At 39.4% G+C, this 142,575-nt stretch overlaps 13 protein-coding genes across 28 annotated transcripts in view; 6 read left to right on the top strand and 7 right to left on the bottom strand.

Annotated features, from left to right (window-relative positions):
- The first annotated feature begins 4,341 nt into the window (after positions 1–4,341).
- map7b (microtubule-associated protein 7b) lies at positions 4,342–31,637 on the top strand. Of its 8 annotated transcripts, none has more exons than XM_058410307.1 (19): positions 4,342–4,453; positions 16,844–16,960; positions 17,129–17,203; positions 18,097–18,260; positions 19,687–19,852; positions 21,350–21,460; positions 21,885–21,986; positions 22,904–23,020; positions 23,833–24,005; positions 26,979–27,121; positions 27,287–27,600; positions 27,699–27,855; positions 27,960–28,128; positions 28,277–28,381; positions 28,457–28,498; positions 28,636–28,696; positions 29,067–29,199; positions 29,440–29,651; positions 29,881–31,637. In XM_058410307.1, the coding sequence occupies exons 1-19, from the start codon at positions 4,408–4,410 to the stop codon at positions 29,889–29,891; spliced, it is 2,418 nt and encodes an 805-aa protein (XP_058266290.1). In that variant the 5' UTR covers positions 4,342–4,407; the 3' UTR covers positions 29,892–31,637. The 8 variants fall into 8 exon arrangements, with proteins under 8 accessions (XP_058266290.1, XP_058266287.1, XP_058266292.1 ...); XM_058410304.1 differs by lacking the exon at positions 4,342–4,453 and adding an exon at positions 7,690–8,252; XM_058410305.1 differs by lacking the exon at positions 4,342–4,453 and adding an exon at positions 7,692–8,252 and having other exon boundaries at positions 23,857–24,005.
- Positions 31,638–32,594: 957 nt separating this feature from the next.
- On the bottom strand, positions 32,595–33,582 carry LOC131365851 (chemokine XC receptor 1-like). Its single transcript, XM_058409737.1, has one exon. It carries the CDS (start codon positions 33,576–33,578, stop codon positions 32,595–32,597), a length of 984 nt encoding a protein of 327 aa, XP_058265720.1. The 5' UTR covers positions 33,579–33,582.
- Positions 33,583–39,074: 5,492 nt separating this feature from the next.
- Positions 39,075–39,932, bottom strand: LOC131365852 (chemokine XC receptor 1-like). The gene has a single exon (XM_058409738.1). The coding sequence runs from the start codon at positions 39,930–39,932 to the stop codon at positions 39,075–39,077; it is 858 nt and encodes a 285-aa protein (XP_058265721.1).
- A 9,379-nt stretch (positions 39,933–49,311) lies between these two features.
- Positions 49,312–50,202, bottom strand: LOC131365855 (chemokine XC receptor 1-like). The gene has a single exon (XM_058409745.1). It carries the CDS (start codon positions 50,200–50,202, stop codon positions 49,312–49,314), a length of 891 nt encoding a protein of 296 aa, XP_058265728.1.
- A 3,978-nt stretch (positions 50,203–54,180) lies between these two features.
- LOC131366092 (chemokine XC receptor 1-like) lies at positions 54,181–56,187 on the bottom strand. Its single transcript, XM_058410265.1, has 2 exons — positions 55,723–56,187; positions 54,181–55,378 (listed from the first exon to the last, which is right to left on the bottom strand). The coding sequence occupies exons 1-2, from the start codon at positions 55,733–55,735 to the stop codon at positions 54,369–54,371; spliced, it is 1,023 nt and encodes a 340-aa protein (XP_058266248.1). The 5' UTR covers positions 55,736–56,187; the 3' UTR covers positions 54,181–54,368.
- A 1,952-nt stretch (positions 56,188–58,139) lies between these two features.
- On the bottom strand, positions 58,140–61,243 carry LOC131366081 (mucin-19-like). Its single transcript, XM_058410246.1, has 6 exons — positions 61,179–61,243; positions 61,030–61,060; positions 60,836–60,880; positions 60,408–60,724; positions 60,187–60,264; positions 58,140–59,064 (listed from the first exon to the last, which is right to left on the bottom strand). The coding sequence occupies exons 2-5, from the start codon at positions 61,058–61,060 to the stop codon at positions 60,193–60,195; spliced, it is 465 nt and encodes a 154-aa protein (XP_058266229.1). The 5' UTR covers positions 61,179–61,243; the 3' UTR covers positions 58,140–59,064; positions 60,187–60,192.
- Positions 61,244–69,506: 8,263 nt separating this feature from the next.
- Positions 69,507–77,858, top strand: si:ch73-290k24.6 (mucin-2). The gene is made up of 5 exons (XM_058410698.1): positions 69,507–69,828; positions 70,286–70,327; positions 73,140–73,390; positions 75,043–75,204; positions 75,489–77,858. The coding sequence occupies exons 3-5, from the start codon at positions 73,246–73,248 to the stop codon at positions 76,772–76,774; spliced, it is 1,593 nt and encodes a 530-aa protein (XP_058266681.1). The 5' UTR covers positions 69,507–69,828; positions 70,286–70,327; positions 73,140–73,245; the 3' UTR covers positions 76,775–77,858.
- Positions 77,859–77,881: 23 nt separating this feature from the next.
- Positions 77,882–83,817, bottom strand: LOC131366322 (steroid 17-alpha-hydroxylase/17,20 lyase). Its single transcript, XM_058410699.1, has 8 exons — positions 83,357–83,817; positions 82,833–82,971; positions 81,646–81,875; positions 81,342–81,428; positions 80,444–80,626; positions 80,184–80,353; positions 79,592–79,695; positions 77,882–79,410 (listed from the first exon to the last, which is right to left on the bottom strand). Exons 1-8 carry the CDS (start codon positions 83,693–83,695, stop codon positions 79,166–79,168), a joined length of 1,497 nt encoding a protein of 498 aa, XP_058266682.1. The 5' UTR covers positions 83,696–83,817; the 3' UTR covers positions 77,882–79,165.
- Positions 83,818–88,772: 4,955 nt separating this feature from the next.
- Positions 88,773–91,203, top strand: egr4 (early growth response 4). Its single transcript, XM_058409366.1, has 2 exons — positions 88,773–89,038; positions 89,306–91,203. The coding sequence occupies exons 1-2, from the start codon at positions 88,957–88,959 to the stop codon at positions 90,451–90,453; spliced, it is 1,230 nt and encodes a 409-aa protein (XP_058265349.1). The 5' UTR covers positions 88,773–88,956; the 3' UTR covers positions 90,454–91,203.
- Positions 91,204–91,731: 528 nt separating this feature from the next.
- si:ch73-290k24.5 (F-box only protein 41) lies at positions 91,732–102,491 on the top strand. 6 transcript variants are annotated; one of them, XR_009206701.1, is made up of 14 exons: positions 91,732–91,996; positions 93,858–94,514; positions 96,953–97,169; positions 97,424–97,497; positions 97,651–97,796; positions 98,623–98,762; positions 98,854–98,937; positions 99,070–99,185; positions 99,273–99,425; positions 99,594–99,689; positions 99,758–99,821; positions 99,942–100,517; positions 100,592–100,721; positions 100,816–100,934. XR_009206701.1 is itself a non-coding variant. In XM_058409123.1 (14 exons), the coding sequence occupies exons 2-14, from the start codon at positions 93,868–93,870 to the stop codon at positions 101,566–101,568; spliced, it is 2,145 nt and encodes a 714-aa protein (XP_058265106.1). In that variant the 5' UTR covers positions 91,732–91,996; positions 93,858–93,867; the 3' UTR covers positions 101,569–102,491. The 6 variants fall into 6 exon arrangements, 3 of the variants coding, with proteins under 3 accessions (XP_058265106.1, XP_058265107.1, XP_058265108.1); XM_058409123.1 differs by lacking the exons at positions 99,758–99,821; positions 99,942–100,517; positions 100,592–100,721 and adding exons at positions 101,030–101,188; positions 101,274–101,389; positions 101,491–102,491; XM_058409124.1 differs by lacking the exons at positions 99,758–99,821; positions 99,942–100,517; positions 100,592–100,721 and adding exons at positions 101,030–101,188; positions 101,274–101,389; positions 101,491–102,491 and having other exon boundaries at positions 91,732–91,910.
- Positions 102,492–105,313: 2,822 nt separating this feature from the next.
- Positions 105,314–119,616, top strand: LOC131365535 (serine/threonine-protein kinase DCLK2). 2 transcript variants are annotated; one of them, XM_058409141.1, is made up of 16 exons: positions 105,314–106,233; positions 108,933–109,285; positions 111,422–111,554; positions 112,006–112,098; positions 112,211–112,293; positions 112,802–112,877; positions 113,575–113,677; positions 113,798–113,855; positions 114,217–114,336; positions 115,537–115,683; positions 115,867–116,000; positions 116,167–116,341; positions 117,278–117,358; positions 117,453–117,545; positions 117,631–117,652; positions 117,732–119,616. In XM_058409141.1, exons 1-16 carry the CDS (start codon positions 105,831–105,833, stop codon positions 117,740–117,742), a joined length of 2,085 nt encoding a protein of 694 aa, XP_058265124.1. In that variant the 5' UTR covers positions 105,314–105,830; the 3' UTR covers positions 117,743–119,616. The 2 variants fall into 2 exon arrangements, with proteins under 2 accessions (XP_058265124.1, XP_058265125.1); XM_058409142.1 differs by having other exon boundaries at positions 117,631–117,646.
- A 1,462-nt stretch (positions 119,617–121,078) lies between these two features.
- Positions 121,079–130,901, bottom strand: wu:fy63c09 (uncharacterized protein LOC797544 homolog). 2 transcript variants are annotated; one of them, XM_058410654.1, is made up of 16 exons: positions 130,452–130,901; positions 128,923–128,977; positions 128,620–128,659; positions 127,402–127,445; positions 127,267–127,312; positions 126,936–127,065; positions 126,635–126,848; positions 124,785–125,753; positions 124,279–124,337; positions 123,881–123,933; positions 123,556–123,733; positions 123,319–123,387; positions 123,053–123,237; positions 122,762–122,958; positions 122,523–122,608; positions 121,079–121,731 (listed from the first exon to the last, which is right to left on the bottom strand). In XM_058410654.1, exons 1-16 carry the CDS (start codon positions 130,527–130,529, stop codon positions 121,624–121,626), a joined length of 2,511 nt encoding a protein of 836 aa, XP_058266637.1. In that variant the 5' UTR covers positions 130,530–130,901; the 3' UTR covers positions 121,079–121,623. The 2 variants fall into 2 exon arrangements, with proteins under 2 accessions (XP_058266637.1, XP_058266638.1); XM_058410655.1 differs by lacking the exon at positions 128,923–128,977 and having other exon boundaries at positions 121,080–121,731.
- Positions 130,902–132,956: 2,055 nt separating this feature from the next.
- LOC131366242 (FHF complex subunit HOOK-interacting protein 1A) overlaps positions 132,957–142,575 on the top strand; it is a 10,817-nt gene continuing 1,198 nt past the window's right edge. Inside the window, exons 1-12 of one of the 2 annotated variants that reach the window (XM_058410514.1) lie at positions 132,957–133,157; positions 134,561–134,585; positions 135,061–135,273; positions 135,369–136,001; positions 138,082–138,240; positions 139,119–139,205; positions 139,301–139,468; positions 139,590–139,669; positions 139,855–140,060; positions 140,147–141,157; positions 141,225–141,403; positions 141,493–141,613. In XM_058410514.1, the coding sequence (XP_058266497.1) occupies positions 135,169–135,273; positions 135,369–136,001; positions 138,082–138,240; positions 139,119–139,205; positions 139,301–139,468; positions 139,590–139,669; positions 139,855–140,060; positions 140,147–141,157; positions 141,225–141,403; positions 141,493–141,613 (2,749 nt within the window). In that variant the 5' untranslated portion in view covers positions 132,957–133,157; positions 134,561–134,585; positions 135,061–135,168. The remainder of the gene's footprint in view (positions 133,158–134,560; positions 134,586–135,060; positions 135,274–135,368; positions 136,002–138,081; positions 138,241–139,118; positions 139,206–139,300; positions 139,469–139,589; positions 139,670–139,854; positions 140,061–140,146; positions 141,158–141,224; positions 141,404–141,492; positions 141,614–142,575) is intronic. The other variant, XM_058410513.1, reaches the window with a different exon arrangement.

Here is a 142,575-nt window from a genome sequence, read left to right on the forward strand (position 1 = left end):
GGCTAGCTGTGCTAAGTGCCCCCTGTTTTTCAAAGATAAACTGATATCAGTGTAGGATTTCATGGCTGACATCCGGATCAAATTATGTGCTGTTAACAAATGTTTTTAAAGTGGATTATATTGTATTATACACAGCAGCACCTTCAAGTAATTAAATACACAGGATACTGTAAAGAAGTGATGCTAGGGTTGATTCCTGCAGGATTTCATGATTCGTGTCGTGAAAATTAACACAAGATCAAATAAACTATTTGGGGCAGCTTGCAATTTTTCAAAATGATTGGTGATTTTCTGCAGATTTGGACCAAGATGTGTTATCTGACATCATCATAACTCACATTCAGCTAAAGCCTTCTTCGAATCACATGACTCGAGCATGACTACAGCTGCCATGGAAAATAATTACATACGTGTCTTCACTGGTAGGTTATGCTTGAGAGTTCACCAATTCAAGTACTTTTCACACAGCAAAGCACAAAAAATTGCTTGATTTTGAAAAAAGTCATACCTTTTTTCATCGATTTTGTAAAAAAAAACATTTTTGGCTGCAACACTTGCAATAAACAGGAAATCCTGATAGGACTGAGAAAAGGTTTTATTGTCAAGCTATTGATTCATAGTAGATTGTAGTCACCTATCTAATATCACCTCTGCCATCAGTGGTGTACACTATTAGAAAAATAGTGGTTTTGAAGCAGAATATATACAGTAGATTGGAAAGCACATATACAGCTTTGTTTAAGTATAAGTATGTGTGGATCGAGCGAGAGAGAGAGAGAGACGTTCTGTGTTTTAAATAGGTTTAAAGTAACAGTTAACTCATACATTTTTATGTCTGTACTAGTTATCAGGATGTAAATTTGCATTTGTCGGTTCATTAAAACACCCAGAGAAACTCGAGCAGATGGTCTCCTGACTGTAATCAATCACACCAAGTCTTTCACTACCACTCTTACTGTGAGGCACATTGGTCTGAATTAATCTAGTTTATGACAGCTAACTGACAGCAACTTTACTAACTTTATGAACTCATACATTCTCAGCTTTGGGAACAAATGAATCAATCAATTTCCTTATAAGGGCATTCATACTTGATTAAAAGTTTTCTGCTAGAATTATGAAGACCTGTGTCCTGTACATATTCCAGGACTTGTATTCACTATTTGCTCATAATGAACATCTTATTAGTCTACTGTTTGTCTTTACTCTTCTGCTTTAGTATAGTGTAATACTTAATAATCACACTTTCCTATCCGAAAGATGACAGGTTCCCTGTTGAGTCTAGATTTTTAAGATCTCAAGGTTAGCAGGTGTTAGCAAAGCTAGTGTGGATTTGTCATATCTAATTGGTTATTTCAGAAAAATACATCTACGTCTCAGCCGTCTTTATCATGAGCCATACCTGTCAAAATAGACCATTATAATTAAAATTGTTTTTAATAACTAATATTAGCTATCACCTTGAGATCTTTCGTGAACGAGTCAACTCTTTGAACCAGCACTTTTAGGTAAGCACTTTCAGAGCCTGTACTGAGTTTCCAGCAATCATCTTTAAATTCTATACATTTATGAAAGGCCTGCAGTTGGCACAATAACATAAACAAATGAATGTTTACAGTATTTGTCCAAGTCAGTATGTAGCCTTGTTCTTTTATTTTATGTTTATTTAAAATAAATGTAAGAAACGTAATGTATTTGAGCATATCCTACTGTAACTGTGATAATCAGAAGACAGAAAAGGCTTTCAGGAAACTATTTAAATGATTGGTGGATATTGACCAGCAGTGGGGTTTTTAGTGATTTAGAGCTTAGCTCATCAGTGTGAGTCAACTTTCATTGACTCTCCCAAACGATTCCTTTGCGTTTTTTCCTCAACTGTTAGTCAAGGTTGTTGGTTTGTGTCTGTTGATCCCTTAAAATATTTCATGGGATTCCACTCTATCTTTTGATTAACAAAACGCTGATGACTGTTTAGCATAACGAAGGCACCTATTATAAAGTATACGTTAACGTAGAAGAGCCGACTCTGTTGTATTAGACAGTACAGTGGTTCTCGTATCTCTCTGGCTTTAGGTTCACTCCCAACATCCTCTGCTGATCTAAGCCTTTTTATGCTTAGAAGTGGAAACACACACACACACACACACCGTTTGCAATCTTACTAAATCCTATGTCACTTTATTTATAGATGGTTCAATGACAGAACTGCTCCGCTATTTATTCCCTAAATTTGGTTTGTTAATTCATTTATGGAAAACGCTAAGGTGAGTGTGTCTACTGTATGTGACTGGGACAATTAAAAAAAGAAAAAGAGAAAAAAGAAATGAAAAGCACTGTGATAGAGCGCCCCTCTCTGGCCATTGTAATAGCACTTCACCTGTACTGGACACTGCACCTATAAACGCAGCTCAGCAGCTCAATAATACAGAGCTCCTAACTAGAAACTTTAAGGAGGAATCACATCCAATGTCAACCCCACCCAAACACACACAGCAACACACACACACACACACACACACTGATTTTATGCTAATTAACCTGCCTTGTAGGTAAATGTAAGCAAAACAGCCACAGCAGATGTGCAATGCACATTGCACTTTCAAAAAAAGGCCAATGTAAAAAATATGCCTGTAATTACACACTGGGAAAAGCTTAAATGTAACCATCAGCCTGAAACATGTTGGTATCCTTATTATTAAAATTGATTGGTTTAGGTGATCAATATTTTGGCTATAATGATGTAAAAAAATGGTTTGGGTGACATGAATTCATTAATCTTCAGTAACTTGTGGTAGATAACTTGTAGTAGATTCCTGTTAAAATTGGACAGTTATATTTTCCCTTATTTATATATTTATCTTATGTATGCACATTGCACACACTGTATTATTTACTGTCATTACATTTATATTGGTCTTTTTTTTTATCTACATACATGTATATACTATATATTATAGATGTTTATACATATATATTATTTATATATTTTTATAAATATTATATTACATTATCATATTATTATATTATATATAATATATTGCATTATATTATTATTATTTTTTTTATTTATGTTTATATTATATACATACTTTTACTTTTATTTTTTATATATATATTTTATATATTTTTATATACACATATATTTGTATATGTATATATGATACACAATTGGCATAATTGATCATGTCTAAGTTTTTATTCTTCCTATTTGTCTATATATATTTTTATTACCTATATCCCTATACTTTTCTTGTCCACACACTTTAAATTCTTTCTTCAAATGTAAGACAGTCGTAAAAAGCATTTCACTACATGTCATACTGTGTATGATTTCGTATGTGACAAATAAAATTTGAATTTGATCCAGCGTCTGTTCTGTGTTAAACTTAAATTTCTAAAATAACACAATGTTTCACTTCACCACAAATAATGTGTAGTGCTGCCATCTCACAGCCCCATGGCTCCCAGTCTGTTCCTGATCTCAGGTGGATGTCTGTGTGCATGTTCTTGTCTTGTCTATATGGGTGTCCACCAGGTTCTCAAGTTTCCTCTCATTTCCCAAAACATGCCAGTAGAGGAGAGAGAGAGAGAGTGTGTGTATGTGTGTGTGTGTGTGTGTGTGTGTGTGTGTGAGAGAGAGAGAGAGAGAGAGAGAGAAATAACTGGTGCCATGAGCAAGACTTCAGATCCAGTGCAACCCAAATCTTCATCATTTTGATCAATAATATTTCAAATAATATATAACCTGAATAAATATATTACATCTTGTACTGACTTTCTGTCTGACTGAGAAATATCCCATTATTTTAGCTGTGATTTAATATTTCAGTCCTTTTCAGACAGTAATAGAAGAGCAGTTTAGCGGTTTACCAATAGGTGGCAGCAGTGATCAACCTTCCCATAGTTTATTCCAATCATTTCAGCTCGCTTGATGGTTGCACTTTTTGAAAAATTCTTTATTATGAAATTGATCTTTTTAAATAAATGTGCAAACTTTATTTGTTGTCATATTCTTTTCGTATTTTATTGATATTTGAATCAGTGAATTTGATGAAAATGAGATGGCTATTTTAGGGAGGGAAAGGCAACTGTTTTTTTAATTTTATATAGGTGAGGATAATTAAGATTTTTTTTATGCACGGAAATAATGCAATAAATTGTTGAAAGTTCATCAATACGCATTTATTTATTTATTTATTTATTGGGCGCGCTCTCTCTCTCTCTCTCTCTCTATTTGCAGCGCATTTTATTAGGACTATAAACGTATTATCCTAACATGGTACATTTAGCAGGCTTTCAACTGACCTTTTCTTTTCTTTTTTTTTTACCTGTCCGCTAGGCGCGCGCGGATCTGATAACCAACTCTGCGCTCGCGCCCCGCAATCCTTTCCCGTGACGTCGCGAGAAATGGCGGAGCGCGAGGAAAGCGACGTCTGTCGGAGTTCCAGCCAAGGTGAGTGCGATTCAACTGAAAACTTTTTTTTTCCACGCAGCTGTTATTTCTTTCTTACAAACAAGAATCAACAGTTTTAACCTGGCCGTGTGTAAAGGCGGACATTAAAAATAAATAAATAAACATAGCAGGTAAATTTAATCGTAGAACATCGCTGGAGCGCGAGCCGGTCGGTCACGAGAACCGGATTAGACCCGAAAGAGATTATTATTAACCACGCATTTGTTTGAATATCACCCAAACTGCACTTTGTAACGTCTTTTCCCTGATGATAAAAAGTTATGCTACTATAGAATTGAGCTACATCCGGGTTTTTAAGGTTATCGAGCAACTTGAAACACCTGTTCGAGTTTTGTTTGTGTTGTTATACTGGGATAGGAAGCTGTGGCACAACAGACAACAGCGCAGATCGTTTAGATTTCTTAACTGGTAAACATTAAACAGGGTAACAGCCATTTTAAGAGCTTCGGTGTTATATTTGGGAGTGTAATAAACTCTCTGGTGTCAGTGCACCTGCTATTACTGCTCCTGGGCAAATAAACGCCTCAGTGTTGAATCAACCTGTATTAGATCATCGTTTGTATTGGATTAACAATGAGAGAGTCGAATAATAGGAGTCGACTCTGTGATTCATTTCTAGTGTTTTCGAGCTACGACTCTGTTGACATAAATAAGACAGTATTAGTGTAAAAAAAAAAGTTTTGTAGATAGGTATATACTAATTTTACACATTATCTGTTATGGGAGTATTGTGAAAGTTGAATTTTTTAATAATTTGTCCTGCACTTATTCTATTTGCATTCAATCAAATGCTCTCCAGAACTCCGCCCCTGTAAACAACAGGAGTTATGCTACCTTCAAGTGCTCCTCGGAAGCTTGTTCGTATGGGTTCGGAAGATTAAGATTAAGACATGGAATGTGTTCAGGTGGTTTTGGTAAAAAAAAAAAAATGCATGAGGTTACATAATGTATGTTGTTTTTTATTTATTTGTTGTTTGTGTTTGTATCTTCAGTGACTTTTTTTAAAAAGTTTTTTTAGACGTAAAAGAAAATGAAAAACTGAAGTTCACGTCGAAAATGAGCCTTTGTGCATTCATATGAAATGTCAGAAGTACCGTGAAGTGAATGCACATAAACACATACCACAGTGTCATCATAGCCACTCAAGAACGTAAATAAATAAGAAATGGAAAATTTCCTCGAACCAAAATCACTTGAAAACACGTAATATTGTAATAACCACGTCCAGATTGTTACCTACAAACTTCCGAGAAGGACTTGAAGGCAGCATTTTTGTTATTGACACGCCAGAAAAACACAAGCAGTTGTGGTGGTGTTCAAGTGTGATTACTGTGTAATTACTGCACTTCTGTCTTAAATGCAGCATTAGTCTCTACAGAAGCATCAACATTTGTGTTTTACATCTTGTGTAAGTGTTTTACCTAAAACATCAGCCCATAAAAGGAGAGCGATTTGTCAGTGATGGGCTGCAATGAGTCAGCAGTGTGGGCTGGAAAGAAATCAGCCCCAGCCTCACTTCTTCTTGACCTTTCTGTATATTTTTGTTCTAAAAGCGGGGTATTTGAACATTTCTTTAATGTTTAATTATTTTGTGGGGTATGATAATGAGAAATTCGTTAAACTTGTCTTAAATGGGATTTGTATATTTGTTGTATTAAAGTCTAACCATATTCTCGCTCTATTAAAGCAGGTTAAAGAGTAAAGTGACGCTGAAACTCAGGGCAAAGATCGAGATTGCTCAAGTCTTAGGCCTGGTGTGAATGAACAGTGTGTGTGTGTGTGTGTGTGTGCATAAGAGAGAGCATGCACCTTTACTTGGGTGTGTAGATTTCTGCATGGTGGTTTAGGTGAAGGAAAATGCGTGAGCTGCTGAATTGCATAAGCACACAACAACTTTAGTATTATTCCATATACACTTATGCAGTGAACACAAACAAGGGACATACCAGGAAAAGAAAAACAGTTGTCAAGCATTTAAAGTGGGAATGACATGGTAAGGTTTCCTTACTACGAACAGTGTATTCTGCTCTGATCATAATAACCAGTGATGATGACTAAAGGCCCTGAAGGCTTTATTAATGTCCTCACAGTCACTGAGCCTTGCTGACGGAGAGAACACAACGTTTCAGTAAGTTTCAGCTCTCATGACCTATACGAGATGCTCTTGATTGGTGAGACGTGAATGTCTAGAGAATCGCACCATCTATTCAGGTGACACCCATAGACCCAGTGTGCCATATGGCATGTAGCGATAAAGGATGGACGCTCGCTTGTTCAGCAGGTTTATGGTTTTATGAGTGCTAGCAAATTGAAAAATGCATTTCCTGCATGGGTCAGGAACATGTGTGAAGATGAAAGGATTAATCATTTAAAAAAGGAAAAGCTTTCAGTGAAAGGACGTTGTTTCGTCTCAGGACACTTTGTATTTATGGCATTATGGGAATAGCCACAGATTAACCATAATGGAGCTCGGTCTGTCCATATAGACGTGTGTGTGTTTGTGGGGGAAAAAAAAAGGAAAACCAAAAGTGATTAGTCCCAGGAGTGATATTATTGCCCCAGTGCTTGCTTACACTGCATATTGTTATTACACATACACACAGACTGGGAGGTGTGTGTTTGTGTGTGTGTGTCAGAAGAGCAGGAATAATTGCACTATTCATGTTCCACTTGTTTCAGTACCCTGTCTATCTCATGTAAAACACACAAGCCTCTACGTAAAACCAACAGCAGCTCATCCAGGTGCTTTGTGAAAAACCCCAACAATTATCATTTCACCAGACTACAATCTTTAACTGTCTACTTTATAGGAAATGTAGCTTCCACTGTAGCTTCAGGGCTGAAATCTGCTTTTGTAGCCCCTGATTTTAAGTTTGCTGTGTTTTGAGCTGCTTTTCTGCTCACAGCAGTTGTAAAGAGTGGTTATTAGAGTTGCTGTAACCTTTGCAAACCTTATGCTTCATCCATCCAACTGTCTGTCTATCTGTCCATCCATCCATCCATCCATCCATCCACCCATCCATCCATGTGTGGTTGTAGAGCGATCATTAACCGACTGGCTCACCTTGCCCTGTTTCTCTCCACACTGAATATTTCAGTAGGAAATAGAGAGGCGTGTGTGTGAGAGAGAGAGAGAGAGAGAGAGAGAGAACGAGAGCGAGAGAGAGATCCAGAAAGAGAGAGGGAGAGGACAGTACGAACAGTACAGCAGTAGCACAGACCTTGAGGGAAAGTGGCAGCATCTCTGCGGCTTAAAACAGGAGAGAAAATATGAAAGACTGAGGATTATATGATCTTCCTTAACATTCAGCAGCACTCTGAACTGTTTACCTCTGGATTAGCAGATTTTTGTCATTTCTTTGTCAATTGTTTCCTCCATCTTTCTGGATCTTTCAGCATCTTTTTACTTTCAGTAGCTTCCTGTTTTGCCCTCTTGTTTCTCGCACACTGTCTCTTGCTCTCTGTGTCTTTCTGAGCTCAGTTTGATGAGATGAGAAGCCTCAGTGCTAGGAGTTAGCATTAGCGTGAGTAAGCGAGCTGGACAGGAGTGCACACACACGCACTTACACACATACACACACACACACTCTCACAGAGAGGGAGAGGAAGAAAAAATAACGAGGAGAGCCAGGACGGGGGCTGTGTGCAGAGGGAGGGAGGATGCTGTTGCCCCCCAGGCTGAGGAAGGGGGGCAGCAGGTCGGTCATCACCTCCCTCACCACCATCACCGAGGAAGATGAGGAGCAGCGGAGCCGGTGCAAGAAACGCAGGAGAGGAGGTGAGAAGGAGGCAGAGAGGAAGTCTGGTCACAGAGTGACGGACGGGAGGAGAGAACAGGAAGAGCAAAGCGAGATCCGCAGACGTGCATGATTCAGCTCCAGCTCTAATCTAGGTCTGAGCCGGCTAATCGAATAGACTGATTATCTTTAGCAGGCGACGTGGATTAGAGTTGCGACTATGAGAATTCTGGAGATCACAAGAAGCAGGGTTGGCGCTGAGAGATGTGGGTAAAGTCGGCTTAAGTAGCCTGCCTCAGAGATATAAGAAGTTGCAAAATGGAACTTTAAATTAAGGCCAATGGTTAGTGTGTGTGTGTGTGTGTGTTTTCCGTTAGTTTTGTGCATTTATCTTCACTTTAATATAATGGTGGTACAGCTTGAAATTGTTTCACAGCAATGGTTAAGAGAATGACTTCTGCATTAAATCCCTTACACTGTCAGTATTTATCACATTCTTGTTGTTGTTGTTGCTGTAAGCGGAAAGACAGTGTAGCTGTGAGAAAAGGCAGAACACGGAGCCAGAAATAATTCAGCGTGTGTATGCCTGTGGGCTGGCCTGAGGTTTAATGCCACACACACCTGACAGAGAACTATTCTGTGTTTCTGTACACACCTGAGTCGTGTAAATGATTTCATCTTTTCACATAAGTCTGTTCTTCATTCCTGCTTTTGTCAAACCATCTGCGGTGATTATCCGAGTCATAAACCAACTTCCTGTGAGTACAACCTGGTTGTATTTGGCTACTGGGCGTGGCACTACGAGCCATTAATATCTGACATGCTCACATCGGCTCACATGACCCGAAGGTGGAGGATTTCAGCAGTACTGACGTGAGGTCAGGTGAACATGACAAACTGGATCGTTGGAATGTGCCTTATGTGACTTTTGATTCTAATTAAACACAAGGAAAAAATATTGAGCCTTCAAGCCATGTTGGAGGCAGGAGGTCTGATTTTATGATCAGCTTTGATCTTTTTTAAATCCGTTAAAACTGATTCAGTATGAGTTCAATGTGAGGTGTGATGTCATAATTCAGCACATTGAACCTATCACGTACAATATGCAAATTATTCCGCTGTGACAGTATAGTACCCGGAAACTTCTTTGGAATCTACAGAACCTTCATGCCAAATCATTGACTAGCTAGCAGCTGAATTTAGTAATAATTCTGTAAAAATCTCAGATTTTATGGTAGATTTTGATAGATATTTGGAAATTTGCATATTTATGCATATTCAAATATCTGTGCATTTTAACAGACAGTGTAGAAATGTTGAATAAAGTTAATATTTTCTGTAAGGAGTTTTTGCATTTTTCTTCCTATGACTGTATGGGTTTCCTCCAGTTTCATTCAACCTCCCAGTAGGTGGACTGGTAACACTAAATACACCCTGGAGGCTGGATGTGTTCCTGTCTAGCACCAAATGTTCCCGGTGTAGCCTGGTTTATTTCCACCATCCTGACCGTAATCGAGGGTTTATTGAAGATGAGAGATGAGCTCATTGAATACTTTCATTTTTGGTTTGGTCCAAGAGCTGAATCATCGTCAGAAATCCGATTCACTGGAGACGATATTTATCCATATCTCACTTCAGACACTTTTAAGCACTTTGGAACTGATTCAATCTCAAAGAATTAGCTTTTAGAACATGCTCTGATGTTCTAATCACAGATTCTTATGGGCACAGAAATCGATATTTGCTCTAAAGAACATCAAGAAACATTCAACGTGAAGAAAAAACACATGAAAAAGAGTGTGCAATGCTGTGTAGAGTCTGTGAGCAGTCCTTTGTGCTTTGTCCTTGATTGAGCAAGCGTTTTCCTGCACTCTTTCTCAGATTAGCATAAAGTGATGGTAAGGTGCTCAGGGCTGCTCTCAGAGGCCTTATCCTTCTGCCTACACACATGCGCACACGTACACAAACATACACACGTACACGCTGGTAGATTGGTACTGTGTAGACGTGAATCTCTGGAATGTTCTCTAGTCTCTTATATTGTCCCATTCACACAGTACATACATACACACAATTTTATTTGTATAGCACTTCTAACAATGAACATAGTCTCAAAGCAGCTTTACAGAACATAAGAAAAAGAAACATAGTGCAAAAAGTCCTAGATGTCCTAGTGAGCACGCCTGAGGCAACTGTGGCAAGGAAAAACTCTTATAGTTGGCATGAGGAAGAAACCTTGAGAGGAACCAGACTCAAAAGGGAACCTATTCTCATTTGTGTGACACCGGAGAGTGTGATTATAAATTATTATCAACACCGGAGAGTGTGATATGAAAAATGTCCTTTCTGCACTTATGTACAGTCAGTTGTGTGATGCAGATACAGAATGTTAAGTGTGTATTAATTAAGAGGTTGTTGTCATCCTCGAAGTCCACATAGGGTTGGCAGCGTTGCTTTGAATACCCAAATCCTCACGAAGCAGAACCCAGCTGAAGCTGGTTCATCTCTGGATGCCTTAGGATCCTCGTAGGGTTGACCTCTCATCTGAAGATGGCACAGTCTCTAGATGCCTCGGGATGGGTAGAAATATATATATATATATATATATATATATATATATATATATATATATATATATATATATAACAACAATAAAATAAACCACACACACACGTGTGTATTAATTAACACTCACATTATTGACTGTTTTTTGTTGTTGTTGTTGTTTTCCCTTTTCTTTTTCTCCTAGATGTTTGGGTTAAAGGTCTTTTTTTTTTCCTTACTGAACATCTCTGCTATTTATTGTATCACAGCACTTTTGAAATCTTGAATCTGAAAGTGTTGATAAATTTTCCATAAAAGCTACATCATATCATATTTTATATTAATGTGTTTCTATAGTAACGGTTACTTCCCTAGTGGAACTACCTCTTTTCAAAGCCATTCCACAACACTAATGCAACTACAAATGGATAAAAAAAATTGTGCTGAAAAGGTCTATGCTTTGGATCAGACCTCATCACACCAACCTGATATGTTTTATTTTATTTTAATCAAGTGTTACTGAAGCTGTAGAGCTTCTAATGAAACAAATGATTGTTACACTAATAATCGCTAGTCAGGAGTTTCTGCTGCCCTTTGAGGTCTTATTACACAAGGTTGAAGAGCAAAGATGTGAAAAGTTCATGTCTGTGAGGTATTTGGAGACGTGATGTAACAGCTCAGCAGGAATAGTGATATGGATGAGATGGTCATGTGTTTGGTGGACTACACACTAGCACAAAGGATCGGAGCAGAGATTCTCTACTCTCACCTTTGGCCACTGAACAAAGTCAAAAGCAGTGAGGTGAGGAATACAGGAAAACATCATGTTGACCTTCTCAGTGAACAAATCTTAAATACTTATTTTGGGTAAGAAAAGAAAAGCAGAAATGACTGGGGGATTGGAGAGAGCAGATATTCAGTTCTTTTCTATGAAGATATTGTCATTTAGCCACAGAAATCTTGATTTCGCAACTGCTTAGATAATACGAGAAAGGAAAAAAAGTTTTCACTGCGTTGGAATCTCTCTTTGTCAGTGATCGCTAGTGGCTAATCATCAGGAACATCATACAGGATCAGAGCTGTTATTTTCATTCACCTAGGCTTGTCTATAGATGACTGTCAATCTCTGGCTTATTATTGTTTTACTTAATAACAGGTAGTTAGCAAGTTAGCGTTAGTTTATCAAACAGCTATTAACTATTTGGCCACATTTAATAGTAGATTATTGGGTATTAATGGAAATATTACGTAGGTAAAATATAGCAAATCAAATTCAATTCAAGAGAAATAAGTCTATTGAATTAGGATGAAATGCCACTGTGTAGAAAAGTGCTGGATGGATGACTCTGAATACACCTCTGTTTATTTCTCTCCATATTCTGACGTTTTCCGGTACTGTGACTCCTCTGGATACGCTGATAAATATATTTGACTTCTGCCTCCGAGAAATTTTCCTGTTTTTTTTCCCTTTTTTTCTTATATGGAGTTTTGTGGGCATTAACGAATGCAAATCCTCAATGGCTCTGTCATTTACGGTGGATTGAAGTTCATCAACATACTCACGCAAATGCGAAGAAAATCAGAGTTGGCAAAACTTTCCTAAATACACCAGGTTTTTTTTTTTGGTTGGACTTATGTAGACATTTACAGATGATTTTACAAAAAAAGGCTCACTGATCAATAGCTGCAACACTGTAAACACTCCTCAGCCTGAGCGCTAGTTCTGACTGCTAACAGAAATGTGTGATTGTTTAGATTGAGAAGTCTGTATACAACGGTCTCCAGTAGTCCAGAAGAATAAAAACAGCGTTTACCTCAGAAATGTTCGTATGTTCATAGTTCCTATGCATTTTATGAGGGTTTTGTATTGCGTTATTGCGTCTACATTTTTACATGCAAGTTTCCTGACTGCTATTCGAGGGCACTGAGAGAGGATGTTCTGCTAAATCCTCCTTAACCCAGTTAGCCTGCACCAGGAATAGATCCCTAAATGTAATGTAATATTGGACTACATTTTTAATCTGGCACAGTATTAGGATCTCATGTGGAGTGTCCACTTTAGCTGTTTTGACTTCCCCTTTTCATTCCGTTGTTACTTTCTGTTGTTGCTCTACAAGTTCTGCTTGTCGCAGATACAATTGAATGTTCTGGAGGAGGGGTTTGGTACATGATTAATGCTTGATCACTGGAATAAATCGGATCAGATGCTGCTGGACCCGAGCGAGTAAGGGAAAGAGGATGAGGCTGCAGCTTTTCTATCGATTCTCAGGATGTCCGGCTGAGAGGATTTGAAAACCACTGGTTCTGGTTATCACGTAATCACATTTCAACTCAAATCTAAGGAGGTGTTAAGATAATATCGTGTTTGGGTGTTCATCTTGTTGTTCTATGTAGCTTCTGTAAGGTTTTCCCAGTTAAAAAAATACTGAAATTTTTAATCAGGGGACAAAAATCCAACTACAATTTCTGAAGGTCCACTTGCAGAAAATTCTTTTAGGCTTTTTGTTACAAGATTGGATTTCGTTCATTCTTTTTGTCCCTTTTTTTTTTTTTTTTTTTTTTGTTGCTGATTTCATCCAGATAGATGATTCTGGGAATCAGATCACTTGGTATATCAGTTTGAAATATAAATCAGTTGTGTTTTGATTCATAGAGGTGCTTCACGTGACTGATTTTGACTGACGCTAGCTCATTAATCAGACAGGGAGGGTAAATAAACTAAAAATCAACTAAATTTGGTGAAAATCTCTTTTCTTTCTAAGCTAACCTCTCTTCAGTGAAATACTTTGCATAAATTGGAGATGATTGGATGTGACTGGATAACTGCTGCAGAAGCCATGCTGCTTCGTGTTTAGGAAAATTTATCCGGGTAATTATTTTTTTTGCCTTATCTCCGCCTCTGTATCAGTTCAAGTCTACAGTATTGACGTCTCCAGGTATCCCATGATGCCATCAGTCTCCCTGGCAATCCTGTAACTCCGTCCCTCACAATTCCAGCATCATGAAGAGCTGTAGGTCCGGCGTATACAGTACTGCGTCGTATTCTAATTCAGTCGGTCTCGGTGGGGAACGAACGCCTTCAGATTAGATTACACTGATGTGTTAATGAGATCTGGGGCTTTTATTATAAGTAAATTCCCCACAGGTGTTTCAGCCATAAGACCGAGACTGAATGACATAAGATATTTGTTCCTGCTTTTTCTATTTCACCGTATTTCTTAGGGGATAAAAACTATTGTTTGTTGATATAAAGGTTTGGAAATTGATATTGAGTAAATGGGCCATGGTGAAATTGGGGCTTTTTATATTTCTGGAGCAGGAGAGTTACTTAAACAGCTTCAGGCTTTTTAGGAAAAAAGAATCTGGAGCAGGTGATGGTCATTTCAGACCGCTGAAGTCACTGAAAAAAAGCTAGGTGAATTTTTTTTATTCAAATGCATATACAGGGTCCACGTGAATGAATCAAGTTACATGAACACAATTTGTTTACGTATCCATCCAACATGATTTAAGTGAACACCTGAGCTGAGAATCAATCCCACGATGCTGGACAAAAGACACATTACCACTGCACTATTCTACCATGGCTACTGACAAAATTTAACCCTAGTGTTACACTATGGCTCAGATCAGTGCCAACATCCACAGTGTAACTGGTTTACATGAATATTACGTAAATTGTTCATGCTCTCACGCTTTAAGTTATTTTAGTTTAGTATAAGCAATGAAATCATGTTTTGTTGTGAGACATAATATTTTTACGTAAACATATACGTAATATTTTTTCTTAATTCTGACCAACCTACATATGTATTATTTTTCTGTTTCAAACATTACATTATAACTGATATTTGTGCATCTGTACAGGTGTTGACGTGATTTTATTTATGAAGTTGATGCTAATTGAAAGAGGTATCTTTCCACAATAGATACAGGATGCACTCTGCTTATTGGTGGGTTTTTATATTTTTATTTTACTTTTTCTTTGTTCACCCTCTTAGGCTCCCAGCAAATGATGGCTTTGACATCACCATAAATTGAACCTGTCACGTTTCTATAAATAAGTTCTGCATGTACAGAAAATCAACCAAGAATATCATTCAGGATTTTGTGATTTTTGCGATCACAGATAATCAAGGGAACTCCCCGACATTCAGAGGAGATCTCAATGTTTCTAAAATAACCGCAGATTTGGGTCAAAACGTGTCGTGTGACATCAATACAAGCTCTATTTTATGTGCATGTGAAAGAAATAACATGTCTTTGCTTGTATGAGTTTAAAAGAAAAATCCTGCAGCGATCTTGCCAATAAAGAGTAGTCCAGCCCTTTAAAAAAAAAGCACTCTGAAATTTCAAGCTTTTTTGTTTTCTCAGCAGTCCCAGAAAAAAGCTTCTGGAGGGTCTGATCAGGTAGGAAACGGGATCCGTGTAAAAGCAGGTTAATAAGAGCGGCACTCCTGAGCGCTGTGTGTTGAGAGAGTTCAGGAGAGTTCATGAAGCACTTTCTCACTCAGTGCGTGTCCTATTGATGGTGTTTAACCGGCTGTGCTGTTGAGGCGTGGTGATTTTGTTGGGATGTCAACATATTGATACAGTTATACACTTTATACAGCTATACACTTTATACAGCAACCATGCAGGAACACAGTAGCTGTGTTGAAATGAACACTACTCAAGCATACTGGTTTATTTAACTGGCAGTTTAAAGACTTTGGACCTGATGTCGACATGGAGGGGTGTGTGTGTATATGAATGTATGAGTGTGTGATGATTTGCTTTCAACCTTGTTTTAAGTGACTTGACTATACTACTTGTATTTGTGAAAGAGAGATTGATTGATTGATTTAGGTTTCACACATGCTGCCTGGCTTGCAGTCGTTTTCTGAAATAACTGCATTATTTATTATGATTTCTTCATCACTGCAAAATATCAGTGTGGTACTCGAAAGTCCAGAAGAATCAGAGCTCAGGTTCACATAATATGGCGAGGGTGTGGGTGTGAATACATAACAATGAGCTCGCAATACACACCGAGGATTGTTGATTGCTTTTGAAATCGAAATCAATACCAACCTCTGCTGGACCGGCGCAACCTCAGTAACCCGTTTGATAGAACGTCAATATCCAGTATGTCTGATCAGCAGTTTCACATCAGCATCTCTGCTCAGTTCAGCCTTTTTTCCCTTTTTTTTCTGGCTCTGCATTGGTCTGTATTTATAAACATGTCATGAGTCTGAATTGAATCAGGTGCTTTGAATTAGTTCTAATTCTTTGGCTTGGAGGAGAATCTGATTCTCAAACTGATATCTAACATTCAGGAGTAAAAGTCTGATCAAGAATCTGCCTCTCCATCCCACAGCCTTCAGCCCTCCACTCCGGTGCAATAAATTTCCTTTTCTATTCAAAACCGGATTGCACATAAACGTAAAGTCAACATTGCCGGGTGGGATGAGGCGAGGCGGGGCGAGGCTGAGCACACAGGAAAATCAGCGCTGGCTCTGGAGCCTGTTTGCATAATACATTAGCACTAGTTCCTGACCCGAAAGCTGTCCGTAATCGGAAACGTTTCGTAACAAACTGAATGTGATTTTTCCCAAGACCTCATTTTGTGTCTGTAAATCTTGTCATGTATGACAGAAACATCTGTCCTGATTGGCTGTGAAATTCTGGCTTGATACCAGCATCCATCTCTACAAACACAGCCGAAGCTAATATTATCACCATTCAGCTCTGACGTTTCATGTCAGACATTTCGTTGAGTCAAGAATGTGTTTTCGTTACTAAAAAAAGTAGGGCAGGGTCAACTCAGAACACGAGAAACAAGACAAGGAACCAAAATAACTTAAACCGAAAAACTTGAAGTTGAAGTAAATAAACAATATGGGCCGACTGCTGTCTGTCTGTCTCTGTCTCAGGGTTCATACGCCATCAATACACAGCAACAATGTAGCAACATTTAATTTTTCTCTATATATTATATTTCTATATATCACTATATATTTACAATTGTGTGTGTGTGATGCAGTGTTTTTGTAAACAGGTTATTCAAGGCTTTTTTTTCTTTCTTTCTCTCTTTTCTGTCTTTCAGAATCTGACTCCCATCTCCAAGGCTATGAGAAAAAACCTTTAAGTCGGCCAGACTCCACAACCTCAGGACACAACACGTACGGTATATCCAGTTCTGCAGATGTACAGAATAGACCAGGTGAGACACACACACACATGTACTGAAATATGTTTTAGAACAGAAAAAACACAAGTTTTGTCTGTTGATGCATTAATTTTCTCTCTCTCTCTCTCTCTCTCTCTCTCTCTCTCTGTGTGTGTGTGTGTGTGTGTGTGTGTGTGTGTGTGTGTGTGTGTGTGAGAGTAGAAACCCTGGTTCTCAAACCCGATGACAGACAGAGACTGGCTCGAGAGAGGAGGGAGGAGAAAGAGAAACAGAACGGTACGACACACAGATTCAGATTTAGGATGAGAGGATAATGAACTCTCTGCTACTCGTAGGCTCCATTTTGTGTTTGTTTTTTTCCCCCCAAACCTTTGAAACATTTTTATTAGCATCAAATTCTTCAAACGATGAGAAAATGTTCATGAATAAACCTCGAAACCCACATCTTATGCAGGATCTCTAGCTGCTCATTCAGAGCAGAAAATCCTTGTGCTTTGACGCTGGTTCATTTTCACATACCGAGAAACAGAATCGTAGTTTTAATGTTCCATATGAGATGAAATCACTAGCTGGAAGATTAAGGACATGGATTAGAAATCCTTACCCTGACTTCCTCACTCACACTCTTTCCAGGTTGTAGCTGAAATGTCGCCTGGTGTGTGTGTTTTTTTTGTTTTTTTTCCTGAGTGTGTGTGCTCGGGTGTGTGATCCTTTACGACCTGCCCTCTGAGTGTAGTTATTGCCAAAATAAACGCACAGATAAGAGTGAAGTCTTATTAAAAATCACTGCGAGCACACACACTTTCTGCATGATTAGGTGAACGTGGCAGGTTGCTGTGGCCAGCTTTAGTCATTATGTAAACTTTTGGTGGCCTGGTTGCCATGGCACCCGCAAAGAGTTATGTAAAAGCTCTGAGTCATAAAGTGAAAGTTTAGGTCTGATGGATTTGGTTAATTTGTTTGTCTTTTAATAAATATGTAAACGAAGATGACGTGTTGAGTGGTGATTGGACAGCGGTGTTGAGCTCGTGCTGGATTTCGGTGTGCTATAAATAATCACATCCTAAGGCTTGTTGAATCTGTACACTCGCTGAGGTTAGGGTGTGTGTGTGTGTGTGTGTGTGTGTGTGTGTGTGTGTGTGTGTGTGTGTGTGTGTGTGTGTGTGTAGCTGTGCGAGAGGCTCAGTTATTGGAGCGTGAGGAGCGAGCAAGGCAGTACTATGAAAAGCAGCTGGAGGACAGAAGGAGGCACCTGGAAGAGCAAAGGTTTAAGGAGGAGAGGAGGCGAGCCGCCGTGGAGGAGAAACGACGTCAGAAGCTAGAAGAGGAGAAGGTGATGGTCCTGTCATCATCATCACAATACTTTCCTTACTTTTTTACATATTCACCATATATATATTTACCAAAATCTACACAAGCATATTTTCATATTTACAAAACAATATCTGCATGTTTGCCAAAATCTGGCCAAAAATATTTGTATTTATAAAAATTCACTGTGATCCAATACAAAACATGATGAATGGCATATTAAAAATGTGTGTAAATGTATCACTACAAAAACATGTCTGCATATGTACTCAAATCCACACATACAGTATATATTCTACCAAAATCTTTGTAGTGATATGTGAATAATAATAAAAAAACTTAGATGTTTTATTTCTGTGCTTGTATAAAAGTAAATGTGACGTAAATATGAATTATTATTATTATTATTATTATTATTATTATTATTATTATTATTATTATTATTATTATTATTATTATAGAAGTACCAGAAAGAAAAATATGAACTAACATAAATAAAAAATAAAAATTAATAAAAAATACAGTCCAATTCAATGCAAACATATACGTTTATAATTTTTATAATTTATTTGTTTATTTAAGAATACCAGTATCTATTTAGTTATACTTGAACATTATTTTACTAAAATGGCAAAAAAAAAGCAAAATAAAGAAACAAAAGTGGTAGCAATAATGATGATTATTATGATTATTATTATTATTATTATTATTATTATTATTATTATTATTATTATTATTATTATTATTGCAGTACCTGAAAGCAGCTATTAACTAAAATAAAAACAAATTCTAAATAAATGTAATTCACTAATTAACTGTGTGTAAAAACAATATAAAAGCTCCACAGCCCTGCAGGAACCGTGAGTGTTCTGTAAACTGTGTGACAGACTGCATGACAGTTCAGACTGCGGTACAGAAACACAGCCCTGTCTGGGGTGCTCAAGGACACAAGAATCACTCTTTCACTCTGTTAGCCTTTCATACTGGTTAGGAAAAAAAACTCAGATGTTCTCTGCGCTTGTATAAAAGTAAATGTGACGTTTCAACATTCCACTCCGTTGGTCATGCATCAGAATCCTGTATCATACACAAGTAGATTTGACCAATCCGCATTTAATACAGCACAATTCATCCTAAAAATTCCTTTTCTGCAACTCTCTAGCATGAAACGAAATGGTTCCTGGAAGCAAAATCAGTAAATCTTGAAATGTTGGTGGTGATGTGGAGGTGGTGAAACATCTTAATGTTATCAGAAAAGTACTTGTGAAATGCATGCTGCCAAAAACAATCCTTAGAAGTGTTATATATATATTTTAATAAAATGTTATTTTCAAAGGTTTTTACTTTATACAGATTTTTTTTTTTTTCATTTTATTATGAGGGTAGTGTAGAGTATGTGTGTAGTTTGACATTTCGTGTGTGTGTGTGTGTGTGTGTTTGTGTTCCAGGCTCGCTATGAGGCTGTGGTGAGAAGGACCTTGGAAAAGAGTCAGCGAGTCAGACCGAAGCAGAACCGCTGGAGCTGGGGAGGAACCCTAAACTCCAGCACCTCGCACAACAGCGGTAAACCCACCGCAATAAACACCAGCAACCACCAGTACTACACTTCTACATGTACGAAAAACATGACACACTGCTGGCTAAATATAAAGCCAGCACTAATAACCGCTAAAAACACACTGCTGCGGTTCTGTGCTGTCCTGAGGGGCTTCAGATGATTGTGTGTGTGTGTGTGTGTATGTGTGTGCGTGCGTGCGTGTGTGTGTGTGTGCACACATAAACACATCCAATTAGTTCTCTGCATCTCTTTCTGCTCACACACACTTGCTGACTCAGGGTCCGGCTTCGATCGCTGCTGCCTATTGTTTCTGTCTGTTATTTTTGTTTCCTCACTCACTCTATCTGCCTCTCTCTCATTCTGGGTCTTACCATCTCTCTCTCTCTCTCTCTCTCTCTCTCTCTCTTTTTCTCTTTTTCTCTGACTCACTCTATCTGTCTTGCTACTTCTTTATCTCTCTGCCTGTCAATCTCTCTCGTTCTCTCTCTTTGTCTCACTGTCAGTCTTTTGCCCTCAATCTCTTTGACTTTCTTTGTCTCTATTTGTGTTTCTATCGCTCTATCCCTCTTGCTATCTCTCTCTCTCTCTGTCGCTTTCTCTCTATACACATATGTATGTATTTGAAGTGGTATATCTCGCATCACTGTCTCTCAGGATTTGATGACGCTGCTCTTCTCTCTACACTGGACTTGGCTGGACTGGAGCGTGGCAGCATTTTCAGTCGTGCACGTCCTCAGCGCCTGCGCTCACAATGTGAATATGACTTGGAGTAGATCAGCCCTTTAGCCATCTGACTAACGTCGTCACTTCTAGCATGTAGCCTCAGACCATAGCACACGATTATCACTAGCGAAATGATGAAGAGGATCGTGTTTGCCATAGAGTTTATTTAGCTGTGTAGCTTTAGCATTGACTACAGTCCATTATGAGGTGATTTGGTGTATACCTCATCTGGACTGACTGTAGAATTGGGGATGAGTCATGACCAAGTCCGAGATTGTGATAGAAATCTCATCTAGTCAGAGTCATAGAGCTGCTAAGTACTAGCTGCAACATGACAGCAGTGGGGTAGTCTATTTTGAAAAAAAAAGTTCATTAGTTAACGCTAATTTCACATAACTCTTTAGTTAACTCTTTGCTAGTTCTTTCTTGCAATCAGTTACTTTGTTGTTGCCAACTTTTTATTATGGAAGTAACCAATTGGAAATGTCTCCCATGTGTCCCTACAGCTGGGCGATGCGTTACTAGGGATACATGAATAACTAATGAGTAGAAGTGGGTATATGCAAACAGCCAGGTGATGATATGACGTAAATTTGTTTGTGACCTTGACCACACCACTGAAACATACTGTAGAAAGGTAGCGTAGGTAATGGTTCCGCTCTCTGTCCTTGCCTTCCCCTGTCCTTTCAGTCAGCATTCTCTCTGCAATCGATTAATCCTGTCTGTTTCCCCGCTCAGTGTTTCTGTACAGAGCTCTCTGTTCATGATTTATCCTTTTCTGTTTTTGTGTGTCTGTGTGGTGGTGATGTTTTTTGTGTCTGTGTGTGTAGATGCTGACAGAAGGTCAATCTCCACCATGAATCTGTCCAAGCACATAGACCCAGTCATAAACAAACGTCTGTCTTCATCTTCTGCCACACTGTTAAACTCGCCAGACCGAGGTAAACACACACACACACACACATACATACATACATACATACATACATACATACATACATGTTCAGTCGTCCCTGTTCTTATTAAAAACACAGTCAGTCCTGGGTATGTTACGACTTGTCTTGTTTTTATAACACTGTTGCTCACATACTTTAGCCAAATTAGACCACTATAGAATGTTTTGGTCTGACAGTGAAGCATGATGGCGGTAGCGTCACACTGTTTAGATGCTTTTAATCAACTAGGCAAACCGGTTAGAGTTGAGAGCAAGATGGATGGTGCTAAATACAGAATCCTAGGGGAAAAAACCTGTCAGTTGAACTTGAAGCACTAACTTGATTCAAATGTCTAAACATGACTTATGTCTCAGTCTCTAATGTATGTTTAACACGTGCACGTTTTTTCGTCTCATGCTGTTGCTTCAAGGCTTACAGAAGCAGACGTCCTTGTCCTCCTCTTGCTTAGTAACTAAAGTACCGTCTAAAGCTCGAGTGTCCAGAGAGAAGATCCATCAGGACAGACCTGCAGGTGGATTTAGAACAAAAACAAATAATTTTTTCCTCAGCAGGATGCACTAATTCACTGTATAATACTACCTGGAATCTTGAGGATTGATGATGTATTATTTAAGAATTTCGAATGGATTTGAGCCTGACCAAAATAACGTCTTAAGTGTGACACCTACATCTTTCTGCTCATTAATAAGCCACTAGACTTAAAATGGTTCTGTATTAGACATGAGAACATGATCCCAGGTAGTGTTTTAATGAATGTGTGTGAGGAGGCACGTCGGGGCAAACTGGCATGTTTCAAAGGCTGGTCTTGGGTCTTGAATGTTTGTGAGGAGTTCTTCCCTCTCGTCCTATATGACCTATAACTTACTTCCCGTCTTTTCCAGCTTTGGCCCAAGAACAAGCTGTTTTAAACATTTTAACCTGATCGCATTAAAGGGGCAGTTTGTAATTATTTCAAAGCCATTGCAAAGAAAGCTCTTAATTCTTAGCAGACTCCAGACTCCTCTGTCATAACCACACTTTCCCCATGAGAAGCCTTGGGGCAGAAATCATTTCTGGGCCAGAAAATAACAACCTGAACTGCAGCACAACATTGTGAATTTACAGTGTTCAAGATATCTTGGAAACCATATGATTATTAAAGACTTAGACAAGCTTGACACATACTGCACCTTTAAGTGTAAACTTACAAACTGCACCTTTAAGTGTATTCAGTTAAGTGCATGTGTTCCTACAGCATGCTAATGACTTCAGTGGTGTCTGGATTACATTGGGGATGGAAATGGGTCTTGTATATTCATGAAGTGTCACTCTGCTATGGTGTGTGGTTTGGCTGCATGCTTTCAGCTTGCCAAATGTTCCTTTAACTAGCATTAGTGAAATAATTGTAATAAACTAGTTTATAACTCATAAAGTGTGTGTGTGTTTCAGGTATACGTCGTTTGCCTCTAACCCCATGGGAGAACAATGTAGTCACTCGCTTACAGACACCAACACACTCATACCTGGCCAGAAGTCGTAGTGCTGTGTGTCTGTCTGGAGAAGCAGGTAAAGCAACAACACACACACACACACACAATCTACTCTGTCTTTTCTCGCTTGATGAATCAATCGTTTGTTGAGAAAAATGAATTTAATTGTTTTTCCCAAGTCATTAAGCCTGGACATTTAAGATGTGTGTGTGTGTGTGTGTGTGAGAGAGAGAAAGAAAGAAAGAAGTAGATGTTGGAGAATAGAACTCTGTTTGGTCGGCTTATCCTTTTCTCTCTGAAACAAAATGCCTCTTTCAGGGCTTTTCTCTTTCCTTAAAATGTTTCCAGGGCTACTGTCGGCTTGTGTGTGTGTGTGTGTGTGTGTGTGTGGTTAGTTTCATTTAAATCTTGTGTACAAAGGCTGCATGTGGGAGTAAACATTTGAGTCTTATGCTACTTTAATTCCTTTTGTTGTCTTTGGGGTGTGTCTCCTTCTCCCTCTCTCTCTCTCTCTCTTTCTGGTCTTTTCTAATTTTAAACTAATCACTAGGGCAAAAAGCTGCTAACACACTGAACACACTCATTACTGAATCATTTCAGGAGGACGAGGTGTGCTAGGCCACACCCACTTTTCTGATCGCTGTACTTTTAGCTCCTCCCCTCGGGGTGGTCGTAGTCGCTGTGTGACCTTTTATTGCTTTGTAGATGCTGATGCACACTTTCTTTCTTTCTTGTTTCTTCCTTCTTTGCTTTCTTTCTTTCTTTCTTTTCCTTTTACATCTTATGCTCACATTTCCTCACCCCGTCCACTCATCCCTCACCTCCCTGTGTAATAAACTCGCACTCCGTACGGCCTGCTCGGCTGCTTAACCTTTGACCTCGGTTCAGTGACCCCCGTTTGTCCTCGCTCAGCCTCCTGTCACCAAACGAGCTCACTGTCCTTCAAGGCCATGCAGTCACGCAGCGCTGAGCGACCAATCAGAGCCGGCCTCAGCCTTGAGCGAGCCATCAGAGCCGGGCCGGAAGGAACCCCGTGTAGGAAGGCAACCCAGAATATGCCGGTAAGAAGATGCTCAAGACGGCAGTCAGAATTTCAGATATGTGAAAAAAAAAAAAGCTGTTGGTGTTTTAGCTGTAACTGTTTAGTTGTTACTCTTTTAGCTGTTGGTTTTTTAGCTGTTGGTCTTTTAGTTGTTACTCTTTTAGCTGTAACTGTTTAGTTGTTCTTTTAGCTGTTACTCTTTTAGCTGTTGGTGTTTTAGATGTAACTGTTTAGTTGTTACTCTTATAGCTGTTGGTCTTTTAGCTGTTGGTCTTTTAGCTGTTGGTCTTTTAGCTGTTGGTCTTTCAGCTGTTGGTCTTTCAGCTGTTGGTGTTTTAGCTGTTGGTCTTTCAGCTGTTGGTCTTTCAGCTGTTGGTCTTTCAGCTGTTGGTCTTTCAGCTGTTGGTGTTTTAGCTGTTGGTCTTTCAGCTGTTGGTGTTTTAGCTGTACCTGTTTAGTTGTTACTCTTATAGCTGTTGGTCTTTTAGCTGTTGGTCTTTTAGCTGTTGGTCTTTTAGCTGTTGGTCTTTTAGCTGTTGGTCTTTCAGCTGTTGGTGTTTTAGCTGTACCTGTTTAGTTGTTACTCTTATAGCTGTTGGTCTTTTAGCTGTTGGTCTTTTAGCTGTTGGTGTTTTAGCTGTTGGTGTTTTAGCTGTACCTGTTTAGTTGTTACTCTTATAGCTGTTGGTCTTTTAGCTGTTGGTCTTTTAGCTGTTGGTGTTTTAGCTGTTGGTGTTTTAGCTGTACCTGTTTAGTTGTTACTCTTATAGCTGTTGGTCTTTCAGCTGTTGGTGTTTTAGCTGTTGGTCTTTTAGCTGTTGGTGTTTTAGCTGTACCTGTTTAGTTGTTACTCTTATAGCTGTTGGTCTTTCAGCTGTTGGTGTTTTAGCTGTTGGTGTTTTAGCTGTACCTGTTTAGTTGTTACTCTTATAGCTGTTGGTCTTTCAGCTGTTGGTGTTTTAGCTGTTGGTGTTTTAGCTGTACCTGTTTAGTTGTTACTCTTATAGCTGTTGGTCTTTTAGCTGTTGGTCTTTTAGCTGTTGGTGTTTTAGCTGTTGGTGTTTTAGCTGTACCTGTTTAGTTGTTACTCTTATAGCTGTTGGTCTTTCAGCTGTTGGTGTTTTAGCTGTTGGTGTTTTAGCTGTACCTGTTTAGTTGTTACTCTTATAGCTGTTGGTCTTTCAGCTGTTGGTGTTTTAGCTGTTGGTCTTTTAGCTGTTGGTGTTTTAGCTGTACCTGTTTAGTTGTTACTCTTATAGCTGTTGGTCTTTCAGCTGTTGGTGTTTTAGCTGTTGGTGTTTTAGCTGTACCTGTTTAGTTGTTACTCTTATAGCTGTTGGTCTTTCAGCTGTTGGTGTTTTAGCTGTTGGTCTTTTAGCTGTACCTGTTTAGTTGTTACTCTTATAGCTGTTGGTCTTTCAGCTGTTGGTGTTTTAGCTGTTGGTCTTTTAGCTGTACCTGTTTAGTTGTTACTCTTATAGCTGTTGGTCTTTTAGCTGTTGGTGTTTTAGCTGTTGGTGTTTTAGCTGTACCTGTTTAGTTGTTACTCTTATAGCTGTTGGTCTTTCAGCTGTTGGTCTTTCAGCTGTTGGTGTTTTAGCTGTACCTGTTTAGTTGTTACTCTTATAGCTGTTGGTCTTTCAGCTGTTGGTGTTTTAGCTGTTGGTGTTTTAGCTGTTGGTGTTTTAGCTGTACCTGTTTAGTTATGCTTTTAGCTGTAATAGTTCTATAGTTGTTTTAGCTTTAGCTGTTTAGCAATTTTTTCTTGATGCCTCTTTTCAGTTAACTGAATTGAATTTTCCCCTCAAGGTGACTAAGTAAATTTGACACAATTGCTTTGCATTTCTGAGTGCAGGTTGATGCTCAGTGAAAGCATCATTTAATATTTTGCTTCAGTATGTCTGGTATACAGCCTGGATTTTTTTTTTGTCTTTTCCCTTTCTGTTGTTAGATGTTAGACCCACACAGGTACTATCAGGACAGTATGTTGTACCCTATGTAGTGAGCTTACACGGTGAATAATAAACAATTCAGCATTCAGTATGAAGCTGTAGCTTCAAATATAGAAATAAATAAATAAGTGATTGATCCACTCTTTAAAAACCTAGACCTGTGTAAAAAACACATTTCACATTTCTGTGGTACAAACACAGTGTGGTTGTATAAAAATTAAAAATTAAAATGAATTCGAATAAACCAAGTTTTTGAAGAAAAATCTCTGTTGTTTATGAGAGTGTGGATTAGAGTTTAAGCTCCACAGGAAGTAGACCAGCTGAGGATTGTTCTTGTTTGACCTGATGGCCAACCACACACAAACACACACACATACACACACCAGCCTTTGGGTGTGTGTAGTTTGCCAGGGGCTTATGGTATTAAAGACTTAAGTCTGAGACCCAGAGCCACTGACGTGCATTCGACTAATTCAGTCTGTTACACAAGCGTCAGTGTCGAGCCAAATCATACACTGTGTTTTCACACAAAACGACACCTGTTACTCTACCCATTTCTGCACACACACACACAGGATCAGAATCTAAAAAACCTGTACTGTTTTTCTGACCAAAGTGTCCACCATTATGAAACTTTCTCATTGTGTTTTAAACAACAGCCCAAGGTTATAAACTTTGTCTATCAAGAAAGGAAGAGATTGTACTGAGTAAATGTGTACCTTACATCATTTATTTGAAACTTTCTCAATAGTGCCATCTACTGGACACAAGCATCAATAGCGATATGTAATAAACCCTGTAACATGATAGAAACTGATATGAGCACTTCATATTACATCTGCTGATCATTATTAACACTCATTAGTCATTATTAGTTATATTTCTTTTTTTTGTTTTATGAGTGATGTATCATGGCCTGATGCTGCCAGTCTGACATTAACGGCTGTGAGAGAAATAGTTCTTGCTTTGATGTCTTCTAGAATCTTATTTACATTTCTGTATTTGTGTCATTTATCTGACTGTTGTTTTGTCTTTTTTAGACTGATAGGAAGGATAAGGACAATGTGCGCAAGTCCTGGAGTAATCTGTCGTGTCCCACTCCAACTCTGAACCTTGCCACCACAAAGCGAGCTCCCTCTCCTGGCAGCCAGCGCACTAAATTAAACCAACCATCATCTGCCAGGTACATTTTTGTGCAGAATTGAAATAAAAGAGAGCTTTAAAGTTGACAGCATCAATTTTTTTCTGTAAATTCCGTATACGAAGCCGTGCAATCAGGGTGTTTATGTTTATATACTGAGTAAATGAACACATTCCCTCTCAAGTACTTTTTGCTGTGTGACTTTAGGAGTTCCACTAAACCACCGTTGAAGTCTCCCATGTCCAGAAGATCCAGATCTCCACCTCCACCATCTTCCATGCCCTTATCTCCTAGCAACCCTTCTCTGTTGCCTGGTAACCTGCGCCCCAGCCGGGGTAAGCCAGAGAGTCCGAGAGCAAGTCCAGAGGTTGTGAAAAACCTGAAGGAGGAAGAAAAGGCCAAAAGAGAAGAGACAGAGGGCAGCAAGGAAGAGGATGAGGAGGTGGATAAAGAGAAGAGGGAACAAAGTGAGAAAAAAGCAGCAGCAGCTGAAATCTCCACACGTAAATCAGAGTCCAATGGTTAGAGTGACTGCTACGGTTCTGTACACACACACAAACACACACACAAGCATTTGCCTGTTTTATATTTCATTCTAAAGTTTTCTTGTGTGTTTCAGGTATTGAGAGGGTGACGAGTCCTCCAGCAGTCAGAGTTAGTGCAGGAACCACAGACCCAGAGGAGGCGTCTCGACTGCTGGCTGAGAAACGACGACAGGCCAGAGAGCAGAGAGAGAAAGAGGAGGAAGAGAAGAGGCAGCAGGAGGAGGCAGAAAGGTTCGGATCCACCAGTTATAGAACTGCACAATGACTATAAGATTCACCAGGAGTTTTGAAGTTTTGTGTGTGTGTGTGTGTGTGTGTGTGGCATTGATGGACAGACGACATAGAGAGGAAATGGCACGGAAGATAGCTGAGGAGAGAGCGAAAAGAGAAGAGGAGGCCCAGCGTCTGGCTGAAGAGAAAAAACACAAGGAGGAAGAAGAGAGACGTTTAGAAGAGGAGAGACTGCAGAGAGAGAAGGAAGAAGCAGAACAGCTGCAGAGACAGGTCTCACACACACTGAATATATATATGTGTGTATATATATATATATATAAGACCATACAGGGGAATTCATCATACACACACATTCATCATACACACATACTGCACACACACAAACAACTCATAATAATATGTGTGTGTACGCGGACAGAAAGAGGAAGAGGAGGCTCGTCAGCGTGAAGAGGCTGAGCGTTTACGTCACGAGAGAGAGAAACACTTCCAGAAAGAAGAGGCTGAGAGACTCGAGAGGAAAAAGGTTTTTTTTTTCTCTTTTTATTCTGGATAATAAATGTTTTCTTCAGTGACTCAAACACACTCTCTACTCCCGTAGCGTCTCGAGGAGATCATGAAACGCACACGCCGTTCAGATCAGGTACTCACACACACATACACACGTATGTTCTGTTCAAAGACTTTTCACTCATGCCTCTTGTATAGAGTGATGTTTTACTGGTCTATGTGTGGTGTGTGTGTGTGTGTGTGTGTGTGTGTGTGTGTGTGTGTGTGTAGAAAAGCCCCGGTCAGAGTCAGAGGAACGGAGACTTGAGTCAGCAGAATTCTCAGGATGCAGGTAAAACTTCACCATTTCACCTGGATTAGACTTTCTCAATATGTCCGTCCGTCTATCTGTCTTTCTGTCTCTCACTGTATGCCTCTCTATGTATGGGTCTTTCTTTCTTTCTTTCTTTCTTTCTTTCTTTCTTTCTTTCTTTCTTTTTACCTGCTCTGTATATGGCACACTCTCTCTCTCTCATTTCTCAGTTGAATTATACATACTATTATGCATATTAAATTAGATACACTGTACTTTTGTATCAGTGTATAACAATCATGTAGATACCTTGCTGACAATCTGCTGTACGTTATATTTATATATATATAATAATACTATAATTCTCTCTCTCTCTCTCTCTCTTGCTCTCTCTCTCTCTCTCTCTCAGTGAATGTGATGCCTGGGATCCCGTCAATCACCGTCTCTGCTCCACAGATCCCTCATGCCACACAGCACAGTGACAGCAACGGACACACTAACCCTGACCTCAGCTTACACACACTGCCCTCTTCTGGACATGAGTAAGTACTGTCACTACAGCTCCACTTCACTCATCAGGACAGTAGGAAATAGTCAGATATAATGGAATTTGTATCTCTGTGCTGCCCTCATGTGGTAATAATGCGTCACTACAGGTGCTCCATAGATTTGATACAAGTGTTATATTAGGTCCAGTCTTGTGTGTCCTCTTTGATTACAGATGTATTTAACTTGAAATGAAATTTATACTCACTGAAAACTGTGCGCCATTTTAATGTCAGCATGAGCACAGAAGCCCTTCAAGAAAATGGCGTCGTCATGGAGACCTTCGAGGAAGTGATTGAAGTGCCCATGGTGACCAAGTTGTCCCGTCAGGAGGGAGACGGAGAGGAAGAAGATGAGAGGAGGAAGACTCCGCTGCTGGCTTTCAGAGAGAACGGGAGCACACATGACCTGAGCACATGGGACCAAAGCCAAGTGCAGCACCATGCAGGTGAGCCGATGAACCAGACTTCATCATCTTCATCTTCTTCCTCACTCCCAATGTTTTGGGGCAAAATAAGAAATAAGACACTTTGTTGATGGACATGTTATAAGCAAATAATCATAATACTTTTAAATACTTTTACAGAATATCGAATAAACTAACATTTATTGTCTTTTTATCTTCTTGTCATGGTTATCTTAGAATGTGTTTTAAATCATGTTCTCTGCCATGACAGGTGATGCCTGAAACCCTCAGAGAGCATGACGGGAAACAAAGTGCTGTATTTTCTCCATGTAGATGTCCGGTTATGTGAAGAGAAAGTAACTAGAACACGCTCTTCTCTTCTCAAGTGGACCGCTCTCTGCATCCTTGCGCTCCCTGTAATGCAGCCCCTTCCTTCTGATCCCCCCCAAACGCTAAAGTGGTATGTTCCAGGAACATAGTGGATTAACGTGCAGTTAGTGTGTATGTGGAAAACCTGTGGATTTAAATAAGCTGTAAAGTCTGATCGAATACTTGAAGTTTTTTTTTTGCTTTGTTTGTTTCTGTTGAGGTAAAATTCAGTAAAGTGCTAACTGTTGCGAAAGCGCCGGATGACTTATGACTTCTGAAATCTGTAGAAACATCCGGGAATGGTTCTTAAACGAAGTTGAACGCATCATGACTTTTTACAAGAATGAAGAGAAAGTATGAAGAAATAGTATTTTCCTACTTCTTTCTAAAGCTTTATTATACATTTGCTTGATTTCGTCAGTGTTGCATTGGGGATGAGTCTTCTGTAGAGATGCACCGAAATTTGGAGTGAAAATTCTTGGCCCAAAAACTTTTTTCATTCACCCCCCCCACTCACTTTTTTCCCCTTTTTCCAAAAAGAGTTCAACATGCAGAGACAGTTCTTAATATTCTATGAAAGCTGTTAGTGCTAGTGTAATAGTTTTATGTTTTTTATGTTCTCTTCTTGGACCTCTGGAGTAATCTCCTGCTGAAAGCACAAACATTATTATTATTATTATTATTATTATTATTATTATTATTATTATTATTATTATCATTATCAGATCCTCCAAAAAACATATTTTGATTCATTTGCTGACTTTTTTTTTTAGCTGCTTCTTTTTATCAGCTAAAGCTGTCCCGTTTTCATTCCTTAACGAAAGCATATATAAATAATAAATAAGACCACTTCAGTTTTTAGCCAGGAATTCATTTTGGTGCATCTCTACCTCTGAAGCGAGTGAAGACTCAATCCAAAAATCTCACCCACCAAACACTGTCTGATCTCCTGTCTAATGCAGCCGGATTATAATTGCCCGCCACGTTCAGAGAGGATCAGACGGAGGGCAGAGTTTCTCAGCTGCGTGGCAACACAATCAGTACATTAATAATTAGTCAAATAACAAGTGAAGACAATGAAGTTGAAACGCTGCTATGTGTAACTTCCCTATGCCTTATCAGATCAGGACATGTGTGTTTGGGTTTTAAGGGCTGATGATCACCCTCCACACCACACTTCATACGCTTTACAGCCGGATTAGATCTTTCGAGGTGTTGTCTCAGTTTGCTCAGTGTGTGTAACTGCTCTGGATCGAGGATCTGCTCCAGATTCGCTTTAGCTCTGTGATGCTGTTGTGATGGAACACTGAACCACAGAGCTAACACTACTGTATGATGTGTTCAGTGGAGCTGCTGTAAAGTTAGATTTGTCTACAGTAAACACAGATATGATTATAAAGTACAAAGACTGAATTTATCTGATAAGGATGAGAACGGCGGATATCTGATATAAAATTAAACTGGCATCTGGACCAGCTAGAACGGAGACCTCGTCATAACCCAGAAAGCTTAGATTTAGTTCGGTGGAGTTTCTAAACTCTTTACATTCATCCTTTTGTCATCGTAATCCAGCCTTCTCTTTCTTCATTCACATTCATCATTCTCATCTCCCAAAAGCAGTCTCATCTGTATAGCATGTAAAAAAAAATATATATTAAAATCAATAAATAAGTTTGTTTGAAACACAAGTCTGCTTAAGTTCTTGATTTTTCTACAGTGATACATTACAGTAAATAATCGAGATGATACACCGGGAAAGGCTTCTGGTTTTAAGCACTTATTTTTAAAAAGAAGTAAAATGATCTGGCAGTGGAATAAAACAAGGTGTTTTTAAAGCTTTACAATAGAATGTAAACCAAGTTAAATGCTCTTGCATGTAATTTAATATCATTTTATAATAGTTCTTCTATAAGAAATGTGTATTAGTACACTTTGTATATTTAAAAAAAAGGTCAAATAAAAAGTATTAGAAGATAAATCATATTTCACCAAAAAAAAGAGAGAAAATTCAGAAGGCAATAACTATTTTATTTATTAACATAATAAACACTTGTATTACACAATTTTTTAAAAAAATCTCCTATTTAGAGGCAAAACTTTTCCAACCTGCGGTTGTTTTTACAAAGAATCGCAAATGAACGTGGCTTCTAACTGTCTAATACATAAAAGTCTAAGAGTAATGATTTTTATAGATCATTGACAAGCTGTTTTTTTAACGACATGATGCTCATTGATTTTGAATTTGTCGTATATTTTGCTAGCACAGGATTTTGTCCAGGTTTGAAAAAAGAACACGAAGCTCTGGTAAACCAAAGGATGTGGATGTGATCTAAAAATCAGGAACTGTTCAGAAGATTAAAGTAGTTCTCTGTTGTTAGGCAGAAACTTTATGGGAGTGTACAGCATATATACTGTGAAAAACATATATATATTTCAGGCTTCGATGTGCACCAGTTGTGACGTGTGGATTCACAGTAATCGTTCTTGTGAGCCAACAGGAACCGAGACACCAGAGCCTGAGCTGCTTATTAATAAGTATTACCCACAGCACAATATTTGCTTAGTTTTTTCTTCATTTTGCTGTCTGCACATGTGAAAATTGCCTGCTTGGATTATCTAATTTAGAAGCACTGGTGTCTCTGAAGTCGTCCCAGAATGACGTTCTTCAGTTTGTGTTTCTGCAGAAGTAGCTCGTCTTTGCAAAATCTCTCTCGCTGTTTGACGGAATTTTAGACCAAATAAGCAATAGATCACTGGATTGAGGCAGCGGCTAAAAGCCAAAAGACGGCAGATATAGAAGGCAAAAAGAAAATGTTTTAAATTTAAAGGGCTGATATACGGAAGATTTAAAGTGTGCATAAAAGTCATTATGTTATATGGAGCCCAACAAATAAAGAACGTAGCCGCCAGAAAGAAGGCAAGTCCAGTAGTTCTGTGCCTCTGGTTCTGGTTTGTTGCAGACTTGAGGATAGTTTGCAGGATCCTGATGTAGCAAAAACCCATGAACAAAAAGGTGAAGACAAAAACAATGTTCTGTCTATATATAACAATAAGCAGTAGACCTGTGTTTCTGTACATGCAGTCTGTCGAGAGAGGTTGTTTTATTATGTGCACCATGCTTGGCAATGCTGCATAGAAGCTCACCATCCACAGAACGAATGCGATTAAATGTCTATACTTCCAGTCTGACACAGGATGCACCACAGCCTGGTAACACTGAACACTTATCAACACCAGGAACAGGACGCTGCTGTAAAATCCAGCTGATTGAGCAAAGCCGGTGTCTTCGCACATCTCGTCTCCGTAATTCAAACTCCAGACGTTATTATAGAACCAGAACATCAGTCCGACGGTGGACAGCAGGTCTGACAGAGCCAAGTTGAGTATGAACATGACGTTCACTGAACGAAGCCTCGGATAAAATACACTGATCAGGACAACCATGAGGTTCCCAATGAGACTGATCAGGATCAAAGTGCTGAGGATTATGATCACTGCAATGTTTCTGTCTTCAGCCATGGATCTGTCACGGAATAGTTCATCAACAAACAATGAAGAATTATGCATGTGTACAAAAAGGTCATCAGATGAATCATACATCACGTCATAGAAAAGAGACACATCTTCATAAAGCTGAAAGTTTTCAGATTCATCATACGCAAGCGTCATAGTCTGCATCGGTTTGCTGTTATTTCGATTTCAATTCATTTTATTTGTATAGTGCTTTTAGCAATGTTTCAAAGCAGCTTTACAGAAGTATGGAAACAGAGAAGAAAAAAAATTACAAAGTTTAAATTTAAGTAACTATTTTATCCCTGAAATAGGGATAATTTATCTAGAAAGCAAAACAAAGATAGGTAAAATAACAAAAGGTAATATAGGGTAATATACCAAAAAAATTCTAGTTGTAAAAAAGAATTCTTACCAACTTTCCTTTCCTGAATTATGGCTTGGTTCACTGACTGAAGTCAAATGTCAGTTTAGTAGTACTGAGTACCTGTAGCATGGGCACAGCGTTGGAGTTCCCCTTAGACTACCAAAGATTCCTGTTAACACTTCTTGTATTTGGTTCTACGTCTCTGAAAACACATTTTGGGGTCAGAATAAATTCCAGTAACACTGGATAGTACAAAATGATGAGTGTATCTAATGTATATCTATTCATGGTGAATCTATATCTAGTTCCTCTAGTTAGGTCCACTATAATATATAGATAAAGTAGAACACCTGGCATCTGGACCAGCTAGAACAGAGACCTCGTCATAACAGCACAGAAAGAGCGCTTAGATTTAGTTCAGTGGAGTTTCTAAACTCTGTACGTTCATCCTTTTGTCATCTTTATCCAGCATTCTCTTTCTTCATTTACATTCATCATTCTCATCTCCCCCAAGCAGTCTCATCTGTATAGCATGTAAAAATATATATATTAAAATCAGTAAATAAGTTTGTTTGAAATGCAAGTCTGCTTTATTTATATTCTTAATGTTTCTACAGTGATACATAACAGTGTAAATAATTGAGATGATACACTGGAAATCATTTCATTTCAAGTATTTGTTTCTACAAAGAAGTAAAATGATCTGGCAATAGAATAGTTAACTGAGCTGCTTATTATTAAGTATTAGCCATTGCATAATATTAGGTTTATTTTTTGTTTTCTTATTGTTTCTGTGTGCAGTCTAGAGACAACTTCAGTGATGCACGATAATCATCTACTGTAGTTAGAAGTGCTGGTATCTCTGAATTCATCTCTAGACTGAGAAGATACAGGTTACAATCAATCATAATTTACACACAGCTCTGGGACTTATTATACAAATTAATAGGAACTATCGGAATTATATTCTTCAGTTCTGGTTCCTGAAAGTAGTTCATCTTTGCAAAATCTCTCTCTCTCCTTTATCTTAGTGAGGAGGTGTGGTTAACCCTGTTGCTAGTGATGACGCAGCAATTCAAGGACTGTGATTGCTTGATAAAAAAATCTGTAAAGGTCTTAAAATTCGGCCTTTGTGAAAATAGAATATAATAGAATGGACAGTGAAATCATAATATTTGTCTATAAAGAAATTGTATAATCATGAATACAGGCTACTTCATGCAAAGTTTCTGTTATAGGCTAAATATCTTAAAGTTAATTAAAACAGCCAAATGTTGAAAATGTGTCTACTTTTGAAGCAAACAATTTCCACGCAGTAGTTACTATATTTAAATTCTTATATTTATTTACCATACTGAAAATAAAGCAATTTTAAAAGGTAAATTTGGCTCTGGAAAGCTCAAGGAAAGAGGCAGACCTGGGAGAAAATATCTCAGCAGATAAACTCCTCATTTCCTCTGGTTGTGTACACCAGCGAGGAATGTGAAAGACAGTGGTATGTGTTGCAGTCTCCAGCCAGGAGGGAGATTGCTGTTTCTTACTATATATGGCTTGGTTAAATATGCCTACAGAACTATACACCTAAGCTACTGTGTTTTTAGGTGGAGGACCACCTGGTAAACAACTGTCTCAGGTAGTGGAAACTGTATTTAATGTACTTGGACACTCGGAAATATCTGTCACTGGGCTGAAGAAAGGCACAGACAGCTCAATGATCCAGCTAATGGGAATACAATGAAGGTAGGACAAGTAGGCAATAGGCAAATAAAGAGAAATATTAAGAACAAGTGCTGTTTAATATAGCCTATAGACCATGTGCCAACCTTTGTGCTCTCGCATGTGAACAACAAACAAAACAATAAATAAAAGAATTGTTTTCCGCATTTTCTGCAGCATGGAGCCGTCAGAGGAAATGGGGCTGTCAACGTCACAGGTGTGTGACCCTCAGCCTCAGCCAGTGTATCAGATAAGCCTGCCTGCTGCAGCCACCCCAACACCATCCCTGCTGGACAGAAAAATGGAGATCGAAATCGATACCCTCACACAGCACAAAAAAGTTCTCTGTTTACAGGAGGAGTATTATCTAGAGCTAAAAATTGAGCTGCTAAAATATAAGAAGAATGACAAATAAAAAGTGTATCACTGTCACATGGTCTTTATAACAGCAGTTGTGTTCAACTACAGTTGTATGGAATGTTTGTTCAGTAAACTACAGACACCAGTTTGGATATTACATCAACTGTTACTTACCTAAAATGCAAATTTGTAAATTGAGCTCTGTGACGAATCCCACTCTGGGACATGTATCTCCCCTGGGTAAACTGAATGTCTTCATCATCATCATCTTCATCAACATCATCTTCATCACCATTACCATGGCTGCTTTCAAGAGGTTCTGGGATTTGTCATGCTTTGCAGATGTTGTGAAGTACTGAACAGGCTGTAATGACTTTGCAGACAGTAGCTAGTGACAGGCGCACTTCTCCATGCAACACATGAAACCTCCTCTTCAGCTGGCCAATACCCCGCTCAATTACTGAACGTGTTTTCTTGTGGGCTCAAACAGTGCAAAAGATATCACAAGTTAAGGTGGCCTAATGCACTCAACAATAATGTGAATATGTTTGATTAAAATCTCTTGTTTGTAGTATATTCAAGCACATTTGTAATTTTTTTTTCATACACAATGATTCACTGTTAGTCTACTGTTTAGGTACCTGTTGTAGTTTAGCTGTGGTCCTGGGTCTGGGTGGAGGTAAGGTATGAGGAGCCATGGTTTGCATGGATAGCCACTGTCCCCTAACAAATGACAGTTAACTGGAACATAATGTCCTTCAATAAGCTGTCTCAGGCCACTCTCGGACAGTATCCTGGCATCATGTGTTGAGCCTGGCCATTTTGCAACAATGTCTAAAATCTTGTAATCTGCACTGAAAACAAGTTGCACATTGATGCTGTGGTACCTCTTTCTGTTGACAAAAACGTCTTCCGATGGTGCGATTATGCAGATGTGCATCCTATCAATTACACCAACAACACCGGGGAACCCCGCTATGTCCATGAATGCCATGTTGTGAGCCTGCAGTGTGAACGTCATATGAGGCTGTGAAAGCGCTTCAGTAGTTTGTGTGATCAGTCTGCTGATGGAAGTTTGTGACAGACACAAGTCATCACTACTGCACTGTTGTATTTTTCCAGTTGAGAAATACCTCACTGTTGTAATCACTTTCATTTCTGGTGTTATGGCATTACTACGTTGGGTGGGAGATGTGAGCGCATCTCTAATAAGTTCGACCACAAACATTATCCCATCGTGATCCAATCTGTAGCATTTAATTAACTCACAATCGTTCAGTGTTTGAAGAATATTTCTTAGAATTTCGTCACTAGGAGCAACTTTTAGGTTTAAGAAGCTTTGTGAATACGGGCCCAGATCTGATGAGAGATAAAAGTGTATTGAAATATCATTGTTATAAGGCGCCCAACAAATAAAGAACAGCGCCATCAGAAAGGCAAGTCCAGTAGTTCCGTGTCTCTGTTTCTGGTTTGTTGGGGACTTGAGGATGTTTTGCAGGATCCGAATGTAGCAAAAACCCATTACCAATAAGGCACACACAAAAACAATGTTCAATGTGCTGCTAAACATGCAGGCGTGTGATGCACAGAATTGCATTTCCTTTCACAGACCATCAGACCAAACTGAACCAGACACAGTTATCAGTGAAGGGTTTTGTGGTTGTGATACCATTTCCTGTGAATACTGGTCAAATGAATTTCAGTAACGCAAATATATCGCTCTTTGGTCCTTGAAAGTTTCTGGTTAGTTATTGCTCACATTCAAAACATCGAAAGGAGACCAACTAGCAATGTATGAGTGCATTTATACTGAAAAATTTCAATTATGAAATGTTGGAACAAATGCAACGATATTTTTGTCATTAGTATGAAACTTACATTATATTAACTCATATATATATATATATATATATATATATATATATATATATATATATATATATATATATATGGAGAGAGAGAGAGAGAGAGAGAGAGAGAGAGAGGTGATGAGCTCCTTTCTCTGAACTGCTCTTTGTCTGACTGGTTTGGAAAAGTCAGTGTCAGCCACTGGACCAGTCTAAAATCTACTTTTACTTTTATTTACAGGTATACTAATATCTAAAAGCAGCAAAACACGTTCATGCATTATGAATTGCGTGCATCTTCTTGTTTATTCGTGACCACACAGTCTCATATTTTACAGATGAAGCATTTAAACCGTCTCTCACACACACTGTTCACAACAATATGGCAACTTTACCCAACCTTCAGAGACATTTCAGAACATAAAATAATAACATTTGCAATAGGTAATAAAGGCACATAATTATTTTAGCTGGTATACAGTTAGTCATTTATTATTTCATAGATGTACAGGCTGACCAGCCATGCAAGTGTAATGTCCACTAAGATCCTCCCCAGTCACCATAGAGATGAACCATGTGGAGATTTTGACACCGTTTGACTTGCACCGACTTGACCACAGACAACAAACATGTCATCCGCACTGTACAAGCAGATGTTCCCAACTTTTCCGCTTAGAATATAGTTATAAGCATCCAGACAGCGATAAGCTTTTTGTCTTCACTCGTTTAGACACACTCAGTACTGATCAGATAATGATACACATCTGTATACATTACTTAAGATAAACAGTTTAAGCTTTGACTGAAAAGTCTTATTTAGAGGGTCCGGTAATTCCAATTAATCATTTATTTTGAGTTTTTGAAAATATCTTAATCGTTCGGTTCAAGCCAAATGAAAATGCATCAGGCCCAGACATGCACACTGGCATGTCTGTAGTAGTAGTTTATATACTTGAAATAGTTTATATAACATACACACACACACTCACAGACACACGCACACAAACACTGTGAACAACTTCTCATTCTGAGTACTGTACTTTGTAAAAAGAAGTAAAATGATCTGGCAGTAGAATATTTAACTGAGCTGCTTATTATTAAGTATTAGCCATGGCAAAATATATTTTTATATTTTTTGTTTTCTTATTGTTACTGTGTGCAATCTAGAGACGACTTCAGCGATACACGATAATCATCTAGTTAGAAGTGCTGGTATCTCTGAAGTCATCTCTAGACTGAAGTTACAGATCACAAACAATCATTATTTGCACACAGCTCTGGGACTTATTATTCAAATTAATAGAAACTGTCAGAATTATGTTCTTGAGTTTCCATTTCTGCAGAATTGAAAGTAGCTTGTCTTTGTAAAATCTCTCTCTCTGTCTTATGGAATATTACATCGCATAAACCATAGATCACTGGATTGAGGCAGCAGCGGCTAAAAGCCAGAAGACGGCAGATGTAGTAGGCATAAAAGAAACGGTCTAAGTTCAAAGACCAGATCTGATAATAAATTAAGGTGTACAGAAATTTCATTATGTTATAAGGAGCCCAACAAATAAAGAACAAAGCCACCAGAAAGAAAGCAAGTCCAGTAGTTCTGAGCCTCTGGTTCTGGTTTGTTGGGGACTTGAGGATGGTTTGCAGGATTCTGATGTAGCAAAAACCCATGAACAAAAAGACACACACAAAAACAATGTTCTCTCTATAAGTAATAGCAACTGATACAGCTGTGCTGTACATGCAGGCTTGTGATGCACTGTGCACCATAGCTGGCAATGCTGCCAAGACACTCAGAACCCATACACAGATTAGAATGATTGTGAAGCCACGTCCTTTCTTCCATACTGACAGAGGATCCACAATGGCCATGTAATGCTGAAAGCTCATCAGAGTCAGAAAGATGATGCTGCTGTAAAATCCAGTGCAGTGAAAGAACCTGGCAACTTTGCATGCTGCATCTCCAATAGGCAAATTCCAGATGTTTCCAAATGAATAGAACATCAGTCCGAAAGTGGACAGCAGGTCCGACAGAGCCATGTTGAGTATGAAGATGACGGTCAGTGATCGAAGCCTTATATAGAATACACTGACCAGAACAACCAGGAGGTTCCCAACCAGACTGATCAAGATCACAGTGCTGAGGATTATCATCATTGTAATGATTCTGTCTTCAACCTTGAATTCGATGCTGTTCAGTCTATCATAAAACAATAAATTATTAAGTGAATACACAGGGAAAATAGACATCTTTATGAGGAATCTCCATCAGTGTGCTGTTTTCTAGAAAGTGTAAATGGATAAGTTAAAAAAAACACACAATGTTTTGCAGGAAATAAAAAAGAATTCTTCTGTACAAATTACTCTAGAGTCCGTCCATGAATGATAAACATCTTACCAAAAACATAATACTATTAAACATTTCTTTACATTAAATTATACTTTTCAACTAAAACAGTGAGTTTACTTTGAGGTTTAGATTATGAGGCGTGGACATATTATTAAAATGAGCACATTATCATAATTAGTGCATTCTACCAAGTGCATTAGTATAAGTTGAATTACTGTCAGAGCTTCTGTTATAGAAACACCTTTTTAACACCTTCAAGACTGTGTGTGGTATAAAGAACAGCATATTAAAAGAATGGCTTCATTTAATCTTACAAACTTTTTAATTTTTATTCTTTAATAAGAAACTGATAGAAGACTTGATCACTGAGTCAGAGACAATTAATCATTTAAGTCTGTTAATTAGCTGTCCTGTTAATGGTGGAAAAACATATAGCTGAAATGAGAATTCTTACCTATTTTTCTTTCCTGAGTGATGACTTGGTTTACTGATTGATGTTGAATGTACAGAAGCTCAGAAGCTTCTTTCTTTTTAGTTGTACCAATAATCTGTACTGTGGGCAGTGTTGCATTTCCTTTCACAGACCATCAGACCAAACTGAAACAGACACAGTTATCAGTGAAAGGTTTTGTGGTTGTGTTACCATTTCCTGTGAATACTTGTCAAATGCATACTGGTAACACAAAGATGTGTTAAACGATAGCCGTCGAAATGGTATACATATACATACAGACATATATATATATATATATATATATATATATATATATATATATATATATATAAAACAATTTGAATATCATAGACGAGTTAAATATTTTTTGCAAGTTAATTCAGAAAATGAAACGTGTATATATTCCAGACGTGTATATATTTTTTATTTTATTTTTGATAATTGTGGCCTACAGCTCAAAAACACTGAAAAAGCATATCTCAAAAAATAAGAATGTTTCATTTCCACTTCAAGCGAATCAATTTTTAGATTTAGCTTTATTGTCATTTCAACCACATACAGCTGACGCAGTACAATGTTTCTCCAGGACCTGGTGCTACATAAACATACAACATAAAGATCAAATACAAAAGACAACACAGAGCTAGGACCAAAGTTTTTGTCCTAGCCACATAAAGTGCAGAGTGTGCAACTAGGTGCAAACAGTGCAAAGACAAGACAGTGCAAAAACAATACGTACAAAAAGACAACACAAAAAACAGGACACTTAGCACCGAAAAAGAAAAAGAACATGTGCAATGAAATGTAAAATGAAATGAAATAAAAATGAAATGAAATGATGTAGTGTGAGAAACAGAAGAAAAACCAGGTACTAATAACATATATGATTGTAACATATATATACACTATATTGCCAAAAGTATTCGCTCACCTGCCTTGACTCGCATATGAACTTAAGTGACATCCCATTCCTAATCCATAGGGTTCAATATGACGTCGGTCCACCCTTTGCAGCTATAACAGCTTCAACTCTTCTGGGAAGGCTGTCCACAAGGTTTAGGAGTGTGTTTATGGGAATTTTTGACCATTCTTCCAGAAGTGCATTTGTGAGGTCACACACTGATGTTGGACGAGAAGGCCTGGCTCTCAGTCTCCGCTCTAATTCATCCCAAAGGTGTTCTATCGGGTTGAGGTCAGGACTCTGTGCAGGCCAGTCAAGTTCATCCACACCAGACTCTGTCATCCATGTCTTTATGGACCTTGCTTTGTGCACTGGTGCACAGTCATGTTGGAAGAGGAAGGGGCCAGCTCCAAACTGTTCCCACAAAGTTGGGAGCATGGAATTGTCCAAAATGTCTTGGTATGCTGAAGCATTCAGAGTTCCTTTCACTGGAACTAAGGGGCCAAGCCCAGCTCCTGAAAAACAACCCCACACCATAATCCCCCCTCCACCAAACTTTACACTTGGCACAATGCAGTCAGTCAGTCCATCAGATTGCCAGATGGAGAAGCGCGATTCGTCACTCCAGAGAACGCGTCTCCACTGCTCTAGAGTCCAGTGGTGGCGTGCTTTACACCACTGCATCCGACGCTTTGCATTGCACCTTGGTGATGTATAGCTTGGATGCAGCTGCTCGGCCATGGAAACCCATTCCATGAAGCTCTCTGAGCACTGTTCTTGAGCTAATCTGAAGGCCACATGAAGTTTGGAGGTCTGTAGCGATTGAGTCTGCAGAAAGTTGGCGACCTCTTCGCACTATGCGTCTCAGCATCCGCTGACCCCGCTCCGTCAGTTTACGTGGCCTACCACTTCGTGGCTGAGTTGCTGTTGTTCCCAAACACTTCCACGTTCTTATAATACAGCTGACAGTTGACTGTGGAATATTTAGGAGCGAGGAAATTTCACGACTGGATTTGTTGCACAGGTGGCATCCTATCACAGTTCCACGCTGGAATTCACTGAGCTCCTGAGAGCGACCCATTCTTTCACAAATGTTTGTAAAAACAGTCTGCATGCCTAGGTGCTGGATTTTATACACCTGTGGCCATGGAAGTGATTGGAACACCTGATTCTGATTATTTGGATGGGTGAGCGAATACTTTTGGCAATATAGTGTATGTTATATATATATATATGTATATATATATATATGTATATATATATATATATATATATATATATATATATATATATGCCTGACAACACGTAATGTGCAAAAATACAGTAGCAGCGACCTCGGTACAGTACACACTACCACAATCATATGGAAGACTGCTGACTTGACGGTTGTCCAGAAGACACTCATTGACACCCTCCATAAGGATGGTAAGCCACAGAAGATCATTGCTGAAAGGGCTGGCTGTTCACAGACTGCTATATCAAAGCATATTCATGGAAAGTTGACTGGAAGGGCAAAGTGTGGTAGGAAAAGGTGCACAAGCAACAGGGATGACCGTAGCCTTGAGAAGATTGTCAAGCAAAGAAAATTCAAGGACATGAGGCAGCTTCACAAGGAGTGGACTGAGGCTGGAGTCAGTGCATGGAGAGCCACCACACACATTATGATACCACCTAACTTCAGGAGTCTCCATCCCCCAGCCAAGCCCATGCTTAAAATAGAGCCCAGACAGCCTGGACCAAAGAGTACTGACAGCTGAGAAACACCTGTCACCTGTATTGATTTTAATAATTTGGATGTCTAACTGAAAGAAACACATAAATGTGAGCAGCTCTCATATGAATTCATGTAAATATGTGCGAAAATCAAATGACATTATCACACATCTGCGAGGTTACTTTCCAGGACCCATCACGAATGACGAGGTTAATGCTCTGTGATTGGCTACTTCCAACCCTTCCAATAGTGTGTCGTAATGGCTGTACTTTCCGTACTTTATATCTGCGACATTCAATATCATTAAAATAACATTTATATTTTATTTATATTGATATTTTGCTGATTTTACTTTTATATTTATATTACTAAATTAATAAACTAATATTTTCTTAATAATTTTGCATTAAAAAGCATGAAAATGTATAAATGGCCACAAAATTAGCCATAAACACTTTTGCAGGATTTTGCAAGAATTTTGTGGATCTGCAAAAAATTCACAGATGCAGATTAGTTAGGCTCCAATTAAAATTTCGTGGATCAGTGAAGTCGCGAATCGTGAGACGTGGCTCTGCGAGGTATTACTGTATACACAAAATGCATGTTTGGATGCTGTCATCTTACCACCTTCACAAGTCACTCAGGTTTGCTGACTGTAAAGTGGTGGGATGCTTTATGTCCCGGGAAGCCTTTATGTCTGTCACCATCTGCCTCTCCATTTTAGTTATGCTGTCATAGCTAGTCTTGCTGGAGTCCCTGCCTACACTTTGCATATAATCTACATTGTCTTTAAACATCACATGATCACAAGCTTACCTAATATTTTTCTCTCTCTCTCGCTCTTTTTTTCTCTGTTGAGCTATACGTCCCACTGCCGAGCTCCCAGTGTTCTGAGTTCCCAGTGTGACCACTTCTTCTTTCCGGACCTGCCTGATCCATCCAGATGCTCTATCCCTGTTTAGAGTCTCGTCGCTTGGTGGTGCTCACTGCTGCTGTGGATAGATCGGCATGGATAACCTGTGACCCAGGGATAGACTGTGACTGCTAGGGATAGAACCACTTGGAGACTATCACACTGTCCCTGAACTGCTGTTGCATCTGTCAGCTTTCAGCATGAAGGAATTAGTGCCAGTAATGAACTCAGAAACTACACTGACCTATTAGTTCCTCAAGAGCTCCTAGTTGCTGCTGCAGAAAGGACATTATCAACATTTACATTATTTACTGTCTAGTGTGACCCATATTAGGATGGGTTCCCTGGCGGTGTCAGATGAACTGAAACATAATGTTTCAGAGGTGTTCTATTGGATTTACTTAAGGCGAGCGTGGGGGCCATTCAACAGTATCAATTCCTTCATCCTCCATCCAGCCTGCATACTCTCGCCACATGATGTTGTTGCCCAAGGAGGATCCCAGGACCCACTGCACCATTGTAAGGTCTGACAATGGGTCCAAGGATTTCATCCTGATACCTAATGGCAGTCAGGGTGCCATTGTCTAGCCTGCAGAGGTCTGTGCGTCCCTCCATGGATATGCCTCCCCAGACTATCACAGACCCACCACCAAATCAGTCATGCTGAACGATGTTACAGGCAGCATAACGTTCCCCACAGCTTTCCAGGCCCTTTCACATCTGTCACATGTGCTCAGGGTGAACCTGCTCTCATCTGTGGGAACCACAGGGCGTCAGTGGCGGACCTGGTGTTTAATGGCAAATGCCAATCAAGCTCCATGGTGCCAGGCAGTGAGCACAGGGCCCACTAGAGGACGTTGGGCCCTCATGCTACCCTCATGAAGTCTGTTTCTGATTGTTTGGTCAGAGACATTTATACCATGAGGTCATTTTGTAAGGCTCTGGCAGTGCTCATCCTGTTCCTCCTTGCACAAAGGAGCAGATCCCGGTCCTGCTGATGGGTTAAGGACCTTTTATGGCCCTCTCCAGCTCTCCTAGAGTAACTGCCTGTCTCCTGGAATCTCCTTCATGCTCTTGAGACTGTGCTGAGAGACACAACAAACCTTCTGGCAATGGCATGTATTGATGTGCCATCCTGGAGGAGTTGGACTTCCTGTGCAGCCTCTGTAGTGTATCACCTCATGCTGCCAGTAGTGACACTGACCCTAGCCAAATGCAAAACTAGTGAAAAACAGTCAGAAAAGATAAGAGTAAAAGAAAAGAAAAGATAAGAGTAGGGAAAAATGTCAGTGGCCTCCACCTGTAAAATCATTTCATTAACACCAAAGCAGCTGAAACTGATTAACAACTCCCTCTGCTACTTAACTGACCAGATGAATATCCCAGGAGTTTAACTGACTTGATGCTATACTGTGATTAAATAGTAATAGTAATACTCTGATAAAATAGTAGTTTTTGAGCAGTGTATCTCTCTCTCTCTCTCTCAGTGAATGTGATGCCTGGGATCCCGTCAATCACCGTCTCTGCTCCACAGATCCCTCATGCTACACAGCACAGTGACAGCAACGGACACACTAAATCTGACCTCAGCTTACACACACTGCCCTCTTCTGGACATGAGTACTGCCGCTACAGCTCCATTTCACTCCTAAGGATAGTAGGAAATAAAGTTAGATATAATGGAATTTGTATTTCTGTGCTGTACCACTATTATATTAGGTCCAGTCTTTTGCATCCTCTTTGATTATAGATGTATTTCATTTCATGAAATTTATATGCACGTAAAGCTGTGCTTCATCTTTTTTTCGTCACGAACACCGAAGCCCTTCGAGAAAAAGACGCCTGCATGGAGACCTTCAAGTAAGTGATCGAGGTGCCCATGGTGACCAAGTTGTCCCGTCAGGATGGAGACAGAGAGGAAGAAGATGAGAGGAGGAAAACATTGCAAAAACTCCCAATGATTTCGGGCAAAATGAGGAATAAGACACTTTCAGGGCAGAGTTTCTCAGCTGCGTGGCAACACAATCAGTACATTAATAATTAGTCAAATAATAAGTGAAGACAATGAAGTTGAAATGCTGCTATGTGTAACTTCCCTATGCCTTATCAGATCAGGACATGTGTGTTTGGGTTTTAAGGGCTGATGATCACCCTCCACACCACACTTCATACGCTTTACAGCCGGATTAGATCTTTCGAGGTGTTGTCTCAGTTTGCTCAGTGTGTGTAACTGCTCTGGATCGAGGATCTGCTCCAGATTCGCTTTAGCTCTGTGATGCTGTTGTGATGGAACACTGAACCACAGAGCTAACACTACTGTATGATGTGTTCAGTGGAGCTGCTGTAAAGTTAGATTTGTCTACAGTAAACACAGATATGATTATAAAGTACAAAAAATTAATGTATCTGATAAAGACGAGCGCAAGGGATATCTGATAGAAAACTCACCTGGCCATCACAGACTATAAAACATCATCCTCCAGAATGGGGAATTTGGACGCTTCTCTGGCAGACGAGCTAAACACTTTTTATGCTAGCTTTGAGGCTGCAGCTAATCACGCTAGCGGCGCTAGCAGCACAAACAGCATGCACGCTGAGAGAGCCGGTGAGGTTAACGCGTTCACCATCTCGGAGCATGACGTGAGGAGGACATTCAGGAGAGTGAACACCAGGAAGGCAGCAGGACCAGATGGCATCACAAGTCGGGTTCTGAAAGCGTGCGCTGACCAGCTAGCACTGGTGTTCACCGAGATCTTCAACCTCTCCCTGAAACAGTCGACCATTGTTCCTGTCCCGAAGAAACCCCAGCCCACCTGCCTCAACGACTACTGCCCTGTAGCCCTGACTTCAGTAGTGATGAAGTGCTTTGAAAGACTGGTCAGAGACTTCATCACTGCATCACTACTAGACACACTGGATCCGCTACAGTTTGCATACAGGCAAAACCACTCCACTGAGGAGGCCATTTCACACCTCCTTCACACAACAACAAGCCACCTGGACTGCAGAAAAGGGAATTATGTAAAAATGCTGTTTATGGACTACAGTTTAGTGTTCAACACCATAATTCCTACCACACTTACCTCTAAGTTGGAGGTCCTAGGTCTCAGCACACCCCTGTGCCAGTGGATTTCCAACTTCCTGATGGACAGACCACAAGCCGTACAGATGGGCAACACCTCATCCTCCATCACCCTCAGCACTGGAGCTCCTCAAGGTTGTGTTCTGAGCCCCCTGCTGTACTCACTGTACACTTATGACTGTGTGGCCACTTCCAACTCCACCACCATCATTAAGTTTGCTGATGACACTGTTGTGTTGGGCCTGATCTCAAACAACGATGAGACAGCCTACCTACGGGAGATTAAAAACCTGGAGAGCTGGTGCCAGGTGAACAACCTACTCCTGAACATCAGCAAGACTAAGGAGTTAATAGTGGATTTCAGTACAAAGCAGGAGCGGTCATACCAACCGACCACGATCAGCGGAACGCCAGTGGAGAGAGTGGACAGTTTCCGGTACCTAGGTGTTCACATCATGCAGGACTTGACTTGGTCCTGTCATACCAACACCCTGGTGAAGAAGGCCTGGCAGTGTCTATACCACCTGAGACGCTTTTGGGACTTTAAACTTCCTGACGGGTAGCATCACTTCCTGGTTCGGGAACAGCACCATGCAGGACAGGCAAGCCCTCCAGAGAGTGGTGCGTTCAGCTGAACGTACCATCCACACCGTGCTCCCTGACCTACAGGACATCTACAGCAAGCGGTGCTGGATCAGAGCCAGGAAGATTGTGAAGGACCTCAGCCATCCCAACAATGGACTCTTTTCTCTGTTGCGTTCAGGGAAGCGCTTCCGCTCCATGAAGGCAAACACAGAGAGAATGAGGAGGAGCTTCTTCCCGCAGGCCATTCGGAGTCTGAACCAGGAAACACCTAGAACCTGATATGGATACGGGGACTCTCTCTGCTGTTTTTCATCACTTTTCATCACTTTGCACAATCTCGCACATTTGCACAAACTGACACTTTGACACTGGACTGGCACAAGTCACTTTATACAATTATTCCAGCACATGGACACATTAATGATAAACACTGGATCACCTCAATATATGCCATACACACACACATCCCTTCACGTTCATGTCTGCATTTATGTGCATATATGTGTGTATACCACTTTGTCAGTATATATCTATCTATCTATTTATATATATATAATATATATATATATATATATATATATATATATATATATATATGAAAATAGGTGTAAAAATATGAAAATATAGGTGTAAGAATATGAAAATATAGGTTCAGGTAGATTATCTATCTTTATTTAGTTTATCTACCTGCACCTATATTTTCATATTCTTACACCTATATTTTCATATTTTTACACCTATTTTCATATTTTATTTTTTATTTATATTATATTTTTATTTACACCTATATTTTTATATTCTTTTTTTTAATCTATATTATATTTTATTTACTTTATTTTCTATTTTCTATCTTTATACTTTCAAGATACTCTAGTTTTACTTTTATCTTTATTTTTTATGGATCTCTTTCTCAAATACTTTTTATAAATGTTTACATGCCGGGCAGTTGTGAAAAAACATTTCACTGCATGTCGTACTGTGTATGTAGATGTATGTGACAAATAAAATTTGAATTTGAATTTGAATTGAATTTGGCATCTGGACCAGCTAGAACAGAGACCTCATCATAACCCGGTCATAGAAAGATGCTTAGTTTTAATTTGCTGGAGTTTCTAAACTCTGTACATTCATCTTTTTGTCCTCTTAATCCAGCCTTCTCTTTCTTTGTCCAAATTCCTCATTCTCATAAATAATTTTGTTTGAAAAAGTTCTTTATTTTTCTACAGTGACACATTACAGTAAATAATTGAGATGATACAATGCAAATCTTCTCATTTCAAGCACATTTCTACAAAGAAGTAAAATGATCTGGCAATAGAATATTCAACTGAGCTGCTTATTATTGTGTATTAGCCATGGCATAATATTTGGTTTGTTTTTTGTTTTCTTGTTGCTACTGTGTGCAGTCTAGCGATAGCTTCAGCGGTACAAGATAATCTAGTTAGAAGTGCTGGTATCTCTGAAGTCATCTCTGAGAAATTATAGGTCACAATCAATTATAATTTACACACTGCTCTGGGACTTATTCAAATTATTAGGAACTGCTGGAAAGATGTTCTTGAGTTTCTATTCCTGCAGAATTGAAAGTAGCTCGTCTTTGCAAAATCTCCCTCTCTGTCTCATGAAATTTTAGATCAGATAAACCATAGATCACTGGATTGAGGCAGCAGTGGCTAAAAGCCAGAAGACGGCAGATGTAGTAGGCATTAAAGAAATGGTCTAAGTTCAAAGACCAGATCTGATAATAAATTAAGGTGTACAGAAATTTCATTATGTTATAAGGAGCCCAACAAATAAAGAACGAAGCCACCAGAAGGAAGGTAAGTCCAGTAGTTCTGTGTCTCTGATTCTGGTTTGTTGGGGACTTGAGGATGGTTTGCAGGATCCTGATGTAGCAAAAACCGTTAAACAAAAAGGCGCACACAAAAACAATGTTCTCTCTATAAGTAATAGCAACTAATACAGCTGTGCTGCTGTTGTACATGCAGATGTCTAGTGCTACACTTTGCTCTATAGCTGGCAATGCTGCCAAGAAGCTCAGCACCCACACACAGATAAGAATGGTTGTGAAGCCACGTCCTTTCTTCCAGACTGACAGAGGATCCACGATGGCCATGTAATGCTGAAAGCTCATCAGTGCCAGGAAGATGATGCTGCTGTAAAATCCAGTGGAGTGAAAAAAGCTGGCAACTCTGCATGCTGCGTCTCCAAAAGGCAAATTCCAGATGTTTTCACAGAAAGAGAAAATCAGTCCAACAGTGGACAGCAGGTCTGACAGAGCCAAGTTGAGTATGAAGATGACGGTCAGTGATTGAAGTCTTATATAGAATACACTGATCCCAACAACCAGGAGGTTCCCAACCAGACTGATCAGGATCACAGTGCTGAGGATTATCATCATTGTAATGATTCTCTCTTCAGCCATGATTTCAATGTTGTCCAGTCTATCATAAAACAATGAAGAATTAATTGAACACACAAAGTTAAGATAGACATCTTTATGAGGTATCTCCATCAGTGTGCTGTTTTCTGGAACGCGTAAGTTAAAAAACGCTTCTGTACAAATTAATGATTCTTTCCATGAAAGATAAACATCTTACAGAAAACATAATCCTATTAACCATCTTTGTAATGTAAAATCATACTTTTCAACCAAAACAATCTTTTTAGCAGTGTATTAGCAGTTTTAGATTGGGTGGACAGGATGTATTATTATAATGAACACATTATTATAATCAGTGCATTCTAACAAGTGCATTAATATAAGTTACAGGCAGAATTACTGTCAGAGCAGCAGATATAGAAAGTTTAACACCTTCAAGACTGTGTGTGGTATAAAGAAAAATATTTCAAATGAATGGCTTTGTTTAATCTTACAAACGTTTTAAAAAAAAATTTCTTCAATAAGAAACTGATAGAAGATGTGATCAGTACTGAGTCAGAGACAAATAATCATTCGAGTCTGTTAATTAGCTGTGCTGTTAATGGTGGAAAAACATATATAGCTGAAATTAGAATTCTTACCTATTTTTCTTTCCTGAGTGATGACTTGCTTTACTGAATGAAGTCGAATGTACTAAAGCTTCTTTTTTTAGTTCTTCCAAGAATCTATACGATGGGCACAGAGTTGCATTTCCTTTCACAGACCATCAGACCGAACTGAACCAGGCACAGTTATCAGTGAAGGGTTTTGTGGTTGTGATACCATTTCCTGTGAATACTTGTCAAATGAATACCGGTAACACAGAGATGCGTTAAAAGATAGCCGTTGAAATGGTCTACAAACACACGCGTACACACACACATCAGGCATAACATTATGACCACCTGCCTAATATTGTGTTGGTCCACCTTTTGCTGTGAAAACAGCCCTGACCCGTCGAGGCATGGACTCCACTAGATCACTGAAGGTGTGCTGTGGTATCTGGCACCAAGATGTTAGCAGCAGATCCTTTTATGGTCATCTTATGCCGAGTTCACACTGCACGATTTTAGCCCTGATTTTTAGCCCAGAGTTGATAGGTTTTTATCAGAAAAAATATTTCTAAACTAAATATTTCTAAATATCTCTATCTATATAAGTCTAGTTGTATCAGAATAAATAAGCTTTACAATTACATCAAACAGAAAAAAAGCATTAACATTTGCTTGACCAGCTGCATCAGCAGCATCACATTGCAAAATTATTGACTTGATGCTTTACTCTGATTAAAAAGTGTTTATATACACACACACACACACACACACACACACACATATATATATATATATATATATATATATATATATATATATATATATATATATATATATATAAATAAATTTCTCTCTCTCTCTCTCTCTCTCTCTCTCTCAGTGAATGTGATGCCTGGGATCCCGTCAATCACCGTCTCTGCTCCACAGATCCCTCATGCCACACAGCACAGTGACAGCAACGGACACACTAACCCTGACCTCAGTTTACACACACTGCCCTCTTCTGGACATGAGCAGTACTGTCACTACAGCTCCACTTCACTCATCAGGACAGGAGGAAATAAAAAAAAAATCAGCTATAATGGAATTTGTATCTCTGTGCTGCCCTCATGTGTTAATAACGCGCCACTGCAAGTGTTCCAGTAGATTTGATACCAGTATTTTATCAGGTCCAGTCTTGTGTGTCCTCTTTGATTACAGATGTATTTAATTTCATGAAATTTATATGCACGTCTTTATATGCTTTATTTATATGCTTTATCTCTTTAATCAGCATGAGCACCGAGGCCCTTCGAGAAAACAATGCCTTCATGGAGACCTTCGAGGAAGTGATCGAGGTGCCCATGGTGACCAAGTTGTCCCGTCAGGATGCAGACTGAGAGGAAGAAGACGAGAGGAAGAAGACCTTGCAAAAACTTCCAGTGATTTGGGGCAAAACCAGAAATAAGACACTTTGTTGATGGACATGTTATAAGCAAATAATCAGAATACTTTTAAATACTTTTACAGAATTTAAATGAATGAGGTTTATAAAATAGCAAAACTAACATTTATTGTCTTTTTATCTTGTTGCCATGGTTGTTTTTCCTCAGAATGTGTTTTAAATCATGTTCTCTGCCATGACAGGTGATGCCTGAAACCCTTTTGGAGTAATCTCCTGCTGAAAGCATTTACATTTCTGGCATTTTGCAGACGCCCTTATCCAGAGCGACTTACATAATCTCATTTTATACTAAGCACCTGAGGGTTAAGGGCATGGCTCAGATAGATAGATAGATAGATAGATAGATAGATAGATAGATAGATAGATAGATAGATAGATAGATAGATAGATAGATAGATAGATAGATAGATAGATAGATAGATAGATAGATAGATAGATAGATAGATAGATAGATAGATAGATAGATAGATAGATAGATAGATAGATAGATAGATAGATAGATAGATAGATAGATAGATAGATAGATAGATGTTTAGTAGTACTGAGTACTTGTAGCATGGGCACAGCGTTGGAGTTCCCCTTAGACTACCAAAGATTCCTGTTAACACTTCTTGTATTTGGTTCTACGTCTCTGAAAACACATTTTGGGGTTAGAATAAATTCCAGTAACACTGGATAGTACAAAATGATGAGTGTATCTAATGTATATCTATTCATGGTGAATCTATATCTAGTTCCTCTAGTTAGGTCCACTATAATATGTAGACAAAGTAGAACACCTGGCATCTGGACCAGCTAGAACAGAGACCTCGTCATAACAGCACAGAAAGAGCGCTTAGATTTAGTTCAGTGGAGTTTCTAAACTCTGTACGTTCATCCTTTTGTCATCTTTATCCAGCATTCTCTTTCTTCATTTACATTCATCATTCTCATCTCCCCCAAGCAGTCTCATCTGTATAGCATGTAAATATATATATATATATATATATATATATATATATATATATATATATATATATGTATGTGACTATCCATGAAAACCGCATAAGGAAATATTTATCAGTAAAAGCAGCAACACACGTTCATGCGTTATGAATTGCGTGCATCTTCTTGTTTATTCGTGACCACAGTCTCATATTTTACAGATGGAGCATTTAAACTGTCTCACACACACTGTTCACAACAATATGGCAACTTTACCCAACCTTCAGAGACATTTCAGAACATAAAATAATAACGTTTGCAATAGGTAATAAAGGCACATCATTATTTTGCTGGCATACAGTTAATGTCATTTATTATTTCATAGATATACAGACTGACCAGCCACACAACCACCGGAAATGCTTCCCAGACATGCACAGTAGCATTGCAACACGTTCGTTATGGTTTACATACCTGAAATGGTCTATAACACACACACACACACATGATCGAGATGACACACTCTGAACAAGTAAATTGATAAAAAGAAGCAAAATGATCTGGAAGTAGACTAAGAAAAGCTTTTATTAAAAAAAAAAGATTACAATAAACAATAGAGTGAAAAAACAAGGCTAATGCTCTTGCATATGATTTAATATCATTTCATAATAAGAAGCATTACCTACATTTGCTCCTGTATATAGCTACAGTCTTACATAACATATTGTTCTACTTTGAAAAATATATGAAACTATACTTTGTATGTTTAAAAAAGGTATAAAAATATCATGAGATAAATCATATTTTACCAAAGAAAAAAAAGAAGGAAAGAAATTTCACCAATACACTGCAGGAGCCAGTAACTATTTATTAACATTCACTTAATAAACACTTGTATTACACAATAATGTTTTTATTTATTTGTTTTAATTTTTAACTTTTCCACTCTGGGATTGATTTTACAAATAATCATGAAGCTAAATGTAGTTTCTAACTGTCTAAAGTAAAAGGCTAAGAGTAATGATTGATGTTTGAGGTTTTAATAACTACATCATAACATTGATTTTGTTATAGTCTACTAGCAGGTTTGAAAAAACTTTCAGAAGAACTCTGTGGTCTGGACGTGGACGTGAAAGCAGTTCTCTGTTGTTAAGCAGATACTTTTCTCACATCTGAAGAGGGAAAAACGATATAGATACACACCTGTTTGATTTACGTCTAGCTCTGTGACTTAATAATTCAAATTATTAGAAACTGTCAGAATGACATTCGACCATCCTCATTTGTGCAGCGTTTAAAGCAGTTCGCCTTTGAAAAACCTCTCGCACTGTCTTCCGGAACTTTACACCAAATATCAGATAGATCACTGGATTGAGGCAGCATCGGGTGATCGCAACAGGTTGACAGATATAACTGGCATATTCGAGGCGCAAGATTTCACAATGTGTGATAAACATGATATTGTGGTAATACAAGAGCTGAAGAAAGTTCACTATGTTAGAAGGAGCCCAAAAAATAAAGAATGTAACCACCAGAAAGAAAGAAAGTCCAGTAACTCGGGAGTGTTTGCAGTTCTGGTTTGTTGGCGACTTGAAGATGGTTTGCAAAATCCTGATGTAGCAAAAAGCCATGAGCAATAAGATGCAAACAAAAGTGATGATCTCTTCATATGAAATGGCAACAAACGCAGTTAGGCTGCTGTACATACAGTAAAAAACAAGGCCTTCCGGGTCAGACATTGCTGTGCTGTGCACTGTAGCTGGCAATGCTGCAGAGACGCTCACTACCCATGCGATGATAGGAACGAGTGTGAAGCCATGTCCTTTTATCCAACCTAAAAGAGGGTGCAGGACGGCCATGTAGCGCTGAAAACTCATCAACACCAAGAACATGACACTGCTGTAAAATCCAGTAGCTAAAAGAAAGATGACAACTTTACACCCTGCATCTCCAAAAGTCGCACCCCATGCATATTCACTCACCCAGAAAGGCAGTCCGGCAGTAAAAAGCAAATCTGACAGAGCCAAGTTGAGTATGAAGATGTTGGTCAGCGATTTAAGATTCATGTAGAATACACTGATCACAACCACCAGGAGGTTCCCAATGAGACTGATCAGGATCACTGCGCTGAGGATTATGGAAACTGCAATGTGTTTATGTCCAGCCTCATATCCACTGACACATGGAAATGCATCATAATACGAATAAATCGACTCATAGAATAATTCATATGGAGTCTCTGTGGACGTGTTGATTTCTAGAAAGCAAAGCGTGAATTAGTGAACAAACATCTTTTCCTTCCTGTTTCTTTCTCAATAAATCTCTTTCAGTTGTATGAGCCATGCTCTGTCAGTGACAAGAGCATATCTGATGACAAACTGAACTGATTATGTCTTATGAGATTAGAAAGCTGCTTCAATAAAAATATTTCCAAATTTGTGTGTGTGTGTGAAAAACAATTTTGTTTTTATTTATTTGCCTGTTTTCCAGAACTGATCCCAGACTATCATCCAAATCACATTTCATATATATAAAATCACATTCACATATATAATCACATTTTGAGTTGTGAAAAATTATCTTTGAAATAAGAATTCTTACCACTTTTTTCCATTCCTGAGATGTGGCCTGGCTGAATTTCTTAAAAAAGTGAATCAGTAACTCGGACAACTGAAGATCCTTCTATTTCCTCTTCCCTCTTTGCTCTTTAGGACCAAAAATAATTCACACTTCCCCTCCAGATCACAGTGGTTCCTCTTGTCCTTTTCTTTTTCTTCTTCTTTACATGCTGGCATTCATAATACTGCTGTTTCACTACAAAACAAATATTTTAACAAAGATACAGTATATCTACCTTTGTCATGTGCAAGAAGCTTCGCGTGCACATAACTCGCCTTGCATGCTCGCCCCTCCTCTCTCTCTCTCTCTCTCTCCAAATAATGCACAGACAAGGGCCTCGTGCACTATTAAACCTTTGCAGTACTGTGTCACAGTAGAATTTTCATTGTAAAATCTTGGTGTATTGAGGTCAATAGAGGTCAGATACGTCTATAAATTATAAACTAGTGTTTTCCTAATCAACGAACGTTATCATTTACATAAAACATAAAGGCTGATTGCAACTCCAGTTCTCAGTCAGACGCCCCGCCCACCTGGCTGTGCCCCGCCCCTTTCACTATTCTCTGTGGATAATTCAGAAAACTTCATTCATTATAGCTGAGGATTGAGAAAAGGTAGCTAACTCGCTGACACTTATGTGTGTTAATGTATAGTACAAGAATTTGTTTTTAGTTAAATATGTACATAATTTATTTGGCATAGATTTAATGGAAAACGATTGCTTGTTAACTTCTATTAAAAAAAGTACTATCAAAACAGGCGCGCGCACATGCATAAACCTCACATGCTTTTCTTCTGGTCTATATTTTGGTAAAGGTCAGTAATGTGTTCATCTAAGAGTAGTTTCTTCCTAATGGTCACGCAACAGGTTATATTTATGAATATGTTTTAGAAGCCTTTTATTTTGTTTTTTTTTTCTTCTTTCTTTTGGTACCGCCTCGTTTTCTCCTTACGGGAATCTGTTAAATTGATTATCATTCCGCACGCGCCATTTGTTTTCCAATGAGCTATTTCGTAAAATGTTTTGTTTTATGGATGTCGTATACTCTAGCATTATTATAAGGACGGTTTCCCGGACTAAAATAAACTAGATTAATTTAAAACCACCTATGAAAACCTGAATTTGCTGGATCGAGGTTGCCTAGAATAGTTTCAAATAGTATGCGAATCTGAAGCAATGGCAGCCGAGGAGGGCGATCAAAGAACTTGAGAAAAGTCTTTTAAAGCAAAGAGTTTCAAGATATCCTGTTACTGAAGATAATGTTAAAACAGCAATACTTTAACATAATTTTTGTATTGGAGGAATTCATTTTTATTTGAAATACAATACATCATGAGCTCCACAGATGTGTTTGCTCCACCCCTGAATCAAAACATCTTCCTGAGATATTTTATAGACCTATTTTTAGAGTTTGAGGAATAATGGAAATACGTGACACAAACCTAATGAGTTCATGTGCAAAACAAACAAAACAACCAATAAAAATCAACAAAGCATATAGCTAATGCTATTAGATTTGCTTGTTGATATGTTCTAGATATTTCCTTACACTGAAATGTAGCATTCACTATTCTTTCATTTTATTTTAGTTATTTGTATTGATAAGACGTGAAAGTTGAAGGAAAGGACATTAATGAAAGCTGAATAAATCTCTCTGTGACTCTGGTTTCAATAAATCGGATGCTTGATATCATAATTTACATAATGTAAGGCACCAACAGGATCAAATTCACAAAACTTAATACTTTTACAGTCACTTTTACAGAGTATTAATCATGTAATGTAGATTAAGACTCTAGAGATAATAAGCGAATAAACGTGTTAGAAAAGTCTCAGCACAAACAGCACAGATCAGCAAGTCGTCTCTCTGATCGCTTTAGCCTCTGAGCTGCTCAGTTTGCTTGGGGTTTTGTTTGCACAGCAAATGCATGTTCTTAGCGGGGAATGCAAACTATTCTTAAACCCTTAAGAAAATTTACCACAACCACAAGGAATAGCAACAGCATGAGGCAAATTTTCTGGAAGGGGCCTTCAAGAAATGTGAACGAATCACACACGCACAGTACATCCAGAAACACAATGAAGTATAATAGCATATAGAGTGTTTCTATGAATTTATATATATATATATATATATATATATGATTTGATGTATCATGTACATATGTAACATTTTAATGTGAGCTGAATATTTCAAATCAATTCAAATCACATATATTAATGCACTTAACATGTTTTATAGCAATAACTCATACACAGGAACTCATACTCCTGATAATCCAAGTAATAAAATGAATAAATATGTTCTTATTAAAACAAATATCATTTTTTTAATGAGGAGATTTATTTTCATTTATTATTTACAGAAGGAGTCTCCAGTGTCAATAATGTTTTTAGCAACAATTTTTTCCCACAGTATGAGAAAATCTTTGTTTAAATGACACATTTCTATATTATATACATATTCATGTATATTTCAAATATATATTCTAAACACACTTTAAAGTAAATCATTAAAAATATGTGAAAAATTGCCCAGATCAGAAAAACAATCAGCCAAGCGTAAATCAGTTTACTCAGCACTGTTAAACAAGAATGTTTGACAACATGAGGGCCTAAAGAAATCAAAACAGTTAAAAGTAATTTTTTTTTTTTTTTTTAAGTTATACACTCAGCATATGTTATCTTTATTTCATTGGATCTTACATTCACAAGCTAGTCAGATGGTGTGTTGGAAACCACTATTATGCGAATTTACTATCATTTTATCATTAATAAATCTCTTTTATCATTTTATTCAGGTTTCAGTTTCACACACACACTGCCTACTGCTGGACATGAGTGAGTACTATATCAGCCCTCCACCCATCAGGTGATTTAATTAGCAGATTTTACATTTTTTTGTCTTACTCTATTGTATACTAAAAGGTACTGTTATTAAAGGCAACTCACAATAATCTGATCAATTGTCCATCATCTTAACCACAGACTTTCCACTTCCCACATACCAAGTACAATTACTCAAACATTTTCCACCCCTGCATGTAATTGAGCTGACTTACTGACCTCCATCCTCCTCACCTTCACTTTGTTATAAATTGACTACATATTAAGCAACTTTCTATTTCTTACAGCATAACCAAAAATAACAATAATAATAGTTATCTTCAAATCTTTAAATCTTCAATATTTTGATAATGAAAATTACATATGCTAAAAGCTCACAACTCCTACACCAGAGTGTTTCTTTTACTTTTCTTCCTTTTTTTCTCTTCTTCCACATCTTCTTCATTCCAGAACATCAGAAAATGCGGTACTGACACCTGCAAGTCAGAATGACAAAATACTTTAGTTATTCTCGTGGCAAAAAGAAAAGTCTATCACAAGACGAGTCACAGAAAGACTTCATCCTACAGTAGTTATGGCCATCTGAAAAAAATCTGCTGTCAACCACAACAGCTGATTACTGTGATCTTCCAGAATGTTTCATGTTCCTGAGCTCACCAGTGAGTTCTTTTTTTCCCGATGATCATGTCTGAGGTTTTTGGATTTTATATTGAGAGTTAACAGCAGCAGATTTCAAACTCAGTCAAATCTAAACCTTTTTCTGCTTTCTTGTAAGTTGAAAAAATGAGGGAATAACACACATGTGGTTATTGTGGTTGAACATGTATTGCCCAATTACCATGGGTCCATTTTAAAGGACCTTGTATAAAATGTTCTGTAATTCCTACACCAGATCATTTGACCACTATCAAATGAAACACAGCAGTCTGCACTTTGGATAATATACATTATTTAATTTCAACTGCATTATACTGTGGCAGACAGCTAAAATAGCCTTGCCTTTGTCAATAGCAAAATATTCATTGATCTGACTGTGAATACACAGTGTAAAACACCGTTACTCCTAACAATAACGTTACCTGTTTGGAGCAAGATGAATTTTATCTGAATTCATATTAATTATGTAATTTACAATCAGGATCACTGTTTAAAATAACAAGCCAAGCCAAGATAATATAATATTGAGATAAAAGATAAGATAAAACAAGACAATATAAGAAAACAAGACAAGATACAATGCTATGAATAAGACAAGAAACGATAAGATAAGATAAAATAAGATAAGATAAGATAAGATAAGATAAGATAAACAAGAAAAGATAAGACAGCAAGATAAGATAAGACAAAATAAGATGATTTGAGATAAGATATGACAAAACAAGATAAGATAAGATCAAGATAAGATATGATAAAACAGGATAAGATAGGACAATATAAGTAAACTATAAAATGAGCAAAAGGCCTTGTAGAATTTTTAATAATTGAATTCAGGCAGATGAATCAGAATCCAGAATTGGTATAATTCAGCAGCGTTTGGTATAAACTTGCATAATTCATGACATTTCCATAAAAAACTGATGCCGATATTGACACCTTACCCTCTGTTAATTTTCCCGCTTTGGCTGGAGAGTCCACTTCAGTTGAACTTTTGAGAACTGTTCGCTGGTAGGTTTAATCTAGGAAGTAAAATTAACCTTACTGCTCATGTAGTACAATCATCGGTCATCAGAAATATGAGCATGCACAACAACAAGAGATTTTTACTCTAAACGTTTTTTTTCTTGCATATATCACAAAATTATTTCCTACAGATGCACACCTTCAGGAGAAAGTTCTCCATCACTGTAGGGTCAGTCAGATCCTCTGTGCTGTTAATCTTCATCCGCAGGTATACTCTTAGTGTAGAAGGCTGACTTTGGGGGCTGGTGGTGGTGGTAGCAAAAGAAGTAGTAGTAGCAGCAAAAGTACCAGCAAGAGTAGTTGTAGCCAAAGCAGTAGAAGTTAAAGAACCAGCAAGAGTAGTAGTAGCTAAAGGAGTAGAAGTTAAAGACCCAGCAAGAGTAGTAGCCAAAGGACCAACAGTAGTAGGAGCAAGAGTAATAACAGAACCTGCAGCTGCTGTCTGGAAAGCGGGGGCTGGAAAAAAGAGAACACCAAAATGCATTATTTTTTATAAATGTTAATTATATAAAACTTTTTATATTCTATTTTTTTTAAAATTTGCCGTATTCAAATTTGGATTCTTACGGATCTGGATGGACGGCATCAACTGTGAGAAGAAAATGCCTAATCCTGTATAAAAAATTTATAAAACACATTTTATAAAATCATGGTCCAAAACGATATAACAACATTGGTCATGTTTAATTTGCTAAAATTACTGTAGTCAGATTGTTAAATAAATCACTTCAATCAGACTGATGCTTAATGTCATAATTTACCTAAAGAAAACCCCAGACACTTTATAGACATCTGTTAAACAGAGGGAAAGAAAAACATTGCTAGCTAAAGCAACAGCAAGATCATTTCAAGATTCACAAATAATCTTTAAAAAAACTATGAAAGAGTAAATATACTAGATAGTTTTTACCTCAAACCGCACACAGATCAGCAAGCTTTCTCTCTCTGACAATGTTAAACTCAGAGCCAATCTGTTTGTGGTTTTATTTGAAAACCAAATGCACGTCAAAAGGAAACGCAAATCATTTCTAGGCCCTTAAGGGTAAAAAACCATTATTTAAATCAAGAGGCAAATAACATGTAGAGTATTATAATCTGTCAAGCTGCCACTGTTGGGCCCTTGAGTGAGGCCCTTAACCCTCTCTGCTCCATGAATACTGTATCATGACTCAACCTGTGCCCTGACCCCAACATCCTAACAATCTGGGACATTCAAATAAATGAATGAATCACTGAATGAATGAATGAATGAATAAATAAATAAATAAATAAATAAATAAATAAATAAATAAATAAATAAATAAATAAATAATAATATTTATAATAATATTTCTAAACAATTAAGAAACTGCAAAAGTTCAAATGGTAAAATCCTTTTAGCTTAATAAAATATGTGTGTGTGTGTGTGTGAGAGAGAGAGAGAGAGAGAGAGAGAGAGAGAGAGAGAGCTGTAATTTAACAAAGAAAAATGTGTTGTTACAGTTGATATCATGTGATACCACTACCATCACCAGGTTTCACTGACGTTTCACAAATGTAAATGCAACTATAAATGGATAAAAACTACAACTCTTGTTCAGTGATTAATCACAAAATGTAACTGATGGCCAATTGTTGCAGCATAAAAGCTAATAAATCCTTCCAACTACATTATGTTGAAAGTAATGGACATGTGTCACGGTCATGTTTTAATACTTGTGGAAATGAAATGCAAATGGAGGAGTAAACTGTGCTTGTTGTTGGTGCCACACATTTTAATAGAACCCCTTGTTTTACACTCAATAAATGACAGAGGATAAGTATACATGCTACACTTCAAGCCACAGGATATGGTGATTATTGTCCCTTTCATTTTAAATCACTGCTCCTGCCCTTATTTTGCATAATATATTCACAGCTGCAGGAAAAACAGTCAGCCAAGTGGAAACACTTTCACACAGCATGTTGTCATTCCCTTGCACCCAGTCAACTATTGACTGGGCGCAAGGGAAAAGCCTAGCGGACCTACTGTATTTATTTGATATAGTAGATTCTGTGTAGAGATCCTTTTGGGCTTGAACTGCAAAAAAAAAAATCCTCCATGAAAATCTGCTATAGATTTTTTGAGGATCCCATGTTGCTTATTAAGTGTGACATTTAGCAAATATTACAGAGAAAAAATATTCTTGAAAAATATCAACTGAACCAATTTTTTTGTTTCAAACTGAACTATTTAGAAGCTTGTCTGTCATCAGATATTGACAAACACTCAGAGAAAGGATTATGTCTGGATCCAAAGGGTGGAAGAACATCATTTTAGTCACTCTAACAGTTTATTAGGTTATTTCAATGTATCAGTCCCTCCAGGCTTTCACAGAGTTTTTTGTTTGCTTGATTTTGCTGCAGGTTTTTTCAGACATGTTCAAATTAAAATTAAAATTAAAATTTTATTTGTCACATACGAAATCATACACAGTACGACATGTAGTGAAATGCTTTTTACGACTGTCCTACATTTGAAGAAAGAATTTAAAGTGTGTGGACAAGAAAAGTATAGGGATATAGGTAATAAAAATATATATAGAAAAATAGGAAGAATAAAATCTATCATAGTAGAAATTAAAGACAAGATAAATTATGAAAAACACCAATAGTTATGTAAAGCCAATTTGTGTATCGTATATACATATACAAATATATAAAATATATATATAAAAAAATAAAAGTAAAAGTATGTATATAATATAAACATAAATAATAAAAATAATATAATACATTATATATATTATAATAAATAATATAATAATATGATAATGTAATATAATATAATATAATATAATATTTATAAAAAATATATAAATAATATATATGTATAAACATCTATAATATATATAGTATATACATGTATGTAGATAATATATATATATATATATATATATATATATATATATATATATATATATATATATATATATATATAAATGTAATGACAATAAATAATACGGTATGTGCAATGTGCATACATAAGATAAATATATATAAGGGAAAAATATAAATGTCCACTTTTAACAGGAATAACAATATCTATTGTACAAATACCAATTGTAACAGTAAAGTGTCGGTGCAGTACGCACACAAAGATGTGTAGTGAGTGTGGTTATTGTGTGTGCAGAGTAGTGCAGAGTATACAAGTAGTGCAATTATTGTGTGTGCAACAATCAGCTGAGGTAGAATGTAATGTTCATGTGTGGGGTAAGTCTAGAAAGTCCAGGTTCTAGGTGTTCTGGTTGAGGGCCTGAATGGCTTGCGCGAAGAAGCTCCTCCTCATTCTCTCTGTGTTTGCCTTCAAGGAACAGAAACGTTTCCCTGACCAAAACAGAGAGAAGAGTCCATTGTTGGGATGGCTGAAGTCCTTCATTATCTTCCTGGCCTTGGTCCAGCACCGCTTGCTGTAAATACTGTCCAGGTCAGGAAGCTCGGTGCGGATGGTACGCTCGGCTGATCGCACCACCCTCTGGAGAGCATGCCTGTCCTGTTTGGTGCTGTTTCCAAACCAGGCGGTGATACTTCCCGTCAGGATGCTCTCAATGGTACAGGTGTAGAATGTCTTTAGAATTGAAATAAAATTGAATTTAGCACCTTTGAGGGCAGTTTAAAGTCCTTTAGGCATCTAAGATGATAAAGACGCTGCCGGGTCTTCTTCACCAGGGTGTTGACGTGACAGGACCATGTCAGGTCCTGCGTGATGTAAACACCTAGGTACCAGAAACTGTCCACTCTCTCCACTGGGGTCCCGTTGATAGTCATGGGCTGGTAATTCCTCTCCTGCTTGGTGCTGAAGTCCACTATCAGCTCCTTAGTTTTGCTGACGTTCAGGAGGAGATTGTTGACCTGGCACCATAACTCCAGGTTTCTAATCTCCTCTAGGTAGGCCGTCTCGTCGTTGTTGGAGATCAGGCCCACCACCACAGTATCATCCACAAACTTAATGATATTGGTGGAAATGGAAGTGGCCACATAGTCGTAGGTATACAGAGAGTACAGCAGGGGGCTCAGAACACAGCCCTGGGGTGCTCCAGTGCTGAGGGTGAGTGAGGGTGAGACATGGTTGCCCAACCGTACCACCTGTGGTCTGTCTGTCAGGAAGTTGGAGATCCATCGACACAGGGATGGGCTGAGGCCCAGGATCTCCAACCTAGTGGTGAGTATGGAGGGAATTATGGTGTTAAATGCTGAACTGTAGTCAACAAACAGCATTTTGACTGCACATCTTCTGCTGTCCAGATGGCTCAGGGATGTATGATGGAGGTGTGCGATGGCGTCCTCAGTATATCGGTTGGGACGGTACGTGAACTGTAGTGGGTCCAGGGTGTCAGGTAGGGAAGAAGTGATGAAGTCTCTGATTAGTCCTTCGAAGCACTTCATCACTACTGAGGTAAGGGCCACTGGGCGGTAGTCGAACAATGGTGGACCATTTAAAGAACGTCGGCATTATAGACTAATCCAGGGAGAGGTTGAATATCTCAGTGAACACAGGAGCAAGCTGGTCGGCACAGGCCTTCAGGACCCGACCCGTGATGCCATCTGGTCCTGCTGCCTTCCTGGTATTCACTCTCCTGAAAGCCTTTCTCAAGTCGTGCTCCGAGATGCTGAACGCGCTTTCCTCTCCGGCCTGCTCCTCATGCCTGTTGCCTAACACGCTGTTAGCACTGCTAACGCTGTTAGCAATGTGAGCTGTGGCCTCGAAGCGAGCATAAAAGGTGTTTAGCTCGTCTGCCGGAGAAACGTCTGCATTCATCGATCTGGAAGATGGTGTTTTGTAGTCCGTCATAGTCCGTCATAGTCCATCATGTAAAATGAAATGCCTTTGTATGATAGCTGGAATAGTTGTGCTCATGTTCAATGCACATGGATGAAAAGGGGCTTTGGCTGAATGTATGTTGTGATGGTGTCACATGAGACATCTTGAACCAAATCTGTAAAACATCTGCAGTAATTTTGAAAAACCTGGAGGGACTGCTTACATTTAATCTACATTATATTTTGCTTAAAAGTTGACACTGACCTTTTTTTTTTTTTTTTTTTAGAAGATTTTAAGGTTTGTTGTATATGTAGACACATTAATTTAAAGCTTGCTGTTCAAAGTGTCTATTGTTGTAATTGCTTAATTTCTAGAAACAGCCTAAATGGTCATTTGTATGGAATTTGCATTAGTCAATTAACAAGAGTACTTTGTATAATCGAAGAGACGAATCTTAATACTATGCTGCTAATAACATTTTTCCTTTACATCTCCACAAAAATCATATCCTCAAGCTTGTACAAATAGAATCAAGGGGCTAGAAATACTACTAAATAAACCCTGTTAGAGAGAAGGTAGTAGAACAAGTTAGTACAGCAACAAGTTATGGTTAGTTTTAGTCTGATAAGCCTTAAAATAGACACCAATTTTGAGAAATTCATAAATAAGAGCATTCTCATCTATCAGTTCTAAGCACCTTTTCAACACACACACACACACACTATTTGCTTGCACACTATTCTCAGATAACTCACATAACCAATCTTTACAACTGAGGTGAGCAGAAAAGCATCTCAGAACATATAACACATCAAACCTTGAGGTGGATGAGCTACAACAGCAACAGATAATCACACTCATTTACACTTATATAAAGTAGGAATATCTTAATATGAAATAGGAGTGAACTTAATGGGGAACTTGGCAAAGGCATTTGTAATCATACTGTAATCGTAGGTATATATAAAAGGTCCTTTGGAAATCTAGTGAAAAGACATTTCAGTATAAATATATTAAAAAGTGGTACACAAATACAATCTGAGTATTCTTTTCCTTATTTTTTCACCAAAAAAGCTTGGTTCCGACATTGTTTTGCATGATACAGTATATGTGCCATGGCAAGAAAAACAGCCAGCCAAGCGAAAATAACTTCAAACAGCAACGTCCAAACTGAACTACTGACCCCTACTGAGTTAGTACTTAAAGAGTCACAGTTGTTGAAGTCACGCCCTTTTTTGAAGGCGAATGAAAGAAAAATTGTGGCTGATAAACAAAATGTATTTTTGATAATGAAAGAACATAATTTCAAAATTCAAATGATGCTGTTTTAAACAAAATATCTTGAAGGTGGTGGCCACCGTTCTCTATGCACTGATGCAACTGATTTCTGACGTTTCCCTCTACACGTTCCAACATGTCCACCGGAATTTGGGCTATTTCCTGCCGAATAACATTCTTCAGCTGAAGCAGGTTTGTGGGGCGATGTTTAAAAACCTCTGCCTTGAGGTAACCCCATAAAAAAAATCACAGGGTGTTAGATCGGGCGAGCATGCCGCCCACGGGATGTCACCTCGAATCAAGATGAGCCGTCCGGGGAACATTGCCCTCAAAACTGGGTGGGGCACAGAAACTTCCTTTTCCTTTTTTTGAGGAGGACAATCGAGCAGTTACTCTCAATTCACAGCGGTATGTGGACATGATTCAAAACTTTTTCGAACTGGCTCTTAAAGAAATGAACCTAGGAAATGTCTGGTTCCAACAGGATGGTGCCATGGCCCACACAACCCGAGTTTCGATGCCATCTCTATTAGACAGCTCATCTCTATTAGAGGTGTCATCCCGCGGGCGGCGCGTTCTTTCATTATCAAAAAATAAATTTTATTTATCAGCCACAGTTTTTCTTTCATTCGCCTTCAAAAAAGGGAAGTTTTTGCGCCCCACCCTGTACATCTTGTATCTACATTCATTCTATACAAGTGAACAATTAGTACTATATGCACTGTAGCTAACCCATATGTTATTTTTCACATGTTCACATATACGTTATTGTGAATTAGCTGTTACTATGGTAACAGTAAGGTATTCAATATAAACCTGTGAGTCGAATAACAGCCGGAACTACTGTCAGAGCTGCCGTTATAGAACTTTAATTAGCACCTTCTGACCAATCAGAATGAAGAATACTACAACACTTTGCTTTGGGCCTAAAACACACCCTATGCCGGGTTCACACTGCACGATTTTCAGTCATCGGTTCACTGTTGCTTTCACACCTCATTACTATCTGGGGTAGCATTCAATCGCTGCTGTGTTCACACTGCACGATGGATCGGCGACAGGAGGTTTCACACTGCATGACTTCACAATAGGAAAAATCGATGCCAACTCTGTCTGTTCCGCAAACCATGTTTCACAACCGAACGTACGCAAGAAATAATAAGGAAATAACACAAAATCACATGTGATGTCAGATTTCTCATGCGAGACCGGAAATGGTACCACGCAAAAAGTTTGCGAGCCAAATGGTCAATGCGGGAAACAAGGATTGTGCGTTCTGCATAACTGAAAAAATTAATGATTTTGCAATTTGCTGCTGCTAATGCGGCTGGTCAAGCAAATATTTCTGCTTTATTTCTGTTTGATGTAATTGTAAAGCTCATTTTTGTCTGGTAAAAAAACTATAAACTCAATTAAACTATAATATTGTTCTCCAACCGAAGCTATGCTTGCTGATATTGTGGTTTATAACTCCTCCCTGAAATGCCCACTGTTCTGTATCTCGCGCTCTCATTGGCTGTAGGTCATCGCCAAGGTATGTTTCAGTCAGAACTCCTTTCACACTTCACAACTTTGAGTCGCCGAAAGGTCCAGATATTTAGCATTCCAAATATTTCATGGGAGTTGGCGACTAGGTCAGATCGAGTTTTTGGTCATTCACACTGCGCAATTGTCACTCGCGTGCACACACTCCGCTTTGCCTAGATTTTGCAAAACTAGTTGACTGAAAGGTCGTGCAGTGTGAACTCAGCATTACGTGTGACAAAATCACTGTAACGCACGCCCTCTTGTGGTTTATTATTTGTAAAAGGGCAACAAAACAAATTCATTAAATTGAATTATTTAAATATGCAATACACGCAAGAGTGCTGATGTATTGAATATCAGCACAGCTGTGATTTGGCTGTAGGCCGCAGGAAATCACAGCACTACACCATGAATATAAGGGTGATAATACTTTTATACAATATTATTATAAACACAAATATAATATTGAGTAACCAACCTTTCAGACACCACAAGGCCAAATATTTTTGTTTACTTTTAATTCATCAACAATATAGTTTTCAATGAAAAAGTAGAAAATGTAGAAACTCTAGAAAATGCAGTAACGGTTTCTGTATAATGGACAACGAAATTGCTAAAATGTCAAGCTTGTACAATCTAATGGGTGGACCGGAACTAACTCCTGTAAAATAAATATTTGAATTAACTATTACTAAGAGACATAACGGGTAAATATGAGTGCATTTTATGGGCAACATTTTTTTAATTGGTTTAATAACCCGGCGCATTAATACAGGATTATTGTGATGCAGTTATAGGTGTGAGTATGTGGATGATTTCAAGATTCAAGATTCAAGAAGCTTTTATTGTCATTTCGACCACATATAGCATGACGCAGTACATAGTGAAATGAAACAATGTTTCTCCAGGACCATTGTCTCCTGGTGCTACGTAAACATACAACATAAAGTTCAAACACAAAAAACAACACAGAGAGCTAGGACAGAAGTTTGCCACATAAAGTGCAACGTGTGCAACTAGGTGCAAACAGAGCAAAGACAACACAGTGCAAAAACAATAAGTACGAAAAACAACACAGAAAAACAGGACACTTAGCGCCGAACATGTGCAATGAAATGAAAAAAATGAAAAATGAAATGAAATAAATGAAATGGTGTACAAAAAAACAGGTAACTAATAACATATGATTGTAACATATATATATATATATATATATATATATATACGCATTGTGCAAAAAATGCGATTGAGGTAGTACAAATAAAAATAAACAGTATAAGTTTGTTCACACAGGTGAGAGCGAGAGAGAGAGAGAGAGAGAGAGAGAGAGAGTGTGTGTGTGTGTGTGTGTGTGAGAGAGAGAGAGAGAGAGAGAGTGTGTGTGTGTGAGAGAGAGAGAGAGAGAGAGAGAAAGAGAGAGAGAGAGTTAGAACCGAACATCTCCGTTGTAATACATCATTCAGTGTTCAGTATAATTGCTGTAGCTATGCATTTAAGGGGTGGGACTAAATGTATGTACTTGGTAAATTATATGTGTTTTTTTCACTTTCACGTCTCCATGTTGTTCACTCTGTGTTGTTGCTATGAGACATGCAGGCTACCGCTTTGCCGCTCTGTGATTGGTTGTCTTGCTGGTCCGCTCGAGCCAATCAGAGTGAAGCCCGCTTCCCGTCCATGTAATCCCTGTCCTGCAGTCTCTCTGTGAGCTTTTTGTTTTTTTGTTTTTTTTTACATATATATTATCAGCAGGGCCTTTCCGCCTCTTTTTTTCACGCTTAGCGCGTCGCAGGCTCTCCCGGTTTGGCCGTTAATCCACGCGCCATGTTAATGCAGACGCGGGGAGCAATGGCGCATCGGGACCATGGCGAGGCACAGGTTTGGGAGGATGGAGAGACAAGCAGGAATTAGACACGTCGGACGGCGCAGCTTTGAGGATCGGAATGGGTCGGAAGGGCACTCGTCTCCGCGCGGAACGGTGTGTACATTTCCCCCGCTTTGTCGCTAATCACGGGAGGCGTTTCGCGCGCATACAGCGGCCATGAGACGCATTGGTTCCACCGCGTCTCCGTCTCGAGCTCGTTTCCAGGGCCTCGGATACGACAGTTGTTATTTTGCACGTTTCATCGCTGTACTTATTGTTGTTAATTAATTGCGCGCTTGTCTCTGATTGACGTGTGATGAGACCAGCGATGATGATGATGATGGCGGCTCACTCCTTGTAACATTTGGACAGATGCACACATCATGTACCAACAGTTAGTAGGAAACATGGCTGCTTGCTTTATTGAGCTGCCCTACACATGAGATAAGCCACACGTGCACACGCGCAAATACGCTTAATTTGTGTATAGGAAAATCTCAGACAGCTCTTTTATGGTTATTTTATTCCCAGGCTGCACCACTGAATGTCTTGTTTGTGTTTGTTCGTGTAGATGGCTGTGGCAGAACGTGTAAAGATCAGCATCCTTCACCAGGTAACTCTCTTAACTCTATTAACTACGTAATGTGTGGTGTTTTTCTTGTGTCTGCATCAGTCCGGGTCAACCTGCTGCATCAGCTCTGAGGAGCTCAGGCTCTGAATGGAGTCATCAAGTAAAGATCACCAGATCACCCTGCGATCAAAAACTGATGAATAATCTCTGTAGGTTGAGCCGGATGATTAATCACAGTAATAAATCCAGCATTGCATGAAATCCTTTTTACTTCCTGTGTCTGCTGACGTGTTTCTATCCAAATTAGTTAACTAATGTTTTAATCAATAAAGCTTGCCTTAGTATTTTGTTCCTGTAATTATTTATACATATCAATCTTACATTCTGAGAGAATATGGGGAAAAAATGCTTAGATGTGGATTTATTGTCAGAGAATAAAATAGAAATAAGAGGGGAATTTAACTACAAAGGATATACAGCATTGTATATATAATATAAAATAAATACACTGTTCTAGAATTAAGCTTTAAAATTGCCAAGTGATATAAGTAGATTATTTCTGAGATGTTTGGTGCAAATATCCCGGAGGGGTGGATTCTCCCTTTCTGTGATGCGCAGGGTAGTTTGTACTACTTTCTGCAGGTTTTTCTTACAGTACAGTTACAACAGGTAACACTACCAGTTAGAATGCAGTTTCAGAGCAACCTGAGGATCCTGGAGCTCAGACAGGTGCTTGAGTTTGCAGAGAATCTGTTGTGCCTTGCTTATGAAATCCTCGGTGATTCGGACACAGAGGAATTTAAAGCAGTTGACCCCATTTGCTGCAGCTCTGTTTATGGTGAGGGAGTGTAATGCTTTTACCTGTTTCCTGTAGTCCACCTTCTCCTTGACATTTAAAGGAGAGGCGCTTTTACAGATTTCCGGTTACTGTCTCATGGATCTGGAATTAGAAAATTTTTGCTGAACATTGTTTGTTATTTATTTTCCTTACATTTCTCAGATGAGGCCAGACAGAGGAAGCTCTTATTATTTTTATTCATTAACGTCAGATTTTATTAACTTCATCCACCCTGAAAACTACACAGTTATAATTTAAATTTGCGCTATGTACACACACGCTCTCATATTCTCTTGATAACTGAATTAAAATTTTATTTACTTATTCATGGTGTTTGAATATATTGAGAGACTAAATCTGGAGTTTGTGTGTGTGTGTGTGTGTGTGGAAATGAAAAAATAACATAATTATTGAGTCAGGGGACAAAAATACTCTATGTCCTGATAATGTTATAATAGTAATTAATTGTTAGCGCTGTGTCAGGTCAGATATGGACATTTTTATACCTCCATCATCCACCAGGTCACTTCACAGATTTAGGCATGAAACAAGTGAGAATACATGGAGACTGGAAGGAGTCCAGCTAATCAGGAGAGAGAAATAGTGAACCAGTAAGAGTTTTACTATTTGTAATAAATGAAATAATAAAAGAATATTATAAAATAAATAAATGAATTGTGAGGCTGTGAGATAAAGAGTCAGTATGATATTAAAGGATAAAAATGAATTGAGATTTTTTTCTTCAAGTAAAAGGTAACTGGGTTGAAACTTGTTATCCGTTTGCGATGTTCTCATACTAGAGAAGCCATGATAAGCCACTAAGAGATTCAAATTTCTGATTTAAAACTCATTTAAAAGTTATACCCATTAACAATTAGCTCATTGATGAACAGTCGTATGGAAAAATGTTTTTTTTTTCTCCCAGTGCTTCTGTAATACTGAAGAAATGGCTGTGGATTATATCCTGAACATGGACTGCATCCAAAACCACATGATACTGAGCTAAATCATTTGTAATGTACTGCTGTCATTATTTAGTGTGCATTATGCAGTTTGGGACACAGCCCCAATATTCTCACTGAATGTACATTACTGAGCCATGAGATTAAACTCAACCTAAGAAATGTTCTACATTAAGAAGCAGAGAAGATGAAACCTTATAACCAGCAACTTTAGAGAGATGTCCTGATTAGAAGAGCTCCATTGTAGGCTGCAATAATAAACAGTAGGTAGTGCAGTGTGTCCTGATCGGAGCTTACCATGAAACCTGTTCACTAGGTCATAGGTAACACATAGGTACAATATTGACGTAGTGTGTAGTTCAGTAGGGAGCAGGATCCCAAGCCTGGTGCTGGAATTTTTTAGGAAGGCTGTTAATTAGCTGATTTGTTGAATCATGTGTGTAGGTACAGTCTTGGATGTAGCCATGGAGCAGCTCGAACCCACGCGCAATCTTAAAGTAAACAGATAGAAGGAGTGCGGTTTGTTTTAGAAAGCTTGCCAGAAAGGTTCACAGGGCATCTGGTTGAGACTGCAGGTGGCACAAACTAGGCCCAAGCATTTGGGCAGATACGAAACTCATAAGACGAATAAATACCAGTGCATTCACAGCAATTGTAGTAGCTGCCTAGGGGAAAGAAACCCAACCCAACACATGAAATAATGTGAGGTAGCTAAGCATAATGTGAGGAACCTTTAAAGCTGAGTTCACAATGTACATCTATATCCAGGACTTAGTATTAGGGTTAAATTTAAATAAAAGGAAAGAACTTTTAACTCCCTCCGGTTTAGGCCACACCCACTCAAATACAGCTACAGAAATCTATGCAAAAAAATTCATCACCATTTTATCCAGAACCTCAATCACCAGCATTATGCAGCATTCAGCTTGGCTTTCATATGCGCATGTTCATAATTTGCATAAAAACAAGTCCATGGAGACTATTTGTGAGATCAGGGCATGATTGAAGAGACTTCTTGACTTTTTTCTCCCCCTCGTCCTCTTTTGTCTCTCAGACGTCCTGATTTGCAAGGAGGCTCGTGGGCCACTGTTGCCACGGCAGCGGTCGTGGAGGAAGAGAAGGAGCGGTTGTTGCGGTGGCGCCACGCTCTGCTGGAGGGGATGGAGTACCACAGCACGGGAACCCTGCCGCTCCTGGGCAGCCCGCGTTACTGTCCCGGTGCCAACAGTGCCAGTGGGTACCTCTGCCAGACGGGCCACTGCTGTGGGGAGACCGGCTGCTGCACATATTACTATGAGCTGTGGTGTGAGTGCAGTTTATATTTACATATTTTACACTCAGTGTTAGATACAGCCCTGATCTCGTTCTGAGATCACAAAACAACATGCCTGGTGACCAGCTAAACTTCCAGATGGAGTCTGTATCTTTGGCGAAACGTCCTCCCTCATGAAACATGAACACACTCGAACGTTGATAAATACGTCATTGAATAAATAAAAGTAAATTATATTTAGAGCATGGTTTAATTTTAAACAGCCTACTCAAATTCTGTTATTGTGTAGTTTCATAGAAAAGAAAAAATTGTTTAGTGACACATTTTTGGGCTATTTTAATATCCATAATCGACCCACTCTCAGTGAGTGCTTGCATTTTGTACAGAGTGAAAAGGTCTTCATCATCGTAGTTTTTATTCTCTGTTCATCGTGACAGACAGTGACACATTGTCTGGTTAAAGGAAAAATCCACCATGAATGACTTGGATGACTCTATAATAATCTTTCTAGTTTTCTTACATTGTCTACAATGCAGTTCGACTACCTGCTGATTGTGGTGCTTTATCCGCTTGCTTTATTTTTACCTTAACACAGTCTGTCCAGCATCTGTACAAGCTTCCAAAGCTTCAACTCAGTATACAGTAGCTGAGTCTCTGTTAAACCATGTAGCATTTTGGGATTTGGTGTCTATAATTTGTTCCAACAACTTCATTACTACATTATTGGGTTTCTTATTATGTTGCATTGAGCATCACTGGAATTTTTTTTCTCCTAGAAGTACGTATTTATGAGTTTGGAAGTCGTAATTTACGACATCAGGTGCATTCAAGTCACTTTGATTGGAGCAAGATAGCGATTATTTTTACATTACAGCAGGTTTTTTTAACTCGAGAAGCTTTAAGACGAGAAACATTTGATTTCAACAAACTTCAAACAACAAACGTGAAATACAGATATTGCATCCAATGATTCCACCATGTTTCTAACTGACAACTCAGAAACTCAGAGCTTGAGGAAAATTCAGTTTCCTACCCGTAATTACGACGTTGTTCATCTTGTAAATACAATTTTTCCAACATGACTTGAACGCACCATTAGCTAGATAAATAATACTAAAAGCAGATTGCTAGCATTGCTCATGACATACTATTTTTGGTTTATTTTTTTTCCATGATGTTCTGGAAAATCTGGACAAGTCTAAACCTCCAGACCTACTCAATATAGAATTTTTTTAAGAAATGAAATTTTCAAAGAAGTATTTTATTATTAATATTTTCGAACAAATCAGTGTAAATTTTCATTTTTTTCCCCTCTTTCTTTGTTTACTTTTATGTCAGGAATAAAACTGGGGCATGTTATAGGGAAATAATGAATAATTCACATAGTAGTGTGATGCAGCATGATATACATTAAAAGTTAAAAGATTAAAAAAAAGTTTAGTCTTGTTTCAGAGAAAACAGTAAGCACAAATTTAAACAGTTAAATATTAGCAAGAAATATAATTATATGCTACCTCATTTAGTTAGACCACTGTAATTACAACACAATCCACTGTCCAATCCACAGTGTAATAAAAAAAAACCCTGTGTGTATTTTGTGCAAATATAATCTGTTTACAGGAAATCTACAGGATCCACTGGAAATCTGTCAGTGCATGTAATATCTGCCGTGTGTGTGTTGCAGGGTTTTGGCTCTTATGGAGTGTATTGATCCTGTTCAGCTGCTGCTGTGCGTATCGACACCGCCAGGCTAAACAGCGAGTGCAGCAGCAGCAGAGACAGCGAGAGATCAACCTGATGGCCTACCACGGAGCCTGCAGCTACCCGTCCTCCATGCTGGACCTCAGTACACACACCTCTCCTTCTCATCCGTCCTTACTTTTGCTTTCTCGGGCTCTGTCTCAAATGCTAGACATCATCTGGAACTAAGCGTCAATGCTAAAATACGTGTCATCTGACACCTGAGTCTTGTTCCAGAAAGATGCTCCTTAACTGAGAATCATTTGAGAAAAGAAACCACCCAAACACTAGCATTTGGGACACATGCCTTTTTTTAATTGCATCATCTCTCTGTCTCTATGTACTGCCATAACGTGATGCCATACCTGCTTGTGTCTTGTTTGTCGGCAGGTTTCCTCGCGTCACTCAAACTGCCATCGTATGAAGAAGTAGCAGCGCAGCCCAGCACCCCGCCCCCTCCCTACAGCTCAGTGGCTTACCCGCGAGGCTCCGCCCATCCCGGTCCGAGTCACATGCTGTCCTCACAGAGCTCTGACAACTACACCAGCTGCTCGTGTGACTCCTGCTGCCCGTCTTCACCTTGTAGCTCCTCTCCTTCCTCTGCCCAGCTCACAGACGAGACTGACACTAGCCACACCTCCACGCCTTCTCACAGTGAACCAGTACCCATTAACTCGGTTTCTGGACATGCCACAGAGCAACACACTGAGACTCTTTCCACTCCGCCTTTTAACGAACCTGGCCCCACTCCCTTAGCAGAAGCGATGGAGGTAGACTTGCCAGACTCCACCTCCCTTGACTGTAATGGCAACAGGACTGTTAAAACAGTCACTAATCCAACAGTTAACAACAACGTGATCAGTGATGCTGAAGAAAGTGCTAACTCGAAGGAAAGCAGTGACGAGATTAGTAACTCGAATGATGTTTGTAACCGCAGCATCACCACAAGCTCTAATGTACCTCAGTGCAACAACACTAACGATATTAGCAGCAAGGGTCAAATGTCCAACCTCAGTCCTACCAGAGACGATAAAACCACTGACTTCGACCTCTTTCATCCACCCAGCAATATGACCCAAAACACGTTTAATCCTCCCACTGCTATCCCATCGTCTTCTCCTCCTTCTTGTTCTCCTTTGTTTCCGACCTCTCCTCCTCTCCCTCCTCCTTTATCCCCCATCTCTGACCCATTAGGCGCCTTTTCGGAGCAGCAGAGCTCTCCTGTGCATTGGACGGAGCCAACGCAGACACACCCTTCAGGCCCTCACCCACTGTCTCCTCCAAAACCTACCGTCTTTTCCCCTGATTTCCTGGAGCCAGAGCGGCGCGATTCAGCAGTGTGCGATCTCGACGTGGATCAGACGCACTTCCAGCAGCGACGCCTCACCGGAGACTCCGGGATCGAGGTCTGCCGCTGCCGGATCAACCACGAGGGTGAGGAGGAAGAGGAAGAGGAGGAGGAGGAGGAGGACGAGGAAGACGATGAGGAGGAGGACGAAGACAGGGATCATGCACAGGATAAGCCAAGTGCTGTGACGAGCGATGACCTCCACGACAGTGCCGACTGCTCCGTCCATGCCCAGCTGTCCCCTTCTGAGCTCAGTGACACGTGCGGGTCTGGCTCAGCCACACCGGCGCATGCCGACGCAGTCGTTATAGCCATGGAAACCGTTTGATGGACGGGTTGGTTGTTGAAATCTAGCAAACAAGGGCTGTGTGTCAGCGATGCTGAAAGAGCCTTCGGCCGTGCAAAGTGGATTGCCCTTTAGTCCGAGTCTAAACTAGCTGTGCTGTTGCATTAGGACTGACATCGTAGGGTGGTGAAACGTGAAACTATAACTTACTAGCATAGGATAGGAAGGTCTCTCTATCTCTCCCACTCCCTCTCTCTCTGTCTTTCTCTCTCTCTCTCTCTCGTAGGATAAATGTCGTCGGGTTCTCCGGCACTGACGAAAATGCCTGTTATTGTGCTGACAGAGAGACTGATGTTAGAGCCACAGATTCTGCTCTAACACTCACACACACTCACACACACACAGTAACCTTTGTGTATGACCCTATTTGGGACAGTGACACATGATGGTGGTACAACAATACCATGTCCCTCTGTGAACACTTCTGTACTCTGTAGCACGTGCAAACAACCAACACACATCTCTCTTTCTCTCTCTCTCTCTCTCTCTCTCTTTCTCTCTTTCTCAGTATCTCTCTCTACCTTTCTCCTGTTTCTCAGCTTGCATCGTAGCCTCTGACGCAGAGCTCTAGTCTACTCTTTCGCAGTGTCGTACACAACGATAGACTATGAAGATGCTTGAACTGTTTGGTTTAAACGCTGCTGACAGTAAAGATGCAATAACACACTCCTAACACATACACAAACACACAAACACACACACCTGTCCTGTGTGCCTCTGGGAAATGTAGTTCACACCAGGTCAGGCAGCCATTTTGTGCTTGATGTTAATTGGAGCTTATCAGCCGAATGTAGGTTCCTCACTGGTTCCTGCAAAGCAACACTCTCTGTCTCTCTCTCTCTCTCTCTCTCTCGCTGCTCTCTCTCTCTCTCTCTCTCTTTCACTCACACACTCATATACACACACATATCCGTAACACCAGACTGCATTCTTCTTGTTTTCCCAGAGTTTCAGAACACCAGCTTGGCCAAACAAATGCTGCACCTCAACCATGGAAGAAGAAGAAGATGAAAAAGAAAAACCTCAGGACATTGTTTTTTTGTTTTTTTTTTTGTTCTTAATTTTTATTAGCATTTTCTTACGTCTTAATGTGGAAACACAGAAACAGCATTGCTCATTGGCAACACAAAAGCAGCCTAAAGACTCTCCGAACTGCTGTCCAACTGAGTCAAATATCAATATGGCAAATATGGAAATACACATACAAATAAATATATATACGTAGGTGCAGATTATATATCTATACATATATATGCTCTCTGTGAAATGATATATTTTCTAAGCATGCCATGTCATTTGGAGTGCAGCTCTAGAAGCCGGTGTAAAAAAAAACAAAAAAAGTAATCCGCGGCTGAGAGATTGTGTGTGTCGATTCTAGTGTTACTATGGCATCAGTACCGAGTTACACTTACATTACTATGGCGTTCCCATGGTGCTGCCGTGGCGTTACTATGACAACCTTCTTTAGTCTGAGCAATAGAGTATGTTTGATGTCCCTGTGAGATTGTGAAAGGTGTGAAAATGTTATTCTAAACGACTTGACCACTAAACAAGTCAACCTAAACCTGTAGTCTCGTCATTTGTGTGTGTGTGTGTGTGGTACACTTGTGTTGTGATGTGTGTATGTGTGATGGTCTGTGCAGGCTATCCATAACCAGAGTAAAACTAGTAAACAAATCATTTCTGCTCTTTGCTAGGGTTTTGTAACTCTGTGCAGAGGGAATTAGCCCAGCATTTGCTTTTGATTACAAAAAAAACTGATGTATGACTTTATCAGTTGGAAGTTACCAACTGAAATGAACAATTCTGTCACATTATTATTTGTGGTAAGCAGTGGATGGAGACCAAGTTGAAAATCGGTGAAGTCAGTTGAGTTTTTCTGAAAGTAAATTATAGATTGAAACTATACTATACAAGCTATAATGTAGAATATCACTACACCTCTCTCTCTCTCTCTCTCTCTCTCAAATAGATAGATAGATATTACAATCACATATCTAATAAGTTCAAAGTTCCTATCATTTGCTGTTTCTGATGTCTGATACGTTTTCTCTAGAAAAATTCTCTAAAAAAAAATTGTTCCTGTATCATATGGTTTCTGTATAACTGAGACAGTAAAAGACAGCATTGTTTATTTCCAACCATTAGTTTTCCACCAAAAAAAAATGTAATGTTAGAGAAAAATGCTGGCAGTAAAATGACATAAAAATTTAACATTACACAATAGATGGATTTTCAGACAAAAAAAACAAAACAACCATAAATAAGGCCTTATATAATAATATAATAATAAGGCCAAATATACTGACTGTTTAAGAGGATTGTTTTTAGGCTTATGTTTTCATTTTGAAGGATACTGAATAGAAATATTGTTCAGTGACGCAGATTTACTGCGACCGTGTAGCGCTGTGGTTGAAGCACAACTCCCGAGCGCCCACGCAAGTCAGGCAGGGAAGCGCCATAAGGGACACTGAAACGAAACCTCTGCAGAAGACAGCTGAGGAACAGGAAGAGTTCGATCCGGGCCAATGATTCACCCACACACACTCTAGGCCCTGCCCCAAAGGGAAGGTAACTGGGTGGAGTTATCTTCTTACCCATGTCATCCAGGAACCTGTCTGAGATTAAGCAGAAGAAGGAATAAACATATGGTACAAATATACATCATACTTTTGCTAATATTAATGAAGTAAATTGATGAGTTAGTCATATTGCTAAGATGCTAGAAAGAATGTATTATCACTTAACACTGTGAATGGATGAAATTCAGTATGGCAGGCTATTATGAGCTGGGTGTACCTGGTCTGAATTGGTCAGGTTTTTCCCAGTGTTTTGAGTCATGGTGGATTGCCCAGATGTTCACCAAGACTCTTGTACCTTTTAGAACTTCGTGACCTCCTAATCTGCAAAGAGTGAGAGATTTGACTGTCTCAGAGGTAGATAATGTGAAAACAATGTTTCCCCAGGCAGAAGAGAGTATTACAGCAACACAGCACTTTTTCCAGGCTGTAAAAATGTCTTTTGTTTTAAATTGCTAGGGAATTGTTCACTAACAGCATCATGATCGATAAAATAATGTCTGTGTTAATGTATAAATGCAAACAGGGCAAACAACAAAACAAATAAACATGAAAATCAATCATACAAATTTCCAGGAAGAGTCGAGTAATTTGCCAGAAACAGCCAAGATTCGTTACAATAAATTCACAATACGAGAAAGTAAATTTTAGCAGTAAACATAACAGTATAACATGATGTTATGTTATTTTAATCTTAAGGGTTGGATAAGGATCTGCATTCCTGTCTTATCTCTATCCATGCATCACTATGGTGACCAGAAGTTTTTCCTCTTTGGGGGCACTAGCGATCTCTGCGGCATTGCCATGGTTACCTTGTGTCCTGCATAGCAACATGGGGGATGAGGATAGGACTGGCAGGGCGAATTCTCATAACCTCACACAGCACGCTCTCCAGGAATGGCAGACTGGTCCTGTCACTTAAAGAAAGGTGTCGGCTCCTGCCCACGCACTCGTCCAGCTCGGTGTGAAGACGCTCTTGCACCTTCAGTGGGGCAGTAAGAATGCTGTGTGCTCAAAATAAACATTTAGACATTGTGATTAAGAATTGTGTAGGTATGTGTGAATTTTATACTTCTGGATAGTGTAGTAAGAACGCAATAGTCCAGAGTAAAGTGGTGGATGTGGTCTCCACTCCAGCTCCAAATGCTTCAGCAACTGTCATCAAAATATGATCATCTGTGACACCACCCTCACCATCTGACCCACTCAGGAGAGCGTCTAGGAGGTCACGGGGTTCCCCAGGTGTACGGGTCAACTGCCAGGAGATATACAACCTAAATATGATTTGTTCTTGGACACCAGCAAAAGTCACATTTCTAATAATAAAAACTTTAAACAATACAGCCATAAGTAAGCAGCGATTTGCGGGGTCCAAGCATCGTTTGCAAATAGCACCCCTAAAGGTCAAATGTACATAGAGCACTAAAGAGACCATAAATAACCTTTTTGTTGACTCTACTGTCCTTTTTTTCTTGCAAACCCTGTGAAATTTTCATTTTAATATATGTTCATTTTAAAGAAATTTTAAATTTAACGTTAAATATAAATGTTATCACAGTTAGCTGGATGGATTGTTGCTAACAAAAGAAAATATGGAGGCGTCAATTTTTTTCCCTTATTGTAGAGGTTAACATTCTCAGTACCAGCTTTACACTTCCCAGTTTAGTCGAACACAGCACCAGTAATCCTAAAAAAAAATCCAGTTACAGATTGGCTTAACAATGCAGTGCACCAAATTCCAGCTCAATTGGACTTTTTCAGAGAAACAGCTATTTCATGGATGACCTCACCCCAAACTTTGCAGACCTCTTCAGAATCTTGCCCTAAAAATGCCTTTCAAGTTTCGTAGAAACTCATGAGTTACAGCTGTTTGAATAAAATAGGATTGCAGAAGGGAAATGTAAAAAACTCTTGAAAAATAAAGATCTTAAAATTCCTTAAATTTATCATCTGGGTGACAGCTGATTTACCTTGTGGTCTTCCAGTTTTGTGGTCAGTAATTTGTCTCGGATTTGCACACACTGTCTCAGCCTGGCCAAGTCATTATTGGGAAAAATCTGTGAAAAGTTTGATAATACTTCAATAGATAGATAGATAGATAGATAGATAGATAGATAGATAGATAGATAGATAGATAGATAGATAGATAGATAGATAGATAGATAGATAGATAGATAGATAGATAGATAGATAGCTTTGCCTACAGCTTTGCTTCCTAAGTTAGGGTAAGTTAAAAGTAAGTGCTATAAAAGTGATGACTTTGTAACACCAAACCTGTAACCAAGGAAAGATATCCACCAGGCTTCCACGTGCAATGGTCTGGACAATACCATCATTATAGTCAATGACCTGCTGGAGCTCGGGGTCGTGAGGGTCGTAGGTGGACCCGAAAACCAGCCTGCACACCACATTGGTGACGGCTCGCATAAGGACTGGACCCATATCTACAGACTGCCCCCTGCAGGCCTGCAGGTCTGAACACAGGTTATCTGCGGCATCTAATACTGCAAACACAACAACATGGCATATCTATAAATGTCATGTATCTCTACACAACATGTACAATTCACACAATCTTTAATTGCAGTTATTTAAAGAAAATTTTACACTTTGTCATGGTGAAAAAAAAACAAGTGTACACCAGAGGCAGGTTAAAACACAACATTCTTTATTATGTTATTATAAATGGTACTGAGGTAGCTAATTAGTTTGCTTGTAATTGCTAATAATTAAAGCTAGCTAACATTAGGTTAATTTTTTGGATGTAACAATATCCTTTTATCCCTTTAACTTAGTGCAGTTCACAGGTTACTTCATATTAATCTGCTAGATAGAGTTGGTTTGTTTCCTAACATCTTTTTAGCTGGTCTTTAAGCTCTTTTATCAGGTGACCACTTAATTCCAGCATCTTAGTACTGCTGGGTAGCTGGTTAGTTGTTAGCTTAGTACTTAGACAGCTAGTTTTCCTGACACTTTTCTGTTGAAATACCTATTTTGCTATAAAACCCACAACCAACTTTAATCTTGGTTTCAATAATCACATGTAGGAAGGTTTACTATACATTTGTACTACAGTGATTAGAAATTTAACTGGAAATCATGGGTTTATAATAAAGCATAGATATTGTTTTTTTGGAAAGAGTCTCCAGTGTCAGCTGTGACTTTTGAAATCTTCAGGACTGGACTTGGTACAGTGTGGTTTCTCAATAATCTGCTTTTTTGGGGGGTTTTTAAGCTTCAAGAGATGAAAGAGAAGCTTGTGTGTCGTATAAAGATGTTTGTTTATGAAATTTCATGAGTGATGGCAGGAACTAACTTGTCTTGCAGGCATATGAAAACATGAAATCAATCAGGATTTATCATCAATCTATCAATACATGGATACTACATTTTACATGTACATGCACATTCATATATGTGTGTGTGCATATGTGTGTGTGTGGGTGTGTGTGTGTTCATACCAATGGTCTGTAGTTTGCTGGATCCCTCCCCGAACAGTGCGAAGGAGGACTGCACTAGTCTGCGATGATTCCTCCACAGTGTGTTGTAGTCTGCAAATGCAATGTCTTTCCCTCCACGAGTCAGCATGTCTGTTGTAACCTTGGCAAATTACAGAGGACAAGGTTTCACACGATGATCGAGCAGTGTGTTTGTGTGTGTGTGTGTGTATGTGTTGGTGATGTTCTATTTGTGTAAGGAAGAGGGCAGTGTTTATTTGGTGGTGAAAAATGCAGAATGAAGGTCAATGTTGTATTATATATCAGTAAAGTGTTCAAGCGAGAAGGCCACATCAAGGCATTTACTCAAACCACCTGAATTTACTCAAACCACCACACAACTGATCAGTGTCTAAGTCATCTAAACTAAAAAACTGGTTTATCTATAGTCTCTAAGTCTAATACTGAACTGACAACAAATTGGATTTTAAATATTCAGCAATATAATGTATAATATATTGTGTCTAGCAGGAATAGTTTGGGCTCACCATCTTTGGCCGTCCAGCGAAGTCTTTGCCCCTGTGCAGCAGCACCTCTCTGGCCAGGGCCACCTCACTCACCACCAGTGTGTAGTGCGGCCCCATGTACAGGCTGAAGAGTGGCCCGTATCTGCTGGCCAGCTTGGAAAAGAGGAGATGTGGAGGAAGAGGCGATCGCAGGTGCAGCAGGCTGCCTAAGACGGGCACGCTCGGCAAACATGGTAGTGCTGTCACACCCCTGGAGGATTGGCGTCGTCCCAGGGTACATTTCAACCAAAAGAGAAACAATATAAAAACCAAGCAGTAGAGTACCAGAGTCTCAGGGAAGCTGATTAGAGCCATGTCCATGATCTGAGTATGTATGTGTGACTGTGTGTGTGTCTGTGTGTGCGCGCGTGTGTGTGTATATGGATAGCAGTACAGTTGCGACGTGTGTGAAATGTATGTGCATAGATGGGAATGAAGAAACCAGGGCTCCAGCTCAGATCATTTACAGTGGAAGAAAGAGGCGGGACATTCACACAGCCTTCATCAGGGGTTAAAGGTCATGGAGAACCTGAGGGTCATGGTACTGATAATAAACCTGCTGATGTGGTCATCATCTGCATCCCTCTTTGTGTGTTTAGAAAAACCCATGGACTAATCAGTGTAAAAATGTTCTTCAAGACATACATAGATAGAGTATATATATGCTTTAAGTGTTAAAAGCAAGGAAAAGTTCTCAGAGCAATTAGAAAAAAATGGATTTATATTTAAAATATTGTAATTCGTTTACAATAATAACCTCTGCACTTCATCTTTTCCTTAAGACATATTTTATTTATTTAAACACCTCAAAAAGGGACAGTGCTAGGTTGTATTTATTCCTATTAATAATTATTTATTGATATTTGTAAACAAAATCCATAATTCTATTCTGTAAAGCTGTTATTACTGGAAAACAATATATTTTTTTCTTTAATTACATTTATTTATAACTTGAAGTGAGAGCAAAAATGAGGAAATGCATATAGATATATTAAATAATTATTTCTTAATTAAATATTAATTCTTAATCCACAATCTGATTTAATATATATTCCCTATCAATATTTAAATCTGATTCTTGATCTGATCCACATTATAAAGAATCTAAACAAGTATATTGTGTATATCTGCTTTAAATCAATCATACCAATGTGAGTGACCAAAGACGTTATACATATTAAAAAGGATGCAAAGGATTGTAAAATACCATTTAATTTATCTACTAGGTCTTTTTTTAGAATTTACAATGGTCCATATGTTAACCCTCTACATGTAAACACATTCATATTGGAAGATAAAAGCAAGGTATAGAATGGGTTAAATTTGACAAATGCTTTCTGCTTAATGAGTTTCATCTTTTTAAAATCTTTTTTTGTTGTTTTCTGTCACCTGTTCCTCCATCTGCTTCTTATAACAAGCTCTACAGTCTCTGATTTGTAAGCAGTGTGGACATTTGACGCACATTCTTATGACTATCATTGCATTTGTGCCAGACTCGCTTTCTTAGTCAAGGCCATGTACATCTCTTAGCCAAGGACACACACACACACATACACTGTGGACAGGGAGTAGAACAGATCTGTAAGACGAATGTTTCAGCTCTAAATATAACCCAGTGTGTCAGAGATACTCAGATGTTCACATGGAGGAGGACAGACATACAGTGTCTCTATGTGTGCTCATATTCTTCTAGCAGCATGAGACTGAGCTATGATCATCTTTCTGCTGTTTTAAACTGTAATCCTGTCCATTAATGACTAATTTCAGATATAAAATTAAAGATGGATCAGTGTCAATCCATGCACACACCTTCATCTGGTCCAGAGAGATCAAACTTATTTGAAAATGGCTGCTAGATATAGACCTGACGTTATGTTACAAAATGATATGCTATTGTTAAATATTGTTAAATATAGGTGGTGGTCTCATTTCTGAAATGTAAGGTAACCTTTAACTAGAAGTAATGTTACCATGGACATTATTATTTAGCAGACCAAAATGATGGGCTGCTAAATAATAAAGTTAAAATATAAATATAATTATGTTAGATTTATTTTTTACAACGTAGTTGCTAGGTTTAGCTTGTTGGGTCAGGCAGTTTGGTTCTTGTGACTCAAGCTGAATTGATGATGGATATCTCTACATGCTGGATCATGAATTTGGACCTGAAAGGAAACAGGCACATTGTTACATCAGGATTCATATTTCCACTGGAATTTTCCACTGCACCTGTCGAGCCACAGAGCAGCAAACCAGAAAAAAAATCTCAAGCAACAAAAAGAAAGTACAAGCGTTGAACATTTTTGTTCTTATTTCAGCAATTTAGCTTTAAAGTTTAAAAAATCCTATTTCTTAATTAACTAGATATTTTATAGGAGCTTGTTAGCCTGCTTAAGGAAACATTAATCGAGGGGAAAACATGTTTTGAGTTGACTTCTTGTAATAACCCCAGCAAATTTGCATTTTTTTTTTTGTATTAAAAGTTAATGTTTTAGTTTAAATTCTTACATAAATATATTTACAGTTAACTGTATAGTCTAATTACTAGCACACTAAACATTAGCCTAGCATGCTTGGTCAATAGCCTAACCCAATCAAAACTGAGTTATATTTAAACCAAGCTAGTTAGTTTAGCAATAACAACAACAACAACAACAACAACAACAACAACAACAACAACAATAATAATAATAATAATAATAATAATAATAATAATAAGTCATATAGGGTGTTTCAGTATTGTGAACATGGCGTAAATTTATGAGAGCTTTTCTTCACCGGTTTTTTCACCTATTTTGCATATTAATTCAACTGAAAGACAACCACTGTCTAATTATTGTCGTGTTCCTCCTTACATTGTTTAGAATGAGTAATACATGCACAACGTGTCTATTTTTTTTGCCGTGGGAAAGACAACTGTCTGCTAAACATTCTCGCTAGCTGGCTAATGCAGAGGCGAGCTCATTTCACAAACTGCCATTTCCTCCACTGGAGGAGAATGCAGGCAGGCGCGCGCTCTGTGGGCGGGACTATTTTAGGAAGGGAGGCGCGGAAAAGCCGCCTCGTGCTGACAGCTCGCGCTGTGTGTAAACGGGAGCGGGTGGCCCCGGTGAACTCCCACGCGAGGGGACGCACACGAGAGAAATATCCTAAACAAAAACGTCTGAAACCTCTCTGAATCACAGACGTTTCTGTTTATGATGGGTACAGTACCATTTATGGTCTTACATAACCGGAAATAGAATTAGTTTCAAAACCACTGTCTAATTCATTCTTTTAAAGTTTGTTTTCCCCACGGTATTTTAATAGACAGCCTTTATCGTTGTATTGTTTAGTAGGCTAAAGTGTTTATTATTGAAGCAATAATATTACATTATATAATACTAATGCCACAAAATCATAATGTCAACTTAAATTCAAATAATGTCTAAGTTTAAACTTCACAAACTACGATAAGTGCTTTTTCGATATGCATTCAATCAGATTTCGGTTAATAAATTGTTAATATTATAAGAATATGATGGTCTGCATTTACCTAATGAGCTTAATATTTCAACTGTTAAATTATACCCAAATTATCTAGGGTTTTTTTTTTCTTTCCAAAAACCTTGAAGGCACCTGAACCGAAGCTACAGAGTAAATTATCAGTGCACAAAAAAGTCTCGTGATTATATTGTACATATTAATTAATTAACAATTAACAAAATGGATCATATGAATTATGAACTCGGGTTACTCTCTGTGTGCAGTTTTACACGTCCTACAAGTGTATGCATAAGTTTCCTCCACGTGTTCTGGTTTTCTCCAAGTCTCCCAAAGACATAGAGTAATTTTAGGTGGCTTGAATTTGAGAAAATTGTATCCTAGGTGTAAACAAATGTGTGAATTGTTGTGTGTGCATGGTGCTAGGAGATGAAATGGTTTTCAGAGTGTATTCCAACCTCACACCCAGTGTTCCCAGGATAGGGTATGAATCCATCATGATTCTGACAGTTACTGAAAGCAAGTGAGTGAAATTGAAACATAATTACATTTAAATGTAAATTACATGCAAAACATGATGATGGTGATGATGATGATATTGATTTTTTTTCCCCACTCATATTATCCTGCAAAGCACTTTACTGTCTGCACATGTTTAATATCATTGTTAATGATGATGATGATGATCAATATTATTTTTATCATTGATGGACAGATATTTGAGACTAGCCCTACATATTGTTTTAAAGAAACGCTGTGAAGTTTAAGTCTTATGGACGTGACAGTGTGACATGGCTGAAACTATAGCGCTCACACCGCTGCATGGCTAAATATGGCGTAAATCTAACCAGCACGCTGGAAAAGAGCTTTATAACGCATTTCTTGCAGACTGCCATGAATCTAGGTGGTGTAGTAAGCTGTTATACTGTTATACCGACGCCTGCTCGATTCCTCACAGTGTAAAATCGTGCGTTACATAACACCCATTAAAACGCCACCATGCTCCACTAATCTGATTTCATGCACACAGGTATGCATGGCTGCAGTAGAGATTTCACCACCTGCCAAACATACGCTTTTCAGGCAATATGCTGCTCAAGAGGAATGTGGTCTGGCAAGTGGTTCAGTAATAATTTTGGATAGTTGTGACCTAAATCTGAGAGGCTGGTTAGGGACGAATGATGAGAGCGCGAGTGTCGGATGCTGCAGCCGCAGTGTAGTCGCTGTCCGCGGTGCTGAAATCTGCACACAGCTCAATCTTCTGCTGCAAACGAGTGTAACTTGTGGATCTCAGAGCAGCCTGTTGTCTTTTGCACTGACGTTGCTTTGTAAGAATGAAATATGAACTGGTTTTAGTTTAGCGAGCAAGGAAATGCAATCACGCCCTGTAACGCAAAAACACAAATAGGAGCCATTAAATCATCTATGCAGACATAAAACACTAGGCTGATCCATTAAACAGTGCTGGCAGGATTTATTTGCATTAATTTGTGTCACTGGGTTCATAAATTCACTTCAGACGCACAATGAGCAATGGAGAGCACAGTGTAATGGCGGATTGATATTAGGATAAGATTAGAGGCTTGGTTGTTTCATTAGACGCTATTTTTACACAAATATAGATATTTAGCATTAGTGTTTAATAGCAATACATTCGCAAACGGCTAAGTCTTCTATTCAGTCTGTTTTACCGCATCGGTCTTCAGGACAATCGCCTCTGCGTCACATTCCCCCGTGCCCATTTTCGGAGGGGGAAACCCCGTCACATCCTCTGCCCATGTATGGGCAGCAGCAGACCGAAGTCGGTACACGGCGGGGAATCCTCGCGACGACGTAGATGAGCGAGAGGCGGAGTCCCGCTTAAGCCGACCGGTATAAAAGAGGTACGAGGGATTCCGGTAAACGTAGCGACGGCGAAGAGCGACCAAGACCCACCGAACCATCTGCTTAACGGGAACGCACAGGGAATCCCGAGACCTAAACCAGAGATTGATTACTTCTCACTCACACGCTGGCGGAATTGATCGTTTGATCCGTGATTTGTGGATTTGCACAGCACTTTTGATTTACGCGACAGGATTCACAATCAAGGAAACATTATGATCAGTACAGTGGACTTCAGCGCTTTGGACTTTCTCTGCGCAGCGACTGAAAACGGCGCTCAGACCGAGCGTGATACCGGTAAGTCCGTTGTATGCATTCCACCAAGCTTTGCATGCTTGCACATTTATCAAAGATCACGATTTTGACAGCGTTCATTTGTTTTGTAAAACAGTCAAACTGATACATATTTGTAGCCTAATCTATTGATCTAATAGATGCAATGATGTTTATTAAACCCAAAGCAGTGACTCATATAGTCTATGCATCAGTAGGTGCAAGCTTATGTAATGACACCTCTCTCTCTCTCTCTCTCCCTCCCTTCCTCCGTCACTCCCACCCTCGCAGACTTTGAGGGGCTTCTGAAGCCTAAAGTTGAGCAACCGGATCCTGCTTTCCTCCCAGACCTGAGTGAAAGCTCGGCCGACGGACTACCTCCTTCCCCACTGACATACACCGGCACTTTCCACACCGAGACAGCCGCGTGCAGCGCAGACGCTCTGCTTAACATGATCACAGAGATCGTGGGCATCTGCACAAATCCCATCTATGACAGCCACTGTGATGACTTCTCGCAGTCGGTGGCGAGCGCGAGCTCTCGCAGCAGTGCGCTCTACAGACAGGGCTCGGTGGGCTCCACGGGAAGCTCCACGCCCTCGCTGGGATCCCCTGAGCCGCTCTGCAACGATCCCTCAGATGATTTCATGGACGTGGCTAGCCTTCAGCAGCTGTTCCCGGTGACTGTTAAGAAGGAGCGCGAAGAGGACTGCCGCGGCTGCGACTTGTTTGATGAGTTAATTGTGTCAGATACTCGGCTCTCAGATCAGGATGCAGACTTGGACGACATCATCGACCTGCTTTCCCCACTCTGTCCTGAGACGGACTCTTTGGACACTCATGCTTTGGACACTTGGATAAAACAGGAGCCGGTTTGCGTGGAGCAGTGCTCACACAACGCTTCTCTGAGCGCTTCATCAAACCAAACTCCCTCCACTACGCCATCCACTCTTACTGGAAATGCTTTCTACAGGGCAGCCTTCCCCAACGGCCAGCTGTTTGACCTGAACTGCTCATCGGTGCTGGACTCTCTGCTTTTCTCTAACTCTACAACCACCAGAAGCCGAGGCCAAACGACCAAATCGAGCACCAGGAAGGGCGCCCCACGTGAAAAGCCCTTTTCCTGCCCGGTGGAAAACTGCGATCGTCGCTTCTCGCGGTCCGACGAGCTGAACCGCCATGTGCGCATCCACACGGGCCACAAGCCTTTCCAGTGCCGGGTGTGCTTGCGATGCTTCAGCCGCAGCGACCACCTGACCACGCACATGCGCACGCACACTGGTGAGAAGCCCTTCTCGTGCGACGTGTGCGGCCGCCGCTTCGCCAGGAGCGACGAAAGAAAGAGGCACTGGCGGGTGCACCTCAAGCAGAGAGAGAGGATGCAGCAGAAGGCCGAGCTCCTGGCCGCACGCGCATTCGCTTTACCAGGGCTCGTGTGAGCTCGCGCTGTTGAGACTAAAAGTTTGTGTTCACCCGCTTTGAAGGAAAGCCTCTGGTTAAAGTAAAGCACAGTTCACCTGCGCGAGCCTGTTCACCAGATGGAAGCGTGAAGCTAAGAGCTGCAATCACGCAAAATTCGGGGGACTGATTGAAGAGAAAAGTGGCGCGATTTTATTACTTCCAGTGCACTTCCGGTGCGCAGGCGCCGCTCTATCTCCGCTTTGACGAGGTCATAAACAACTCTGCACATAACATGGACTCTCCATCGAGTGTCGTTTTTTTGCCGTTAATGAAAATGCATGTTTTCTTCAGTGTTATTAAAACTGTTTGGCACTGCTAGACCATGTCTGCATGCACATGATCCAACTTTCTATGGTCTCCGTGTTGTATTTTGATACTTGATAATTGTGTATAAATCCGAAACTAAAGAAGCCTATATTTGTATATTTTCGATGGTTATTTTTCTACTGAACAAAATGAGAGAAGAATATCTTATAGATTTTATCAGATTGTTGTATTCAACTTTTGACACTGGCGCGCGCTTGACTGGTTCCCTGCGAACTAAATGCAGATGAAGACATCAACATAGTAGTTGAATTTCAGTAGCACACTTAGTTGTGCAGATATCTTTTTGTCCGTTTGTCTTATAAAAAATCAAATCAAATGTTACTGTGCAATGCCACGATGTTTAAAGCCTAATGGGTATTCCAAATAATTTATGAATGAAATAAAATGGACTATTTATTGATTACCTTTGTTATATTTGATTTATTCACACACACACACACACACACAAGCTTTTTTCTGTTATGTAGTTTTAGACTTCACTTCCACCTCTTATATATTTCCACAGCGCCCTCTGCTGGTAAACAACATGAATCCTTATTTCTTTTCATTTTCACAGCTGAAGATATTTTCACCGCCCTTTTCCAGAAATATCTGTTCCATTTTTAATTGAATGAGATGTACTTGGATAGTGTGTGTGTGTGTCATTGTGATCAATAATATGCATGCATGATCCTGATCAATGGCGCTTTATATATATATATATATATATATATATATATATATATATATATATATATATACGATATATAGTTTTTTTGTCCTATGAACAGATTTCAGCTTCCAAAACCGTGGACTCTTATGCCTAATATGTTATTAATGATAACACACTGCTGACAAAATCTTCTATGTTTAATACATCAGAATAAGATATTACGGTCTAACACTCCGGTCCTTAAACACTCCACATGCGCGCTCCCGTCCGACCTGACGTGCCGTGACGTCAGAAGCGGCCCTGGTAGATGAGCGCGCGTGCTTTCTTTCTAAGGGTTCCGGGACTCTCTCATCGACTGTTCTTGAACTAAAATTCAAGAGGTCAGATACAAAGATGGGTAACGGAAGGCGGTGTAAAAGGTTTGGGAGCCATTACAGCCTTAGCTGACGTGCTACGGTACGTGTGTGTGTGTGTGTGTGTGAGAGAGAGAGAGAGACAGAGAGAGAGGCGAAATTTGCGAGAGAGAGAGACAAGGAAATTGAGTAAGTAACCTATCGGATCTTTTTGTCTGTCTTTTTAAGCTGGCTGTTGTTGAAGCAATCATCATCACACTCTGCAGAAGAAGTCTTTGTCTTTTTTAATGAAGTAAAGCAGAACGTGGGCTGGGTCGAATTGCATTGTCCTGGCGGCACTGATACATTTCATCCAAATTATTCCAGATGTGTCTTGAATGTTGTTCATTCTAGTGACTAAATGGTTTATGCTGTACAGTGTGTCATATTTAGGCTAATCGCTATAGTGACGTTAGAAGTGTGATCAATCTGGTCCTTGACTGAACGAATATAATAACCAATATCTATGCCCATTCAAACACGAGCTTTATATCTGATATTTAATAGCAATTTATTGTAAATGAATTAAAATTATATGTTAAATGAAACCTCGCCTAATAGACAGGTCATTAACTTTGTACAGAAAATGGCTTATTTCCTTATTCATATTGGATCATTTTGAATTTCTATATCTAACGCGTTGAAAAGTTAAGAAGGCTATCTTAGGCCCTTTAGGCCCTTTATCTTAGGTCTTTTAGTTTCTTCTGGGTTTGGGGACTCGCCCAGTTTTGTGCCATCATAATATACCTGAAAATATTAGCAGCTTTGGTCCTGTGCTGTCCACATTCAAGCAGATGGACTGAAAATCTCACACACACACACACACACACACACACATACATACACACACACAGGGCTCATGGGGATGACCATGACATGAATAAATAAGATGGCTGGTGTAAGTACAGGTTTTTTATAGAGAGTGTGAGTGTGTTTAAATCAGTCAAGCATGAGCAGGATAGAGATGCAACGATGTAATGCCCTGGGAAGTATTTTTTAGGGGAAAGGTGAAGGAAAAGAAGGGCCTAATAGCGGCTCGTTGGCAGTGCAGAGCATCAAACCCATAATTACAGCAGAACTATGAGAGAACCTTATGCTGAAAAGTCAATAGAAGCCAGATTATTCACCATCGACTAATCATAATTTTTATTCCATTGTCATGATCTTTTGCATATCGAAACATTCCATGAAGAAGGAAGACAAGTGTAGGACAATGTCTACAAAAGAGTCTAATTATAGTGAGTTTCTATAGTTATACAGCTTATACACTGACTACATTGGGTAATAAAAGGTTGTTCTTGTCTAGTAAATTGACTCTTTCAAATAAAACAATTTTTAAATAAGCTAAGATGCTATGTAATGGCCTGGTATTGGGCTTGGTCTTAAACATGGTTCAGATGCTGCACTCCAAATATAATACACACACAAAGAGAAGAAGGTTGTGTGTTTTATGCTCATTTATTACTTCAGGCTCAGTATTATTAGAATTAGACAGCATATAGGGGGGTGAAGATGAAGCACTGCTGCTGTACTGTGCTAAACAGGAGACACGGTCTGACCTATTTACTGTTCCAGGCTTTCTCAACTGAAAGTAGGTGCATGGGGGTTACACAATATGGCAAAGGAGAGCTAATGCAGGACATATAGAGTCAGATGTACACTATGTACGTTAGGAGATGTAGGGGATGCAAAATGTTGTGTCCTGGACCAGATGTTTCACAGCAGAAGCAGTCGAATGGATGACATGCTTGGGTAACATCAGCCAATCAGAATAGGATAGATAAAGCTTTCCTCTGAGTGTGTTAAGCTCCAAAATTCTCCCCTGAAATGTTCTCAGAGAATTTTATCTTGAACTTAACACTCTTTAGCCCAAATATCATAACTGCAGCATCTGCCCTGCCTTCTTTTTCCCTAATAGGCACTTCTTGAGGCTTATGTACTTATAACAGAGGACAAGGGTTATTTAGGTGATAGGCAAGTGTTTTGTAATTAATTGTGATACACCTTGCAGACAGACAAGGATGTCGACTGCTGCAGAGCAGTCGAAGCATTGCCCTGACTGTGGAGAGTTGTGTGGTTTTGGGGATGTACTAACAAACCACACATGCCAAATGATCTGTCTGACCCCAAGACGGAAGTCCGAAGGGGCTCTGATGGCTCTTCCTGCTAGCATGCAGAGCTCCTCCTCTCTGGCGAACAGTGAGCTCAGCCAGCCCTTACATCTGGACTTCGTGGATGCACTAAGCCCAACTCCTTCATCCACTGCTCCTCTTGCTCAGCTGCTTGTCCACCAGTACTCTCCATCACTCCTGTCCTCCTCTGCTGCCTCTCCATCAATCTCTCCCTTCTCCAGGCCTGAGCAAGCACTAGCACAGATGAGCACACCATGGCTGGCCAGGTTAGCCATGGAGGCTGGGCTCCAGCAGCTGACCCTGGATGTTCAGGAGCACGTGTCCATGCGGCTGGGATCCTTGCAGGAAGATGTGAAAAAGAGGAGTGTGGAGGTGCACAGGGCTCGGAGGGAAAGTGAGAGAATGGAAAAGGAAAAGCAGGAAGCAGAGGAGAAGGCGACCCAGCTGGAGCGCCAGGTGGAGGTTTCGGTGGAGATGCTAGCCAGCCTGAGACAGGAGCTGATGGAGCGGGAAGAGGAGCTCAGCCTCAAACAACAGTAAGTGGATTAGAGGTGGAAAGGTATGAATGAAAATTGATTAGATGAAGAGTTTAAGTGAAATGGGATCATTTTATGACAAATGCCTAACCATGTTAGAATGTTTCTTTAAGGGTGTTAACAGAGGAAAAGGGAAAGATGTAGGCTTGTGAGAGTTTTCATGCACTGAAAAAAGCACTGAGGTAAAATTCAGTCCAGTCCTTCTGTATATTTGAGAAGCTGAGGGATACAGATCATGCTCATAGCCCTAATAGCGCCTCTTTTGCAGACTACAGCATCAAACCCACAATTCCCCCAGGACCACGAGAAACGTTAACCACCAAACTGCCACTTTACCACTCTATTAGCCCCTTTTTACCTGACAGTAACACTGGTTGATAAATAAATGCTGATTAGAATCACTAGAATTGCACTGAATTTCTTGGAAGAAAGCTTGTATAGGAAGATATCCAAAGCATCTAGACTAATCATTACCTGATGAGAGAAAATAAGGAATGGTAAACGTAAAGCATGAAGCTTAAGACAATTCTCTTGAATCGATTACATTTTGTATCCGAAGCATTAAGCTTGATCTGGATGGGAGTGATGATTTCTGTTCCTCACGGTTTCCTCAGCATATGCCTGAAACAGCGCAGACCGCCCTCGCTGCAGCCTGTAAAATTGCATGGTGCTGGAATTAACATTCTGTTGCCATGGCAGCTTTTCTCAGGGCTCCACTTGTTTTTGTGGGCGTCCGCCTCGCTGCCTGTGGAAATGCGGTATGACTGGACAGATGGGCAGAACCGCAGGGCGCTGAGTGGCATGACTCGACACACTCTGCACGTGTGTCTGTGTAAATAGGTCACCGAGTTCACAGTCTCGCTTCCTTTTATAGGACCGAGGTCAACACAACTGATCAACACAGAAAGTGATAAATATTACTGAAAACATGACATAAGAAAGCACTTTGCATTGAGAAGGCTCGTTTGTCTGATATTATTGTGGTAAACCTGTTCCAATAAATCGGTTGTGTATAAGGAATATGACAAGGCAAGAATATAAAACATAGTTGCTGATCCATTATGAAGGCAATTGATTTTTCATAACAGAAGATACCAGTGTTTTAATTCTGTTATACCAGAGCAGTATGTCAACAAATTCATTTTGACACATTACTTTTTATAGATACGTTTAATGTGAATGTTAATAGACAAGTTAGTTCCTGTAAGTTCCAGGGGTGTCCTTCTTATCTTATCTGGTGTGAGTGCAGGTTTTCATCCCAACCAAGAAGAAACCACACATGACTCTATTAAAAGCCAAGATCAATTAAACAGCTGGATTCAGGTGTGGTTTCTGCTTGACCGAAATGAAACACACCTCCCTTTATGGATAAGACTGATCTTTGCTTACACACTTCTGCATTATAATCAAAACACCACTTCTGCTTCCAACTCGTCCTCAGTAATGGCAACAGCACTACACTACCAGTCAAAAGTTTGGACACACCTTTTAATTCAATGTTTTTTGTTTAGGGATTTATTTTCTACATTCTAGAACAATACTGGAGATTTCAAAACTATGAAATAACACACATGGACTTAAGTAATCCATATGTAATGACAACAAAAAACAGTCAGTTGTTCTTTTAAGACACGAAGGTCAGGTGTTCTGGAATAGCTCTTGTAAGAACAGTATTGTCAAGTGTATTTGCAAACCCATCAAGCACCATGATGAAACTGGCTCACATGAAGACCATCCCAGTAAAGCAAGACCAAAACTGACCTCTGCTGCAGAGGAGAAGTTCATTTAGAGTTACCAGCCTCAGAAATCACCAATTAACAGCACCTCAGATTAGAGCCGTTATGAAGGCTTTACAGAGCATCAGTAGCAGACATATCTCAATATCAACTGTTCAAAGGACATTATTGTGTATTTCGGCCGCCTTCAGCATTGTTTTACAATGTAGAAAGAAATAAACATCAGGAAAGACCATGGAATTAGAAGATGTGTCCAAACTTTTGACTGGTAGTGTATGTTTACCGCTGGAGTGAATGAGAATAAATCCCACTGACATCAGAATGTATGTCATAAATACACGACTATGGAAGTGAGAAAATACATCTTGCCTCCTGTGTCATTAAATCCTTGTCTTGCTTTTACATGTGCAGCACTTCCTGCTTTTTGGCTCTCACTTGTGTTTGTCTTTTCCTCACTTTCCTCCAGTTGATCTGTATTGTCTGTTTTTTGACTCCTAACATGGACTTTGATTAAGATTGTTGAATTAAACACTGCACTCATTGTGCACCCTGCCTCAACTGATCACCTGCTACACTATAATCATCTGTTCAGCTTGGATTACTTCAGTTCAATTCATTTGAACATAAAAATGAGGAAAATTTATACAACATGCACTGAAATTGCTGTTTAACTGTGGTGTGTGTTGTGTGTGTGTGTATCAGAGAGGTTTGTGATTTGAACAAGTTTGTCCAAGAGACCGCTCAGAGGGAAGCGAGCGCTAAGGTTCGCCTGCAGAGCTTCATCGAGAATCTGTTGGTGAGAGCAGAGAGAGCAGAGCGACAGCTGCAGGAGCTGCACACACACTCACATACACACACACACACTGGCATCGTGTCACCTGATGAATCCTTCACAGCTGCCAGAGGAGCATTACACCGGGTAGGAGGCCTCACATCAAACTTATTTAGCTTAATAAAAAGGTTTTAGTTAATCAAAGTGTAGTGTATGGTAGTAATATTTTTATTTCCATGCCATGAATATTATGTGAAAATTTCACAGCATCACTACTAAGGTTACTCTCAGCTTATGGATTGTTGCATTGAGTGCAGATTTGTCATTTTTTTGAGTCTCGTAACAGCCAAAAGTATAATGTCCCTTTATATTAACGTGTCCCTTTATGTGCCTTCCTTTAGAGGAGCTACAGTGAATCAGGGATTTCAAGGTGCTGCTATTCACGATGTGATCACACAGGAAGTCCAGTTCACAGGTAATAATACTCTGCAGCATCCTATGCAAGATATCCTATGCATGTTTTGTGGGTGACACTGGTAGTTGTGTCTTTTAGGTCTGTGTGTTACGTTCTTTCTAAATGTCATTTTCATGTAATATTTGTGTGTGTGTGCGCCCATTCCCTAATCAGTTCGGTGAGGTGTGAGGAGCTTTGTGAGGCACAGTGTTACCAGAGGAACCCGTCAGATATAGAGGCTGATTCAGACAGCTGGTCTGTCTATAGCACCGAGTCACAGGAGGGTCTGCAGCAGCATTATGGAACATACAACAAGAGTGGTAACACTAATACACACACACAAATTTACTGTTAGGGATATAAAATTCAGGCTTCCCACAGTACATTTTGAAGTTGTATAATATTTTAATGATTCCACATAATCTGATTCTGTTTTATTCTGATTCTGATTCGTAAGGCAGTGTTTAGATTTATATTTGACTATATAACTGAATCTGCTACCGTACAATAAAGTTGTGCTTCATAATGCAATGATTTATTTGTTGACAATACCTATGATTCATTTGTGATTCATTAAGCAATGATTCAATATTTGATCATACCAAAGAATCTGCCACAATAAGAATCCATATGATTTTGATTCATATGACAATGATTCAACTTTTAACTGAATAAGATCTATATCTGAATTAACTAAACTGTTTTTTTAGGCTGAATCTTCTATGATTCATGATTCTGATTCATAAGGAAATGATTCAGTATTTGATTATACCACTGAATCTTCATAAGACACAATACAGGGTGATTCTGATTTATGAGCAAATGATTCAGTATATGATTCAGATACCAGTGAATCTGCTATGCCACAATACTGTATGATTCTGATTCATAAGGAAATGATTCACTATTTAAAGATACCACTAAATCTGCTACTATCTGATTCCAGTTCCTAAGGCAATGATTTTATATTTGATGATATCAATATAATGTCTATGATACAATAAAATTTAAATTAATATAGTGCCATTTTTTAAAATTGCAAAACACTGTCACTGGAGACTCCTTCCATAAATGTTACATTACACAAAAACATCACTGTATCATGTTTTAGATGTTTTTTCTGCCTGCATTGTTGGATGTGCACAGATCACTCCGCGTTCCACTCCCTTCGTCATGGCAACGGGCCTGACCGATCAGTAATGTGTTCAAGACGAATGAAGAGAAGGGCATGGCTTTTCTGCGTCTTTCCTTACCTGGACACACACTCGCTCCTCATTGCTGCAGAGGTGTGTGTTGTAGCTTTACATATTTGAATGTTTATATGGGTAAGTTTTTATGTTTAAATCTTTTAAGAAAGATGGTGTGTGTATGTTGCAGGTGTGTAAAGATTGGTGGAGTGTTGCCCGTCACCCTGCACTGTGGACCAGGTTAACGCTAGAAAATGACCGCATTTCATCAAGGGTATGGCAATTCTGTACACACACACACACACGTTTCTAAATTTGTTTAAAGAAAATCAATAATAAGTTTGTCATTGCATAGTGTTACCCTCTGTATATTGTTATAATGCTGTGTGTGTGTGTGTGTGTGTAGTTCATGGTGACTATGGCTCAGTGGTGTAGTCAAACACACACACTTATTCTACACCACCTTAAACCTCGCTCTCGTGCCAAGAAAGAAAGTAAAGAGGACTATCTGAAGAACACAAGGTATACACACACAAATAACATGTGAACAGCCACAGGCTTATATGCACAGACTCACACATTGTTTCTCTTTATCCCCCTGTTTTATAGAGGGTGTCTGGAGGAGGGGCTGGAGGCGGTGCTGAGATCAGCAGGGCGGAGTATTGTGTCTTTGACCATCTCTCATTGCCCCAACATTTTGACAGACAGGACACTGTGGCTTGTCAGCTGCCACTGCAGAGCTCTGCAAACACTTACTTACAGGTGAGTATCAAACTTTAACACACACATATATACATACACATGTATATATTTGCATATCAGACTCACAATACACACATAAACACAGGGGTACACACATACATATTTGCATATCAGACACACAGTATCAGTTACAGTTTGTGTGTGTGTGTGTGTGTGTGTGTGTGCTAGGAGCTCGTCAGATCCTGTGGGTCAGGAGGTGATCTGGGCTTTAGGGGCTGGATGCCGTGACATCACCAGCCTGAACATCGCACCACTACAGCCATGGTAAGTGTTCATCATCATCATCATCATCATCACCATCACCAACCTAAACACTGCACCAATCATTACAGGTTTGTGTTCATCATTGTTATCATCATCACCAACCTGAACACTGCACCATTCACTACAAACATGGTGAGTGTTCTTCATCATCATCATCATCATCACCAACCTGAACACTGCACCATTCACTACAGACATGGTGAGTGTTCATCATCATCATCACCAACCTGAACACTGCACCACTCATTACAGGTGAGTGTTCTTCATCATCATCATCATCATCATCACCAACCTGAACACTGCACCATTCAGTACAGACATGGTGAGTGTTCATCATCATCATCATCATTATCACCAACCTGAACACTGCACCATTCACTACAGACATGGTGAGTGTTCTTCATCATCATCATCATCATCATCACCAACCTGAACACTGCACCACTCATTACAGGTGAGTGTTCATCATCATCATCATCATTATCACCAACCTGAACACTGCACCACTCATTACAGGTGAGTGTTCTTCATCATCATCATCATCACCAACCTGAACACTGCACCATTCACTACAGACATGGTGAGTGTTCATCATCATCATCACCAACCTGAACACTGCACCATTCACTACAGACATGGTGAGTGTTCATCATCATCATCATCATTATCACCAACCTGAACACTGCACCACTCATTACAGGTGAGTGTTCTTCATCATCATCATCACCACCAACCTGAACACTGCACCATTCACTACAAACATGGTGAGTGTTCTTCATCATCATCATCATCACCAACCTGAACACTGCACCATTCAGTACAGACATGGTGAGTGTTCATCATCATCATCATCATCATCATCATCATTATCACCAACCTGAACACTGCACCACTCATTACAGGTGAGTGTTCTTCATCATCATCATCATCACCAACCTGAACACTGCACCATTCGCAGACATGGTGAGTGTTCATCACCATCATCATCATCATAATCTTCACTAACCTGCACATCAAACCACTACAGTCATAGTGAGCATCCTTCTTCATCATAAAAATCATCATCATCATTATCATCAACATTAACATCATTATCATCATCATCTTGCCATGTTTCTTTTCTCAGCCAACAGCCCAGTCGCTTTAGTAACCGCTGCTTGCAGACGATTGGCCGATGTTGGCCTCACCTGCGGCAGGTCGGAGTGGGCGGAACCAGCTGTGGTCTTCAGGGATTAACCTCTTTAGGTGAGTGATGGAATGGTGACATATGTAAGATGCTAAATACTTATTTTGAGGCACTTTTTCCCATTCTATGTTCCCCCTGTCTCATCTGTCTCCAGTGAGGAACTGCTCCAGTGTGTGTGTGTTGGAGTTGGACCACATGAGCGAGATTAGCCAGCAGGGGGCAGCAGAGCTGTGCAGGGAAGGACTACAGCAGTTACACACACTCATCTTCAGCTACACACCAGTTACTGCCAAAGCCATCCTGCACTTTCATAGTGAGCAGTATACACACACACACACACACACACATACCCACTGACATATTTCTCACTTGGATTTTCCACATCACTCTATTTCCAGGTGTGTGTTTGAGGCTGAAGTGTATCATAGTGCTCATGAGCTCTGCTGATTACTTTGATGACCCTGAGAGTGAAGAAGCCAAGAGAATTTTTAATGAGATGATCGGCAGCCTGCAGGTCATACAGATGACTCCTTTTTTCCCAGAATGTTCTGTTTTGTAGATGAATCAATGAACCTAGGATTTTTTCTGACGTCTTCTTGTCCTCTTCTTCTTTAGGCCCTGAAGAAGAGACCTGGCTTGTCAGACATCCTTCAAGTCAGAGTGGACCAGTGTGACATTCTGGCTGGCTCTTAAAAAAAAAACCAAACACACACACACAGATACACACCAAAATTTGCACTCATTGATAAACCCACAAACATACTGCACTTTATTCTCCATGCAAAGATATTAACCTACACATGTACACACACACACACACACACACAAAGATACACACCTACACTTGCAATCACATATAAACATACTTACTGCACTTTATTCTTCACACTCCACACCTATGCACACATACAAACACACTCACACACACACACAGCACTTAGTTACACTCCTACACCTATGCACACGCACACACAGACACAATACAAATTTCTTTTCTATAACTCTGTGGTAACACATACAAACACACACCAATACACACATACACCAACATCTATGCACCCACACATAAACACAAAATGTAAACACACACATACAGAATACACAAACACTGCACTTTATTTTCCACACTCAGATACTCAGATACACACCTACTCTTATACACCCCACCTACTCTTATACACTCCACACACACACACACACACATGCTAAACATTTTGAAACTTCTTTTTCCCCACAAAGGTAAACACACCTACACATATGTGCCCACACATAAATATAAACACACTTAACAATTTAAGAATTTATTCTCCATGCACAGGTACACGCCTACACCTATGCACTCATCTATAAATATTAAACACACACACACACACACACACATACACACTTACTGCACTTTTTTCTCCACACTCACCTATACTCCTACACCTATCACCTATGCACACAAACACACACACACACACACACTCACAAGCTTCTAATTTTGTACCAGTGATTCAGAAAACCTTGCTGGTTTCATGCAAAATGTCAACATCAGGAAGTACGAGTCCAGTAAGAGGAAATATGTCTTTATATAATGACATCACTCAGACTCGGATTAAATAACGTACATTGCTCTTCCTGGTTTGTTTTTACTTCCATTTCATATCACATCGATTTGATGATTCTAACTCTGTAACGTTTTTTTCCACTTATGCCGTGTAGATATCTGATATATAGACATGTCTAGTGGTTACACACCTGTTTATTTGCTTTTTAAAAAATTATTTTCTTTATTAATTCGACAATCAGCTTCCACGGTATTGCATTTTTTAAGTGCTTAAAAAGCTACGGATTCTTTAACAAACAGCATATAAAACTTAGCAAAAGTCAGACATCCGGTAGGAGTAAAATCAGAGGAAGAAATCATTTTTTTAGTGGACTTTCATTTTATTTGTAATGTCTTCCTATGAGCACAATTTAATGGAAAAAAAGAAAGGAAAATAATTATGTTGCGTGATTTGTAATCTGATGTTATAATGATCTACGATGTACCTGTTATACATGTAAAACATTTGTACCTCAAGGGCTTTATGTAAAGAATAAAACACTTGGGGGCATGTGCTGTTATAGGAAAATGATCAACGACAAGATAGTGTGATGAAACCGAGTTACAGTTACCACCTCAAAGTGCTCTGATATTGTGTAACAGCATTTCCTGAAGTGTTTTATTCCTCTTATACCACAGCAATCTTCCAATAAGTACATTTTTTCTATTAATTCAAGACACCACATTATAATTTTTATCCATTTATAGTTACATTTAATTTTGTGGGATGTCTACAAAACAGGTTAGTTCCTGTTATCACTTACATTATAGCAGCTAGAAACAGTCATTTCTTCACCAGCCAATTGTTTTTCTCTTTAGAAGGAAAAATATCCAAAAACCCCACATTTTATCTTGTTATCATAAAGCACAAGTCACCTGTCCTGAAGATATGTCTAAAAAGTTTGATTTTACAAAAAGTTACAAAAAAACACTAAACACTTGACACTGGAGACTTCTTCCTTAAACGCTAAATAAACATATCCTCAGCAACATATCAAACATTCACTATAACAATTAGACATGTTTATGTTTACATCAAATTATATAAAGCATCCATAATACAGTCCCAGTGTTCACTGTTACTACAGAAACGATAATGTACGTATTATAGAAAATGAATAAACAACTCTTAACCAATCGGATTTGAGAATCCAACAGTGCTGTGGTATAAAATGTTTTAGTGCACAACAAATGTCACACACAGTTGCTGTTTGGGTTGAATTGTACGATACAATCCTAAATAAAGTACACTTTCTCATGTTTTCTGAATATTGTAGTGAGACTAAGAAATAAAAGTCAACACTGTCAGCATTTCCAGCTGTTTTCTGAATTGTTCTTGGTTGACTTCATTATTGGTTTAGTTGGAGCGTAAAATAAACCTTATACTGTACAGTGACGCAAATTTTACATAATTCAAACTTTATAATATTACATGAGAAACATTACCTTTTTTTCCAATGTAAACTCTTCTTATTATACTTTATTATACTGCATATCTTTTTTTCTTCTTTTTTTTCTTTTTTTTACATAATAGTATTTTCTATTTAAACTTTGTCTGCCTGACCAAGAATTAATTAAATTGAATGAAAATATTTTCCATGAATCATATTGCTGCCTTCAGTCATGTTCCTGTTTCTTTTGGATATAAATACTAGGTTGCACACAAGAGATAAAACCTAGGATTAGGGTTACGTCCAATGTCACAATGCAGAAAAACGAGCAGATTTTTTTTTTATCACCCGAGGTGTTTAAATCTGCAGGTAATGAATAAGGTAAGATGCAACAAGCAAGTCTGAAATTGGTGCAAATTTGTATGATAATGAAACTAATTACACAAATGTTCACAAATCCAAATGACCAAAATGGCTTGCCCTGTAGATGGTGCCCTAGCTATCTGCCTTCTTCCTTCTACACTGAACAGACAAGGCTTTCAGTTGCTTTATTCTTCTGGTAGCATGTGCAGAGCAGAATCAAACTGAGGTCACTTGGACAGAAGGTCACTTACACAGGATGCTGTGTGAATGTGAATTCTAAGACAGTGTGTTTATGTGGTAAAAACGTGAAAAAAGAAATAGAAAAAGAAAAATTTAGCTGTTTTCCCAATATTTTCTCTGACTCCTCTCTGTCTCTGCATGTGTGGTTCTCTCAGATCTCTTTGTGCTAGTAGTAAATTAGTCTTTACTTTGTAAAAATAAAAAAAAGAAAGAAAGAAATAATATGAGAAAATAATAGGGTTATTGTGGAGTAGACAATGGAGCTCGATTGTCGTTAGGGGGATTTATGAGTTGGAGACTTCCAGTTGGGTTTCACAGCAGGACAATGCATATCATGAGTCTGGACAATGACGGCTAGCTAACACATACACACACACATATATATACACACACACACACACACCTATATACACACACACACACACACATATATATATATATATATATATATATATATATATATATATATATATATATATAGAGAGAGAGAGAGAGAGAGAGAGAGAGAGAGAGAGAGAGAGAGAGAGATCCAGTAGTCCAACCAACACAATTTGCCTTGTGAAGCTTGCTCGAATCCTTACGCTTGCCCATTTTTCCTGCTTCTAACACATCAACTTTGAGGACAAAATGTTCACTTGCTATAGATAGATAGATAGATAGATAGATAGATAGATAGATAGATAGATAGATAGATAGATAGATAGATAGATAGATAGATAGATAGATAGCAACTACTCAGGGTGCACTAAGACCCAGCGGACACCGGTCTCTAGGCAGACGCTGATGCGCGCTCCCGACCGGCCTCTCACCTTCTGCGAGGCGCGCGCCCGGATGAGAGAGTCTGCGCGTTCTCGTCGGCGGCCATGCTGCCCCGGTCACAGCGCGGCGCGCCCAGCACCTGCACGGAGGGAGCATCCATCCTCCACGAGGACTTACAAAGGCAGTCTGATGAAGCTTAGTGATCGTGTTGTTTTATTTAACTTTCATTAAAGTGTGCTCTCGGATTCTAGATTTTTATTACACATTCCACGGACTGAAATTGATTACAATGAATCTGGATTATTCCTGGTCATAACGGCAGCGGCATTTACCGGATGATTGCACTGCCTTTTATTGTGGTGTGAACTGTTCATGGAATAATATTTTGGAGGAAGAAGCTGTGCAGGTATTACGCATTTGTGCCGAGTGTAAGTAAATCATGCTCGCATGCCGCACGACGCCCCTCTCTCAGAGGGGGTCACCCCGCCATCTGAGCTTTCCCCGGCAGGCGTGAGACACCGAGTCGTGTAGACCCGGGAGCCGGTGACCAAAAAAAGTGCATCGTGCTTTCATTGCAAGACAAAAATAACCGAAACGTGTCATCTACGGTCAAAATGGCTCTGAACAGAAGCATCGAGCTGGAGCACTTCGACGAACGGGACAAGGGTCGGCGCTCGACCCGCGCCACCGGCTCCGGTTCTCAGTCCGGGTCCCGGGCGAGCAGCCTGGTGCCCAGCCCCGCTCAGTCCGCCAACTGCAGCTTCTACCGGACCCGCACACTCCGCGCGCTCAGCTCCGAGAAGCGGGCGCGCAAGGTACGCTTTTACCGCAACGGGGACCGCTACTTCAAGGGGCTTGTCTACGCCGTGTCCAACGACCGCTTCCGGTCTCTGGATGCGCTGCTGGCTGAGCTGACGCGCGCGCTCGCAGACAACCTGCACCTGCCGCAGGGCGTCCGCACCATCTACACGGCGGACGGCAGCAAGAGAGTGACGAGCTTAGACGAGCTGGTGGAAGGTAAGACAAAGGAGCACCTACAGGGATGTGGGAGAGGACTGCTGGAGTGATATGGACACAAGAAATGGAATTTCATAAAGTCATATTATGAAAAAATAGAAATGTACAAATGAGATCATTTAACATTTTATTGCAATTGAACTAAATTCACGTTGTACATCACCACAAGTAGCTACACTGCTCAAAATAAATAAAAACTATTTCTGCATGGGAGGCACCCTAGAAAAAACGATCTTGACACCCCAATTGCTATTCTAATCTATTACTCATTACTCAAAGCAAATATAGCTCATGCTTATTTAAGTAATAATAATAATAATAATAATAATAATAATAATAATAATAATAATAATAACAATAATAATCCCTGCACTTTATGTAACCTACACAGAGATATAATTATTTAGCCGTTCATTCTGCACCCTTGTCCTCTACATAATTAGATGTTGTAACCCCCTAAGTCTGAAATCCTGGGCACGTACAGTACTATGCGGTTTTGGAAGGAGCCAATGAGCTCCTCGGAATGGTCACCATGGTAACCCAGTGAATTCCGGCCAATAAAGAGGGAATCCAAATTTCATTCTGACAGCACAAGGTTTAACTGAGGGCAGAGCAAATGTAAAACCGTGGACATGCCTGAGATTAGTGGACACACACACTCACACACACACACACACACACACACACAGACACACACACACACACACCCCTCTCCATCCCCCCTCCCAGCCCCACCCCCAGTCAATTTGCTGACAGCAGCATGTCTCTGCCCTGACAGCGTTATGAACACACAGTCCTGAGTGATGCTAATGGTCACATTCATTTTAATCATAGAAATTGATTTGTCATTTCCGGAGCAGATATTACTTTTAACAGGACTCCAGTCTATTAGCTTGCGGCCATTTGCTGGACTTGCTGTTGCAAGCTAACATCCTGTATATTAAACACAAGCAGAGAGAAATGGGTCGAACGAGTGTCGTTCCTTCATACACTGCTCCTGGAGTCTCCTTAGCTTCCTGTAATAAAAGCTGCCACGTTGTATTAATGCCATTCGTGAGCAGGTTACAAAACTACAGCCACCATTAACACCATTAATTTCACATTACAACACACTCCATTAACATTTCACGTTCACTTTGTCCTCCTCGCTCATATATCTGCTTCTGTGTGCTCCTCTGCCTCCTTGCTGCGCTTTCATTTTCTTTGATCCTTTATATGCTTAGAGGTGCAGAAATCCAAAATTTGACATTGTCCTCTCTCTCTCTCTCTCTCTCTCTCTCTCAGCACAAAATCCTGACCCCAGATATACCCTGTGGACAGGGTGGTGGTTGCTAGTTGTTTTCTATCACTGTTTTTGCACTTTGTTTTCTTTATTGTCTTCCTTGAAACCTGATTCCCTTATTCGCCCCAACTACCTGTTATTACATGCTGAATAGAGCCGAGAGAACTAATTCCACATTCACATCTATGTTCTTTAACCTTACTTATTAAGTATTCATTTATTCCTTATGCTTTTCTTATCGTTAAAGCAGTGTGAAGAACTAAACATTCAAAATATAGTGAAAAGAAAAATAGTAAAATAGCCAAATAAATATTTTAGCCAGTTGTAACGGTGAAGTAAAGCAAAATCAAATCTAAAGTGAATTTTTAAAATCAAATGAAGCTGGTGACATTTTATCGCTAATGTATCCCAGATGTCCAAAGTTTTTATATCTGGAATATGGAGAAGAGGAGGACTAGATGATTTTGAGACACAATGCGGACACACAGTTTTTCATATATATTTAGTGACACAGTAATTAGGAGTAAATAAAAGAGTAACAGCATTTCATTTAATTCACTTAAACTCATTTTTATTCAATTAAAATGGGAAATTCCAAGGTTATTCCAATTCGAAGGTTTTAATGGGTTCCACTAGTATTGATATTTTTGGTAGTCAGCTGCACACCAGGGCCATCCACAGAGCACAAACCCAAAGTGATTGATTTTGGCAGTTTAATGCCTCAAATAGCTCTTAGATCAATACTGGGGAATCCATTTACATAGGTGTGGGATTTTCCTATTTGAAAAAAGATCCCAGTCGAAAACAATAACAATTGCCACAAATCAGTTACATCTGAATATTTGATTCAGATTCATTCAATTTGAATCAATTTGATTCATTCAAATTTCATTGGAATTTCACTGGGCATTCATTTGTATTCGAGTTGACTTTCATTTGACTTTTATTGAGCATTCATTAAATTTCCATTCAGTTTTCATTCAGCTTTAATTGGACACTCAATCAGTGTCTACTGGACATTCAATAGACTTTCATCTCATTCGATTTTTATTTGAATTTTCATTCAACCTTTCAATGGATATTTATTGGACTTCAGTTAAAATCTAATAAATTTAATGATTCTTAATAAAATATGTTCTTCCAATCTTACCCAATTTAGCCTTTTGTATTATTTGAAGTTATTACTTCCCTGAAGGTTAAACCTTTCAAAAGAGTGTTCAAAGTTTTTTAAAGCTTGAATTTTGATGATTTTAATATTTTATAATATTGTTAGTGTTTCAGATTCAAGATTCAAGATTCAAAGAACTTTATTAATCCCAGGGGGAAATTCCTTAGTAAAAGATAGTTAATTAAAGGGTGTTGTAACTTAATATGATATTATTCTGTCTAACAGTATTGTTTAACTGTCTCGCTGCAGGTGAATGCTACGTTTGTGCATCTAACGAGCCCTACAGAAAAGTGGACTACACCAAGAACGTGAACCCTAACTGGGGCTCTCGGCTGGCTGGGACAGGCACGGTGCCCGGGGTTGGCCGTCAGGGTTCACTCGGGGGCACACGGGCACCAGGGGAGGGCAAAGAAAGCAAAGACTTTATTAAACCTAAGCTTGTGACGGTGATCCGGAGTGGTGCGAAGCCACGCAAGGCTGTCAGAGTGCTGCTGAATAAAAAGACGGCTCACTCTTTCGAGCAGGTGCTGGCTGACATTACAGAGGCCATTAAACTCGACTCTGGAGCCGTGAAGAAGCTGTACACGCTAGACGGGAAGCAGGTGGGTTAAGGTTTTATACATACTTCCAGGTGACATGTTTGAGTGTGTGCAGATTAGGAGTCAACGGGATGTGAGCACTCAGGCAATGTGTAAACACTCTGTTCTTGTCAGAAGGGCTGTGCTGCAACCGGTGGCTTCCACACCATTAAAATTCCACACTTTTGAAAAGTGACATAAACCTAACATTTGAGTCACATAGTGACATGCACTATTATTATATTTAGAACGCTCAACATAACAGAAGTATCCGATTTTTTGACTCTTTGCTACAACAATACAGGAAAAACATTTTTAGTTACTTCAGTGAAGAGGAAAGGATGCAGGACATGAAAGATGAATTTGATTCCGGCAGTTACTTTGGTTTCATTTGGCTTCATCTGGTTTGTGTGACAGTATAAAACCAGACCGTGGGCTGTATGGTTGATGAAAGAAATTACTTGAGATGCTGTTTATTATAAAGTAATTAATCCTGCCAGATTTTCACCTCACTGTTTCTTTGCTGTTGTATGGTGAGCACATAGTAAAGCATGCAGTTTCCAGGTTCTAGCACTGAAAACTGCATGCTTTAGTTCTAGGTTGGTTACTGTCTGTCACAGAACGGTTTCTGGCCAGACACTTAACTACTAGCTACAGATTTGGATTCTAGTACTATATTAAGCTGCTACTGTGTTGGCTAACTTGGCAACAATACCATTAGCTAGCTAATCTAAACAAGCTGCAAAACACAACATCAGAGCAAATTATTCATTTTCTATTAGATATTTATCATGATCAGGTGTCGTGGAGGATTTGGAGCTTATGATAGGAATACCAGGAGTGTAGTGGGAATACTTCCTGGATCCCTGGTTGGGTTGCCAGTCCATCTTGGCACACACATTCAAACACTCATGCACACCAAGAGGAAACCTGCATGTTTTTAGGAGAGGGGAAGAAACTGACACAGAGAGAACTTGGAAAAAACTAAACAGAAGGTCAGGATGGAAGCATGGGCACTGGAGATGCTACTCACTGTACCACCTTGCTTGCTACCCCATTCAACGATCAGTGCCAGGTAATTAATAATTCAAGTGATTTTTTTAAACACAAGTGGCTCAGCCATCTGCATTCTGAGTAATGGAATTGTGGGAATTTAAAACCGAGTGCACCTACAATATTGCCCAGCATCCTACGCACTAGGGTTCTACGCACTAGGTGTTGTTACACTTGTTTTTTTAGCATGCTCAGTCAGATTGCTTAATGATGTGAGAAATGTCAAAAATCTAGAGAAAATTAAAAGAAAAGTTCAGCCCCTGCTTTATCAGCATGACATTTACCTTACTCAGTATACACTCATAATCAGTAGTATAATAGCATAAGCTAACTAAGATGTGTGTGTGTGTGTGTGTGTGTGTGTGTAGGGGGAGTGCAGGAGAAGCCCACTTCGGCTCTGGCTGCAGGCCAGTTGCTATGGTAACCATTCTCCGCTCCTCTTGGGTGAACTCCCTGAATGGCTCAGCAGAGACAGAAACCACACAAGTTGGTGTTGGTGTGTGTGTGTGTGTGTGTGTGTGTATGTGTAAGAGAGAGAGAGGGAGAGAGAGGGAGAGGACCAGAGCTCATTTGTATGCCACACATTTTTCTACTGCAGGGAAGGAGGGGAATCCTTGAAAGACTTATTTGTTCTTTGGCGAGACGGAAGTGTTGTGTGTGTGTGTGTGTAAACCTCCTTTACCTTATCAGCAAAACTGCTGGTTTCTCATTGCAACTGCACCTGCCAGTAGGTCTTTTTTTTTTTTTAATGTTTCTGCCTCACTGTCATCTCTTTTACATCTATATACCGTGTAGAATCCAATATAAGAAAGAAACCTTGAAAGGACTCAAGAAGGTGATTTACAAGTGCGGAAGCCATTTTGTGCCAGGATGAAATATGGAGCTAAATTCAGACACGTGATCGATCTTAAAGCACCAATGCTAAGTCGCTATTTTGTCTCCTCTGATAGTGGAGGCTGAAATTGCACAAATAAATAAATAAATAAAATCTGTAATATAAATGAAGGTCAAGGAGTCTAAAAATGATAAAGCGACTCAAGCATGATAATATTTGATTTTACAGCAGAATTTGGACTAAGTTTTGTCTTTCTTTGTCGGAACCTGCAGCTGACGAACCTGCAGGACTTTTTTGGTGATGATGATGTGTTTATCGCATGCGGTCTTGAGAAGTTCCGCTATGCTCAGGACGATGCTGCGATCGGACACGCAGGGAAAGCCTCGGCCGCTGCGTTCGTTAATGGTAAGGCACCGAAACACTCAAAAACAAGCTAAAAATGTCCACTGCCAGTGTATGGAAATTAAATAACAAAGGATCAGTGACCTGCTGATTATTTGGTGTCATTAGAGTAGACAGGCTATTTCCTCCATTATTAACTCTAACACCCAGGAAGTGCTTGAGTTAATTGTGTGTTTTTGTTGTTGGACAGCTCCAGATGCTATAAAAAGCACAGTTTTAAAAAGCAGTTGTTTGTGTATATAGTACAACACTTTGGTAAGGTTTGTGTGTAACCAATCAGCAAACACAGTGTTGCTAACCCCGCCCCAGTAGCTTTGGTATAGAACTCATGGCTGCAAGGAAACAATTCTGACTAAATAATTTTCTTCCTGATAAATCTTTGTATTTGTTGATAACCATGCCAGGTAAACAGTTCAGAGTTCTGTGATTTTGTTTTAATCTGTCTATGTCTCAGAGTGTAAGATGAAATCATCCAAGTCATCAGCTCCTGTTAAGTCCACTACCCCAAGAGGCTCTGGCTTTTTTAGGTCAAAATCACCTTTGTCAGGTAATCATGACACTCACCAAGGAAGAATGCTGGACATTTTGAAACTGTGGTATGGTATAGATGGTTGATTGGCATGTCTGGTTTCTCTGGTTTCTCTGGTTTCTCTGTTCAGCCAACGAGGATTCCAGAAGTCAGAGCCCAACTGCCAGGTCATCGAAATCCCCGACCAGCCCAGCAAGTCCACACGGCCATAAGGTAATATCACCTTACACTACTAAAGGTTAGTTTAGATGTCTTTCTGAAGCTTTTTGTAAAATCAGAAGTGTTTACCTCATAATAATTAATAGGTAATTTTTTGTAAAATTAGCAAATGTGAGAAATTAGCAAATTAGACAAAATGTGCTTAACTAGCATCCATACTAATGGTATGAGGACATTCCACAGATTTATTTCAACTCATTTTCATTGGGTTGTTTCTAACAGAGACAGTGCAGGTTTGTGTCAGCTTGCTCAAATAAGTTGACACTAAAGCTCAGTTTATTATTTATTCCATTTTATTTCATAACACTATCACTACTTCCTGTTAAATGACACACACCCTTCATTGATGGACAGTCTGCAGCTATGGGATTCACACATTCCTGAAACGCCATTTATTATTTTGAGATCAGTTCTACCCAAGCATGGACCAAGCCTATCCCATTTGTTTACTGTTTTGCATATTGTGTGTGTGTGTGTTGCTTCCCCTGACTGTGCTCTGTAGATCTCTTCCCGTCATGTATCTCCTTCCCCTCCTCCCTCCGGAGAACTGAATGGAGAAGAGGACTTGAGCCCAGAAGGTAAATCTCTCTCTCACTTGCTCTCTCACTCTCTCTCTCTCTCTCTCTCACACACACACACACACACACACACATAGATAGATAGAGAGATAGTGAAAAAGAGTGAGAGAAAAAAATGTGTGTAGTGAAAGTGAGTGAGTGATGGAAAAATGAGAGTTGCTGAGAAAATGAATATATAATATGGGAGAGTGTGTGTGTGTGCTCATGTGTTAGGGTGTGTGTTAGGGTGTGAAAGGCATGCTGCATGCTGGCTGAGATTATGAGGTGATATTATACCCAGATTAGCATTACAAAATAGCATCACACAACCCTTCTTAAAGGAAAAATCCACCCCAAACAGTGAGCTTTAGTATGAACATGATCTTCTTGCGTGTCCAAGATGTATTTTGCAATTATGTTCTGAGATAATTCTTTTAGCATAAATGACTATGGTTTATTTTTACAGTGCTATTTGACTACCTGACAGTGCCACTAGTGGGGATAATGATCTAACAAATGAGCACCAGAATTGCTATTTCCTTTAAATCCTGAACAGCAAAGCCACTGAATAGTCAAAAACTAACATATTCTATATTTTTCTTCCCCTACATTTTTCCTTCTGTTAAATCCTCTAATTTGTCGACATCATCCCTCATCCTTTCCCCACTTCTCTCCCACCCCCCACCCCCTCCTTCCATGTCTTAATGTGGTGTGTCAGTAAATGGAAATAAGCCGCAGTCCTCCATCATCACCGATAAATACGAAGTAGGGAAAGTCATCGGGGACGGAAACTTTGCAGTGGTCAAAGAGTGTGTGGAGCGGTATGGAACTAAAACACATATATTACAAATATGTTGTGTTCTAAAGCTCGATATTTAACCACAAGGGCTCAGATATATATGATATAAGATGTGTGTATGTACCTGTGTGTGTGTGTGTAGGGCCACTGGGCAGGAGTATGCTCTGAAGATCATAGACAAAGCCAAATGCAGTGGGAAGGTGAGAGGATTTATGTATATTATGTATGTAGGTATATGCACCTTATATACAGGAACACCTGAGCATTTATGCAACTATTCAGTCAGCCAATCATGTGGCAGAAGCACAATACATTAAATCATGCCAAAAAACAGTTTCTGGGGACTGTGTACCCATTATAGCCTCATATTCCTGTTCTTGGAACCCAATGTGTTTTTTCTGCTGTTGTATCCCATGTGTTTGACATATTGTGCATTCTGAGAAGATTTTCAGCTCACCACGACTGTAAAGAGTGACTGAATTATTGTAGGTTATACAATGCTGCACTAACCCTGACTCGAACCCTGACCTTCATCTCTGATTGGTGCTCTGCCACTTACAGGAACATCTGATAGCCAATGAGGTGGCAATATTACGCCGGGTTCGGCACCCCAGCATCATCCTTTTGATTGAGGAAGTGGACACCCCCACAGAGCTCTACTTGGTCATGGAGCTTGTTAAGGTAATTTGCATCCTTAGAGACATTTGAAGCTTCTGCTTTTCTATTTGTGGATTAGCTAAAAAACTTGAAGGATGATGCTGTTGTCTTTAGTATAGAATAATATAACAGACTGCAATTGGCTAGTCTCATGCAGATGACTGGTGACAGACAAAATCTGTCCTTCTCAATCAAAGAACAGGGCAATTATCCTTTAACAACAATTTTCCTTTCCTGCACTCCTGGTGTCATAGACGTTAGACCAACACTCAATAGCCCAAGGCAGATAAATATTTTATATTTATTGATTCAATTAGACTGGCAGGAGAGGGGGTTGCATTGCTTCCTCATAACTCCGTGTTCTGGAGTCCAGTCCTGAGCAGTGGTTATGTATTTCTATTTGTTTTGTAAAATCTCTCTGTCTATGCATGAACTTTCTAATCAGTGGCCAGTAATATGGAATTTATTACTTTAACCAACGCCGTTTTTTTTGACCAAGTATTGTGATGAGGCAGGAACCTTGACAGAGATTTCATATATATGAATCCAAAAAGACAAATATAAGGTTAGCCGGTGAGTTACCTTTTCTAGGATCATGAAGCTAGTTTCATAATTGCATGTTTCAACAGCTGAGATGGGTCAAAATCAGGGTCTTTAATCAGTGGTCAGATAACTGCTAGTCTAGAAAGATCATAGGTAATTGATCTAGTACAGAAGCTGAAAAGGAAATTGTTTCAAATGATTTAGCCTTTTGGTTTGGGGTAAATGATCATTCATCATTCTACTGATAAGGTTATATTGGTCTCTACAGCAGGTAGCACTGCTAACTCAGCACCATGTGGCAGTGACCGTGGTGACAATTTAGTTCGCTTTGCTGCTTTTGCAGACACACAGTGAGCATTACGTATAAACTAGGTATAATATCCCCCCTAGGTATGTCTGTGTGTGTGTGTATTTGATGCCCTGTAATTAATTAGTGCCCAGTCCAGGGAGTGTTCCCGCTTAATGCCAGTGTTCCCACGATACTTTAATCCATCACAACCCTGACCAGGATAAAGCATTTAATGGAGATGAAGTTAATGAAAAGGGGAAACATTAGACTGATGGATTTGGTATTCCAAGTTTTTTCAAAACTGGAAAAATATACACTGTAAGTGTACTAAACTTTTAAACTCTTTACGTACAGCATGGTTTGAGAATTGTGTGTTTGTGTGCATTTCACAGGGAGGAGATTTGTTTGATGCCATCACCTCTTCCACAAAATACACAGAGAGAGACGCCAGTGCCATGGTGTACAACCTGACCGGAGCTCTCAAATACCTGCACCGCATGAGCATAGTGCACAGAGATATTAAGCCAGAGAATCTACTGGTACACACATACACAAATCTGTTGGCACACACCACGGACACTATAAACACACAATATGTGGGCAATGGACAGAAAACACATCACACACATTAAAACATCTACAAACACAACATACACTACAAACACACACAGCACTAATCCATTACAACAACAAACTCACTGTCTGTTTCTACGTGTGTGTAGGTTTGTGAATATCCTGATGGTACCAAGTCTCTGAAGTTGGGGGATTTTGGTCTGGCCACTGTAGTGGAGGGGCCGCTTTATACCGTGTGTGGAACACCCACTTATGTTGCGCCTGAGATTATTGCAGAAACAGGGTACAACTGTTTGTCTGTGTGTGTGTGTAACTGATTAAACAACAGATAATCTGTACAGTGAACTTATAGAAATGAACTTGTGTATACACTATATAGTTGTTATATACTGTGCAAGGATTAATGATGACACTTTGCATGTGTGTGTGTGTGTGTATGTGTGTGATAGGTATGGTTTAAAGGTGGATATCTGGGCAGCTGGTGTGATTACATACATCCTCCTGTGTGGTTTTCCTCCATTCCGGAGTGAGAGGAACCAGCAGGAGGAGCTGTTTGAGCAGATCCTACGGGGCCGACTGGAATTTCCCTCTCCTTACTGGGACAATATCAGTGCCAGTGCCAAGGTCTGCAATTAACACACACATACACAGTAATGCTATACTAATACACTAACCTAAACAAACACTAACTCTCTACACAATCACTTCAGCACACACCAACAAACTAATACACACCATCACACTTATACACAATAACTCTACACCAACACACTAATACACACTAACATTACACCAACACACCTACCCAGACAAAGAGTGAGACCCACTAATTCTACACCACATAATAGACACTAATGCTACACCAACAGACTGATACTACACCAACACACTAACCCAAACACCAATACACACTAACATAATAGACACTAATTCTATACCATCACACTAATACACACTAACAATACACCAACAGGCTAATACTAACCAACATGGTAACCAAAACAAACTCTACACAATAGATACTAACCCATACCAACCCCAATTCTACACTAGCTAACACAAATACACTAACCCAGACCAACACATTAAAACCCACAAACAAGCTAACCAACACCAACAAAACACACAGTAACACACTTGGGTAAGGGTTAGCTAACCATAACCCAAACCATTACTAACTAACAATAATACACTAACCCGTTCCAACTCTAAACGTCACAAACACTAACACACACCAGCACACTAAAACAACTCTACACCAATACAGTAACCAAAACACAACACTAAATCTACACTAAAACAATAAACCTCCCAAACACTAACACACACCAGCACACTAATACACAACTCTACACTAACATACTAAAACCCACCAAGCGAACACACACTAACACAGTAACCAAAACACAACACTAAATCTACACTAAACCACTAATGTACCCCAAATAAACTTACATGCAACTACACAACACCACATTAATGTTACTCTAACACACTACCATACAAACAGTTAACAAATGAGAATTTTTAAAAATGATTTCTTTTCATATTTCTTAACAGGATCTGATTGGTAAAATGCTGCAGGTGAATGTGAGTGCACGCTACACAGCAGAGGAGGTTTTGTCACACCCATGGGTCCTGGTAAGACACACACACCTATGTTTTTAGCCCTAATCTCAGAAGGAATGAGTCCTCCAGCTTCACACAGACTATTATGATTCATGTGTATGCTCAGGATGATGCCATGCTGGAGAACAACATGATGTGTGAGACATTGGATGCAGTCAAAACTGAACATACACCTGACAGCACTGCAACAGAAACACAGGTGAGACACTGAACATTTCTTCTATTAATCAAAACTATACACAGCACATCTCAATAACATCTTAATTTTCTTACTTTGTTTGCAGTTATATGAGCCGCAAGGTAACGGTAAGAGCTGAAATTGTCCTTAAAATCTTAATACATCGCAAAGTTTTTGCTGATTTTAATGCAGTGTGTTTTATTGCAGAGCAAAGCTGAAGGTAGACAACAAGAGGACCAGCAGAAGAGAAGCTCGCTGCTTACCTGCTCAATTAACAACAACCTAAAGAAATACTTTACCCAGAAATGTGAACATGGCTGACAGGATGCTAATTAGAGCCTAGCTTCTATTTTATAGCCACGGGTCATATTCAGAGTTGAGTTAAATGCTTGTAGTAACGTAATACAGATATTAGACAGTCTTATTCATATATCCTTCTTTCTCATTTATAAACTCTCTTGGCTTTATACTAGATCAAATCACAAAAACAACAAAAAAAGGAACACTATTTCCTACTTTCTTTGCAGTCCCTATTTTCTATCCCACTGTTTAGGGGTTAGAAAAGTGTTTAATAGGGCAGTGAGATAGATGTTGTTAACAGTCCCTGACTTGGATGTTTGTACTCAAGAAAAATCTGGCAATGTCAGAGGTTTGACCTACATGCAGATGATTTTAATAATCAGAATGAGCTGTAATTCGGCAGGAAAAATCAACGTAATGTGTCTATAACCCAACTCTGAATACAAGGAACTTATTGACTGTGAGCATTTCTGGGTGAAGAGCTTGATGCTCGACTGAATGGAAGTCCACTGAGCTGTGATTAATTACACCAGACCAGCAAGACCTCTCTCTCTAGTTCTCCTCTCTCACATTCTTCTGACCCTGTCTCATTTGATCTTCATCGGTCTTTTCCTGTACTCAAATGAACAAAACCCCCAACCCCACCCAAACCCGATCCCACCCACCCACCTCCCCTGACCGAACCCACCCCTACACTATGAACTTTTTTTTTTTTTTTTTTTTTAAAGAGGTGAATCATAAGAGGACTGCAACAAATTGCACAACAATATGGCAAAAACCAACACAAGACCAGAACCTGTAGTCTCTAATCTCATGCCTATGGTGGCACCTGGTGCGTGATCGCTTGCAGATTCTCCAAACAAACCAGCAACCTCATTTCTACTCCGCTGTGCCATTCTTTGCCTAGTGCTCTCTTTTTCTGTATATACAGTCTCTCGATGTGAAAAATCATTGATCTGAGTCAGTAGATTAATCCATGTCGGTATACTTAGAGCTAGGGCTGGGCAATATGACGAAATAATATTAATAGTGTATAAATTATAGATTATGTCTTTCTTAGATATCCCTTTTATTTTTTAGAATATTTATAATTTTTTTTTAAAAAATATTTAAATTCAAGGCAAAATGTTTGGAATCTAAAATTTGGTTCTGAATCTTTCAATTTGTACAATTTTAGTCAATTTAATTTAAATGCATTTATATTAATTCAGATTTGTTATTATTTTAAGTAATTTGACGCCAAAGTATCACCAAAAAATTGTCATATTGCCCACCCCTTAGAACCGTAGACCTTTCAGACACTCAACAGACATATCATTTCCTACATAAACTGCATCCGATGGTGTGTGCACTATAGAAGGAAGCACCTGAAACTTTGTGTCCTTTGGCAACCTGATTTCAGGAAGTGATCAAGTTTGCATTATGCCAAAATATGGCTGGCATCCAACGGCTAAAGAGAAGTAAAATGCAGTATTGTCAGTGTGTGTGTGTATGTGTGTGTCCATGATTTGGCGCCTTGTAGTCTTTCTCAAAAATGTAGTGATCCATTTTTTCATCTAGAAGAGAAAAACGGGAATGCGAATGACATGGAATGATTGTCATATGTGGAATAGTATTAACTTTTGTACCATGAATATTTAGACCAAGTGTTTCATGTCTGCGCTGTAGGATCAGTTATCTCATGTTTTACTTTGTACCGCAACAATACATCGTTAGTAGCTGGAAAAGGATTTGTGTGTTTCTTGACTCCATAGACCTTTTTTTTTTTTTAAATAAAAATGCATGACAATGATCTGATGAGTGTGAAAGACAACTTCAAGTCATCTCTATTTCTCCATGTGGATCAATAAAGTACCTGAAATACACCAAAGCATCTTCAAAATTATATATATATATATATATATATATATATATATATATATATATATATATATATATATATATATATATATATATATATATATATATAAAATGAATATACTCCTTAGGTTATGAAGTAGCCGTTACTACAGAAAGGATATTCTATTCAAATGAGCAAATTTATATATCAACTCCTTCAGGCCAGTGGAGAATCTAACAGCACTTTGGTGTAAATGTTTTGTCTTTTGCTAGTGTGAGGAATTAGGCTCCAGAAATCATGCACCTCCATACTGACTCCAGTGATGTGACCGTTCAGATGCTTAATCCTGAGCTGCTCAATACATGGAGCTTGTGTAATCCGCGAGCCGAAGATGGCGTCAGCATCAGCGTCTAACGTAGAGCATGACTGATGAGAGCCTGACACTCAACAAACTAGCCATCACTGATTTGAACAAAAATACACATTTAGATTAAGACCAACATTCTTTTCAGCAGCCACAAGCAGTTCTGACTAATGTGCAAATGTTTTATTTATATTTCTCATTTTTATACACTCGGCTGCTCGGCCTTGAAGGTTCTGAGGATTCCTTCCCCATTAAAACTTGATCTAGGAGCTCCATCATATCAACACAGAGTATATCTGATTTTCCTTTTCCTAGATTTCTGCCACTAAGTCTTGCCAGAGATTTCTTTTTTTTCTTTTTTGGGGTCTGAGTGTTTAGGTAAATGCTGTCAGCACTTTTACCAGCAGTGTGGTTTTTAATGACTTAGTTACTTAATTGTTTGTCTACAAGGTGGAAATTTGTCTTTGGCTTCACTGTCCAGTAGAAATACATACATTAACATAAACATTTAAAATAAATAAATAAATATATTTTATATGTATATATACATACACACACACACACTCCTAGATGCAAATTCATGACTAAGCATCCAATATTCTAACAGCATTTGGCACAAAAAATGTCTAATACACATTTCCTCTTACCCGTGGTTGTCTAAAGCATCTCCTCGAAGCTAAAGGCTAAAACAGAGAGTGTAGGGGGAAAAGAAGAATCGTCTATGATACTTTTACAGTATAAATATCATGATCATTTCGCTGCTCCTGTGTCGTACCTACAACCCTGCTTTACTTTCGACACACCAGACCACAATTCTCTCTACAAGATTTGTTCCCATTTTTTTTTTTTTCCTCTTTTTTGCAGGGCTTAATGACGCTTAAAGACTTAATAATGGAGATACGTGCAAAAGATTTAGGTTCCGGAAGATTTGTAGATTTTTAAAACTATACATTGCAAAGTATACATGGATTCAGCCATAAAACATGCAGTGATAAAGATGTGGGTGTGAAATTTACATATGAATGAATTCATAGCTTTGTGATTAATATTCAACAAGACAAACCATCTTTATCATAATTCATCTGGGTTTATTTTGGGTTAAGGCTTTGTGACATCATTTCCCCACAAATCATGCAAAGTTCCAGACTATACAGGAGTTTCAGTGGGAGATCACTATTCACCTATTCACAGTGTCATTTAGTACAGTAGACGTAACCTACCTCAAAAAGTATCCTGTGCAGATTACAAAAAATAAAAAACATGCAAAAAGCATTAAAAAAAAAAAAAAAAAAAAAAAATCGACTGGTGTTAGTCTGTCAAATCATAGGCCCTCTTTACAGTTCAGTTACACAACTATACGGTATCAGTGCTTGGCTTCGGGATGACAGACTGGATAATCAGAGCAGAACAGAACAGGACTAGAGGATTAAGACACAATCATTGAGTGAGTTTTGTGTTTACTACCGTGGAGCAAGTGATTGTGTTGGATTTTTTTTTCAGTAAATGTAGACGGAGACCACTGGGATACACATTCACACATGCCATGAAGCTTTTCACATGGAAATACTTTTCACTGTATGCATCCTGACAGGGTGTTAAAGCACCTGGATGTAATTTTTGGGGACGATGCCACGTCGGCCGGCAAGTTCCCCTACAAACCATTCCTCATCCACTTCCTCCAGGGAGGACACCACATCCCCGACCTGCACACAGACACAAAAAAACACAAGACAAACCTTCACTAATGCACCAGTTTAGTGAAGCATTGTGGATGAATTACAGATCAAGGATATGCAGCGTGTGATGTTGGAAAAGGGTTGAGAATAAATCCATGTCCTCATACATACATTATTACTGTTGCACATACATGTTTATACTATTTACATTGTTAGACATAAGAAAGGTCTTCCTTATGTCTTGTTTAAGTTATGTCTGAGGTCACTAGAGAAGCCACGCAGTAAGAATTTCACTGTATTGTGTAGCTGACAGTTTTCTGTACAAACTCTTGAACCCTGTTCTGTCCACAGACCTACACGAAGGAATCCTGCAGACCTTTTCCAGGCACAGGTTAAGCCTTGGACTCTATTACACAGACCATGAGGATGATTCATGTAATGATATTGTGTAGAAGCTGTAATCAGGTCTAGAAGGAGTCTGGAGACTGGAGTCTGGAGTCAGACTCCACAGGCAAGAACTTGCAATGTGGAATACCACACATACACACACACACACACACACACACACATTCTCTCTCACATACACACACACTCTTCCTCTCTCTCTCTCACATACACACACACACACACACAGTCTCTCTCTCTCACACACACACTCTCTCTTTCAGACACACACACACTTCCTCTCTCTCACATACACACACAACCTCCATCTTTCTCTCTCTCTCTCTCTCTCTCTCACACACACTCTCTCTCTCTTTCAGACACACATATACACACACATGCGCACACACTCTCTCTGTCTCTCTTACACTCACCTTGAGACAGAGTTCATCCTCAGACTCAGGAGTGAAATCATACAGCGCTCGGCCTGCCTGCCCTTCTCCTACACGTACCACAGGAGCTGCAGAAAGACCGATGACAAAAGAATAACAAAACACTTCAGCCATATTTTCAGAGCTGCTGTTGTAGAGAATCAATCAACAACATCTGACCAATCAGGATTTGAGAATTCATCAGCACTGAGTTGCACTGAACAGACAACATAATTATGTACCATGTGACTCAGGTGTTGATTTCTTTGCTGGACTTTCCTGAACAAGCTGGACAAAATTCAAAGGGAATATCCCAGTACGTCCATTAAGGCTGCCACGCCCCCACTCCTCATTTACATATGCTATTAACGTGATTACATCACCGTCATGAAACGTCAACTCGCCGTCTTCGCCATTAAACGCAAATCGGGCTCTATACCTGAGGACAGGAAACAGAAGAAAAAGAAGGAGGTTAGGGAGAGACGGAGATGCAGAAGGAGGGCGTGGGGTGACAATGTTTGAAATCGGAGAACCTGGTGCTGGCGTTTGTCTCGGGCTGCTGCTCCTCCGTCTCCTTCTCCATCTTCAGCTCCAGACTCTTCTGAGGGACGGCTTCTTCTGACAACGTGTACTGATGATTACCTTTCATACCTCTTGGGAAGCCTTGTGTCTCTGTTGGTGCCGCTGTGTCATCAAGAACAACAAGAAGCTTCTCTTTCTGGAGAGGCATGAGAACAAGCCTTCGTTTAGCTGATATTTACAATGTGTATGTGTCTTTGTGTGTGTTTGAGGCGATTACCTGTGGGTGAGATTCTTCAGGTTCCCTGCTAGGGAGATTTACTTTAGTGTTTTCTTGAGGGGTTTTGCTCTGCAACACACACACACACATTATTAAGCATCAACAAGATGCACAGGTCTGAAATTTGTACATCCCTGGTCACATTATATATATATATTGAAGAAAACCAAATGACTTGATAAGAAATGCTGACAAACTGCACAGAATTTTCCAGGTATTTTTTAAAGCACGAATTACTGTGTGGTCTCTGTAAAGAGGGTGCCCAGGTGTTGGTCTCGGGGGCAGTGGTGGTCCTCGTTTTGCTCCCCTGGAACTTGAGTGCTGATTGGTTGAAGCAGGATTCGGGGAGGAACCTGCTGGTTTGCTCGACTTGATTGGAGGAGGACGCAGAGGAAGTAGCTTACCCTCACTGGCTCTAAAAAAAAACAAAACAGAAAGAGTATGAGAATTTAGACAGAGCTGCTTACTAAGAGTTACTTTCTAATAACTAGAAGTACATGCAAATCTGATTATCTGAAAACTACAAACACACACATGTAAAAAAGGGGTTTGTTAGACTTACTGGTGTTGTAGTGATGGTCTGGATTTGTTGACGCCTACAGAACTAACAGCATCCTGAAAACACAAACACACACTTACTACAACCAGCATATATATATATATATATATATCCAAAATCCAAATAAACTAATGTTACCTAATCTCACCAATATTCCAGTTGATTATCACACACGTCAGGGTGTGTATTTTTAGGTAAATAAGCAAAGACAGGGCGGTGTGATCCAGCCTAATGTCAATTGATGTAAATGTTCCCATCCTAAAGTTGATTCATTTCATATAACAGCATGTGCTGAAGTGTTTTATTCCTTTTCTACCACAGCAACTCACCAAAGACTGCAAATTTATAACTTATTAAGCTTAAAAAAAAGAATATATTACATACAGTGTAATATTACTTACCTGTGCAGGAGTGTGTGCTGGGAGTGGAGGCCTCCTGTGGGACATGGGTTTAGCAGGACCTGAACACATTAAATGCAAGGATCAGGATTCTGTTCAGTCTGTAAACAGATATTTACTGTTAAAACAAAACCTGATAGAGAAACCACCAGTACTCGTTAATGCCTTCTAGGGAGGAGAGTTTAGGATGTGAGACAACTCACTTTCATTGTACAATCCGAGCTTTTAAAAGATATGCAAATATTTTTGAAGTTAATCTCTATCTACTGTTGCTGTAGTGACTGTCTTTTGCTAAGTGAATTCATCTGTCCCAGACTTGTATTATATTGAAGTTTTGCATAAACCTATGTTATGTTGTTCTTTTTTCAGTAAATGGAATTAAGTCCAAATACTAATTCAGTCATTTCTATGCAGAAGATACAGTTTAGCTTAAATTTTAACATTAACTCCTTTAATCTTCTTGAACGCTCCATCAGCAGGAGAACCAACAGAAAGAAACATATTCTTACATTTTCCCCTGCCTCTGCTGGAAGATGTGATTGCTACAGGCTTCCCAGGGTTAAAGGGCACTTCTGCAGGCTGAGCGCCATCTTCCTGGATGGAAGCTCCAGACATGCGTGCAGCAAGTGGAGGTCTGGGGGGCAGACGGAGAGGACAGCGCTCGCTCTTCTCCTCTGAAGAACCCTGCTCCTGGGACACGGACGACTTTTTCACCAGGGGTCGGGGAGCAGGAACTGGATGAACTACTGGCTTATTTTGTTCTTTTGAAGACGCTATGGTCTCCTCCACACTCAGTGTTGTTGCGTCAGATGGTTTTGTGGAGATATGTTGTTTGAGAATCTGGGTTCTTGGTCGTGGTTCTGGTCTTGTTACAATTTCCAAAGATTCAGTCGCAACCGTGGAAACCGAGCAGCTTTCCGAAGTAAGGCGTTCCTCTTCATCGTTCTTACCATTGTGGGCATCAGGTTGTTTGGTTTGGGTGTCTGGTTTATCACAACCGAAGATATCCAACAGGTCCTGTAGATACTTATTTGATGCGGTGTCTGAAGTGTCAGTAAAGCCAGCAAAAACATTCTCGGTGCTATTGTCTTTAAGGCGCACCAAGGTCTGAACTTTGACCTCTCTTGTTATTGGTTGATCCTGATCCTCCTCTTCAATCACTGACTGCACTAATGCTGTGGAGCGAGGGCGTGGCCTGGGGCGTGCTGTAACCTCCTGCTTCCCCAGGGCCTGTGACTGAGAATTATGAGTGATGTGGGAGGAGTCAGGAATGATGGGAGTCAAGGGTTCCAGTGCAGGAGTGAAGTCAGTCTGAACACCACACTGCTCGCCACTAGGAGGGTGTGTTGGAGCGTGTGTGGAACACAAGGGATCAGGCTCATCCAGTTCAATCAAAGAGTGTGTGTGTGCAAGTACCGGCTCGGCAAGTTTAGGAGTGAGAGGGAGGGACGGACGAGGCGGTTTTGGGGGCCGGCGCACTGGAAGAAACAATGGATAAGAAACAGGAACATGTTTAGGTGGAGGAAGATTTCAGCCAAAAAGAAACAATATTTGTTTTTTATCCCATATGTACTTGATAGAGATTTTTGTGTGTAAAGCTTCTTTCTTTGATTTGGTACTTGAAGTTATAAGAAGTTTATGCGCTGGTTTATACACTGGCATTATCTAACCTATAGACTTGACAATTGAGACCGACTTGCTTTGTGTGGTTTCCAATGTTGTCATCTATAAATACAGACACCAGCGTCACTCCAGCAGCATAAAGCTCAAGTCAGAGGCGTGTTCTAAAGTTTCTAACATGCAGGTATTTAATAAAACTATGTACCAAAGGCAGATCTGATATAAATAATCTTTTAAACAGTATTATTAAAAATATGTGATGACTCCAGCACAATACCTTTCATGTTTTCCAAGTTTCCACATTATTACAAATTTTGTGATGGCAATTACACATTATGATGGTCACAGACATGCATAAGCAGACATTTGGGCTGCGACTGTTAGCACATAGAACATCATGAAAAATGTAATAAATAAATAAATAATAATAATAAATAAAATGTAATAAATAAGTTCCAGGATGTTGCACTGCAAAATGTGGAAAAGTTCAAAGGGGGCAAAAACTGGGAAGGGGGAAATAAATTTGCATCAGATAGCAATGATTTCTAGGAAGAGTCTGCTACTGAAGGCTACAATCATGTGGATCTATGTGAATGAGGTGTAACGGTAAGGGGAAAATGTGCGACAAGTATGTTGCTAAAATATTAGAGTTTAATGGTCTTTTTTAAAAAAAAAAAAAAAAAAATTACATAAATTAAATAAATCTCCAAACTCCAGCTTGTTTCCATCTGAGACTCACTAGAGGGTCTGGTGCAGCTCTGCGGCTCAGAAGGCTCCGGATCGGTCTGTGTGGAGATGGTGGCAGTGTGACGAGGAGCGGAGGATGAGGAGGATGACGATAATGAGGAGGAGGGTGATGAGGAAGAGGAGGAGGAGGAAGAGACGGTGGAAGTGTGGGTATTCTGCTCACGACTTTTTTCTCGAATCACCTGTTCGTATGAAGGTGGCGGAAGCTGGGGGAAGAAAAGCACTCATGTTGAACTGACCGAAATGAATTGTGTTTAATTAGTGTTTTTACCAAGTGTTACAGTTTTCTGTACCTCTACTGTAACAGAACTGGTCCACGATGGCTGAGCAGGGGGCGGAGCCAGAGGAAATGCCCCAGATGTCCCTGGAAACCAGGAGTTTGTAGCCAGTGGTTCAGCTGCAAGAATGGTGATCTCTGGACGTCTGCGGAACAAAAACAAAGAATTAAAATATCTACAGATTTTTAACACCAGATCATATTAGACCACAACACTGTTCTTATTGGTCAGAAGCTCAATTCTTATTGGTCAGACTGTGTTGACTAGGCTGACTGATTTGGGGTGTAGAGGGCCACTTCACAGAACTCTATCACTTCCCTACAGTAGTATGACCTTTCTCACTCACCGTCTCTCTCTGGTCTGTTCAGTCGGAGCAGCTGTTCTGGTGGATGCTGAAAAATGTCCAAATGGAAAAAAACAAAAACATGAGAACAAAATACCTTCACACGTGATTAACATCTAAAAATCGAGGCGTACTCACTCCTTTTTATCACAGCTCTGATCGACGAGAGTGCACCCTGCGTGCTGAAACAGAAAGAGTAAGTTATGTTAAGTTTTTCCATTCCGTTTCACTTTAAAACATTAGCAAAATAGCTCGCTGCTTCCAGCTGTGACTCAGACGCTCACTGTGAACTTGTTTCCTAGCAGTAACGTGGGTTTATGCTGAGTAATGGGAAAAATATTTCCATCATAAAGCGACCGACCACACCAGCATTCCCCATCTGACATCGACATTCTACTGTCGTCCGCTGGATTCTCAAGCCACGGGTAATACCGAAAGGTCAAATGAGCTCATTTTATACTATTGGATTCTCAATTCTGTCTCAGTAGGTTGATCAAATTTGTACATCCACAGCACTCGTTATTTCTTTGATCACAGTAATTCTGTGAAACAGAAATTGTTGTGTGGAATTGTTTAGCTGTCTGTAGGATTTCTTGGAAGGAGTCTCCAGGGTGGGGGAAAAAAAAGAGACATTGACAGGAATGGCTGGAATTAGTTATAACACGTTTCAGGCATGATCCACAACAGAAATCATTACAAATAATTAAAAACAAGAAAGGACATGTTTTTTAGTAAATAAGACACGTAATGAGCAATTATTAAGGAATGATGAGTTCACGTTATAGAGAAAACTGGCAAAAGAAGCAGACACCGAAAATGTCCTGGTTGACTAACATTCGATTTTCTTTAACATTTATAACCGTTGCCATTTTCACTTGCCATTCAGGGTATAAGACATCCCTGCTTCATGAAGCTTAGCACATCCTTCTAAACCTCACCGTTTACAATCCTCGCACACTAGGTAATGTGACATGTAGGTGCTGTTTCTCAGACAAATTACACGTCTTTCGCAGCCCGTGTGCTTACATATCAGTCATACAGCCAGACATGAACACAAACATGACAAAAAACTTAATTATCCCTGGACCATCAACAACCGATACCTTGTTTACTCCTGACGCAAGTCGACAAGTATTTCCAGCAGAGGAGGACAGAGAAAGACGTTCTACTGTTTCAGCCCAAACTTTCCCTTTTAACAATTCCAAACGAGAGGCTCAAATCAGGGGCTTTTTTAGGCAACAAGATTTGGACTTTGGATTAAGGAAAGGGGGAATACAGGATCACACACATACTTTCCAAATCAACTAAGCAAGTTCAGAGTAGTGAGTTTAGTAGAGAGTTTTGTTTCTCTCTTACCTAGACTGGCGTTGTTCAGGCTTGTTCCTATCTGCTCGATCTGAAACACACACACACACACACGTCAAAACTGCTATCCAACTCAGAGATCTCACACTCACCAACTTGGAGCAATCACAACAGAACAGCAGAAGGACACACACACACACACATTACACAAAACTGACATGAAATTACATAATCAAAAGTAACCTGGAAATGAGCAACATCATATTACTTGCTTGTAACCACAACTCACGTACCGTTTGCCAGATATTTAATGAAGTGTATTGAAACAATTTGTGAATAAACATGAATAAAAACCTGCTGATTGAGTCTGGTACAGAAACTCATTCTCTTTCACTGGATCGAGGCCAAACTAGAGAGAGAGAAAGCCAGAGAAAGAACTGTACTAACCCTCTGACTGTAATTTACAACATAATTGAGTGAGCGTTTGTGTGCGTGTCAGAATCTGGGCATGTGCAAGTGCAAATAAATCTCAGTTTCTCAACTAAGAAAATGTTTGCAGCTCAATAACTAAATGCCATCAATGCTTTGTTTTACAGTAGTTTCAAGGTTAGAGAAACAATGCACACTTTACTTTATCCTTTGTGTGTTTAATTAGTTACGTTTCGATTCAGTTCTATTCAAGTGAATTATAAACCAGCTGGCTAAGCCCGTGGCCATCAAGTAATATTTATTAGCATACTATATCTCACTACATTCACTGTGCCAGAGAGATGGAGGACTTGAGTTTGGTCTCGAGATGTTTTGTATTGACTTGGACGTTTCTCTGAGTTATTGCTTTTCCTACTTGGACATGTCTTGATCTTGGACATTGGTCTCACTAAAATGTGGTCTTTACCAGGAGTAAATTAATGCTAATGCTGTATTTTCTTTTTACATCCATAAAGCTGGAGAAGAAGCAATACATGACTGAAGGTAAGGTAAAGAGTTTGTGAAATATAAGACGATTTTTGGTGTCTATCTTGACTAAGACTCGACCCTCCTTAAGACTCAGTCTAGACTTAAACATTTACAGTACTTAAACTCGATTTAGAACAAGATTTGAACAAAAGATGTACCTTGATCAAAGCAAGCCAAGGCAAGTTTGTTTTTTCTCTTTATAGCTTGGGTACTTTGAAATGAAACGTCATTTTTCAGGTCACAGTGTCAGACGAATCATCTAACCAGCACAACACGACAGTGTTAAATAGAAAACCTAGTAAAACTACTGACTGCAGCAGTAAGAGTCAGAACTGTAAAGAGATGGTTTGGATTGTTCCAGACCAATGACAAGGAAAGGTGCAGGTATAGGTTTATTTCTGAAAATGTGCATAGAATGGGTAAATGAGTAAACATGGATTATCTGTGTCACATAAGACGGTGCCATTTCTGCCCACGTGATTGGTGGCTTTGGTCACATGACCCAGCAGAGTTCATGTCTCAGCTCTTAATTGTACCCCTCACTAATTCTACAAGATGCATGTGTTTTAGTCATGACCAGACTGCATTTCAGCTGGATGATTACAGACTACTATAATATTTCTTAATTATTATTTTTGTCTGGGGAGTGTGTAGGGCTGACCACCATTTCTGCATTTCCACACACCAGAGAGAAATCGTTCCAGTTCATAATTTCTTAAGAATTATTTAATCAAACTCATTATACGGCTTATGAATAGATTAACACAGAACCTAAAGGCAAAATGGGAAAGCCGAAGTAACAGTCTAAATAACTTTTCTCCGCTTTAAGTTTAATAAAATAAATATTTTTATTATACACACACACACACTATATACAGGTATATGTGGATGAAATGTGAAGCTCGTGCGCCACCAAAACACTTCACCTGAAGCCGCGCTGGGGGCTCGCGGGTTTCGTCTCGCGCCGCCGGCCTCTCGCGTCTCTCTAAAAGTTTCCTCGTCATCCTCCACTCTCGCTTCAGCCATATCCAGAGCAGATAACGAGATATCTCTTTTTACAGCAATATAAATCAAAAGCTTAGCCTACAAGAAGAAGAGCATTTCTCCTGTCCTGTGAACACTACAGTCCCGTGGAAACGACCGGAGAGAAACAGCGAGAGAAAGTGGGATTTCTCTCTTTAAATCCGCACAACTGTTAATCCTAACACAAAACAATTCAACCGCTAATCCAATCTTCCTCTTCGGCGCCTTTATGAAGAGGAAAGAATAGGCGAAAGCTCCGATCTGAATAAAACAATGTAGTTCATTATCTGAAACTACAACAGGCTCCGATAGAACTATCGCTCGAGCGTTTCGGTACGCTCCCACGTCATGACGTCAACAGGAAGTTCTTCGATGTGCGTGTGTACTTATAAAACAAACTAGGGAGGCGCCAGACCTCAACAAACACTGGGTTTATACAAATATTTACCCTAATAAAAATATAAATTAAACTACAGTTCACTTTAGAATCATATAGACGCAGAAGTAACATTTGTAACCTATATTGATTTTTTTTTTACACAGCAAAGATCACAATGCAAACATTTGATACCAATAAACCCATTGCCATGGGTTTATTTAAAAACAATCTAAACAAATTAATACTTCTCAGGGGTATACACTGTCAAATAGTTTGCAGATATTCTTTGTAATACCTGCAATTAAAATAATAAAAGCTCAAATAAGGTTATTAGACCAGCGTTTCCCAACTCCACCCTCCTGTGTGCACAGAGCTTCACACCTTCAGGGGTGAGGGTTCAATTCCCAACTCCACCCTCCTGTGTGCACAGAGCTTCACACCTTCAGGGGTGAGGGTTCAATTCCCAACTCCACCCTCCTATGTGCACAGAGCTTCGCACCTTCAGGGGTGAGGGTTCAATTCCCAACTCCACCCTCCTGTGTGCACAGAGCTTCGCACCTTCAGGGGTGAGGGTTCAATTCCCAACTCCACCCTCCTGTGTGCACAGAGCTTCGCACCTTCAGGGGTGAGGGTTCAATTCCCAACTCCACCCTCCTGTGTGCACAGAGCTTCGCACCTTCAGGGGTGAGGGTTCAATTCCCAACTCCACCCTCCTGTGTGCACAGAACTTCGCACCTTCAGGGGTGTGGGTTCAATTCCCAACTGCGCCCTCCTATGTTTGCAGAGGTTGCGTTTTCTCCCTGTGCTTCAGGGATTTCTTCTGGGTTATCCGTTTTCCTCCCCTAGTACAAAGACATGTTGTAGGCTGACTGTCATCTCTAAATTGCGAGGTTAGGGGCGATTGTGCCCTGTGTAGGGTTGCCACCTTGTCCCGGGTGTCCCCTGCCTTGTACCCCGAGTCTCCTGGGATAAACTCCAGGCTCCTTGTGACCCTGTGTAAGATGAGCAATACATACAATAAAATGGTAGCTAGGCTGAATTTTAAAATGCCATCTGAATAGTTCTACATTTACTGTCACATAGATGAAAGTGTCTATATTAATCTGAAATAATTGGACAAGGGTTTTAACTGTGTGAGCCTGATGAATTGTGTTGTATGACACCTTAAACTTGACCAAGAGTCAGAGCACTCTCATTTAAAATGATCCAGGCCATGCCTTTTATTTCAGTTTCATTTGGCCTGATAACCCAGAAGGAACACAAAGGTGACAGATTAACAATATGTCGATATCGATCAGACTTATTTTTGGCCACATTGTACATTTCTGACAGCAATTATCCTACTGAACATATAGAATTTGGCTCCCAAACCTGTTAGTTTCCTCCAAAAAGATGGACAGCAAACATACAGACTCAAGAAGACACCTGAATAAACCGTTCACTTTGCTATTGCACTGCATTTATACAGTAAAATAGCTTTAGTAGCCTATAGTTAGAATATATTCAATACACTTAAGTTAATTAGCCACAATTTTTATTATCCCTCTACATGCAAGTGTAATAACGTTACATTTTCCCACAAACTAAAAAACAACACACAGCTTATGTTTTATTTATTTGTAAGAATGTTTTTGTCAGGTACTATCCACAAGATGGCGGTAAAAACATGACGACGAGACCCAGTCTGTATTTACTGTTTTATTTCTCTGAAAACTTTCTATATTACGCTCAATTTTATCCTATCAAATATAACAGTTTCTTTATCTGTATTTACAAAATGCAATAATGTATTTAACGTAAACCAAGAATAAACGTATCTAGGTTATATTCAGCCCTACAAACTTTGCAGGGCTGAATATAAATAACGTCCTTATAGGACACATAGTGCACTAGATAGTGGGGTAAAACTCCTTCCTTTAGGCTCTGTATCGTGCAGTCTTGTAGGGAGAAGGGAGTGATTTGGGAACGATCCGGTCTGTGTTTATTTGCATATGTAAATTTGTGGGCTGGATTTACAGGGAATCCGGAGCACCTTGTGTGACCGGCGGGATTATTCTGATCCTGAGCCGAGCGACATAAACAACACAATTTTCCAATATAAACATTTTTTTAATCGGTTTCATTTCGGGATTCATGTGGGATTTAATCCGTGGATGGGAATTTACAAGAGTTTAATGGAGTTTCCTGTTCAGAAGACAGAATAAGTTTCATTCACAACGGAAAATAACGGGTGAGATTTATAGCGGATTTAGTTCTGCCTCAACAAGTGTGAGGTCAGAGACATTAATACTGTTTATTATAGTGATTTTTGCTAGATACTGATGTTATTTTGTATTTTAAAAAGTGGCTAAAACAATTAAACTGAGCTATAAATGAAATTAACCACAATTTATAAATAAAGGAATAAAGAAATAGTGGGTTAGAAATACAATAGAGTATTTTGTGTATATGAACAAATCATAAATATGCAAACATCTTAATCTGTATTAGTCATTAATGGTTAATAATTCAAGGATCATATTGTTGTAAACTGTTCATTTCTTTTATTTAAAGCTTACATTTACTGCGCTGAAAATTTAATTTTAGCCCTAAATGTGTGTAATTTCCATGCAACTACAATAATTACAATAACATGTTGTAAGCGTGTTTACACAGGAACTTCAAGAAATCTTGCAGGAATCTTAATTTCCAGAATATGAGAAAAGTTTCATTAGAATCCTGAATAAGTTTCTTATAGTAATCCTTTATAGTTTTTTTAACCCGACTGCTTCACTTCAGGCCACATCACACCTCTGTCATTCATTACTTTCCTGTAACAGCATGTCCCCAGATGTGTATTTTATATCTGTGTTATAAACCTTTACTATTCTCCAAATCCTCGTATATAAGGATCGACTTTCAAACCTCTTTTTAATTATATCCTGTTATCACTTACGTTACAGCAGTGCTAAAGGTTTGTGCCTTTGAGCAACTTGTCATGTGCCAAAAAAATAATAATAATATGCACTAGATCTTGAAGAATTTTCTCCATGCAGAAAATTTCAGCACATGTAACAACAATTACATACATTTTTAAAACACACCATACAAGTTCCAAGTTTTTACTATATATATTTTAACTATAACATATTAGACAGAGCATGTTAATATAAACGTGAGCTGTGAGCTGTCAAAGCTCGGTTATAAAAAAAACCTCGAATGGGTAACATACAGAATCATAACAGCACAATGCCTTAACATATCATTAGAAAATCATATGACCCACATTCACATGCAGCTTGTTGTAAAGTCTTTCTGGATTTAAATTGATTTTAATGAACTTGTTTAGCATTGGACTGCAAATGACTTTGTGAGCTTAAAAAGCAGTGCTTCATAAAAGAAGTCAAAATGTAATGATCAGGGCTCTAAGTCAGACATTTCTCAGATTTTATATGTAATTTGTGTCCTTTTTGTGGGTTTAATTGAATCACTTAATCCAGTTTTAACAGCAGTTGTCTGACACTTAGAGTATGTGTGTGGGTGGGTGTCTTACCCCCTGGAGATTTAACAAATATCAACATTCATGATTTCAACATCTGGCAACACACTTTCTCTCTCTCTCTCTCTCTCTCTCTCTCTCTCTCTCTCTCCCAGTCCTTTCCTCTGAGCCGTGGCTGAGGTAAGAATTTTGGGGAATGGTGAGGAATGCTGGGAATGTTAGATCAGGGCCTCCACCCTATAGGGGCGAGCTGAAGGGCCGCAGCGAATGAACAAAATGTCCAGTCCAGCCTAGATCTAACACTTACACCATAAACACACATTTAAGTATGACTTCTAAAACATTATTTAATATATATCAGTAATAAGCTGTTATGAGTCTTACATGTTAATGAACTTTACATCATAGTGCTTTTGAGTTCTTCATTTTGTATCTGCATTCTTACCTTAAAGTGAGAAAAATAAAAAAAAGTTGGTGAGGGATCATTTGCTACTATCTGCTATAATGTAAGTGATTACAGGAATTAGCTTTTGTTCTCATAATAGATGCAAAAATTTATATGCCTGCTTTTTAAAAAGTAAAAAATTTTGTGCCGCATAGTGATTCTAAGAAATTAAATGTAACACCTGGCTTTGATTTTTTTGTCTTTAACCAGTGACAGGAGCATGTGTCCTGTGTTTCTGGTATTTTGACTGTTGGTCATTATGGCGGGGATCCAGACATCACCTGCATTATGGATTAGCTCCTCCCACTTACTGATAAGATGATGGCGTCTGTGGTCTCCGATGGTACCAGGGGGCAGACCCTAAATCTTAGAGGTGTAGATCCTGAAACATGCATGATTGTCTTCAAAAACCACTGGGCACAGGTAATGTTAGGAAGAACAGATATTTCAGTCTGACATAAAAACAAGTATTTTTCTAAAAGCAAAGCAGTCAATCATCTAACACATCTTGTTGTTAGGTTTTGCGGATCCTGGAAAAGCACGAGCCGACCCGCACCGGCGGTCATCTCCGCTCACACCCGATCTCCGCTGACGAAGCGAGTGCTGTGCAGAACTATGTGGAGCACATGCTGTTCCTCCTGACAGAGGAGGAGTGCGGTGTGGGTGGAGCTATGGGCCCCATTCTGGAGTTTGTGCTGCTGGAGAACGTGATGGAGCGCCTGTTTGTGTGGAGCCTCCGGCGTGACTTTACGGAAGCAGCGAAGCTGGAGCAGCTGTGCATGTACGAGATGCTGGTGTCCAGGGCGCGGCAGCCGCTGCTCCACCACAAGCCCATCCTGCGTCCCTTCGCCATGCTGCTGTCCTCCTGCGGCTCCAGCTCAGCGCCAGTGGAGGCTGAGTTGGTACGACTGCTGCACCGGTTGTGTTGTATGCTGGCACGTGATGACACCGCCCTCCAGCTCTTCCTCTTCCACAGTGGGCAGGATCAAGGTGCCGCCAACTTCCTGCTCTTTTCACTGCTCTTGCCTTTCGTGCACCGTGATGGGCCGGTTGGTTTGCAGGCACGGGATGCTCTCGCCCTCATCGTGGCTTTGTCAGCACATGACATCACTGTGGCCAATCACATCACCCAGAATACCTACTTCTGCCCAGTGAGTCGTGCCGGCGTAGCCACACTATCAATTTCTTACGTTAAATTTAGTATTCATGTATTTTCCAAGTAAATTTAAATTAAAGAAAACTCACTAGCGTTAATCTTGACTAATTGTTTTTAAAACATATCATTGTCCTTAATTACTGAATCAAGATTGAGTCACTTATTGTCTCAGTTGCATGCACAAATTTCCGGAAACTTTGCATTCATATTTCATTTCATATTACTGACTTAATAGAAAGCAATCCAAAACAATCCTTCAATTAAGCTTGATAAGCCTAGGTCAAAAGTAATGGCACCCTATAAAATGAAGAAGAATCATTGTTTCTATGGTAGCTGTCACTTTTCAGTGGCTAAGCTGCATTAATTTAGCACACACCACATACATTTAGCACACACCACACTAAAACCTTTCCTGTTTAATTGTCATTTGTTTTTTCAGCCCTCTGTGAGATTTGTGCACATTCATGAACACCTTTCATGATTTATCAGAATGTGGATATGAGGATAAAGAAACCCAGGGTTACCAAACAAATTGGCTGGTAATTTTATATTTAGATTTTTTAAATATAAGAGATACAAATTTGCAATGACCTGTTAAGTCAATGAACTGGCCACGTTGATCCCACAACCATGAAACATTTTTAATTTCATCTCATATCTCATGTCTGTGTTTCGTGGGTTAAATTGACTGACTGGAAACTTTCTAATTCTCTGTGTAACAGTAAAAACATCATGACGTGTGTTTATTGAGAGTGCAGAACCAAGCACAAACACACACAACCCTTATATAATAGTGTTACTGTAATTACAGGAAAGAGGAAAGGGAGGGGAGGCTTAGCGTGACGTCCAGCCGATCTTCTAGAGAGGATGAGAAAAAATAATGAATGCTTCTCTCCCCCTGGCAACTTAGATGCACAGCCATGTTGGAGTTCAGGCTCATCGATCCGCGAACAAACGATGATGTACCCTTCCTTATAATACAATGTCCATGATTTTATCATGAATTTATGTTTGGTTATGGAAGTGATAGTGACGTCTGTCAAATTTAACTTGTTCCTGTGAAATATTATGAAAATAGGAAAAGTGAAAGAGAGGGAGGGAGAGAGAGAGAGAGAGAGAGAGCTAGAGAGAGAAAGGAAAGAGACACATGTTGAGAGCTGGCTCAAAGCCATAACAACTCCATTCATTTATGTACACACACACACACACACACCACATGGCAGCATGAATCCACCCCCTTTTTAATCCGTGTTGGATGTTAATCCCAGACACAAATCTCTGCACTTGGTAAATGGAGTGTTATTTTATGGAATATTCTGGACTGTTTTTTTGCCCTGTTTTTTTGCCCTCATTTCTGTCCAACAAGAAGAGTCAGGCGGTGTTGATTCATTTTCTATAACAGCAGTGAATTTCTGCCTGCTCAGTTAAATCAAATCACAGCTTTTTATTAAAGTGCTGTATGTGACATGTTACATTTCTGTAGACTCGCAGTATAGCATATGCTCCATGTGCTGTTCTTCCTGTTTTGTAGTCATAGAACCCATACATCCAGTAGAGAGAAATAGATGGAAATTGGAAAAGGAAAAAGTGCAACAATTCAGAGTTGATTCAAGGAACTAGACCAAAATCTCAGGGTTCATCCAATATCTCTGACTGTCACCTTGTTTTGGTCCAAACCGAGTGGAAAACACTGCATATGTAAGAGCACTGTTATATTTTCTGACAGAGAAAAGTCTTCACAAAGAGGATTTCAGTAGTTCTCATTTCTCAGCAACATGACAAGCTAAAATTATCACCTTTAACTTCAAAAGAGAGAAAAAATGAGTTGATAGCTGCCAAAGTGTAAGCCATAAAAGGAACCCACCTGTCTTGTGGACATTTCACGATGTTAACTATAAACATTAAATATAAAATTATGTACGATGTCTGATTTTTAATGTATAAACAGTATAATTGTTGGTAATTAGCTGTGAGGAATAAAACAGTTGCACAGCATGGTGATGGTAGCATCACACCCTCGTTATGGATGGATTATGACTCCTGCTTGTGTGTGTACTGTATGTGTGTGTGTAAAGGTCTTGGCCACGGGGTTGAGTGGTCTGTATTCCTGGCTTCCAGCTAAGCTTGAGGTCTACGGGGAAGGGTGGCACTGTTTGGAGGAAGCGGATTGGATGAAGGTGCCAGCACTCGTCCAGCTCCTCAACTCTCTACACTTCTGTAGCAGCGTGTGTAAGGTGAAGTCAAAGTCAGAAACATGCATCTGAAACTGTGAAATTTCATCTGCATGAAAAATGAAATTAACAATTTGCGTTTCTTGATGGAACAATAATGCAGTTGTTTACACTTTGTTCTTTATCATTAATCATTCTTTGGATACATTTGGGTACAACTGGGATGAATTTAAAATTTTCTGTAAAGCTGCTGTGATAATGTCTGTTGCTGAAATCGCTATCTAAATAAAATTAAACTGAATTATTTTTTCTTATTGCTTGGCATAAATGAAATCAATCCAGGCTCCCACATAGCAGAAGGGTCTGGGCTAGATCTGGCATTAAGCTGGCACTGCTGGCTGAGTGCTGGCATGGCAAGTGGTTTATATGATGGCATGCCAGATGTGGCCCGGTTATGGTTTGGTTTATGTGGCCCAGGTCTATACCTCTGGCAAACTAGATATGGGCCACCAAAGGGCCATTATCCTTTGTGGTATGTGGGCCAAGTGTAAGTGCATTGTGTTGGCCAGATCTGGGCCCGGCCTATTTTGCTATCTGGGCTTCGTCCATTCATTTCCACCAGGATAGATTTTTTTTTCTTACTAATTTGCATAATATAGAAAATCTACTTTTGCCAGGTTGTCCTAGTCATTTTGACCTACCTTCAAAAAATTGGTGTCAAGCTACTCATGGGTCAGTTCCTCAGAATTATTCAACTTTTGAGATAAAATTGTTAAAATATGGCCCCCACGTCATATTTTTTTGTCCGAAAGTGGATGCTTTTGTATGAAAGACTTAAAAATGTTCAGAAAAAGATTCTGAGAAGTTTGGGGCATGGCCATAATTGTTTCTGAGGAACCGAGACCAGTACTGTTTTGTGATTTTTTTTTGTTTGTTTGAAGGTTGCCCATCACTCTGTCAGAAATCAGCTGCTTGGCTACATCTATAACGGTTTCCTTGTCCCAGTCCTGGCTCCTGCCTTACACAAGGTGTTTACTGGTTGTGTTTGTCTTATTTATTTTGGCTTGTAATCCCTCTCTGTGATTGGTCTAAACTCATTCTGCTGTATGTGTTAACTGATCAGCTGACTTTGGAGGAAGTGGTGACAACGACTGCGTATCTTGACCTCTTTTTGCGGCATATCTCCGAACCTGCTCTTCTCCAGACATTCCTCATTTTCATTCTCAAGCATCGTCATGACAATGTCAACGTTCTTGATACACTGGTCAGCAGAATCAACACTCCTTTTCAGGTTTGCTTGCGATTTTCTTCACATTACAATCAGCAGTGAACAGGGTGGCTAGCTCCTCCCCCAATCCTGGCTCATTTTTAGACTTTTTCCCACTGGTTTCTATTTTTTCTTGGTGTTTTAGTTAGGAACAGTGTCTCTGGCTCTGTTTCGCACTCTGATTGGTCTGTACTGTGAGGACGTCATGCTGCAGCTCATTCTCAGGTAAGTGCTTCCTGTCTTCTCCTACCTTCTTCCTGTTGAGTTTGATTAGCAAGTACTATAGTAACAAATACTATGTTCTTGATTTATTTATTTAATTCTTCTCAGTGCGATGAATCATATCAGCGTCTTTTGTTTTCCTTCTTCTACTTCTTCTTCTTCTTCTTCTTCTTCTTCTCCTCCTTCAGGTATCTGATTCCGTGCTCTCACCTGCAGCGCCAAGTACATCGTAGACTCAGAGAGCGAGACTGCTACTCCTCCAGTGCTGCAGCTTTTCTCTCTCTCACTCCTTCATTTCTCATGGCTGGACCCTGCACCTCTCCAACACTTCCCCTTAAACCAGACTATATCCTCTGGTCAAAGGTAACCGAAGGACTGCTAATGGGCAACACAGGTAATTACAGAACAACAAGCAAGTTAGTGGTTTAAAAGGTGTGGTTTTATTGTAAACGTAGATGCATGGTATGCATTTCATTGCAGGGTTTGAAGACCTTTTCCTGGGTGTGGATGCTTTCGGAAACTCCCGCTGGATAAACTCCGAGCCACTGATGTACCAAAACTACCTCCAGTACCTGAGTGACGCACGTGGCATCATCAGCACCAGCGTGCAGGCTTGTCAAGTATGGTCTGCCCCTTACGACGGACTCAATCCCTCACCTGATGAGCACCAAGGAGAGGAGGAAGAGGTCCAGGATGGAGACAGGTATGAAGATGAGTGTCCACCTCTCACCACTCCTCCACTTCAGCCCCCATCCTTGCACCACACTAGTTTGAGTCAGACACTAGAGCTGGAGTGGGACGACAGTTATGATGCCGCTCCGGATGGACCGGAAAACCAAAATTTTCAAGTTGTAGAACATCTGCAACCTCCGCAACACATTCAGGACATGCGCAAAAGTGCAATCATGCTGATCCGTGGGTCTTACATTGAAGAGTCTGAATTCCAGGACGATGTATTGGTTTATAATCTCATTGCGCAGAGGGATGCACAAGATGAACAGGTTGCATCCTTAAGGAGTCCAAACGACAACACGATACAAACAGAAACAAACAACAACACACAGCTTTACACCAGCAGTAGTACAAACAAGATACAGCATCACAATCAGCAATCAGAAGAAGCTTCATTTCTTTTAAACGGAAATGCCGACGAGAAGAAAACGGACCAATCGAACGATAAATCCACGAACGTCGACCAGAATAAGAGCATGGTTTTAGAAGAGCAAGTTTTTAGTCAGGATGTGTCCAACATCTCATCTGTGGAAGGTACTGGAGAGGATTTTATTTCCCACTGCCTCCAGCTGATTGAATGGGATAATGAGAGCATACTGGGAGATAACGTTTATTTCGAAAGACTGACCGCGCTGTTGTACGACGAAGAACCAGAAATTGACTTTAATTCAATTTGCACTGATGATGAAGATGACGATGAGAGGGATGAAGTAGCAGAGCAGAAACACAGCGATGGAAAGAAACGTGTCCCGTTTACAGGTGAGGTTTTTTTTTTACTCAAACAGAAAGAGGGACAATTGAATAATTGTTTAATGCTCTCCTGCAGGCCCTTTCATCAGTGTGCTGCTCTCTCGCCTGGAGAACATGCTGGAGAATTCCGTGGCGGTGAACCTGCTGGTGACGGGAATCCTGGCTCAGCTGGCAGCATATCCACAGCCCCTGCTGCGCTGCTTCCTGCTCAACACACAAGCCATCTTCCAAACCAACGTCCGCTCTCTCTACAAGGTCTCTAATTTTTTCTAATAACCCATTACTCATGTAACCAAGCAGATTGTATTTGTATTGTCTCATTTCACTGCATTTTTGTATTTCAGGTGCTGGTTTCTGTGGGTTGCCAGATTGAGCACCATGCAGCCTCCAGGCCTGAATTTCCTCAGATGGTACGAGATGTCGCTCAGTATCTGCTGCTCAGAGATGAAGCCCTAAAGGATAGAGGTAAAAATATATTTTTAAAATTTAATTTCAATTACTTATTGAAATATCTATATAATATTTATATATTATTACAAACATGAATATATAAATGCACTTTTGGGTGACTTAAAAAAAAATTCTAAACTTTATTTAGGACCAGGTCTTATATGAAGAGGTGCTATTCGCTGACCTCTCTTATGTAATTTGTGCCTAATTTAAATATACAAATGGAACAGTGTATGTGATCTGAAACTGAGTTTACATGAATGCTTTTAGCTGCTTAATCTCAAATGCTGTTCACATATTACTTAATGTTATATGTAGTATTGGAAAATGTAGTGAATATGAAGGAAGATTAAAAAAATGAAGGCAAATCATGCTGATCGTAAAGGTTTTAATAAAAATACTGTGATCTTGTTAGGTTTTTGATACAAACACTCAGAGGGCTTCTTTGTCTCTTATAATGTAACGTTATGCACTCATTACTATTCGTATCTAAACTCTGCCTTTTTTAGCTTGCTATAGACACACTGAATCACACACTATTTGTGTATGGAGATTGCGAATAAAGGAGAATAAATTTGGAGAATAATTTTGAAAACACAACTTTTGCCGTACACTTTTGAGGCAGCATTTCTGTCCAAACTTGATGTATGGACTGAGAAAATGTAGCTATTCGAAAAATGTGATTACAGTCATGTGACCCATTGACTCAAAACAAGCAAGATGGAGGACAGACATTTTCATCTGCATTTCATTTGCAACAAATCCGCCTGTTTGTCTGTCCATTTAAAAAACTCTGCTTTTCTTAGACATATCGATTTTTTAACAAAAAAGGAAAATGAATAAAGTAAAATAAATAAAGAGCTGATGGAAATGTCGTGTTTTCTGACGTTTGTGTAGACTAGCAGTTTTTGGAAAAGTCTTTTGAAAACACTGGAACAAAAATGCAGTTCTATCCGGGAATAATGTAAGGCATAGCC

This window comes from Hemibagrus wyckioides, linkage group LG15 (genome assembly GCF_019097595.1).
Source record: "Hemibagrus wyckioides isolate EC202008001 linkage group LG15, SWU_Hwy_1.0, whole genome shotgun sequence".
In the NCBI taxonomy this organism is placed as follows: Eukaryota; Metazoa; Chordata; class Actinopteri; order Siluriformes; family Bagridae; genus Hemibagrus; species Hemibagrus wyckioides.

Bases quoted from the DNA above. Each gene is read 5' to 3' on its own strand.
- LOC131366322 (XM_058410699.1), bottom strand. From the start codon at position 83,695: ATGGACATGGCTCTAATCAGCTTCCCTGAGACTCTGGTACTCTACTGC. The intron at 81,876-82,832 runs GTATGAACACAC...TTGTGTTTGCAG, and splicing joins CAGCAAACTACAGACCATTG to TATTAGATGCCGCAGATAAC. The intron at 80,627-81,341 runs GTAAATCAGCTG...ATCTCCTGGCAG, and splicing joins CAAAACTGGAAGACCACAAG to TTGACCCGTACACCTGGGGA.
- si:ch73-290k24.5 (XM_058409123.1), top strand. From the start codon at position 93,868: ATGTCGACTGCTGCAGAGCAGTCGAAGCATTGCCCTGACTGTGGAGAG. The intron at 98,763-98,853 runs GTGTGTGTTGTA...TGTATGTTGCAG, and splicing joins CGCTCCTCATTGCTGCAGAG to GTGTGTAAAGATTGGTGGAG. The intron at 101,390-101,490 runs GTCATACAGATG...CTTCTTCTTTAG, and splicing joins AGATGATCGGCAGCCTGCAG to GCCCTGAAGAAGAGACCTGG.
- si:ch73-290k24.6 (XM_058410698.1), top strand. From the start codon at position 73,246: ATGGAGTACCACAGCACGGGAACCCTGCCGCTCCTGGGCAGCCCGCGT. The intron at 73,391-75,042 runs GTGAGTGCAGTT...TGTGTGTTGCAG, and splicing joins ATATTACTATGAGCTGTGGT to GGTTTTGGCTCTTATGGAGT. The intron at 75,205-75,488 runs GTACACACACCT...GTTTGTCGGCAG, and splicing joins GTCCTCCATGCTGGACCTCA to GTTTCCTCGCGTCACTCAAA.
- LOC131365535 (XM_058409141.1), top strand. From the start codon at position 105,831: ATGGCTCTGAACAGAAGCATCGAGCTGGAGCACTTCGACGAACGGGAC. The intron at 106,234-108,932 runs GTAAGACAAAGG...GTCTCGCTGCAG, and splicing joins CTTAGACGAGCTGGTGGAAG to GTGAATGCTACGTTTGTGCA. The intron at 113,856-114,216 runs GTGAGAGGATTT...TGCCACTTACAG, and splicing joins AAGCCAAATGCAGTGGGAAG to GAACATCTGATAGCCAATGA.
- egr4 (XM_058409366.1), top strand. From the start codon at position 88,957: ATGATCAGTACAGTGGACTTCAGCGCTTTGGACTTTCTCTGCGCAGCG. The intron at 89,039-89,305 runs GTAAGTCCGTTG...CCACCCTCGCAG, and splicing joins TCAGACCGAGCGTGATACCG to ACTTTGAGGGGCTTCTGAAG.
- LOC131365852 (XM_058409738.1), bottom strand. From the start codon at position 39,932: ATGATAATCCTCAGCACTGTGATCTTGATCAGTCTGGTTGGGAACCTC.
- LOC131365855 (XM_058409745.1), bottom strand. From the start codon at position 50,202: ATGGCTGAAGAGAGAATCATTACAATGATGATAATCCTCAGCACTGTG.
- wu:fy63c09 (XM_058410654.1), bottom strand. From the start codon at position 130,529: ATGACGAGGAAACTTTTAGAGAGACGCGAGAGGCCGGCGGCGCGAGAC. The intron at 127,066-127,266 runs GTGAGTGAGAAA...TTTGTTCCGCAG, and splicing joins GAACAGACCAGAGAGAGACG to ACGTCCAGAGATCACCATTC. The intron at 123,734-123,880 runs GTAAGTCTAACA...GTTTTTTTTTAG, and splicing joins AGACCATCACTACAACACCA to AGCCAGTGAGGGTAAGCTAC.
- LOC131366081 (XM_058410246.1), bottom strand. From the start codon at position 61,060: ATGTCTATAAAGTGTCTGGGGTTTTCTTTAG. The intron at 60,881-61,029 runs GTAAATTATGAC...TTTTTTATACAG, and splicing joins GTGTCTGGGGTTTTCTTTAG to GATTAGGCATTTTCTTCTCA. The intron at 60,725-60,835 runs GTAAGAATCCAA...TCTTTTTTCCAG, and splicing joins GATGCCGTCCATCCAGATCC to CCCCCGCTTTCCAGACAGCA.
- LOC131365851 (XM_058409737.1), bottom strand. From the start codon at position 33,578: ATGTATGATTCATCTGATGACCTTTTTGTACACATGCATAATTCTTCA.
- map7b (XM_058410304.1), top strand. From the start codon at position 8,135: ATGCTGTTGCCCCCCAGGCTGAGGAAGGGGGGCAGCAGGTCGGTCATC. The intron at 19,853-21,349 runs GTACGAAAAACA...CTGTGTGTGTAG, and splicing joins CCAGTACTACACTTCTACAT to ATGCTGACAGAAGGTCAATC. The intron at 28,382-28,456 runs GTTTTTTTTTTC...CTACTCCCGTAG, and splicing joins AGAGACTCGAGAGGAAAAAG to CGTCTCGAGGAGATCATGAA.